The 144,179-nt window shown below is 48.3% G+C and overlaps 2 protein-coding genes across 2 annotated transcripts in view; both read right to left on the reverse strand.

Annotated features, from left to right (window-relative positions):
- Positions 1–43,230: 43,230 nt before the first annotated feature.
- Positions 43,231–118,555, reverse strand: FGF18 (fibroblast growth factor 18). The gene is made up of 6 exons (XM_087760085.1): positions 118,501–118,555; positions 117,729–117,992; positions 117,413–117,449; positions 89,105–89,285; positions 63,407–63,513; positions 43,231–44,128 (listed from the first exon to the last, which is right to left on the reverse strand). The coding sequence occupies exons 2-6, from the start codon at positions 117,758–117,760 to the stop codon at positions 43,862–43,864; spliced, it is 624 nt and encodes a 207-aa protein (XP_087616211.1). The 5' UTR covers positions 117,761–117,992; positions 118,501–118,555; the 3' UTR covers positions 43,231–43,861.
- A 13,222-nt stretch (positions 118,556–131,777) lies between these two features.
- Positions 131,778–144,179, reverse strand: part of NPM1 (nucleophosmin 1) — a 14,575-nt gene continuing 2,173 nt past the window's right edge. The window contains exons 3-11 of the mRNA XM_087760152.1: positions 142,245–142,364; positions 141,340–141,433; positions 140,469–140,572; positions 139,922–139,983; positions 139,356–139,410; positions 136,723–136,812; positions 135,739–135,840; positions 133,112–133,186; positions 131,778–132,134 (exon numbers count right to left, since the gene is read on the reverse strand). Coding sequence (XP_087616278.1) covers positions 132,096–132,134; positions 133,112–133,186; positions 135,739–135,840; positions 136,723–136,812; positions 139,356–139,410; positions 139,922–139,983; positions 140,469–140,572; positions 141,340–141,433; positions 142,245–142,364 — 741 coding nt within the window. The 3' untranslated portion in view covers positions 131,778–132,095. The remainder of the gene's footprint in view (positions 132,135–133,111; positions 133,187–135,738; positions 135,841–136,722; positions 136,813–139,355; positions 139,411–139,921; positions 139,984–140,468; positions 140,573–141,339; positions 141,434–142,244; positions 142,365–144,179) is intronic.

The following is a 144,179-nucleotide window of genomic DNA, read 5'->3' on the forward strand; positions in this document are numbered from 1 at the left end:
GGGGAGACTCTTGCACAGATATATTTTGTTTAACTCAATCCTTTAAACGGTTAACCCTTTTCTTTCCCACTTCACCTCGTATTTTCATTTTGTGTTTCAACTCTCTGAAAGATGAAAATTTTCATTTTATGTTTCCCCTGTACTGTACTTACAGAGTTATGGCCATACAACTGTCACTGCTGCCTGTTCTGAAACAGAGCATCATAGCCAATGGCTAAAAACATGATAATAATGTATCGCAGAAAATAAAACTGATTTGCTTTAACCGTGTATGCAACCGAGCTCCTCAAAGCCACAAAACATTCAGGACGTCCCAGTAAGACATGGCTATCAGCTTGTGGGGGTGCTCAGGTGTGTTCCTGCTTGGTGGAAGATGAACTGATTTCTAGCTCAATATATTTCATCTTCACAGGTAGGATGTAACGCCAGTAGAGTTCAGAGCTTGATGAGGTTTTGAACGCTGGCAAACTCATCTGAGATAATTCCTGTTACTTAAGTTCCAAGGGGCAAAATTTAACCCAGGGACACACCTGGCTTTTATTTTCCCCACCTTAATGAAAGTGACTGTTTAAGAAAAATAAAATTCTAGCTAACCACAGGCTTGTGCTAGGTATCAGGAACAAAAAATCCTGACCTGGCTCCTCATCATTCCTCTGTCTTTCTCTAATGCCTTTCTTTTGGCATTCCACTGTGAAGTGCACCGTAAATACTGATCATTAACTATCGGCGCACAGAGCCGCTTCAGTTGCTGACACAACTCAGCTCCCGTGGAAGCATGTGAAAACAGACCCCTGATGCGAAGGTGAAGGCAGGGACTGATGCGGGATTCCTGAATGGAGGCTTTGGGGGTTTTTCTTCACAGTGCAAAATGCAAAGAAATCCAAGCCATGCAGCTCTGTGACCTCGGGAGCTGCAAAGAAGGAATACGTACAAGGAGGACGATGTATAGGTTATATAGCAGCGTTCAGCCCTGGAACTCCAAGAACGTAACAAAGGGTGTTGCAATACCTCTCTGGTTTCCCACACATCAAAGGTCACGGGTTGCTCCGTTAATCTCCTAATCCATAGGAATCACAGAAATCGTGCAGTGTACCTTTCTGGAAAGGAAGTTTTGCAGAGATAAAGGTAGTATATTTTATCAGACAAACTGGTGTAGACAAAGCCAACCTGCCAAGCGTTCAGGCCTACAGGACAGATAGGTAAGATATTACTTCTGTCTGAAAAGTTTGGGGTTTTATTCCCCCAGCCCATGGTGGTGGGAACACAACTGCTAATGCTTTAGGACAGGGGGGTTTCTTACCCTTTTCCCTTACACAGAAAGCAAACAGGCCCTTCCAGTTCAAACACTTTTTCCTGTGAGGATCAACAGAAGGAGCAGAGGATAACCTGCGAGGGAGGCAGCCCGAAGCACGTGTTCTCTCTAAGGATCTGCAGTCTGGTTTGTGTTTGAAATCTTTGTAATCCATGGAGAAAACTCACACCACGAACAATTCTGGGCTGGTATTTGGGTTTATTGATACAAAAAGGCATGCAGGTTGGGCAAGGGAACAATCAGCACTGGAAAAGGCACAGGAGCACCAGTCTGTGCAAGCCCTGAGCATTGCACCAGGATCGTTATTTCTGTACACAAACACACGCTCAGCACAACCCTGTTCATACCAATCAAATATTCCAGCACACTCTGGGCTGCAGAGTCCTAGAGGAAAGCATCTGAAAGCGTTCAACGGCTCCCTGCTTCAGGCAGCAATGCCTGTAGGGGTTTGATGACCCGACCAAGGGAGCACTGGCACAGCCATTACGTAGCTGAATCCACCCCTGCCAGACACTGACCTACAGCAAAAGGCTAAAGGAAGGAGGAAATTAAAGTGCTGTGGAACCTGTAAAGAAAAGCAAGAGATGGCAAAAGCAACCTAGTAACTGGGGCAGCCAGCCAGTGAATCACAATCAGACAGTAACTTCAAAGCAATATATTTGGTGAGATTTTTCTTCACTCAGGGCTAGTGTGAATAAGGTGAGCAGGGTTTGGTCTGTTCAATGAGGCCATCACTGTTGCCTCTTGTGTGAAAGCCTCTGGACACCTTGTCATGCCAGTAGAGTCCTTGAGACTCCCATGTTTGCCCACCTCTTCAGCAGAAAGCCAGAAAGCTGCCAGGAGAAACTCTGCCAGGATCCAGAATATGGGATTTTAATATCAGACAAGTTATATTCCTGAGATATAATATGTATATATCATATACATACTAATATGTTTAGATTTTTGTGTTGTTGTTGCTTCCTTTTCCCATTTACCCAGCTGTTGATCGAACAGTGGAGGTGTCACGCTTAAAGACAATTTTAGTTTCTGGGCATGTCAATGAACATTTTATCTGCTTCCCAACAGCAAACACAACCCAGAGTGCTCAATTTGTCCCACGTTGCTTAAGTTGGCGGAGACCAATGTTCCCCATGTGATGAACAAGCTGCTCTAATGACCACCTTCAAGTTTTGTTTTTCTTTACCAATAACACAGAGCTCGTGTAGCGCCGTAGCTCAGAAGGGTGGGGATAGGAGAGGCATTTCAAGGACTGTGCTCCCTCTTCTGCTAGGATCATCTCGGATGACACACACCCATGGCTGTGCCAAAGCACCATGCCTGCTGTGTTCTTCACTGGCTTAGTTCACCGCGATGCACGGTGATGTCTTTGTGCGAAAGCTAGTTTCTCAGTCTAGGTAAGCAAAAGAAAACCAGCGGAAACCACAACCTTCCGCTGGTTTTTGTTTGTTTGTTTGGAAACTCCCAAACCACAGAGGCTATTTTTAGAGGGAGGATCAGGAAGCAGTGGAGAGGGAAAGCTGGAAGGTAGGCGTAAGGTGAGAGCCGGTTAGGGGAGGGAACTCCTGGGCGGAGATGAAAAACCACACAAGAGCCAAACTTTGCAAGAGAGATCTCGGCCGCCAGCGAGCTCCCGGCCCCCAGCTGCGAGGAGCTGCTGGCGGGGGACGGGGCGAGGAGGCCAGCACTGCGGGAGCGAGTGCCGGGTGGAGAAGGGAGAGGGGAGATGAGGTCAGGGAGGTACTGGTGGGTGGAGTGGGTCCCAGGAGGGAGGTCACATCCAAGAGTGCAACTTTATATAAGCCAGAGCGAGCGATGAATTATCCCGTTTAGTGCAACAGAGATAACAGTGAAGGAGGCTGAGGCTGTCTCTGACTCAGGTTTCCTTATTCTGAGCTTTCTAAAAGATCACCTTTTATTGCCTTGTCTACAGCCAAACAAATAGATAAATAACCCTATGCCTCTCCCCCAAGCCTTCTTATCATAAGGGTGTGAGTAAGCCTTGGTGCCTGGATCCAAATTCACACTCCCAGCCTCCTGGGATGTCCATCATGCTATCTCATTCAGATCTACATGCATCCTCAGGACTTGAATGTACCCCCACCACGGGTTGTTCCATAAACCCCACACCACTTGCCACGGGAGACCTTCTAGGTGTACTTCAGTGAGTCCTCCTACAGTCAGTGGTAACCTGGTGGGCTCCCGTGGACTACATAGTCAGAGAAGCCACCTATCAGATGAAGGGAGGCCCTCAAGTGTAGCAGGATCCTTCCAAACTTCAGAACCAGTTAGTGATCAATTATTAATTCTGTCACCACGGGGCAGAGGTGACCCAAACATTGACCAGTTTGTTGGGCACTGAGCAGAACAAACCTGCTGCAAAGAACCAAACACTGTTGCGTGAACTCCTCACCATTTAAGCTGTGAAGACAACAGCTCTCCCCATCTACCCAGACCCTTCTCAGTTTTACTTTAAGCAGAGTATACGTTAGAGCACTGTCTCCTTATTCTCATATACAGAAGGTGGAGGTGCATAACAGTTGGTAGCAAGACCCCAGTTTCAATGTGCTAGATAAAACATTTCAAGGCATGTGAAAGAGTTGATGTAAATGAATTATAACAGTCAAGCTTAGACAACCGCAACTGTGTAAACACCCTACTGCTAGCTCACAGCTCTGCATAGGTGACCCACCAGGCCAACAGGTCTCACCAGCTCCAGGATGTGTGAGCATCACCACCCAGTGCTACGTCAGTGAATCCAACCTATGGGGCTTCATTACCATCCTCCAAAGCCAACATGCTTCCTTCCGCTACGATCAAGTTTCAAGCCTTTGAAGGTATTTAGTGCAATCAATGGAAATCAGGGAGCTAAATATTCTTGAGGATCCTGGCCTAAGGCCACAGTGTTTAGAGAAACATTTAAACACATGCTTCACCATCAGCATGTTGGTAAGTGTTTTGCTGCGTAGAGGGACTTACCCAGGCAGTTAAGTGCTTTTCTGCATGCCTTCTGGCCGTGCTATTGGACCAAGCCCTTGAGGGCTCAACTGTGGTCCCCTTACTGCAGCTAACAAGTTCGCTGAGCAACGGTAACTGCCCATGTGTGCTCTCAAGGGCAAACCCAAACTCATCAGGTCTAATCACCTTCCCTGAGGCCTGAGCTGACCTGTCATAACCTGTGAAACCACAGTAGTTCCATATGTCTCTGCCCCGAGGGGTGCTCATGTACTCGCTACCTGGATGCATGCTCCTGGTCATTGCGAGGGGAACCAGGCGGGGCAGCCGTGGGTCAGCACAACTCACCTAGGGGACAGTTACAAGTGCACATAGGGCACGTGTACATGGCTGAGCAATCATGGGGCTGCAACAATGCTTACCCTGCTCACCTGGCTGAAGGAAGGCACTCCCAAAAGATGCTGCTGCCTGAGAATTTCTGCTTGGCAAAATGGGATCTGCTAGTCCCTTCCCTGCAATGAGTGCTGCCCACGGGGGTCTCGGCCACCCCAGCAGCCTCCAACCTGAGCCTGCTCCTCTGGGCACAGCATGAAATGCCTCTCCTCTTGTGGAAGCAACAGGGCTGCCCATGGGGCACTTTTCCTGGGCATTACAAGTTATATTTGAGAGGGCAGGAAGGGCTGAGTATAACGAGTGTGCTGATTTGCTCCATCGAATTCCAGTGACTTTAACATGGCTCCTCAGATTTTAAGTATACAGAAGCCAACCCCTTCATATGTATATGTACAAGACAGCACAACAAATGGTGATAACAAACCAATGGATGAAAAGCATGTTGCTCCTACATTGCAAGCCAGGAAGTTAGTAAAGCACATATAAAATTCACCACCCTTCAGCTAGAAGGTACCAACCTTCAGCTAAGATGCAGTAGCAGCAATTTGGATCCTCCTAGCAGGTACAAACGTGAAGCAAAATGGGATACTACCGCTGCTCGGAGTGCACATCACCAGTTGCCATATCTCAGCCGAGAAGCCAGAAGTCAGGAGCTCCTGACCTGATGCAAAAAAGTGCCAAATGCTCTCCATCCCTTCCAAAGGAAACGGCGGAGTCAGCACAATCCTACCTACACCCAGGCTCCAGCAAGTCAGCTCCGGATTGGAAAATCCCATTACCACCCATTGAGACACCGTTAAACAATTTCCCAGATCACGTATGGGCTGCACAGGAGCCCAGGCTGCAGCAGCGCTTCCACACTTACAGACTGTGCCTGCCTGGGTCATGCAGAGGCTTTCCAAACCTGTTAAATCGACCGAATTCAGTAACGCACCTTTTTGGCCCAGCCAGGCTGGGAGGCGCGAGGGCTCAGCACCATCTACAACCAGGCTTGCTCCTAACCTGGGATTTTTGGCCTGCTACAGACTGGGCCATGAAAATACCAAACATACCATGCGAAGTGCTGTGCATCTCAGTGCTCGCTTGGCTTGAGGTAGAACTCTTCCCAAAGCAAGTATTCCAGGCTTGCATATAAATTAAAGCTCATAAATCAGTGGAGAAAAAATCTTCTCTATAGAAATGGCCAACTTGTTAGAAGGGAGTTAAAGGCTACAGACGGTTTTCAATGGAGCCTTGCTGGCTGTCAAGAATGCGCGAGGCAGCGGAGTTGTTTGGGTTGGGAGCACGAGTCGGATTTTTCTCCCCTCTTTTGAGGACAATGAAATGTAACAGCTTTCCTTCCCCTCCGAGCCGCGCCGAGCGACCCGAGCCGGGAGACAACAGCACAGATACAATCTCTGGAAATCATGAAGTGACAGAAGAATGGCTGAGGAGTTCTGAATAACTAAATAAAGTCCTCTGTGTTTTCTTTAGCAAGTAAAGAAAATACTTTTAGCGTTTTAGTGTGACTTTTGGGGTCAAGGGGGAATCTCGAGTCCAAATACAACAAACCGGTGTGGAAATTACTGCCAAGAGTCTGATAGTTAGGCTGGGAGCTTGCCTTGAGGCTCAGATGTGTGAATACCGCTCGCGGAAGGCAGGCTGAATTTGAGGTTTTTGCTCAGATCATGGGAATCTAGGACTTGCTGTATGTCCTTGCTTTTAAAAAGCTGACTGTGCTGAGTGCCCCTCAGCAGCCCATGGAAATGGCAGGTGCCGATGCTTCATCACTCTCTGAAGATGGAGGAACACCCACGAGTCTAGTGTTGGGTCTTCACATCTCGCAGCGCACGTAGACACATCAAGGACACCGAGCACAGAGTCGCTATTTTGCAGCCTACAAACACTTGCCTGCTGCAAAACATATCTCCCTCTTGGGATTCCCAGGTCTGCCTCAGTACACCTGAAAATGAAGCGCTTCCAAAGTGTTAACCACGGGGCAGTGCAGAGCAGCTCACCCCACTACCCGCGGCAGATGATTACATCACTAGCCAATGCATTGGCTGTTGTCATCATTGGTCTGTTAAATTCTTTTAGGAAATAATAGATAATCAGCACAGAGTGATGGGATCAGGGTCACAAAGTGCATTAAAGGAAGAGTCAGGAGCCAAACTCACACGTAGGGGCTGCGGAGACGGAGGGCCATGGAGGCTGAGGCTAAATATTTTTTAATGGCAGTTTCTGACTCTCATCTTGTTATTTCTGAAAAGGCAAAGACCCTTCTGCTTTCACCACTCTCTTCCCCAAGCAGGGTCCTTCAGGTTTCCTTCTGTGTCTGCCACAATGAGAGCAGCAACAACGGTGACACAGAAATAATAGTGTCTGGGGGAACACATTAGCACTGATGCAATGTAGATGTGAGCTGAGAGGGATGAAAAGGCTCAATAAAGAAACAGGAAAAGAAGAATTCCTATTTCTCGGCTTCCTGATTTTTGATGCATTTTATTATTGGAATTGCCATCTCTACCCATCCCCCTTAAAGTCTTCACCTTTGTTTGGCTTGCACTGCTAAAACAGAGCCAATCTTCTGGTGCCGTTTTCCGAATGAAGTAAAAATTAATAATTCTAATTATAGACATTCAAGATAGATATTTTTCAAGGGAGTTTTTTTGTTTGCTTAGGTAGTAAATGAATACACGTATTAGCACATCCACCAGCGACACACCAGGCCTGGTTCCAATTTCATTTACCCCACCTGTCTTCATCGGCGTGGGTGGAACAGCCCTGATACCACAGAGAGCAGAACTGCACCTCAGAAGCACGCACCACCTATTTCTTAAGCAGTAGTATTGCTGTAGCCACGATGGGCTTTTGTTAGACCAATATAGCTGGCAAAAACAGACAAGCTTTCAGGTGTACAAGGGTTTCTTCTGCTTTTCTGGTATCATCACAGTTAGCCTAATAAAAGATATTACCTCTCTCTTCAAAACGGGCTTTGTTATTCATGAAATGAAATCCAGATTACAAGAAATAGCATGTGTATTTTGTCTTATTTTCTTCTGTTACATGACCATGTATGCAAATGAGGAGCACCTAGGGTTCCCACAGCGTTACCTGCACCTCTTAGGCAGTTATACTGCACAGCTTCATCACCAGGCCATCTGCTCTCACAGAGAGAGCCAGCATCTGATGTACCATGCACCATGTACCATGAAACAGCCTCCAAAGGACAGTAGTGGGCAAGTGATACCCTGCATCTGCTCAGCTCACATTCATTTCTAGCCACCTAAGGTTTGGCTGAAACAGCTCTTCTAAACCCGAATACATATGTTGGCTTAGAGGCACCATAGTAAAGTAGCCTAACAAACCAAAGCAATTGGTTTTAATAAGAATCTTGGCTTGTTTTGACAATGCACTGAATCTTCATGTTGGCACCATGAATGTTTTTTTAGGAAAATGTATGCATCTTTGCAGCACTCAGCAACTAAATCCTCTCTTCACTTCATGGAAAGGGTTTCCTGGCTATCCACTTTCTAATGTATTCCAAGTCCCTCGCAGCTGATTGTTGTCTGGGCTGGAAATATTTTTATATTAAGCTCAACAATTTGCCCCCGTTGCATACTGTGTGCGGGCCGGTGAGCAGGGCATGTGGGTCACAAACTGTGGCCTTCGTGTTTCCTACTGTGCTTGCAAAAGTGTGCAAGGCTATGGAGGCATTTAGATGCTTCCTGCATCACGTTGTGCAGATGTGTTTGTAATAGCTACGGAAGCGGCTGTCTCCTGCTACCCAGCCTTATTACAGGCAGTAGCAATACTCCCAGAGTTCAAAGGCATTTCATGCTCACTGAGCGTTTTTCAGCAAGAAATCTGAGATTAAATAAACTTGAATCCTCTCTGAGGAGAAAGTAGAAGATGGAGGGAGAGGCGCTGACTCTCCGCTGCACAGCATGCATCTCGGTGTACCTTGGAAAACACCCAGGCGAGGTGCACCTCAAGCCCATGTCTGGCCAGGACGTTTCACTGCTGGGGCCAGATTTATGCCTGCTGAAACGCTGTGGATTTTAATGGGTTCGTGCCAAGGCTGCCAACCTGCTCAAAAATCTGAAAGTTACCCAGGATCTTTTCTAGCCTTTGTCCTAACATCTCTGGGCTGACTCACGAGGGGTTTGCTGAGGACAGGCTTTACATTGGATTTACAGCTTTTCTCCCATTTTCATCCATAAAAGATGATAAGTTAGTTTGTCACCAACAGAAATATTTAGCTTTTAGTGAGTACAGGCACAAGACCCTGTCTCTCTAGAAAGAGTAACTGCTGACCTGCTCATTAGCAGAAGACCACATTCTGCTCTTGTGCTGAGGAAACAGTGCCCAGGGCACATCAGTGGCCGTGGACCAAAAGGTGACCCTGAGTGTTGCTCATCCAGGATCCAGAGAGCACAAGGAATTGGACTGTTTGATGTTTTCCCTCTCCCTAACAACTCTGCCTCTGTGGGAAAAAGAAAATACTTGAGTCATACAACCGACCAAAGTGTCATTCCCACTGACGAGGGATGTTTACGCAGTCTCAGCTGGTAGAGCACTGCCCTTAGCAAGCTGGACGTGCCATTCCTGGGCACCCTCCACACCCCAAGCCAGGGGTGTGCATGGGCTCCCGAGACAGCAGCCGAACGCACACGAACTGGGACGTTTCGTTTCGCTACGTCTGCAAGACCGAGGTCTGGGGGCGAGACCAGGCGCTTAGCTGCCTGGTTGGGGCTCGCCATCACCAGGCTTGTAAAGGTGTTTGTGCTCCTTGGGATGCAGATGGCTGTGCAGATGTGTCCAAGAGAAGGGGACATGGAGACCTACACCCTCAGCATGTTTCAGTGCTTAACTCCCATTGACTTCGCCGAGCCAAAGACATATAATACCACTGAGGATCTGGGCCCAATGGGGTTTGGAAAATCCCGCTAGATACCATTCCTCATCTTTAGGACTACATACTTCCGAAATTCCATCCCAAATACCCTCATAGACTTCGGACGGTCTGCACTTAAGTCTTTCCTGGGCTGCCCAGTTGAAAGTCACTACCATGATGCTGGAAAAACTTTCCAGGTTAGGCCTGACCTTGAAAAAGCCATCAAGCTCATAAGTTGAGAATGATGCAGTGGCAATTAGCACATCTTCTCTGCTGTAGACAATACGCTGCAAGTCCAAGACAGATCTAAAAGCCTGAGAGGCAGACATACAAGAGTGTTATGTCCTCTGTCTGAGAGCCGGATCCCAGGGAGGGTGGAAATAGCAATGTAGGACAGCTGTGAGTATGCTTAGTATTAATATCAAATATAATGGTAATTCAAAACAGAGTCTTTTGGTACAGATCTGAACTGCACAAGCCAAGTTATGAAATGTTATTAGCATGTGGATCTGAGAAGCAGCTGAGACTAAGCTGGCCAGCGTTTGCCATATGTCTCATCTGCAGAGAATATTTAAATAAGTAAACACAATGAGTTAATAAATACATGAAATAACTTTGCAAGATAAGCACCTCTCTGTGCTAGTGGCATGGCAGATTGTCAGAACAATCACATCCAGTGGAAAGTATGAAAGGGGAAAATTTAAATGGCACAATACTGGGGGTTTTTTGAGTATTCAGTTGACTGAATAACATAGCCCAGAATGGTGAACATTTACGATGATCCTTATCTGCTGGCAGGTAAGAGAATCCTGTTGCCGTTGCCAAAGCCTTAACTCATCAGAAAATCAGTGGTTCTTCTTGGAAACATAAGCTGAAACCTTTCAAAGACCTTCTAGCTACATCCTTGTGTAGGCAGAAGGGACTAGCATTTTAACAGCATCAAAGGTATAGAAAGTCATGCTGCTTTCCAGTAATTCCCTGATAACACCTAGAGGGTGAAACAAACCTGCTGGTGGTCTAATCTGAACAGGAGGGAAAAAAAAATGCTAAATGCTGATTCTGGGAAAGAAATTATTCCTTAAAAACAAGCCAGACAGATCCAGTGTCCTCATTTCATTTTTATTTGTGCATGTATCTAAACGTCTCCAGCGAGGACTTAGCCTAGAGAGGATTTCAGGATTTGGCCCAAGAGAAACTCTTGAGGGACCACCAGAGTTCAGGCTTTTTATTAAGAAATCTCTCCCCTTTGAACAGCAGATCGAGGGCTTGAGCACAAGGTCAATGGCATCCAGTTGCTTGGCCATATCCACAGGCTTCTAAAGACATCCAGCCCCCTGAGCAGTTCGCTCTGACTCTAAATCACATTCCATTATCGATGGAGAAGGAAGAAAACTATTAATTGCATACCAAGGACATTTTTACCCAGAAATTTTTTTGTAAGCTCAGCATCTCCCTAGAAGAGGTCAACAATTTTATTCTAACAGGCTCTGGCAATGCATCGTACTGTCAGTTTATCAGCATCAGCTTTTTTGCTTTGAGTGGTACAAAACGTTCCTGAGAATTGACGCTGCTATTAACAATAGGTGCTCAAAGTGATCACTTGCAGTAAGTTTTAGAAAAGTTCAAAGACTGACTTTATTTTGGCTCTCCAAACTAAAACACATAACATGATTTTAATTTAGACCAGGACCTTGCTTCAGTTCTTGCATGGATGGATACAAACAGGACTGACCATCTTAAAGATGCACAAGCTGAGTCCTCCTGAATTCATTCTTGTTCGCTCCCCTTTTACAGAGGATGTGTTAAATTGGGTGATTCGGTAGAATCAAACCACGTACATTCAGGTTTCATGGGGTTTATTTCAAACAGGTGTAAAATCGCTTTTACATATAAAGCAGTAGTGCCTCTCTCCATTAAGTCTTCCACCACTGAGAAATGTTTACCCCACGACAAACAAGGCAGGAAGGCAAACAGATGCGTAAAGATCTGATACACAATAGGTCATGTCTGCACAAACTATCAGTATAACTCTTTCCTTGCCTCTTGCATGTAATCTGTGAACAAAGTTAAATGTTATACAGGCTGGTTGTGATGCTTAGTGGAATAAATGGTTATGATGCTTAGAGGATAAATGCTTTAGGATTCAGTCTGAGTGGTAGAAGCTGCACAAATAAAGCCAGTTGCCATTCCAGCCTTCTTTCCCCATTTTGCACCCTCACAGGGAGCTGCATGTCTACCGGAGAGGTAAGGCAGAAGAGCTCTGCACTGCAGGATTGTACTTTGGTTCACTACACCTTCCCACTTCTCCTAGCTCTTAAGCAATAACATGAAGGCTCCATACCCACAAAGAAATTTGCACTTCCACCACCTGATTTGAAGATGCAAAGCACATTGAGTGGGATTTTGTTAGTGGTACAGAGAGGTATAAAATATAATCTAGTGCATGAAACAGAAGGGTGAAACGGCTTGAACCAACTAGATGGAGCAATCAGCCCAAGAGCACAAACACACAGAAATATGATGGGTATGAAATCATTCGGAGCCAATCAGTAAGCTCCCAACTTCTAAAGCAATTTCATAATTGAGTAATGGGACACAGCAGGGTCTGAACTATTGTGTATTATAATCTGAATGGAATGCTGTGAGAAGGCTGGAGCAATCTGATCGCACCGAGCCCTCGCTCACCAGAAATGCCTTTGACATATTTCCTTAAAGCGCAGCAACGAGAGCAGAGTAACTGCTTGTTAATGACACCCTGATGGGTTGTCTGCAGCACTGAAACTGAGATAGCATAGATTGGAAAGCATGTGCCTCTCCTTGGCTGGAGTTAACACACCAGCCCCCACAGACTGCCCACCCACTTCAACCTTAATCGCCGGCGTGCCTGTACAATCACCAGTTTCACTTCACTACATATTTCCTCCCCCAGACCTTAGCTTATAAACCAAGAGGCACTAATAATCTGAGATGATACTACGCCAGCCTCCTGTCATGGCTTAGTGCTCTTGCTCCATGCTGGCTAACCCATGGCTATCTGCACAGCTATGTAGGCTGGGCTCTTTCTCTTTCCTATTTTTCAGTCCCTCCTTGGATATGCATGCATTAACTCCACCAAAAAAATATCACCTCTTTCTGTTTTTGAAGACATCACCCATTTTGCCTCCTCTTCACCCCTTTTCTGTCCCCTACTTGCAGACAAGCCTGGAAGGAGACAAAAGCTGGATTCTGGAAGTGTTTGACAGTGATACAGCATGGATGGTTTTGGGTCTGGACTCCAAGATGTGCTGTGGGAGGGGGGCAACCTCTCAGTCTGCTGCGAGGCAAAGGCTGGAACACATCCTTCACCTTCATATCTGTTTTGTAGATGTGTTCCACTGTGGAAAAGCCTTTTACTGGGCAGCAGACCTGGTCCTTGCTCCTGTGCTCCAGGCCAGCTGGAACCACTCTGGCAAGAGGGAGAGGGTGCAGCTTTCTGGAGAGCAAGGGACAGGCTCTGCTGGAGAAGGCTGCAGTGACAAGGGTGAGCGCGGAGCTGCAGCAGAGTTTGCATCATGAAAGCAAACCAGGGGACTCCTGCAAGAAGCAGGAAGCCTGCTTGTGGTGGGGTCCAGACTCACAACCAAGCCTCAGAAGTGATGGAAAGATCAGGAACCAGAACGGACTTGCGCAACCCATTGAACCTTCTTGGGTTGCAAGAGATCCCCTTTCCTCCCTCAGATCAGTTTGTTTTTTTCAGTGCTTACGCTGTTTCAAGAAGCAGCTCTGAGCACTCTTGCTCTTGTTCAGCATTTCCATGCTCTAGGAAGACATCAGTTTGGAAATCAGGAATCTCCTGATGTCCTCACCGTAACAAGGTCCTGGCCAACACAGAGTGGATGAGGGCAGTCTCAAGGCTGGCTCTCAGCATCCCTGTGACCTCAGAAATGGGTGCTCTTGTTTGTCAGAGTGTGATCTACTGTTGGAAGGGGGATGATGCTGTGCTGCCCATGAACTCACGGGGTCTGTCCCTGCTCTGCGACACACCGCACACGCGAGTGCATGGTGCATTAACCTCAGAGTAACCTCGGCCAGGCTAGCTGAGGTCAGCTGTATTCCATGTGTAGCTACGGCTCCTCTCCGGAGCTGCTATAAAACGTTACCACAGTTGGGTTGTGGGCTGCAAGGAGTCTGACATGCTCTGTCAGCCAAAGCCCCGTCAGACAAAGTACTAGAAATGGGAATGAGGGAGATTTTTCAAAAGTGCCTATGTGCTCCTGGGGACAGTTGAAGGGATTCACGTTTGCAGAACCAGACTTTCCAAGGTCCCTAAAGATACAAGAAAGCTCCAGCTGGGAGTTCATAAATGGGTTTCCAGCCCTTGAAACTAGTGATAACACACACTGGACTGCATGTCCCAGGAGCTCCACTCCCAGCAAGTCTCAGTACCTCACTGTAATGGGTGGGAGCTGTGGCCTGGACACATGGGTGCCCATTTCCTTCTGGTTGCTCTGGGAGAGAGATGGGCAGCATGGTACTTCCAAGGGTTAGGAGTCAAGAATAAAGCCAACAATAAGAGCTGGAATGGGCAGAACAGGCATAAGAGAATGGAAAGAAAGTGGGAATTGTGCTTCAGAACTGGAAAAGCACTTTCAAAAAATTTATCCCACATAACTTTAGTCCTCTAAATACCAGGCTGTCTTCTCTCCTCTGCCCAAGAAGCTGGTTTCACAAAACCTGTCAAAAAAGTAAAAAAGTTCTTGCTAACTTCTGAGCTTACAAAGATGCTGCCCAGAGCTCACTTGTGCTCATTGCCAGAGGAGTTACTGAATAGATTTGTTCCCTGAAGTGACAAATTTTAAGGCAATATTGAGGAGTCTCAGCAAGCACGATGGATACCTACAGCCAGGTGCAAGCACAGGAGAAACCTGTTTCTGAGTACTGCCTGCACCCTTCAAATCAGGAGGTCCACTGCATGGACCATCCCAGGGCCCGGCAATGCCAGTGGGAAGGGTCCCTCCGGCTTTAGGCGGATTTTAATCAGGCCCATGTGAGCTGTGTGCATGCATGCAAGACAGGCTCGATTTGGACTATCAAGCACTCACAACAAACAACTCACTAATAAGCTGCAGACCAAGATTTTCTTTTTTCAGAGATTATTCAAAAAAATGTTTCCAAATAACAAGTTTCTCTGGGAAAAATCCAGCCTTTTCATACAGACGACTCACACACCGGAAAAAAGGCAGCATTACTCATATAAATTATTCATTACAAGTTACTCACCTGGTTCTTGCAGCCAGTGGTGCTTTTCCTATACCTGGAGCTGTGGAAAAGCCAAGTTAGCATCACTTCAGAGAGAGGGGAAACGTCCCCATGTTACAACCAGCTGTGTGACACCCAGCCAGACTGAGGTGATTGTGGGACCTCTTGACACGACGTTTGTCACTGGGACCCAGTTTGCCATCAGGATGTGAGGTTACCCCTCGCCCACTCGAGCACACCTGGGCCAGCAGAGCTGACTAAGGTAGAGGGGCAGCTCGCGTGTTCAGCTAAGCCGGGCTGGACGGCTTGTCGGAGATCATGGGGCAATGCAAGAGCATTGGCAGGAGAAGGGCAGCTCTCACATTTGCACTGCGCTGCCAAGTGAGAGAAGGGTTTGACACGAGAGAGCACCCGTGGCTGGGAAAGGGGCTGGCTCCACTCTCAAGTGCTTCTCATAGCTAGCTACTTTGCATCATTAATAAAAACAGTAAGTCCATCCTTTCCAATACATCTTCCAATTCCTCTAGCAAACCCAGCAGCAGATGTTCACTCTGAGATGAGGGCATCAGTAAGGCTTCTTCAGAGCTTCTCAACTGCAGAGGGACGAGCAGGTGCAACCGAAGCAAGCAATAAACGCAAAACTCGCAACACAGACTGCAGAGAGTCCTTTGGTGAGTAACTAAAGGTACTGCACAAGTTTGTGGAGAAATGCTTCACCAAGGCTGCACCACTTCTGTGGGGTTGGGATGGCCACAGAGCAGCGACAGACTGGGTCTACATTGATACAGAGATGAAGGTATCTTTGGGACCCAGCGTGGGAGCTGCCTCGCTGCCCCTTCTGTGAATCTCACTTGTCTAGCAGCTTCCACTGGGAGCAGCTGATCTGCTGCCTTGGGAGAGGCTTATGGGGAAGGCACAGAGTATTACTGAAGCCACAGCAGAAACTGGAAGACAGACGGTGTTGGTTTGTGCGCGTGTTTGTACATAGATGCCTTATTTTGTAGGTCTACAACCCATTGCTGTGCACTAAAAATCTCCTTTTTTGCCCAGCAGTGGTTTGCCTGCCCACCTCTAACCTTCAGCCCACACTGAGAGACAATCAGAAGAAGCCATCCAACATGTTCCCAGCACATCATCATAAAAAGAAAAACAGAAAGAGCAGGCAGTACCAAACTGGGTGACAAAACACCTGTTTATTGGGAGCTTCCCGAGGGTCAGTGGAAGCAAAGCAATAGGACTTCATTGCAAAACGGAGCAAAGCTTTGTAGGTTTCCCTCTTGAAACACAGGTTATCTGCAAGCAGTATTGTCCGCATCTACTAGAATACCATTGTTCACTGTCAATGCCAAAGTCAAAACAGAAAACAAACACAGCCCGCAGGGGGAACTCTGTGAGGGCTCCCTTGTCTCAGCACTGTGAAGGCAGCAGCCGGGCTGCACACCGGCGTGGAACAGCTTCCATCTCCCAGTCCCGATTTGCCAAAGTCCTGTGCACCATCGATGGCATGAGGCGTGCCAAAGCTTCAGTGCAAACACACGTCTTCCTTGGGGTCACAGCATTACAGTGCGTCACGATTGTACAAAACAACAAGGCTTGTATAATTTCAGAGTTGTATTCTTCCTTCTTCGTGCATCCAAAAAAGCTCTTATCTGCTACCATAAATCTATCGCACACGTCTTCCAACTGTGAAACTCCTAAGACAAATCCTCCTGTCATGTAATAGTCCGAATGCATGACAGTTGAGGGAGGAAACCATAAAGTCAGGCGTTATTCTGCATCTGTTGTCTTCCTACATTTTTCCGCTGCAGCCACAGTCAGATTGTACAGTGGATGCGGGTGTACATGGCAGCTGCAGCTCCTCAGGTTGAGCTGAGCCTGGGCTGAGTTTTGCACATAAGACAAAGCAGCACATCATTACGTACCCAAAAACAGGGCATACATTTTCACATTTGTCTGACTGACAGCTCTTCTTAAGTGTTAAATGATTATTATTTTTTAACACTTCAAGTATATACATTAACTAGCTTAAAAGGAATTACTGGAAGTGAGGCAGTTGTGGTCTTCAGCATTTTTGTTTCACCTTGCTCTAAAGCTGACAACAGAACAATGTGGACTTTCAGACTTACCAGACAGTTCAGATCCGTGTGCCACGGGTACACATGAAATCCCTTTTGAGGAGATTAAATGTCAATTTGAACCAGCAGTTCCTCAGAGCTGATGTTCTCCTTTAGCAGAGGCCCTTCCAGCACAAGACACGAGTGCACGTTCCAGTATGTCTGTTCCAGCGAACAACTCTTCTTGCCATCTTCCTCCTACTTTCGTTATCTTACATCTGCTTGAAATTTAGAGGCTGATTTAGCAGACCTGACTTTGGCTCCTAACGAAGGCATTCTGACTTGTCAATCTCTGCAATGGCTGCTGCGAGAAGCCTTGATAACAACTTGGGTCGTATCCACTCTTAGAAGCCAGCGCCTAATGCTAGGCCATCTGGACACCCACAAAGTGCCAAACACTGTCGTTCTTATTTAGTCCGGCTTCCTGCTCAAGTCAAATGGTATTTTGATGAGTGACTGCTAAAATGCTCAGGGTTTGACCCTCGCATGTTTGCCTCGTCGTCTCCAGGCCCTCTCCAGCAGTGACGATGGTCTGCTCATCAGCTGTTGACTCAGTTTGCAATAGAGCCAGCTGAAAATTTTTCAACAGAGCACTTTCTCGTCCAGTAAAGTCTATTCAAAAATCAAAATATTTCTCAGCAGTTTGTCAATTTCAATGAAATTTTACAACAGGAGAATGTCAAAACATGGTGTTTCATCACCGCCGCAGTGGTGCTTTTCAATGGCATTGACGCGCTTTGTTTCATTCTGGTCTTTTTGCTTCCACCACTGCACATAGTTGAATATTGACTCAAACCTTATACAGATTTTGTATTTTGCACTGCCTAATGTCTTAGTTTTTCCATTTTTGCATAATAGGAAAGTAGAAACAAAACCAACATCATTTAAATAAGGCTTTCTTTTCTGAATAGTTTCTAAATTTACATTTCATAGGAAACTTCCAAATTTCACCTTTTCATCTCGATTCATAACGAAAAGAACTGGGGAGTGTCAGAGCTTCTCCTGGAGTGGAAATCCCACCTTCTGACCAGCTCTCGTTGCCACTCGGCCCTCACCCAGCTGAAACCCTTGGCTCTGTGGGAAGGTCCAAGGTAGATCTGATTCACAAGCCTAGCAACAGCCGGAGAACACAAGTGGCAAACCAGCCCTTTGCGAAACTCAGTGAATCATCATGGCTTTGATGCAGCCTGCCCTCCTTACAAGGAAAATGTACCTCAGCAACAGAAATAAGATCTTAAATCAAATCAGATGCAGCTTGAAATATTTATCTACTGTTCTTCTGGGAAGAGGTATTGTAGTGGAATAAATCCTCAGAGTTATTTTACTCCTAAGATGGGAGGAAAAAAATTCTGAATGTAGTTTGACCAAAAATGAGGGAGATGATATACAGGAATGTGAAGAAATTCAGGCCACTGAAGTAATAATACTGTGTGACATTGGACAGGCAGCCTCCCACAGGCTTTGGTTGAGGAGCTAGAACCCACAGCAGGTCCCACCACAAGCAGAGGAAACCCTTCCCGGAGTGAGTCACGTCATGAGTGCTTGTGAAACGTGAGACCACTCAGTGCAAAGCGGCATATCTGGGTGAGATTTGGCCAGTCTCTCCTCTTCCAAAGGAGCACACCTTTGGACGGAGATGCTCCTTTCTTTCTGAAGGTACCTTCTTGACTGCTGGAACTCCTCTGCCATTTGCTCGAGTTTACTGGTTTCAGCTGATGTAGCTCCTTCCTGTGTATTTGGTGATCACCTGACAGTGCAGCGAAGGAGAGGCTGGGTGGCCATATAGGCTGGTGCCACACAGAGTGAAAGTCATCTGCAGAAAGACAGAGGAAGCATGAGTTGGCAGGATGAGATCTGATCCAAAACGATGTTGGCAAATCAACCACCGTTTTCCCCTTTGCTTTCCTTTGTTGTCCTTGCAGGTTCCACACTTCTCCAGAGGAGCCATCCCAGAAATCCAGCAGTACCCAGGGGAGCATTTACCTTAGAAAAAAACTTTGGACCTGTTCTAAGGGTTAGGGCTGTTTCTAAGATCACCTGTAAAATGACTTCACCTCTACAAGGCAAACCAAGGGTGGTGGTGTAGTCCTAGGAGCTGAAGAACCTTGCCTACCATTGATAAGAGAATTTAGAAGATCAGGTAATTCCAGGCTGATCTTGACCAAATTCTTCCAGTTCCCTCAGCCCTTGCTCCTACACCCACAAATATTCGGTTGTACCTAAGCTACAGCCTTTGGATCACACTCAAGAAGAACATGTCCAGTCTGTGACCTGCTCTTCTGTCCACTTTCCTGAGGGCCCTACAGCCTTTTCCACTTGTCATCTAACTGAAGATGAGTCCAGTTGCAAAATGACCACACTCCCATCACAGGAGCAGGGGCACTGAGTTTTTCAGCCCACAGATGCCCACCCTCAGCCAAAGGGTTATGAACTACAAGGTTAGATCATAAGTAAAACAGGGTGGGAACTTCCTAGCAGAGCTAGGAAGCCTCTTAGGACAATTTCAGTGCAAATAAACAAATAATAATATATTTCAAATGTGACTGATGTGGAGCCCCAAATATTTGAGGTTGGCTACCCTCAAGCAGAGCCCTGAGGACCAGAGGTCCCCCCTGAAGCGCTGTGATTAGAGTGCGCTGACCGTGTACAAGTAGGGAGCAAAGAGACAGAGCCAGGCGGCGGTTTCACAGCTGCACGGCGCTGGCCTGGGCGATGAAATAAGGCCCAGACAGGAAGCAGTTTTCCTCAACAGTAAGCTGCTATTTTTACCCATCTTGTTTCTCTAACCAAAGAGACACTTGAAGTCAGTGGGCTCTGCTCTGCTGCAAGTCACGCCAGCACCAGCCTCCGGAGGTGTCCCCTTGCCCGCTGCAGGGCTGGGCAAGATGCACTCCTGGCTTCCTACTCCATCAACACCCTTCTGATCATCAGCGTTGCCTCCACAGGTCAGACCACTCAAGCCAAAAATCCCAGTGGACATATCTGCCCTGTGTAAGACAAGCAAGACAGGTTGTGAATGATCTCCCATGGGCCAGGTAGCCCATGGCGAGCACAAGAGCCTGCAACAGGGCAGCTGCAGGTGTCATGGAGCCTGCTCCATTGCCTCACCAGCCGCTGACCCTGCTGCTGCACCACCCAACACACACCATTAGCCTCGAAGAATTACAGAGGAGGAGCTGCAGAGTATGGATGTGTCCAGTGCTTTACTATCGCAGCTGCTATGTGAATATCTCATGTTGCTATTTATACATGGAGGCGATGGTTTCCTATAGCTTCCCGCATGCCCCTGCCCCTCAGTCACAGCCCTCGGTCCCCACCCTGGGGGCTGCAGCTGGGTCGGGCAGTGGAGGCAGGCTCCATCTCCCGCTTCGTGCAAGGTGACAGCCCTGTTTATTCCCCATTTCTCCTCCTCCCCACCCCCCGGCGGCGATGTGGGCTGAGGGAGTGGCAGCACTTCCCAAATCCCAGAGCAATAGATGTGGAGTGAAGTCACGAATAACTGCAGCTTCACGGGAACGAGCTGGAAAAAGAGCTACAAGGGGGGAACGTGCTGTTTATGCCAGAACCACTTGACATGTAGTAACACCGAAAAGCAAGGCGGGGGGGAATATTATCATCCCTTCCTCGAATGGTTTCTTTTCCCCCAATTTCAGTGCCTGGGTGTGGGAAATCTGAGCTCAGCTGGAATAAGATGGAGCGAGATGGGCAGAGGTTTGCAGCTCTGGCAAAAATGAGCCCCTGGCCCGGAGTCCCGCAGAGGGACGGTCGGTGGAGGCTCCCGTACACAGCTGAGGCAGCTCGCTGAGGATTTGTGCCATCCTCCTCCCCGCTGTTTGACATTGAGCGCATTATTTCAGCTCTTTGCAGCCTCGCTTGCTGTATCTGCACATGCAGTGACCAGAACGCCTCGTCGCACCGCCGTGGCACCGTCACTGTCCTTTTTAAGCAGGAGATGTTTAATATGAGAAAGTTCTCTGATCTCAAACACTCTTGCTAAAGCTTCACTCCCACCGTTGTCTCCCCTGCAATGCTGCACACTGCACAGACAAATCAAGAGGCTGAAGACTAGACTTAATGAAAACATATAAATTAACATATGCCTCCTAGGGGGGTTGTTAGGCTTAGCTCATTAGTGGTTTAAAGCATATCCAATGCTCTAAGTTATTTGTTTGTTTGTATTTTTGCAGCTGTCCTTAGTTCTCTTAGGTCAAGTAGAGGTGTGAGGTCCAAAATAGCATCGGGATGGCTGAGCTTATGTTTTCAGCCCTGAAAAAACAATGAAGTGCTAATAAAAAAAAAAAGCCTTGTGAGAAAGATTTCACTCCAAAGCCCTTTGCAAACAACACACACAACAGCATGGAAATGCAGGAGCCTTTGCTCCCCGGGGAGGGGAGCTGCTGCCAGCTACTTTGGGAGGAGAAGTGGAATCTCGGTGGCCTGGGGAGGAAATTTTGGACACAGATACCAGAGTAAGAGAAGTCACTGGATCTTTGCTCCTTATCTGCAGCGTTGCAGCTCGGGTGAGCGGCTGACATGGGGTCAGAGGAAGCCATCCATCTGATCCGGCTGGTCATTACCGCTGAGAACCAGTTCTGCATGCACTGGTTCCCCACAGCTCCATGGGAGCATCACCAGGTCCTGCAGCGTGCGTGCCTCTCTTGAGCGGAGGCACTTTAGTCCAGGCTCATTCTCGGCACATAACCCAGTGAGAGTGCGCATGCTCTAAAAATATGGGCACGACGCTCGGGCTACGGGGAGCAGCTCTTCCCCACCCTGTCCTTAAAAACAAAGAAGTTCTCGAAGCAAACCCGATCCTGTTTTAAAGTGTTGCTCCTTTTTCCAGCTGAGCACAGCAGTAGAGGTCTGGAAGTGCACGTAAAGGCATAAGTAAGGATTAGAAGCCTCAAAAAATGATGCCGAAGTGCTGTCGCCCCTCTCTGGAGTGCATTGTCTGCTCAAAGCAACTCCTGCTCATCCCCGTTCAGTCTCTGAAAGTGAAACATCTCTGATTTCTTCTCCAGCTGGTGATGTTGGAGAGGACCTGCATGTCTCTGCATCCTGAGATGGACAAACATCAAACCTGAGGAAAAGAGCCACATTTCTGGAGGGAGCAGGGCCAGTTCTCCAAGGGGCTTGGTCTTGTTTGGACGGGTGACTGCATGTCACTGGTTTGAGATCTGCTGGATGAGAAGCAGCACTGTAGGGAAGCAATGACTCAGAGCGGGCCAGGGCAGCATGGAAATGGTGTGCTAATTGCAGGGCAGCACATGGCTCTGCATGGCACATTCACCATTAGAAGACATAAAACCAGACTGAGTGTCATGGCGAAGCCTGCAAACCAACAGAAAGGTTACGTGAGGACCTCTCCACTTGCTTCAGTTAACGCCATCAGGGCTGTGCCACGATTTTTTAGCAAAGAAACGCCACTAAAAATAAATGACCCCTCGGCTTGTGACGGACTCTCCGTTCCTGGGTATAAACATTGCTGGGAGGTGATGGAAGAACAAACCATCAAGCAACACTCCGATGGAAACTTTATCCCTGAAAATTACCCTGAGCACAGCAGGAGTACTGCTCAGTATCCTGCCTTTGAGAAGAGGTCAGGGAGAGTCTTCCCACAAGATCCTGCTCTTTCTACAGCGGTCATTAAATGCAACCATCTTTGCCATAAAGAGAAAAAACTGCATCTTTAGAGCCTCAGAGGTAAAAGCCAGCCTTTCCAGAGAGGGTTTTTTGCAGTAGCTAGTGATGGGGTGACTTTTTGAGAAACAGTGAGGCACTTGGACTGTCCTTTCAATGTAACGACAGCCTCTTAACAAGCAATCCCCTTCGCTCCCCAGGCATTCCTGTCCCCCATGGGTTTAACCTTAAAAGTCACTAATGGCGGACTCAGCCCAGACACAGGCACCAGGACTTTCATTTTCTTTGGTGGAGCCAGAACCCCACCAGACAGATTTAGGATGGGGCAAGAAGAGGTTCACTTCCAAGCACAAGAGATGCTGTGTGGTTGCAGGAGGAGTTAATGAAACCTCAGCCACGGCGCGTCTGGAGGCTGCACTCCCAGCGAAGGGGCTCTGCCTCTGCGTCTGGCTGCTGAGCCCCGATCCAGCGTGCAGGACAGAAGTCGGAGGCAGGCTTATCTCACACCGGTCAAACTCAAGCCCGTTCCAGGAGAGTTTTGTTGTTTTGTTCCTTCTTCGAGGGAATGAGCTCAGATGAAACTGAAGCAGGTGCTAATTAAAACCAGGACTATTCTTCAAACTGGGCTTTTAATTACTGTAAAAATATGTCAAGGAAAGTTGCAAAGGGGAAGAAAAATAGTAATTTCTTGTGCTACCTGCCATTTTCACTTGATTACCATCACACTTTTCTGTAGAGCAAAAACATCAGTCCTTCATAACAAACTCCTCTCTTGGGGGCTAGTGTGAATTGAGAGCTGTGAGGCCCTGCCATGGGTTCCAAAACTAGCAGCATAATGTCTGTAACAGACATGCTACCTAATTAAATTGTTAGGGAACAGGCTTTTATATCTTTAACACCTAATTTACTATTGTTTCTTTGAAAGTGTTTGGCTTCCCTGTGGTTCTTTGGGCCTCCCTTCTCAGTTTTACGATGGCTTTTAAGTTTTTCGTGTGTGTTTCAACTAAATAACCATTTTGGAGGTTTTGTTAGGGTCCCCGCTCGAGTCGGACCAAGGGAAACAGGGGCCTGTTTTACTGTTGTTCATGCTGGGTGAGTTACCACTACCGCGCTAATTATGTAATTACCCCATTTTAATAGCTATTGTATACTGCTTTATTGCTAACAAATCTTATTTCCTCCTTCTTTGCTCACTGATCGAACGGTAAAAGTATAAGGACACACACAAACGTTATACTGCGCTATAAACTGCAATACAAGCCTTGCAAGAGTTAGCAGGGCTCTAACCGTAAATAAGCATCTTCAAGGCAGCAGCAGGTTTATCCAAATCTACACGACAGTAATGATGATATAATTTTTGCTTAGCGGGAAGACACAAAATTGGATTCATTTCTCAAATACCAAGTGCTACGCTGCAATGGCTGTTAGGCTCTTAATGTGAGTTTATATGGTGCTCACCGCAAAAAGCATGGATTATACCTAAGATGTTTAGACTGCGCTGTACCAGAAATGAGTAATGAACACGTTAATCAGTTATTTCCTCCTTGATATTTGAAGCAAAATGAAATATTTGGCCCTGGAGAGGTGGGGAAACATATGTTCCAAAATATTCCTGAATTCTGCATAGTCATTTGGAGTCCATGGCTGACATGGCTGCAGTGGGGCAGGATGAAAAGGGGAAATGTTACCAAATTCCTAGGAGGCACCTGAGCACCGCTGAAATCAGAAGATGTGAAGAATTCTGCTTGAGGTAGAAAAAGATGAAAAGTATTAACTAAGGGTATGGAGCTGAGAGGAGAACAGAAACCAGCATGTGTTGTCCGTAACAGCATCCGTGCTTAGCAGGTCAAACCAAACCAGCTTGCAGGCTCGAACAACTAGGACATGAGCTGGAAATAGCTGCTGAAATTATACCAGAGGCCAGCACAGCCAGGGGAAGAGTTAAATATCCTCAAAGAAGTCACAGGTATTTAAGGGAATGAGCTGCAGGGTGGTGGAAGGGGGCACAGAGAGCTCCCGGGGGGTTTCCTTCAGGGAGAGGAGGCTTTCATGGCAGAATCCAGCTCAGGCAGCAATCCCACATCCTGGGCCCATTTCCTGGAGTAAGAGCAGGGAACACATCTGGGGGAGCTAAAAGGTCCGGAGGGCTGAAATCTCAGGAATCTGCCGTGTTCCTGAGATGGTACCAAGATGAAGTAAAAAGCGTGAGGCATCTGGCACGCACAGCGATGAGAGAGAACCTCTCTGGGATGCAGCGCCCAGGACTAGAAGAGGGCAAGTGACCGGCAGGGATGGAGGGGTTTCACTGCGCATCAGAGACCCCGGAACGTAGGGCTGAGGAGTGGAACCAAGAGAAGGACATTGTCCAGGGAGGAAATCTTGACTTCTGAATGCTAAGCTCTGCCGTTATATTCTGTATGTATAAATACATATATGTACTGATGCTATGATCTCTTAAGATTAAAATAAGTCTATCCCATATGAAATTCCATCATTACAGCAAAACCTTCTTATTTTTCCCTCTCCTTGTTTTTCCCCACAGCCAGCTCCAGATCTCATCTCCTAGTTTATCTGAAGGGGATCCAGTCTCCAGGCAGGTAAAACACACATGGAATTCAGCTGGACTTTCACCTGCACAATGCTGGTGTCGAGTACTGTAACCCATCGCGCCCGCTCGTTTCCACTGATGCTGATGGGCCCCAGTGCCCTCCTCCAGCCCACCCTCCGCACCGGGAGGATCTCTGCAAACAGCAGCAAGCTCTGCCGCTTCACATTCCTCCTTAAATCCATCCTTTGCCAGCATATCTACCAAAAAATTGACAGCAAAAAAATTGAATTAGGCTGCTGGTGTGCTAAGGCCACTGTCTATCATACTGAGCAATATTGGCTCATCGTCTCCCTGCGCTCGCTCTCTGTCTGCACCCATCTGCTGCCTTTCCTCTCCTGCTCGGGTTCGGAGCGCTGGTACTGCGCGTCGCCTAGGTCAAGGACAAAAGCTTCGGGATGCTGTGGTGGTAGCAATAAAGACAGAGAGGCACACACACACGTATATGTATATATAAATGTCTATGTCTATGTGTGTATGTATATGTATATATTTCTATTATTTCTATTTCTATTTCTATTTATTTCTATTTCTAATTTCTATTTCTAATATTTCTATTTCTATTAGTTTTATTTCTATTTTATCTATATCTATACATGCTCAGTGGGGTCCATCCTTTGGCAGTCAGTGCCTTGTTTCTCCTGGGTAGGGGAGGAAAAAAGAAAAAAATCCTGTCAGAAAACAGGACTTCACTGAAATCGAAATGTCTGCAGAGTAAACTCTGTTTGATCAGCTTCTTCCTTCAGGAAAATTGAAGTGTTTCGTTTCGTGCTGGACCAAGAGACACTTCCAGCCATCACAGTGGCTCTGGAGACACACTGAGTAATGTCAGGGTGCCCTGACGTAGCAGGAGATAACGGAATTTGTCTAAGCTCTTTGTGTGGTCAGAAGTTTCAATATTCTGAATTTTCACATGCTTACTGGCATCTCTTTCAGCATGGAGACTGCAGCCGTCACTCCTCAGGCTACGGACAGGCTGGGCTGGAGAGCCCGGGTGTGAGCTTGCCGTCGTACACCTCCCACGCCTCCTGCCATCTCGAGGCGGGCAGGGAAGCACGGCTGCCCTGCATCAGGGACCTGCCCTCCAACCCACACAGAGCCAGCCTGCAAGCCTGAAGCAGCATTTCATTATTAAAACAAGCTGCCGGCATGGAAAGTCCTGAGCAGGACAAAAAGCCCAACCCTGGGCTCTTGAGAAAGTCAGCTTTGATCAGGAAAAACCTTTTTAACATGAGTTTCACCCAAGCAAGGGCTGACAACCAGACCTGTGGCACTGGACATGGCTCCGGTATGGTGCTGGCTTTTCACCTCAGAGTGGTTTTTTTACTCATTTGATAGCTGTGTGGGTTGACTATCCTGGCTTGCCCCTCTGACCAGCACCGGAGCACATCGGGAACGGTCCACTATCATTTAATGGCTGTATGAGCCAATAACCCACAGTGACAGCCTATTAATATGTGGTCATTGACAATCAGATCTCATTCATGCTGGTATGAATTCAGGATTATATTAATTTTTAAAAGTGCCAGACTAGCAGAGCAGAAAACAGAAGCCAATCCCCTCCATCTCCATTTCTGGTACCCAGCTCTCAGCCACTCTCATGGCTTTTAGGACACACTGGTGAGTTTTCAGGAGAAGGTCTAGAGCCTTTTACTCATAGACTGCCTCTTTCATCCAGCCCAAACCAGGTCAGGAATTACTGGAGGCCGCCCTTGGAAAAGGCAAGAGCTGGTGCGTAGAGCCCAAGATCACAATGTTTCGAGGCTTTGGCCAGAAGCATCACCTCTCTCTGCTCAGGGTCCTTCTCTGCTTAGCGCTTTGCTGCTCAGGAATCTCGTACAAGAGCCTCATCACCCCGTTTTGGTCTGCAGGGCATCATTGGCATCACCGCACTGACACCCAAGGGGCAAAGCCCCAGCTGAGGTTGCACAACGCTCGTCGCAACTATTTACCCGCAAGCATCTATTCCGAACTGATGACCACGTATTCATAGTTTACCACTATTTTGTAGCTGCTGGCCCATACCCTGGGTGCTCCATCCAGGCATGGCTCTGGGGACTCGTCCAGAAGAGCAGCTTTCCACCAGCTACTGCTGTCACCACATCGACTGCCATCTGCCTGCGACCTCTGCATTTCAAACCCTTCCTTCATTTCCCAGCCAGACTTTTAGGCTGCCCCTCGGAAGGGTCGAAACCTGATCAATTTGTCACAACCTGTATTCCCAAGAGCTGTATGGATGTGAGGTCTCTGAGTTGAGATACCACCTGCAAAGTGCCATTCCCCTTCCCCCATTTCACAAATGATTTCCACCGGCTTCTGCCTTCCACTCACACTGCCCTGAAAGAGTTAAGAAGCATTTACAATATTTTTTGCTTATATTACTCACTTATATTGAATTATTCTTGGATCAGATATTAAATGGAGATTTTCCATATAATATCTGTCACAGATGGAAAAAATGCCATTATCTATGGATGAGTGTAATCCATTCATTGGTTTACGGATGCAGCCCTCTCCAGGGATTGTCAGAAATAAACACGATGTCCCTGTTTGCCGGATTTTTGCATTTGGATTGCTGAGCTAGCTGAAAAAATGTGTGAAATCACATGTAAGCCGACAGCTCCCTATTGACTCGGCATACGAACAAGCTCCCATGTGTTATTTATTCCAGCAAGCCCACGGACTGTGTCGTGCACATGAAATGCTAGCCTGCTCTGAAATTCGAGGGGATAATAATCAATAACGCTTTGTTCGTAACGCAGCTTTCATCTGCAAAGCCCGGAGCGGTGTCGGGGGCGCGGGTGCTCGGGGCTTGCAGGGAGGAGGCTGGCATTGGGGGGGTTGCGCAGACCCTCACTCAAAAGGCAGAGCTGGAACCAGTCCCTCCAGCCCAGCAAACACCCGGGACAAGCTGCCTGCTGACAAGGCACCTTCGGCATCTCTCAGACATGCTAAATACATGGATTTTTGTTTGTTTGTTTGTTTTTTAAGGAAACAGTTTGTGCCAAAGCAGCTTTTCAGTTACCTGCTCTGATGTACTGCAGCGGTTTAAAACTACTTGTTCTTTTGGGAATTCCCAGGAGTAATTAAGGATATCGGCATGCCCAAAGCAAGGGTACGTTGAGATGGGAAAAGCCAAGCCTATTTCCACCGCAGCCCCACTAGCGCCTTGCTTTTATTCCTGAACGCAGGGTTTACAGCAGCATCCCCTTCCCAGGCTGGTCACCCCACATCCCCGTGGGTCACCCCGAAACAGCTCATCCCGCTCTCGCCGAAGCGATGTCTCCACGCCGCCGCGCTGCATGGCACAGCTCCAGGACAGCATCGCCCTCATCGCACAGCTACCGGCTTGGGGGATAATTAGTATCTCCCCCATCTGCTAGATTAGCTTCGGGAGGGGAGGCAGGGGAGCGCTGCCAGGGTGCGCTTAACTCTTCCATCCTCAGGCGTTTCTCTGCTGCTCTCCCCTCACAGGCTCCACGGCAAACCCGGCTGGACCCGGTGAACGCCAGACCAAGGAGGTCTGGGGAAGGTGGCCAAATCCTGCCACAGGGATGGGCCTGCTCCCACCTGCACTGCTGAAGGGGTGCCAGAACGGGAAGGGTCCATGCTGATCCCATGGAGGCCACAACCAAATCCCTGCGAGAGCCCGTCTGTGGCAAAATACCCACCGTTGTGGCCACCACCAGCAGCCCCCAGAGGAGCAGATTTGGGTTCCTCAGCTGGAAACCCCCATCCCACCCCAGCCCCCTCCAGCCGGCCCCAGGCAGGGTGGGGGCCACCGTGCCCAGGGCAGCATCCTCCGGGCAGCGCTTTAAATGCGGCGCTTACGTTTGGGAGACAAGGGAGGATGCTAATAACTGCAGCCCAAATGCAGACGCAGGATTAATGCTGCTCTCGGCAGCAGACTCCTTTCCTGCATTAAAGTCAACACATCACCCAACACTTACTTCACACCCTCCCTGGGGTGGCCGGAGAGTTCCCTTTATAAGGTTAATACCTTCTCCTCCCCCAGCCCCCCTAAAGAAACAGAATATTTCCTAGCTAATTTGTATGTGTCTAATTTTCATATCAACAAAACCAAAGTCATGAGTCGGGGCTTTTTCAGGTTTGCTTTATTTCTCCTGCTCTTACTGAGTCCATTTTCATTCCTCTGCTCCTTTCCCAGATTCCAGTATCCACAGGTTTCTGGGTTAACAACAAAATAACACAGGCTGGAACCTGTTCAGATGATTTTTTTATTATTATTATTTTTATTTTCTTGCTTGGAAAACCTTTTCCCCTCTCTTTCACCCTCCCCGCCGGGGAGTTCAAAGGGACATGTTCGCAAACACGGGCAGCGCTCTCCACACCCACACTTGCCACCTTGAGGGAGGGAGCGGCACGAAAACTCGCTGGTGAACATTTGTGCAAATATTCATTTGGCATCTGCTAATGTCAAGTCTGGCTGGATTGGGGCTAGGAGCTGTAGAAAAGCATAAATGAGTCGGGCAGACAGCAAAAGCCGAGCTACTTCGTTATGCAAACAGGAGCCTCTCGCAGCAGCTCCTGCTGCACAGAGAAGGGGCTCGCGCTCTGCGTCATTTCTTTCGTGCTTTGTCCTACCCTTTAGTTATGGTGACTTTGCTCATGCAAAGACCCTGGTGTGCTAAATGCTGTACAAACCTCCAGCCCAAAAAAGCTTAGTCTCAGTAAACCACAGCCCAAAGTGGAGAGCTTTGCACCCATGCGCAAGCAGCAACGGCACCTGAATGGGGGCTGCTCTCGGCCCTGTCCTTGTGTCTGTCTGTTTTATTGCTGTTATTGCTTCGTAACTCTGCAAAGTGTTGCAGGACTGAGTTCCTACAAAATACATCGTGCTACATGAGCTTTTGGTCCTGCCAGCTCCCCGGCCATAGCAGACGATGCATGCAGCCGCTCTCCTTTGCTTGCAGAGCAGGTAGCAATGGAGGGCTCGCTGCCAGCACAAGCAAAACATTCAAACTGCAAATAACCCTACTATCTCAACCCCGGGCACTAATGGGGCAGCCACAGCTGGGTTGCATGTCATTAATAAAATGTCCTCAAGTAATAACGGACGCAGGCCTAGCTACAGGGCACAACCTAAAAGGCTGGAGTCAGTGCTGACTCACCTGCAGCCTTCCCTGGGCATCAGTGGGACCTCGTGTGACGTGGTCAACCTCCCACGGCCACAGGAGGGTTTTCACTGCAGAAACTTTCTCTCTTTCATGTAAATTCAACAGCACCAGCGCAGTGGCTAACAGACCACACAATCTATAATTTACTAGTCAATTAAAGACGACGAGTATTGCTTTCTGGAAGTGATGCCTGCAGCACTGAGCGCACGGGTGCAGAGAGTCCTGGGAAGGGGGTCACAGCGCACCCTGCTCTGAGGATTCAGATGGGTGGTTCGGGAACAGCCCAATGGCAACAGCTGGATTGGCCATGTCAGCACAGTCCTGATGCATTCAAAAGCTGAGCTCCTCACCTGTGCCCCGCTCTGGATGCGTGCCACCCTGCCACGGGTGGTGCAACGCTGCGGGCAGAAGGAGAGGACATGGCACTGCATTTCTAACTATGGGAAAATTCAGCATTTCTATTTCAAAATTTACAAGCTGAATATCTATGTTAGAGCTGGCTGGAAATCTCCACACATTTACAGATAAGCAAAAACTTTGCATTAAGGGAAAACTTTATTTTTGTCAAAAGTAGAAAAACTGGGACCTGAAATGCATTCTTTTCACATTTCAATATTTCTAGACTTTGTTTCTAGGCTGGAAAAATGCAAAGAACTTTCCAAGAAAAAAAAATCTGGTTTAAAAACACAAAACTTAATCCTTTAGCTGTACTTTTCAAGGCAAAAAGGAAAAAATTCCCAGTCACATTTCACTGGACCCCTAGATAATTCCTGATTTAATGTTTAGCCCTTGTTTAATCACCCCAGTCCAACCCCAGCTTCAGCTCTGGCCTTGGTGAAGGCGTCTCCTGAGGTGGGTGCCAGCACCAGGCACCAAGCGAGGATGTCACCGCGCAGCCCAGGCTGTCGGTCGCTGGGTGCGCGGCAGGGTGGGAGGCTGCTCCGGGGCACAGGCTGCCATCTCCCCAGTCCTTGTCCCGGCTCACACCATGAGTCGCCAGCAGAAAGGGATGCAGGCAGCAGTGGCTCTCCCAGCAACCCCCAGTAACTCTGGCTCCCTCCCCGTTCCTTTCACGCTGTGCAAATGGGGAAGACTGTGGCAGAGCTCAGAGGCAGTATAGGCTTGACGCAGGGGGATGAAGAGTTAATACAGAGAAACCACCACCCATTTTCCAGCCTTGCAAAGGAGAGATGTTGAGGAGTTGATGCCACTAATAATATTGCAATTTCAGGGCTGGAAAAGCCCAACAGGCTCATTGTGGCACTGCATGGGAGACCCTGAGCCAGCTCCTGCGCCACATTACTGATCCCCATCTCGGCCTCAGCACAAGGGTCTGCAGCATCAGATGTGTGTCAGGAGGCTCCTGCCCCAGAGCAGCAGGACACAGCCCAGACGGAGAAGCCCTGGTAGAAAACCCAAGCTTCTCCAGGGCGGCACGGTGTAGGTGCCAAGCTGAGAGCAGAGGCTAGTTGCTTAATGATGCAAACCACTAACGAGCCTGTGGAGCAGGACATGCAGATGAGCCGAGTCTCCTGCTCTTGCCTGCCCGAGCATCGATCCCTGGGCTCCCCGCCGGCATCCATCCCCACCCCGAGAGCTTCCACCCAAAGCAGCAGGGTCTTGGAGTCCTGGTTTTGACTGGAAATATCGGGGAGATGAATCTGAATTCCTTCTCATCAGCCTAAAGACTTTATTATTTGTGACTGGGAATGATTCCCACCAGAAACGTGTAGCTGGTTATAATTTAAATGTTTCTTCTAACTCCGGAAATTTCCAGGAAGGTCTAATAGTAAACACAATAATGTGCCCACAAGTTACAAATCAGCGGTCTGTTTGTTTAATTCATTTGCCCAGAAAAATAATTAATGCAAAACTGATGGTGGTTTTTGTTTGTTCCCTAAAACAATGTTATCAGTACATGCCCTCAGTGCATTTTTACTGCAATTATAAAGGTTTTTCCAGCTGGAAAGTGAGTCAGCTTAACTTTTTTCTTTTAAACTAATGACCATTTAATGTCAGATAAAAGGTTTAGAGGAAAGGATTAAGCACCACTTTCAACAGAGATGGTGGGAGATAATTGACTCAATTTACCCCTGACATCGGTGTAGGGCACCAGCGCGTGTGTTGAAATACGACAGAGCGAGGGACCCTGCCGGAGACCCAGCGCTCTCCCCATGCAGGTGGGTGCTCTCAGTTTCCCCTCCGTCATTCAAGCGCATCCAACTCAACATCTCTAGCAGGTGTCCCTGTGCCCTCCGGGAAGACGCAGCTAATCCTGGTCTGGAGCTAGCAACACCCTTCAAACAGCAGAGGAGAAGTTGCAGGACAAATGCGAAGCCAATAATAAAACCCCAAAAAGGAGATAATGAAACAAAATGCTCCAGTTGAGATATTTGCCAGCAGACACAGGCACAGCCTTCCCCTGATTCTCCAGCCTCTGGCCATAGCCACATTTTCACTCACAACCACCACCACTTCTCTGGAAACTTCCAGACCAAATAACTTTTGCTAATCTTTCATCTTTGCATGCTCCTTTGATCCATTTTTCTTTCTCCCGTCACTGCGATTCTCAAGGACTCGGGGTAATTTCTCCTGGAGCAATGTTTTTTGCCGCTTGCCCACACGGGCAACCCCTTTGTGCAGGACAGGCTCCTGCAGCGGGGCTGCTCCGAGTGCTGATGCTCCCATCCACTTGCTGCCAAATCTTCCCCGGAGGTTGTTTCCCATGTCCCAGGGGACAGCATGGCCCTTTTTCCTATGGCTGTGAAGCCACCAGGAAAGGCTTTGGTTGCTGTTCTGGTGTACAAACCACTTGGCTTGGATGTAAAGGTGTTTAATGAAGCACATACCATAAAGGTATGCACTCCATCACAAAGTCCTGCTTCCAGCTCCCTTGCAATGCAGCGCTACACAGAAGCCACCTATAAATTTCAATGTCATCAATTCCACCTAAGGATGGGGTTTGGGTTTATTCCCAAGTCAGTCACTTTTTGAAGGTGATCCCTGCCTCCCAGAGCAGCTGTGAGCTGGTATCTGGCTTGTCCCGCACATTTGGAGAGCGATGTCCTGGGGAGGGAGAAGGCCTTCTCCGGGTCAGTGCCACCACCTGAGCAGAGCCACTGTCTGCTTGGAGAAGCCAGCTGGGAAGGGTGAGGGTCTGTTTTCGTTGTCTTCTTTTGAGAGCATGATGTGATCTCAGTTCACACCTTGAAGAGGTACGAAGCAAACATCCAGCCCTGAATCACTTGGCTGCTACAGCAGATCGTAGATTAGAGCACCTTGGGCCGGGTTCAGACCACCTACCGCGACGTCTGACAGCAGCACCCCACAGCTGGGCTGGCCAGGCCAGGCGATGGAGAGGACATCCAGTTGCTCTGCAGCACCCCGGAGCTTTTGGAGCCAGACTCGCCTCTCACCCGGCAGCTATTTTTGAGGCTTCCCAGCAAATCGCACCGTGCAGCCATTTGGGTTCCTGTAGCATGGATCTCCTCCTGAGAAATCTGGCTGCAACATGCCAAATGGATGGGACTTGAACACCCAAATCCTCCAGGCGACGAAAGATCTCAGCCCGAATGTATGTGAGGAGCTTGTACAATCAGGCTCTGAAACACTGAGCTCAAAACTTGCCATGTTCAAGATCAAACGAGTTATGTCAACTTCTCCACCCCGAGTGGGCCCACTTGCAGTTAGTTGCCTGGCGTGGCTGGTGTGAAAGGCAGCAAGAGTTGGAGAAGACCTGGGTGTCCCTGTGAAGGCAGGAGCTGATAATTCTCCTCTCCAACTCCAACCTGCTGGCGAGCATGGCCATACAACACTGCCACATGCCAGCGCTGGCGAGCAAATGGGACGGTGCCTGTGAGACGTCGAAAGGATTTGGAGATCCAAAAAGCACAAAGAGAAAATGCAAGCTAGGATTTGCAAGCAGGGTGGCTGCCACCTGGGCAAAGGTCTCCTTCGGGAGAGGTGCCCGTGGAGCTTCTTGTGGGGGTGGAAAGGTAGCAGGGAGAGGACGGGCCCTACGAGGGTCCTACGAGGCCATCAGAGAGAGTTTTGCTGCTCCTTCAGCCAGCACAGGAGTGTGAGAAATGACAGGCCTATGTGATAGGACTGGGAAAGGACCCAAAGCACAGCTGGAGGTATCTTGTACTTTCTTCAGAGCTGTTTAACATGGACAAAACAAGGACAAACCACCATGGCTTTCACTGAGTGGGATGGGAGAAGCACCTGTCCATAAGCGGGTATGCTGCCCAACGTCCTTCCCTTCCGAGGCCAGTCTCCAGGCTCTCATAGTCTGAACCCAAAGGTTAATCGCCATGCCATATGTTAATTTTCCCAAGTCAAGAACCGCTCTCTTTCACCAGTTTTGAAGTTTGCTGCCTTTCATTGAATTTCCCTGCCTGCGTTAGGAGAGCAGGTGAGCGGGAGATCCCAATTTACTTTCTCTGCAGTCTAGACTATTCATTACTTTCCTGTCTCTAAATGAAGCAGGCGCAGCCCTTTCAATACCTCCATAAAGCATTCCCTCACCAGGCCTCTAATCATTTTCATTGTCAGCCTCTGAACACTTATTATTTCCACTATATCCCCTTTTGAGATCAGATATCCAGAGAGGAGCCCGGCATGTTAGCAAGGGTCTCCTCCGGATCTCTGCTGTGAGCAGGCAGGCTTTCAGGAATATTTTACATCCCTCTTTTTAACCATCCTCATATTTTGTTTTACTTTCTCGACAACAAAAAGGAAAAAAGACCCTGGAGTCATTGCGGATAGCTCAATAAAAGTGTAAATGATTACAATTAACTTGGAGCCTGACAACATGCATGCATAGCTCAAATTATTCCTTGCCGTGCCTTGCCTTGCAGTCGTCAGGGGTGAATTTTATCTGCCATTGTGCTGCCCATTCACCTAGCTTTGTGTGGTCTGACAATATCTCAACCCAAGGTGGTATATGGTTGCAGGCACTGCCGCTCTCATTATTTACAATGGCTAATTAAGATCCTGCTACAACCTTCATCCCACCCTTAATTCTTATGAAGCAGCCAACAAAAGGTTTTGATTTCCTTTTTGGCTGGAAGACCTTTTGGCTTCTGCAAAAAGGGGATTAAGAATGAAAGCACATAAAGGTATGTGCACAATCACAAAGTCATAACAGCTCTCCAAGTGCAGTCTCCCAGGAATGAAATGCAGCATTAGCAAGAAGGGCTAATTGGGACTGGTTTAAAGAGTGCGCATTGTGTAGCTGAGTCCGGTAACACTTTTGATCAGGCAGACAACACAGCCACAAATTGCTTTCTTCCCCCTCCAAAATATCTGACCCTGCAGGAAACGGTGTTTTACCTTTCCCAAGCAACCCCGACAGACAGACAGGCAGACGGACGGTGCATACGAGCTGGGTGAGCGCCGTGGATCGCACCAGCTGCTCGGCAGGGCACAGCCTGGACAAGCCCAGCTCTCTGCGGCTCTGGGCAGATGCAGGGTCCCTGTACCCCACACTTGGCCTCAGGGTCCCCAGAGGCTGGTGCTGGCTCTGACGGCGATCGCCAATGCCACTGTCATCGCGACTTTAGGATCAGATGGAGCCATACACATGCAACTCACCCAGGCTTTCTCTCCAGGGAGTGTTTTGGGCACTGCCATTGGCTGTGGGTTTCAGAGCAATTGCTCTCCATCACCTCTTTGCATTCAAGCAGAGGTGGGTGCAGGTCCTCGGTCGCAGGTTGCCTGCAGAGAGCCTCCCCATTGCAAACCTTGCTCCGGAGGAAGCAGCCCTCCCCGCTACCTGGTCCTCCTGCGGGTGGGCACCCCTCGAAGGCTCTGCCCAGAGTGCCCCAGTCCCCAGAGCCTGTCCCCAAAGGCCTCCCCTCTTAGTCCCTGCGTCACCAAGCCAGCTCTGCGAGCCAAGCTTGGGAATCTGGTTTGTTAGCTCTTGGCAATGCCATCCCCCAAAATGTCATGGCATGCAGAAATCTATGAAAACCAGAGACCCAAGACATGTGTTTTTGTTTGTTTGCATGTGCCAACATTTCCAATGGCTCAGAAATGTGTGCCTGTGAAGGCTGCATGTGTGTTATTCATTTAGGATCATTTTCAGCCCTTATAATAGGAGGCTCATTTTATCCTTTTGAAAGCTCTCGAGCAGAGATGATCACAGCCCTAAAGCCTGCCACGGCTGTAAACAACATTTAAGCTCCACATAGCTGTCTCTCCTTGGAAAATAGGCCCATGAAGGAGTGGAAGGGTTTTCACTATGTGCTCGTGTCAGATACATAGATAGATAGGCAGCTCATTCCTCTAGGCTCCTTTGTAAACCCCAGCCAAGATTTTTACATTCTGATTCATGCAAATACGATCATATGATCAAAGTAACATGTGCTACCTCCCAGGAACTAATGCACTAATCGTTGGCGTGCCGCAAGCCATGGCCTATCTCACACCATCACTTTCCCTCCTTGTTCCTGACGCTGCTTCCTCCTGTCCTTGCACACAACATCCCTCAAGCAGACAGCTGGCTCTGAACCAGCCGGGACGGGGGCTGCTTCAAGCCGGCTCTCCGTGCGGCCTCATGAAACACTCGGAGAGCCTGCCCTTGTGTCCTTTCTGCTCCACTCACGGCAAAGTTTCTGATGGTGCATCTCTCCCAGCAACTGATGGAGAGGCGGTGTACTCCAAAATGGGTGCGTGTCTCTGGATCCCCTAGCTGGGAAGTTTTGGGGTGAAATCTCCCAACTACAAATTTCTCCCATGATTTCCGTAGCTCCTTTCATTTATCCAGGGTGGAAGCAGGTTCAGAATTGCCTCTTTTGGGAAAAAAAAATGGCCCTTCCAAGCCTGGGACTGCACAAGCCAGTGAAATCACAACCCAGGGGAGGAGCGGGTCCTCGGCACCTGGCTGGGAAGGGGGAGCTGCAGCATCACCTGCGGTACTTCCCCCGGCCAGGCCATGCTGTCCTTCATCCAGAACATCCCTCAAAACACACTGGGAACCTCATGACACTTGTGCTGCTTAACCAAGGAAGAAACTCCCATTAGAGGCTTCAATGTGGTTACATCTTCTGTTATTCCTGGCCGCCATGGTTGGTTTTTTGAAAACAAAGGCAGTGTTTTCTATCCTTTAGGCCCGAGCAGACCAATCCATCTCTCTTCAGATCGGTTTGATGTGGCTTGGGAAACTCAACCGGTCGTTTCCCAAGCCCGGCGTAACTCTGTTATGCTTCCTGTGGCTCAGCCATGGGTCCCCCAGCCTGGCAGACACTGGGGATGTGCAGACAGCTACCCTTTTGTCTGCCCCGAAACTGGAAATCAGCTCTTGCCCGGGGAGGTGTCGGCCACCTTCAAGCTGCCCTGGTTGGACTACAACTTTCCATAACTTTCTGAGTAGAAACAAGTCCCACCCAAAACAAACACGGCAAGGTACTACAGCAGTCGCCACCAACCTGGAGCTCATGACTTGGCTTGTCTCTGCGGGTAGCCACTAAATCCGTCAGTCTTGACTGCTGTGGAGACCCCGGTATGCGCCAGACCTTGCTGCGGGACGGGGACTCTGCAGGCGACGCACCGAAGGGGATGCTCGCAGTCTATGTCTCCTTGGGTTGGCACCTTAATGCAGGCGTTGTGAGTTTAAAATGCCACGGGAGAAAGGAAACGGTGTTGTGAGATTTTTTTCCCATCAGCCAGGATTTAGCCTCTGGAGAAAAGAGGGTGGCAGGAAGGGGACAGAAGAAACGGGTAAGACATGGCCAACCTGGAGGAGGTTTGGGCTCTGGACCCCTCAGCAGGCTCCAGGGAAAGGTGGTGGGAGTTATCACCCAGGGCCTCGGCCAGTGGAGCGAGGTGGCGTTTGCTAAAGAAACAGTAAACTGCCACAGAAATGGAGTTTTAGAGGGGGGCTCAAATCTATTTGGAGACTTTGAAAATAGTGTCAGCTGAGAAATAGGCAGATGAGATTTTTTTACACATCAAATACTGCTTTTTGCTTTAAAAGTGAAGCTTCTGATTTCTCTTTTTTTTCCTTTAAAATTTTAAAATTTAAAATTTAATACTTAAAGACATGAAGTAAATTGTTAAATAGGGTGAATTAAATGTTTTTGGTAAGCCCAAATCTCTCCACCCAGTACTTTGTCTCACTTAAAAAAAGAAAAGTTTCAGTTTGACCTGATTTTTCCTCCCTAATTTTTCAGCTCACACCGTTGGAAATAACAGAGTCTACGTAGGTTACATCATTCGTGAGGAATCTCCTCTCATCCGTCTCCAAATGAATAACAACAAACATTCAAAAAATAATTGAAGTTTTATATATATCCCTTGGCCATTCAGGTGGTATGGCTGGCACGAGACACAGGCACTTTAAACAGCTGTTGTGAATCTTAAGTATAAACTTCCACTCTTTGGCACTACATCAGGAAATTATGCAGAGGAATATACCTGCTTTCCTTTGCAGCAGACAAAAATCGTGAGGTTTAATACCTTCAGAGTGGGTGGGAGAGAGAAGCTTTTTTCCTGGGGGACACCCACGCTTTGTCTGGCCCTTTCTGCTACATTGGGTGAGCGGGACCGAGCGGGGCTCTGGGCTGCACCGAGACAGGCGAAGGGCTTTGCAGGGGGTATTTACAGCTACGCCGACATAGATACACCTCCTCCTCCTTCATCGGCAGATACCTGCATTGTAGAGTAATTCAGTGCCCTAAAAAAGAACAACCACCACTCTACACACACATTTTTTCATATTACAACATTATTTTTCAAAGGTAGGTACGGTAACACAGCATGCTCTTAGAGCCAAATTCATGTATGTTTTCTGTTACCCAACCTATCCCACCTAGAGCCGACTCTGTTTGCTTCCTTGGTGGACAAACTCTCCTAGACAAGACAAACTGCTAGACCAGCTGGAGGCTGAGGTCCTGGCTGAAATCTCATTCCACTGCTTTTGTGAAAGTGTGGAGACATCAAAACACTCAGTGAATCCGGGAAAGCTGATGGACATCCACAGGGCAAGACACTGCCCGTAGCGCAATGCATGTGCCTGTCAAGCCTTGCTCTGAGAGCTGGTGTAGGTTGGGTGTTTGCTTAAACCAGATCTAACTTCCACCTTGCCATGTTTCCGTGAGCCAAAGTAAATAAGCTATTGCAAAGACCAAGACGATTTGAGGCGGTGCAGCCGGCGGGGGTGAGCTGAGCTCAGGCCTCGCAGTGCTTTCCAGGATCCTCCCCAAGCTCTGCTCCACTCCCACCTGTGTCTCCCTACAGACACACTGGGTTCACAGGCACTAGAGCATCCAGCTTATTTAGGCTATGGCCTTAACTCCAGAAGTCATGGATGTAAAAACTTGGTTCTTACAGTCTCCAGCATTAGGGCAGCATCCCTTCCCCAGATTTCACTATTTTTGTCCTGATTGCTTCTTCCTCACCTTGCCTCAACTTGTGACATTTATTGGAGGGGTGTATCAGCCATGTTCCCAAAGCTTATATTAATTGTGCAGATACCATACACGCTGATGTGTAAGAGGTGATGTACCTGAAGGGATCAATCCCGCTGCATAGGTAGGCTGCACCTTTGGGCAGCTGCAATAATCCCCCGCTTGCAGAAGGGCACAGCTACAACTGCGAGCATGCTCCTGCAAGAGGCTTCCCCGCTGCTTCACATCTGCAAAAAGCTCACCTCTAACTGTGAGCCTGTGAACCAGCGCTACAGAGAAGATCCCAAGCTAAACAAGACTGCAAGGACAGCCCAAGAAAATGAGTGCCAAGTTCCACTTGCTCGTGCTCCCAAAAGACACATCGCCAAAAGCCGACTGTTGGGAAGAGGGGCAGATCAGGCTCAAACGGGGCAGACCAGGTGCAGCAACCACCCGGCTTCGCGGCGCGGAGCCTGCAGTGGCACCTGCGTTTGCATCAACAAGGCAGAGGCAGAACAAAACTACTGGCTGTCGAGCAGGAAAGACCATGCCAGCTCTGGGGCTCCAGCTGCAGGGATGTCAACTTGGTCAACCTCTCCCACTTGCTGACAGCTCCACAGTCCAGGAAAGGTCCCTGGTGAGCGGGAAGACACCTTTCACAGGGACCAGGACACTCTTTGTCTTTTCAGCCAGCGGTGAGCCCCATGCAGGTCATGACAACACCATGATGAAAGGTTTGTCCTGCTTGGACCAGACGCAGAGCCCGGCTGAGCTTTGACTGCCAAACCTTCACTATCACAGGAACAGCATGGGAGACCCACCACCTGGAAGGTCTCACCAAACAGCAGCTTGGTTTGTGCAACACACTCAGAGAAACTTCCCTGGACCTACAAAGCTTCCCTCCTGGGATGGACTCACATTTCGGCATGCCCAGCAGTGCCTGCACCTGGCTTCATGACAAAGCCAACCATGGCATTACCAGAGCGTGCCACTATCTGATCTCAGCTATGAAAACATTGCTACAAATCTAGCAGTATTTCTGAAACAGTAGCTACAATATGCTTTTATTAAATTCAGTTAAGCAGTGTATTTGTTTAAAGTGTGCCCACCCAGAACTCCACACACATTAATGCCATCAGTTGCTTCAAGCAATTGCCTAGCGCGTTATGCCCCTCGTTGTTGAGGTTATTTCCACAATAGTAATTAAATCCTTATTAACAATTTTCAGTTATAAAGTAAATCAAATGTAATAGCCTACACAGGGAATCTCAGCTCATATCAGGGAGCCCGAAGACTTTCTGAAAGGAAGAAATGTTAAACACAGCAGCCAAGCTTCTTGAGCCTGGAGGTCAGCAGAGACATTTGTCCAATGGGGACGTTGACAACCACTTGCAACCTCTGGCCTAACCACCAAGCACAACCCAGGCGCAGAAACACCACGTGCCTGGTGGCCACAAGCACAAGGCTGTCCATCACTGGGCACGTGATGGATTTCCTCTATTTCTGTTCAATTCTTGAACGTCTCCTCCCCAGAGCACCCTTTTGCCCAACACGAAGGTGCTCTGAAGGAAACCTGGTGTGAATTCTTCTCATCTTTGCCCCTGCTTTTGTTGTTGTTAGTAAACCCTAAAAAGCAGATGTTCAAACACGAATACTCAACACACACCATTCTCAGTCAACAAATCTCTCCGATGGTACCTAACCCAGGGGAGCACCGTATCTCCTCCCCACACTAACTTTTCACAGCCCAAGGAATCTGTCTCACTGCTGTCCAGAAAATATTCTTGTAAACCAACGACACAAGTGCCAGAGGCCCGTAGTGACAGTTGCATGGCCCCTAGTTCCCACGTGCCAGTCTCCAAACCCAGTGGGCATTGCAGGACAGGCAGCAGATCCTCCCTGGCTGCTCTCAGCCTCACAGGAGATCTATTCTGCCCAGCCTTCTCCAACATTTACCGCCTCCACCCCTTTGAATTTCCCTGATGGCAACCAAACCCTGTCGTTCTGACAGTGAAACCATCAGTGCCATGGGCCATGGTGATACTTCAAGGAGAAAAAAGGCACCCATAAATCCTTTCTCACTCTGGAAACCAACTGGGTTTCTCCTCTTGGAGGCACTAACAGAGCAAATCTCCAGCCGCTCCCAATCCCCCACCCCCAGAGCTCCTCTGAACTTTCCCCAAATCTCTCCCACATGAATCAATCTGAAGGCAAAGCTGGCAAAGCCTTCCAGCCCCCACGAACCAATTCCACCACCGTGCCATCAGGTCCCACTTCTGTGCTGGTCTCCAGGTGCGCCAGGAGAGCGGTGCGCAGTATACTGACTGGGAGAGGGGCTGCTCGAGTGACTGCCCATGCTTAGCTGGGGTGAAGGCATTACCTGTAAGGCTGCCCAGCTTCTTGTGGAGCAGCACGAAGTGACCCTGTTTAGCACTATTCATTTTTCTCTAGGCTTGCGAGGTTTGGAGATTGGTTCAGATAAGCATCCTCAAGCTTGCATGCTTATCTGCACCATCTCCCAAACGGCTTTGATCTGCAGGATTTGGCTGCAGCTCTCAAAGTTATCTTGAGAAAGCTTGTTCTGGTGAGAGTCGTTCTTCTGATTAACAAGAAAAAGCTTTCTTAGTGGCTTTGAGCATTTTCAGCCCTGGCTGGAATCAGGGAGTGTAGCAATGTCTGCTCACAGAGAGAAGGAAAAGGTCAAGCAAGCCTCTCCTTAAAGCTTCACTGGGGCTCAGCTGTCATTTCAGCTAAAATATGAGGTCAGTTATTCCATCGTCCTCCTTTTTTCCCCCTCTCTGTTTAATGCCGTCTCATCCAACCCACCGTGTGGGTCACTGTATATACAGATTCCCACCTTGTGGCTTTACATCATCCAAGTCCTATCACTTTCCTGGGAGGAAAGCCGGCTGGACTGACCAGGACAGCAAGCCACCGAAGGGCTGGGACAGCTACGCGGGGCGAGGGAGAGGGATTTGGTCGGTCTAGGGCAAGTTTTAAAAGATACAATATTGAATTAAATAGCTGAAACAAATAGCCCCTCTCAAAACCTCCAGTGAAGGAAACACAAGCCACACGTAAGTACGTGTTAATTGAGTAGGATGCTAATTTTCCACTTTACCTTCTGCTTGGCCAAAGCTTTAGGAAATATTCGTTGGCCTGAAAAGTACCAAATTTAACTCCTGCTCTTGAAGAATGCCAGCGTAGATTCCCCCACTCTCAGCCCATCATCACCCCACGCAGGATTTCTTCCTTGTGGGAACAACGAGGCAGGAGGAGGTAGACGGTATTAAGGAAAAGGAGGAATTACAGAAATAAAAATTAAGTTTCTAGTGGGGAAACTACCCCAAACATATCCTGCTGCCCTCACATAAAAGATAAATATGCATTAAAAAAACTACTACTCAGGGAGGGGAAAGAAGTGTGAACAGCAAAAATATGTACATGTGTTTTAAATAATTTTTTTAATTGTTGAGGCAGTAATACTTGGTTCATGGAACTGCAATATACAGAGAGGTGAAATAAATAGCTTATATATATATAATATATATAATATAGCTGGTTTTAAAATATTCCCTTATCATTGGTGTACTAGGTCATCTTGTAGTCACTTGAATGTATTTAGCAGCATTCTCCAGAACTGAGCATAATGCAGGATCACGGAGCCGTGACACCTTATGTCGTCAGAAAGGTTACAGAAGATCGATGCGTTGAGAACTCCACGGAAACTCAATCACTGCGGCACACACCATCTTGTCTTGGGCCGGCGTGCAGCAGACAATAAATAGATTACTGCAAAACCGGCACTTTTCGGGGCAGGGTCTCAGTAACTTTGGGAAAGAACTTTGGTTTTCTTTGGTTTTATTTATTTATTTTTAATAATTACTTTTTTTTTTCCTCTGGGGATATGCTTGAAAAGTTGTCCTTTCCAAAAAAGCGAAATAAGCACCTGTGTGTCATCAACAACAACAAGTCAATTTAAATAGAGCAGTTCATTTTGTTTTTCAAGTCACAATAAATCCCTAACAGCTTTTCCCCAGCGTTTGCCATCTAGTCTTTTATTAATTTTTTTTATTTTTATTTTTTTTTTAAACACAATGTACAAAAATAGAACTTCTTCCTTATTTTTAATGTAAAAATATTCCTCTGGTGCAGTTTTTTTTTTTGTGGTTTATTATTGTGACACTGTTTTTGTCTATTTTTAACTGGGGTTGGTGGGTCGTATTCTCTTAGTCCTCTTGGTGACTGTTGTGTACTTGAAAGGTTTCTGTATCTCCACTTGCCCCTTTGGGTACCTCTTCATAAAATGTACATCTTGCTGGTTTTCCCGGGTCTTGGGCCCTTTCCGTGGCCTCCCTTTTTTGGTGAATCCAACATACCAGCCGGAATATTTTGCTGACATCAGTGCCGTATAGTTGTTTTCTAGGACTTTTTCAATGAAGACACACTCCTTGCTGGTGCCATCAGGCTGAAAAAGGAAAAAAAAAAGAAAAAATTCATTATCCAAATGTAAGCTCAGTGACCAAAACCCAATTTGGCATAAATAAAATCATCACATCTGGACCTTGTTTTTGGTTCAAACATTGTTAATAGGAGCCGTAACAAACATCAGCTGAAATAGAAATGAAAAAAAAAAGCACGAAAGCATGAGGTCATCATTTAATTTTTTTTTAAACACTCCTATCCAAGGAGAGAAAGATTTTTCAAAGGCAACAGTTAAATTTATCCAGTCCAGCTCCTTCAATTGCAAGCAAAGCAAGACATTTAGCTTTGCTTTTTCCACTAGGAAAGGAGGATGAATTGAACTTGTGCCAGGGAAACATCATACTTAATCAGAAAACATAAAAAAAATCAGAATCTCATATGGGCCGAACCAACAGCGTTGCCACTTTCACCGCTCACTTTTTATATGTTTTCCGAAATACCTTATGGGTTTGCATCCATAACTACCCAAATCCCACTAAAACCATTACAAGCCTTAGTCTAAGCCTTCCCAGTGCTTTAAAAACTCTCTCCCGCAGCATCCCGGGCGCAACACCTGGCAAATAAACCACGCGTGGAGCTCCGGGGATGAGCCGGAGGGGTGCCGCAGGCGTCGAGGTCCCCGACTCCACTCCAGTCCCCGAATCCAACTGGTTATTTCGGAGCCGCATTGTACACCCCAGGCTTGGCTCCAACTCACGTCCCTGAGCGACATCAGCAGTGGAAAGGGCCGTTCCCAAGCTGGAGCCGCTCCCTGGACGGGCCGGTATCCCACCGGCATCCCGATGCGACTGCAGCTGGAGGACTATGGGGCAACAGTGTCCTCAGCCACCAGACCCCCCCAGCTCCACTGCCAGAGGGGGAGAGGCAAGTGCCCGATATTACACCTCTGCTCTCTCAGGGTTGGCTTTTGTTTGGAAGAAGGTTTCACTTCTGGTGGCGGAGGAAACATGGTCCTTCCCCTTTCCTCACCTTTCAATCTCAGCCTAAAAGCAGCCACCCAGAGCTGAAGTACCTGGCTTAGGAAACCGTGTCCCTAAACGACATTCTTCCTCACAGAGGGAGCCAGGATTAGATGCACAACTGGAGGTCAGAAGCTCCTGAGCACGAGTGCTGCTCCTCAACCACCCTGCAGCAAAACGCCTGCCCTGTTGGGGCTGCTTTCCCGATGCAGCCTAGTGCAAACCCAACTCCCCGCCACTGCCATGGGCTGCTAGTTCCCCAGCTGCTTGCTGGTTCCAGATTTTGGCAAACAGGGTGTACTGGGTTTGCATGGCAAGGTTTTGGTAGCAGGGGGGTGGCTTCTGTGAGAAGCTGCCAGAAGCTTCCCTTATGTCCGACACAGCCAATGCCAGCCGGCTCCAAGACGGACCCACTGCTGGCCAAGGCCAAGCCCATCAGCGACGGTGGTAGCGCCTCTGGGATGACAGATTTAAGAAGGGGAAAAGCTGCTGCGCAAGAGCAGCCAGAGGAGAGGAGTGAGAACATGTGAGAGGAGCAGCCCTGCAGACACCAAGGGCAGTGCAGGAGGAGGGCAGGAGGTGCTCCAGGTGCCAGAGCAGAGATTCCCCTGCAGCCCCTGGGGAAGCCCATGGTGAGGCAGGCTGTGCCCCTGCAGCCCGTGGAGGTCCACGGTGGAGCAGAGATCCACCTGCAGCCCGTGGAGGACCCCACGCCAGAGCAGGGGGATGCCCAAAGGAGGCTGTGACCCCGTGGGAAGCCTGTGCTGGAGCAGGCTCCTGGCAGGACCTGTGGCCCCATGGAGAGAGGAGCCCAGGCTGGAGCAGGTTTGTGACCCCGTGGGGGACCCACGCTGGAGCAGTCTGCTCCTGAAGGACTGCACCCATGGAAGGGACCCACGCTGGAGCAGTCCGTGAAGAACTGCAGCCCGTGGGAAGGACCCACGATGAAGCAGTTTGTGGAGGACTGTCTGCTGTGGGAGGGACCCACGCTGGAGCAGGGGCAGAGTGTGAGGAGCCCTCCCCTGGGGAGGAAGGAGCGGCAGAGACAGCTTGGGATGACTGACCCCAACCCCCATTCCCCGTCCCCCTGCGCTGCTCAGGGGGGAGGAGGTAGAGAAATCGGGAGTGAAGTTGAGCCCGGGAAGAAGGGAGGGGTGGGGGGAAGGGGTTTTAAGATTTGATTTTTATTTCTCATTATCCTAGTCTGATTTGATTGGTAATCAGTTAACTGATTTCCCCAAGTGGAGTCTGTTTTGCCCACGATGGTAACTGGTGAGTGATCTCTCCCTGTCCTTATCTCCACTCACAAGCCTTTTGATATATTTTCTCCCCCCTGTCCAGCTGAGGAGGGGAGGGATGGAGCGGCTTGGTGGGCACCTGGCGTCCAGCCAGGGTCAACCCACCACACTGGATTCAGCTCGGCTTGGAGATCTAGACTAACAGACCCAGAGCTGGACTTTGAACATGGCAGCATGTGGATCTTGGGCTGGATTTAGGACTCTAATTTACACAGCACTCACAGCACCGGAGGGAGTTGCAGCATCACACAACAGCATCTTTAAGTGGTTCAGCACAGAGGAAATTCTCGCCTACAATCTGCTGCCAGAAAATACGTTTTGTCCTTTAACTGCTGAGTAACTGGTGCTGCATCTAGAACGCCATTCATTGTTGTGTGCACCGGTACTTTGTTTTATGTGTCAAAAGATATTAAAGAGTAGATACAGCCTCGCTTCAGCCCTGGATGTTGTCTCAGCTCTGGGTGTTTATAGATTCCGGACAGGGATAAGCGCAGTATGCAGCATCATACAGGACTTAATCTAATGCTCAGCAAAGCCAAAGAAAGGATTTCCATCATAGTATTAGCCCAGTCCAACTCCCCACTGGAGTCAAATAAAGAGTTTTTCAGTACTGCAGGCCATGCTTACTGCTATGCTTACTATTAAACTCCCTCTGCGCAAACTAAATGGTATCAGACCCTCTCAGTCTTTAGCCATTTCACCCATCCCATCCCGGCGGGGGCGGGAAAGCCACAGCAGCGTGACCAGCACAGCACCTGCAGTGGCGGTCGGTCCCCGGCTGCAGCAGGCTCGGGGGCTCCTCTGGTCACAACGGCAGGGCAAGGAGCCCAGCCCCGCGCACTTACCGCCCCTTCCCCAAGGCCAGGTCAGCCTGCTCTTTCCTTGAAGCCTTCCTAAAAAGTCCTGCACAATCCCAGCAGAGTTTGGTGCAGTTTGTGGGAAGGGCAGGGATCACAGGACAGGAGGGAAGCCCCCCGGGCCGAGCTGGCCCAGGCTTCCCTGCACCTCTGATCCCCAAATAACCACTTACGAGCTACAAATGGAGCCGCAAGCTGGGAACCATCAGGCATGACAGCCCAAGCTGGAGTCACACAGGCAACAACAGAGGAAAAGCTTTGTCACCGCCAGCCTCCAGGACCAGCCATCCCTTCCTGGCTTAATACCTTTAGCAGAGCTTCAATGCAATCAGTGGAACAATATGTGATGCTTACCCTAAAATCATTAACGCGCCATCCTGCCTAAAGGGTTTCGTTACCACGGGTAGGTCCTATTAAGAGGGCGGGGAGATCATGGCAACTTCTGCATCAAACATGCTAATCCAGGGTCCGTGTTCCCTATACGTGCCCTCTATACGGGGGCAAAGCCAGCTCTGCCATAGGACCGGCAATCTCCATACTGGGCTAGGCACAAAGGTCCTAATTTTATCATCTACAGTTGGAAGCTCACAAACGCTTTAATGAATGGCAGAACTGGGCAAAGCTCAGTAGTTCCAGTTCCTGGGGGGGTTGTTCTCCAAGCCCTGGGTTTGATCAAAGCCACATGAGTGGGGAAGGGGGAAATCAGTCGACACCACGGGGTTCCACCAGGTTTCAATGGGAAGCCATAAAACCAGCCCCAGGTTTCTCAGGGCTCAGCCCACTACAAGCCCTTCCCCAATGAATGGAGAATTTTTAAACAATACCATGGCTGAGTTTCAAATCCACCCAAACCCAGGTGCTGATGAACCGACTGGATCCGTACCACAGGGGGAGCAGGTAATTGGAAGGGCCGTTTCCCCCACGCCTGGGTCCTGGATTTGAGCCCTGACCTTGTTGCTAGGAGAATTAAGGCATTTTCATGCAATTTGGGAGGTTTCCGCTTGTACTGCAATGTCAGTTTCTCATGGAAAACGAAGACTGGAATGAAAAGAAAACGTGTGTGTAGGAGGGGGAAGTTAGTCTATTAATAACAAAAATGTATTTACTTATACCTTCAAATTTGCCGACAGAGCCTAAGACGGAGACAGGAGGTGGAGGAATAACAAGGTGCAACTTCAGGCCAACCTCAGGGCTAATTTGAAGTAAACAAGGTGCATGAGATAAAATAACTTAGTTCTGGAAGAGGAAGAGCTAAATGATTTGATAACATGAAATTACAGTAGCATTTACAAGTACCTCGAGATAAAGCAGGATAAGGACCTCACTTTCCCAAACAGAGCATTCCTGTACGTGCTAAGACACATCAGAGACAGACAAATGATTTTCAAATACTTACAAGATGATTTTACAGCATCTGTTATAATCCCCAATAGAATAAATCACTCGCACACGTTACCTACACCATGGAGAGCTGCACCCATGGTAATCTATTAGGGGAAAAAGCCATTTATAAGGGTTTTCCATAATTTTTAAGTGTCACCTTGTTTTCATCAGGTGCCCATCACTTAAGGTCTAATCATGTCCCTATTTAAATGACAGCAAAACACTCATTGGGTGTTTCACCCATCCCCTCGCTCCTCCAAAGAGAGAAGGATGGAAAAGGGAGATGGCTTTGGCCGAACGTCACTCCCTGCTCCAGCCGCCTGCTTGCCCTTCCCCAGGAGCTCCTAGTGCAAACGCTTGCTGCCGATACGGGGTTGCATCCTCTGCCGCCAACGTCAGCAGGGAGATGCTGCCAAGCCGCATTTCATACATACTTAGCTGTCAGGATGCACCTTACAGAGCGCTTGCCCTTCAAAACGTGGAGGTTTATGTTTTGAATTGATTCTTTAAAATAAGAAGAGTTCTTGAAAGCCCTGGAGCTGTGCAGGAACCTCCTGGCCCCGTGCGACGGCACTGCCACTGGATGGGGGAGGACCCGCACCCACTCCCGCATCCCCCTCGGCAGGGTGGGCGCAAGGGCTTTGCGGCCCCGGGGTGTCCCACACACGCTCGGGAGGACAAGATGCTCCCACGTTTTGCTCACCACGATCCCACAGGCAACATCTCCAGCCAAGCTCCGGCTCAGAGCAGGGCGAGAGCCGTCACAGAGGCATAACTCTGCTCTTGCGAAAGGCACGGGCTCCCTTCGAGTCGGCACCTCCTTGCACCTGTGAGGAGCCACCCCCGAATCACCAATTTTGCTCCCAGGAGCTACTGCCTGGCCATGCGACAAAGCCAGACTTCTGATAAACATCTTATAAAACGCCTGATCTAAACGCCGCCTTCCACAGAAACCCCTTGGGCATCACCCAGGTCTGCGCAGAGGCGAGGGAAAGCACAGCCGCGCCGGTAAAGCCCGGGCAGCACGAAGCACTGGCTCCGGCAGGGCATCTTGGGCAGCTAATAGCTGGGGACCAGCCCCGGACACAGCGAGCCGCTGCCCAGTGACAAGGCGGTGGACTCGAGTGGTCCCAGTCCCTTTACTAAGCAGGGTTAGAGCAACAGCAGCCGCCCAAGGCTCCTGCTCCGGAAAGGGCTATCTCGAGCGAGGGACTGTTCATACACCACGGGCCAATTCCATCCGGTGCGCAGCTGAAGGCAGCGGAGCTGAAGGAGCTGCGCTGGAGCCAGGGGCTCTCCGAGCACCCTGAGCCTACGGAGGAGCAGCACCGGATTGTTTGTGCAGAGCATTTGGCGACGAACTCTCCAGTATTAAACGTGAAACATGTTGAACTGACACTAAAGCAGAATTAAGTGCCAAAGCATTTGCTGCTTCTACAATTACACTCCGGAGCGCTTTGGTGCTCCTGCTCTCCTTTTTATGACCCAGCTTGGTCTTATTGTAGTTTGGCTTTCTCGTTTTAAGTTCTCCAAATGGAAAGGATCAAAGGGCTCTTTGTTGTCGTAGCAGGAGCGCTCCTCCGAGTGAGGCATTACTGCCACTAACAGCTTGCCGCTCAGGGGGAATTCACGGCAGCCTCTGTGCCACCAGCCTGAGCCAAAGCATTAGCAGGTGCAGCAGCCGCCTCCGCCTTCTCCCTATTAGCCTGCCACACTAAGCCACCTGAGCAGCTTTTTATGGGGAAGGGAGGCCAGGGCAGGTTTTCTCATTTATGCTTCACAAATCTGGCTCAGTGGGCACCGGCAAATCCAAACTTCACTCGGCTTTTACAGCAACAATAAGCTCGTGCAAGCGGCTCGGGTAACACCAAGGTGCGGGGAGAGATGCCTCCAAGACTGAAAGGTTTCTCTGTTTGCAAAGACGAGGGCACAAATTAAGCCCTACGAGTGATGCTGTGTTAAGCTGTTGTTAACTAAGCTTATGTTAAAACACTTCCCCCCCCCCCCCCCGCCCCCCGCCTCAAACGACGCCGCAATTAGAAGCTTTTTGGGTAAGGTGACTGAATGCGCCGGTGATGTGCTGCAAATACTAACACCAGACCATAGGAAACACGTCTGTGATGACCCAGGAATGTCGGCTCGGCACAGGGTGCAGCAAGGCTCAACCTTTCAAGTGAGACGGGGATGACTCTCTTGTCTAATTTCTGCAAGTTCAGCCCCCAGGCTCAATGTCAAATTGTGAAGATACAAGCCACACAAGCGGGATCACTTCCCTCTGTGCAAGCCCCTTCATCCCAAAAATCCTGGAGCAGGGAAAGCTACCACTCAAGCAAAAGGTTTCCAAGAGGTGTACGCACCTAGGTTTTTTGCAAGGAAAAACTCTGAAATGGACCCTTTCTGCAATCCCACCCCCGCCTCCGCAGACAGACAGACAGAGGGGGTTCCTGAGTGGTACCCCACCGTGCTGGATCTCACGCCACCCCCAGCTGCGAGGTACACCCACTGAGCTCAGCAATTATCTCAAAGGCTTGCTGAAAATTTCCCTCGAACGCTGGCACTGTTAGATCCACACACTGCATTATACAGAAGAAATCCTGCCCTGTATTTCCTAAATTTTGGAGCAGTGACAGCGGGGAAGGCTTGGGTTTTCGGGAGATGTGTGGTTCAGCAGTCCCAGTAAGCCACTCCTGAAGCATCCCCAGCTGAGGACCAAGAGCTGATGCACTCAGCATCACTGATACCCCCTATAAAGCCCCAGAGATATTTACACAGCATGTACCTAGTGACACATGATTTTCAGGAAGCAGATAGTACTTCTCTGTGGCTTTGCACAAGCTCAGCTCAAAGTCAGAGCTCAGACTCGCTCTGCGTGGCTTGGAAAATAGCGAGTGGAAGAAGGTAAGGCAGGAGCTATGTTAATGTTGCAGCTTTTAGCACTGCCACTCTCCCCCTTCGCATGTACACCTTTTAAAGGCAGGTCAGAAAGTGTGACAATGAGGTGGGTATGGCAGCTGCCAGGTCCAGCAATGCTGTGGGAAATACCACCCCCTCGCAGCACAGCAAATCTGAGTGCTCTGGCTGCTGGTAAGCTGGCCCTGGCCATCCTTGTGCACTTTATAGGCATTATCAGGGCGGATCCATCGTAAGCATCCTGATGTTCAGCATCCTGGATTTATGGCAAGGCATCCTCACCACAGAGACACCTCTTGACCCAAATGCACATTCTTGCTCCTAGACCGGGCTGTAAATCAGGGAAGCTGCATCTATAACTGCCAAGAGTTACTCAGCTTCATGCGTTTCCTCCAGCTCTCTGGCCTCTGAACCTGCACAATCCTCCGAGGAAAATACTTAGGAGTCATGATGGGCAGTTCAATAAAAGTGTCTGCCAGCGCAGTGGAGAGGTTAATTATGTATACAGGACATCTAAGTGCATTCATGAAGCAGGGGAAGTAATACAAAACCCATGCGGAGGAGATTCTCCGAAGAGAGGGTACATCTCCATTCAGAGGCCCAGTTTCAAAGTAGCGTTGCCCATTTCTGCACCCGCCTGCCCGTACGCACCAGGGGTACATCCCGTCTCTCCTGAGAGCACGCAAAAATGGGCATGGTCTTGCACACGTGGGATGGGACCTACAGGCTTCGCAGAGCCCTGGCCCTGTTTGTGCCGGACACAGCACAAGCTGCAAGAACCAAGGAAGGAAGAGAAGGGTTTAAAATTTTTCTTTCCTTCTACCTTTCATTCAAAAATTCCACTTTTCTGACTAATATCTGTTCAGTAACCCTCACACTGCCCCAGAAGAGCGTTTTGCCACAGGATGAACAGGAGGATACAGAGATGAAAGGAGTGTTGGCAGGGATGAACCAAGCAAGGCTGTGGCTACGCCAGGACATGCCTCCTAACCTGCTCCTTCCGTCACAGGCACATGTATTGCCAACAGTGCGGCAGGACGGCACATATCCGTAACGAGAGCAAACTCGGTTGGCTTCATCTGCAAAGATATACATTTGATTAAGAGAAATTCCTAACTGCATCTCAGAGAACTACGTGTACTTACTGTTAATGATGAGAAACGTCAATCACTTTTTAAATGAAATTTATGAAACCAATAGAAAATTTAGGAAAATTTAATTTAAGTCAGAACTGCGGGTTTCCTGCAATAGGAAGCTACTGCTTCACCAGATCTGAAACCACAGGCAGGTTTCAGACGTGACATCTGAGCAGATCTATGACATCTCCCATTACCTGCACCTACCTGATCCAGTTGCATGTATGCTTCTAGGTGCTAACTACGGTAAGAGCTGTGATGGCATTTTTACCCCTCTGTACAAAGCACAACCTGTTTGGTTAAACGCACTGCCAGGGTTTGCCATGTTTCCTTTGAGAGCAGCCATTTTCAGCCTCCACCGAGACGCACAGGCTAGTCCTGAACTGTCTATAAAAGCCAGCTAAGAGCAGCAGCATATTTCGTGTAGGCTTAAATTCATTATATAGGGACCTATGCCACTATAGGAAAATTTAAAAAAAAAAAAATTATTTAAAACATCAGGTCTAGATGATGAGTGGAGCAAGAACACGGGACTATAACAGTTGCTGACCCCACAGCAGGTCTGGTAAACTCCAGGTTTATACACATTAAACAAACATAGGCACTGATTTTATAAGTTATCATTTCAAATGAGTGCAATCTCATTCAGCTGACATTCTGGTAGTGACATCAGTTTCCCTCAGGCAACTTTAAATCAGTGGAATTTAGGACCAAGAAAGATCATTGATGGCATTAGTTCTCTTCACGTCAAATCATATTACTAAGAAAAACGAGAAATCCATGATCAAATCAAGTGCCATCCATAAAAATGATCATCAGGAATTGTCCCAGCCTGTGAATGACAAACTCCATCTGTATACAACAAATGCAAGGCTTTTGAGATTAGTCCTCTTTTAGGAAAACCTAATATCTTTAACCACTCAAAAGATAACATAAGAAAATACCAAGAACAAAAATATATTTAAGCAAGATCTACATTTCTTTGACCTTAAATGTATGGTAATGGCCATATCAAATGGACTATCTTTTGCTGCTGTTGGAGCATAGGTTTTATTCTCCACTTCAAAATTAGCCTCTGTTCTCACTTCATCTCCAAAAACCATTTGAGAGTCAAGTAGAAACAGTCCTTGAAGAGCAGGATCCACCTGAATGCGCATCTCAGCTGCATCCAGTTGAGGAAGACAAGGCTGCGTTGCTTTGTTGCTTGCTGCAAGTTAAATACATCAGTGTATTTGCAAAGTAACGTTTAGAAGAAACATCACCCTTATCTTAGAGACACTCAAGACCAACAAAAATTGCACTTGGGAGATAAGATGCTCTGAGGAAAGCAATTAAATTCCACTTGATACAAGTGTCAGCACAAGATGCATACAGCACACCCTCTCCACCCAAACAGGGTGAGGCATGACCAGGGCTCGGGGATCCCCTCTCAATAATTTTAATTAACATTTAACCTTAGGGAACTGAAATATTCCAGCATGACACACAGCTGCAGCCACCAAGAAACACAGGGGAGAGGATGTTAGCAGCTTTATGGTGACATTTGCTCCTTGAACACAGAAAGGATTAAATTAAATTATCATGTAGCTTTCAAGAAGGTGGTATGTTTTCCCTGGAAGGGGATATACAGCTCCCAGCCAAGGGATAAGAAAAAGATTTAGAGGTCAAGCTTACAAGCTTGGTCTGCAACGTGAACCTTGACTTTGCAAAACTCCAGTCTGAGAGAGAATTGGTGCTTCCTAGGAATATCCAAAGGAAAACATGAAGTTTGCTACAGAGGAATCGCAAGAAATCCATAAACCTGTTAGCTCCCTGGTGACCAGACACAGCCTGGAGATAAAGGCCAACACTCACATCCTCAGCTGAGCAACTGCGACTCCCCAGCATAAAACCAGTATCATGAAGAAATTTATTTTTTGAAATAAAAGGATAAGGAACCTTTTGCTTTATTTTAGAGCGAACACTTAAAGCATTGTGGCTGTGCTGAGAAGCTTAAGTTAACTGGAGATGTTCATATATAGCTAAAATGTGTCTACAAGGACCTCTTGACCACCTGGCCTGGCCTGTGAAATGATGTATTAAGCACCAGTCCCATCTCAGATATTCCCACTACCATCCGAGGAAGCCCTGCTCGCAGGATTCACAGCTCATGTCATGCACAGCTCCTCTACCCACAGTTTGGCTAAAGCAAAACCTCCTGTCCTTGCTCAGCCTGAGAGGATCAGCACCCATCCAGGGTGCTTAGAAGATTGCAAGAACTGAAGGTAGCACAGAAGGACTTAGCACAGACCTTAAATATTCACATTATTCTTACAAGATGTTAGGTGATGTCCAACCAACATTGTGAATGCTCTGCCTGGCAAAGCAGCTAAATACAAATCCAATCCCAGCAGCACTGTGTGGGTTTCAGCGTGCTTAGTAATGTGCTCCATTTGTGAAACCCGTGGCCTAAATCCGTCAGGCCACGCAGGCAAGATGTACACACAGCACTAACAACTGATCGGCAAAGGGATCAGTGGTGGTATAAGCCTCTCTCTCCATTCAGTGCCATGAGTACCACAGTCATCTGGCTCAGATAGCCTTCAGGGCTTTGGCATCCAAGCTTAAACGCACACACAGACTCTGTTAAGAATCGATGCAGTTTTTAATAATTTGAGAAATAAAGGGGTCTTCTCCATATAAGCAACTTTCTTCCATCTCCTCAACCTCTTGTGCAACGCGGGAGCTCAAGCACTGCCAGCGTTCCCCAGCATTTCCCATTCTCTCTGCAAACTCTCCCATCTCGCCTTCCCAAGCCTGGCAGCCGGTCAGTGTTCATCAGTAGCCACCAAACTGCTCTCCCTCTTCTGAGCACACAGAGCTTCAAAATGACCTCTGCTCTCCCTGCAACACCAAGATCAGCTGCCTGCTATCCCACACCACCACAAAACATCTGAACTTTGTCCACAAAATCCATTACCCACATTCACGTCATTCTCCCCTCTCCTTCCTACCTCCAGAGAAACTTCTGTGCAAAACACCGCTGTAAACAAATCATCACAAATACAGACCCACGACAAGGCCCATTGCTCATAGCAAATATTAACGCTGCAAAGGTCCAGTGAGCTCACACAAACTCCTACCACTTTGAAGGAACCACTGCAGCATCGGAGCCTATCCACTTTTGTGCCAAGGCAGCCTCAGTGCAATAAACACTGGAAAGCAGTTCCGCTGGGCTCAACCATAAATGGCTTCTTGGGAATCATTACACGGTTGTGCCATCCAGAGGGAGGATTCCTGGAAAAGTGGGGTAACACTCGGCGCCTGACGGCTGTCTCTGCTCAAGGACAGCAGCCGTACCAGCAGGGCTCCGGCTCGCCGAGTGTGCAAACCCAGCACAACCGTACCCACCTCAGGCCACATCTCATCCCTGTGCCGCCTACAGCATCACAACGGAGGCCAGAGCCATCACAGCCCCCAGGGAAGGTGCACGATGGGGTCTGGCCAGCTCTTCGCACATTACACCTACCGAGAAGTAACATGACAAATTATTGTGTCCACATACCCTGAGACTGCGTGATAACAACATCCCTACTGTAACATTTAGCAAACCCTCCTTGGGGAATTCTTCTGACACATTTCCAGCGCTGTAAAGATTTGAAACTGCAACAAATGAACCAGATGATACAAATCCCACCAGCATCCACAAAAGTTTGAATGCGATGCTTCAGGTCGCCCAGCATTGGGCAAGGAGCAGCTGTGAAAGGCTGCAGTGTTACCAAAAGCCTCATGATATTTGGGGACTGAAAATGGAGGAGGGTGATTGCTGATTTTAGCTTCCACTTCTGCTTTTGATTTCATGAGAATCTCAGCTTCTAAGTTTTCAGAACAATAATTCAAAATTTTTTCCACTGGTTACAGGAAAAAGCCTGATTAGGTGAATGCAGAAGATTCTAGTGGCTCAACTGAAAGAAAACTGGTTTTGTCATCTCATTGCTTTTAAGACCTTTGCAATCCTGCAGGCCTCAGTTCAAGATTTTCAGACACTTGAGGCTGGTTTCAGATCAGGTCCCTGTTCAAAGTATGACAGGGTCCAAGGTTGCTTGGCTCCAGGTTCCACTGAAGGCGTTTATTTAGATGACTTAAACTAAAACAAACTCAGAGGGGAGCAAAAGCCTGGGAACAGTTCACTTTAAAAAAGGACCAATCCCACCATATATGAAGAACCAGACTTCAGTTTAAAATGAGATCTGAGTGAGATCCAGCAAAAGCCATGTCAAGTTTTGCTTTCACATGAGATGCCAAGTCAGAATAGTTTATGGCTGAACATGTCACAGAGAGATCTGCAAAACGCACGCTATTAAACCCGACACCCCACTAATTCTGATCGTGTTTTTGTTGCAAATTCAGCATTCAGCCCCAGAAACTGCTAGGTTTTACAAGCCCCTTTCAAGCAACCCAAATACTGTGCAACTCCGGGAAAAATTCTGGATATGCATCAAAACCTTGTGAAACTCAGAGTTCTGCCCCAAATCCAAATATGCAGTTAGGCGTGGTTTTAAACATACAAGCTGAGGAGTGCAAACACCTCATCTACTGCATCGAAGTTTCAAACCGCAAACCCCTGAGTGCCCCTCTGCCCTTGCCACCTCCCGACATCTTTGCAGCACGCTTGGCTGTTGGGACAGACCCTGGTGCCGGCAGGCACCGGGGAACACTCGTGGCCAAATGCCACGCAGGACTTGGGCACACAAAGGGCATCAGGCTCAGAGCTCGTCCCTGACTCTCCTTGTCTCAGGCTAACACAGACCCCTGGCTTTACAGCAAGGCACTGGTTTCCCACCATCGGTGTTTCAAAGGGAGCTTTTCAAGAAAGCTCAACCTCAGCCTTGACCAAAGTCAACCTGATGACAAAGCCTGTCCAGATACACTGATAAGGCTTTGGAGAACCCACCTGGTGTCTCCTACCCAGGTAAGTCCCCTTGTCCTACAAAGGGTGGCTCCCAGTGAGCCACCTGGAGCCTCTGTAACACAACACACTCCTTCTCCTGTAAGGCCAGAGGTATTATAAAGGGCCAAGACTGCATGCATGGGCCGTAGCGAGCGCCTTCACTCTTTGATGCTGTCAGAGTTTTTTTAGCCAACTTTCCTGACTAAACACACACATGCTTCAAGAAAACCCCTATTTTAAAGCTGTAATGTAAACAACCCCAAATTATTACTATCCCCTAAAGGCTACTGCTGGCAGGCATCAGTGATAAAGCTCTGCCAGAGCAGTCTGGCATCTAGCAACAATTTGTTTGTTGTCCTGCAAAAATACAGAGAGCCTTGCCATATGGTATTAGCAACTTTCTGGTAACATTAAGAAATATATTGGCTTGGAAAGCAGTTATCACACCAGGAAAAATCTTACATCTCAGAGGCAGGTTTATGCCGCAAGTGGTATCAGCACAGCGGTGATGGTCAGGGGTGGGGGAGAGGTGATGGTGGCCAGCAGAGCTGTGCCACCTCCAGGCCCTGGCGCAGATGACATGCCCCTGGCACAGCCACACTTTGGCTGGCAGAACTTTTCTTCAAGAGCTGGACCATGCTCAAGGGCACAAGCTCAGCACTGCTCGTCTGTGCTCTGTGAGCGCCGGGAAGCCTTCACCGCTACAGACACGGTGCCAGCAAAGCTGTCCCCAGAAAGCACCCGAGTTACCTGTCACTGAGCTGAAGCAATGCTTCAGCCGTTCCGACCAGCCAGGGGGGTCCTACCTTTCAACCAACAGCTTTTTCCCACTCTTCACATTAAACGTAGAGAAAGGGGAAATAAAACTAAACTCATTAATATGCTCTTGCAAAAAATAACACATATATACTATAATGGTTTTCTGAGGGTGTGGGTATACCAGGTCACTGAGGGTTTTTGAAAGAAAACCCAAGGAGAGATGGTGCAAGTCAGCATGTGGATTTGGTGGGAAAACACCCATTTTATAGTATCGTAGGCTCTCAGGCTTGAATTCTTAGAAGGAGCTGAACTGATGTAATGAGCAGGGACTTCTCGGCATACAACTTTACTGCTCTCACTTTCTGTAGAGCTGGCAGGGATGATACCTGTGATAGACCCCATTCTGTCTATTGCTTTTCTAACTCTGCCCCTATTTCTGGAGTTTTCTCCATATCCGCATCCTACCTCAGAAGAAGGACTTGCCCCCATTTACAGCGGTGCAGGAGTTTCCTGCAGACGCGCAGTGTCAAGATTACAGCCACGTTATGTGGAGCAGCATCAGACGGGAGCACAGCACACAACTGACAGTTGCCTCGCTGTCCCAACTCCACCTGCACTCTGAGTCCCATCCCACCCTGAGGAGATGGCTCCAGCACCCACCACCCACTTCTCCTTCCTGGAAGAGCTCAAGGAGTGTCTTAACGCACTGAGAGATGGAGCTGTTCTCAAAATGAAAGCAACAGAGAAAAACAGAGAGAACCAACAGGGAACAATATTGCTGCTGGATCTGGAAAAGATGTAATCCACCTAATGCCATGGAAGAACATTAGTGGGATTGCTTGCTTGGAGCATCTTCTGAAGAAATTTCTGGATCAAATCGAAGATGTGCTTAGCTCTTTGCCCATTCCTCTAAAATCTTCTGGATTCCTTCCAGTCATTACTTACCTTCTCTGCATCTATATCTTGCTCTGAAAACTGATGTCTCCCTTGCCACTGTCTGCAATAAGCAGCCTCTCCTCCCACACGGCAGCTTTGCCATTCTCCTCTGCCCTTGGTCAGTTCAGAAAAACAGGCCTATTCTCGCCTCTCTCTTTATACTTGGGAGTGCAAAACACTCCCGTTATGGATACCTGCTATAACCAGAGCACTAGTGCTGACCAGACTGCGTGGTCCCACAGGTGGCTGATGGAAAACCATGGGAAATGCCCTGGCAACAGTGCCTGGGGATTAGGAGATGCTCTGATCGCCACGTACCAGCCAGTAGCCTTAGCAGCGCCTAAAGGAAGGGGCAGGGCTTTGGTCATCTTGTAATGGTGCCGACAGATCCAGTTTAAGCTTCACAGAGATCACTGATCTCTTGCAAATGCTCTCCCAGCAAGGGGACTGGGACAGGGCAGGGAAAGGAAATCTCCGCAGTGTCCTGCAATTCTAGACAGCACAAATTTGCTGTAAGGACAGGCGCAGCAAGAACAGTTAGAGGTGTCCAAGCTAATTAATAGCCACCTCCTCACACCCCAGGCTGCTATTCCTTGCTCTGGAGACTTAAAAGACTTACCTTTGACAACCTTTCACAAACATGAAGTCGCCACTTTTTTGACGTCCTTATCTCAATGCACAAGATAGGAGAAGCTGGGGCAGAGGGAGAAACCACAGAAGGACTCCCCAGGAGAACCACAGTTACAAACTCAGAGCTCCACCAAAGAGACCATTAGCTCCTCTCCTCCCCTAACACTGAATTATTGCAAATGCTCAGAGTTCTTGCGTTCTAGGTGACCAGTCACATTGTGCCTTGTCACGAGTGGAGAAGTCACATTGCGCCTCTCCTTGGGAGGAGAGCTGAACCTTTCAGAGTCCCCTTCTCCCCTGTGTTTGTAAGAAGCTTGAGATAAACAGTAATAATAATAAAGACAAGAAATTTTTTAAGAAAAGCACCTGGTATTCCTGTTCTGAGTTTTCATATTTTAATCTCTCTCCTTGTAATATAACTCCACCATAAAGTTCAGTGGTCCATAGAAAACTTCAGCAAAATCAGAAAACTCAGGACCTACAATTTCTACATGTGTATACATAGAGGCACCAAAAACCCACAGGCAAAAAAAAAAATATGGTCAGGAGGAAAAAAATAAAATGAAATCCTTCTTGGGCCTTCTTCAACATAACACCAAGAATCAACGATGAAACACAATCCAACTTGTTTTCCCCCGGTGCTGGTCACCTTTAACAGAAAAGTCACTCCCTGTACAACACCTGCCCTGTCTCCAGTTTTCATAAGCAGCAAATAGAGTGTCGGTGACCTCAGCAGTTGCATGCTGTGACAATAAATAAAGTTAGAGGCCTGCCCAAAACACCTCCAAGCCCTTTGGTCAACATTGGCTATGAAGACACATGGGGTAACAACCAAGGGAGGAGGAAAACACAAGGTTTGGGGCTCCTGAGAAAGCTCCATCAGATGGCCTCCGCTCAGAAAAGCTGGCGTAGGTGCAATTTGTGATAAATAAAAAGACGGAAAGGCTGCTCTGCTCAGCCCTGTGGGTTAGTCCGTTGGCCTGCAACACAACCGGCTGCGAGGTGGGGAGCAAGCCCCAGCTCTGGAGCTCTTGCATTCGTCACCAGTTCCAGCTGAGAACAACAACAACCTGCTCCGGTCTGTAATACCCTTTGTAGGTGATTATGGGAAACAAAAAGGACTAAATTCAAAGCAGGTTTTCAACTGGGGGGGATCCAAAACTGCTGACTGAGGAGGAGAACAAAGCCAGATGGCATGTGCTGGTATTGTTAGGGATTATGCAGTGTAAGGCAATAGGAAATGAGCAGAGAAAAAGACCCGGTTTGGTCCCATGGCTCCTCTCTTGCCAAACGAACATACCGGGGCGACCGTGAAACAATCAGTTTATGGGTTTCATTCCCCTCCACCCCCAGACTGAACTTAAATATTTGTATAAGCCCAGGCGTAACTTTTATCTAATGTTTTCCTTGGGGTTTACTAGCTGTTTAGAGCATTCAAGCTAAAAAGCATTCCCTCAAACTCTTGCCACAAAAAGAGCTGAAACTATGATACTAATTAAAACCACACTCTTTGGTATCAAGAAGACATGCTATTATTTTCTTTTTTTGCTCATGAGAAGCTGTTAATATGGGCAACGCGTCTGGAACATTTTCCTTCCAAACGCCATGCTCCGTACCCCCTCCTGCTCAGGTCGGCTGGTTTACGAACTTGCCAGCAGTCTGGGGTGGGAAGGCTCATATTTACAAGAATAGATTTTTTTTTTTTTTAATAACAAACCATTTGCCCTCTTAATGTTATGAAAAGCACATCAAGAAAGAAACCAAAAGCTTTACGCTGCATGAAAGGTGACAAGCTAAAGAACTGTCCTGCCCTGGTGCCCAATGGGCCGAATCAAGGGATGAATTTCACTAAAATATACTAAATGTTTTGAAGAACAGCTCTGACTTTGCCAGGACATTCAGTGCAGACCAGGAAGGGATGTGGGTTGCACTGTGTACCACTGCTGATCCACCCTGGCGTAAGGTCTGTTAAAGAAAGAGGTAAGATTTCATGCTCATTTTACCCCATCTAGTTTGGATGCTTTTAAGGTCTTCATTACTGTGGTATCACCACCTCATAAACATTAACGAAATTATCCTTATAACATTTTAGGGAAAAAAGCTATTATCACATTTAAAGGATGGAAAATTAAGGCACAAAAATAGAAACAAAAAACAAAGGCCAGATTTGTGTTCAATGCAATATTCAAAAGCATCCATGTGTATCCGGAGAGGTCTAAGTCCAGCTAAAAAATGAATTTCCTTGTTCAAGACCAAAAAACTGTGTCTCGTTCAGAGCAGTAATTGCACCACAGAAGTGCAGGAAGCAGAGAGACCCAGCTGCTTTGGTCCAGTCCTCCCGGAGCACTGATGTCCAAGTCCTCACCGATTTCGCACAGCATCCTGGATGCTGCCTGCTTCGCCAGCGCAGCTCCGCAGTGGGTCAGGCAGGCTGCCACGGCCAGCGGCTGCCTGCGAAAGAGCTGGCCTTAGTCTCGACAGAAGCATCTGCACTGCTCACGAGGAAAACAAAAGTGGCAGGAGGGATCCCTCCGGGAAGGCACTTGTCCCGCAAGTGTCACTCTCGGGACCACAAAAGTAAATAATGTTTCATCAGAGCAATTTGGTTTCTGGTTTCTGTTTGGGAGCGTGGCTTTTGCTGTGTTGACTCAAAACAAAACTCAGCTTCCTTTTTTCACAGCCACAAAGATGCCAGATTTTAATTCCTGGTGGTGCAAAGTGCGGGCAGTGGAGGAGGGGGCCTTTGAGGGCTGAGATTTCCCCCCCCCCCCCCCCGTGATATTTTAGCTTTGAGCAAGCTCCTGCCTGGTTAGCAAGCTTCTAGGTTCGCCAACAATACAGAAGAACTGCCTAAGTTACAAAAACAAGTTAATACGTAAAAAATATGACTTCAGCAAAGAAGTTAAGCTCGATGGGTGAACACGCTGTAATGTGTTGCATGCTTCCATTGTGCGGGGATCCAAAGTAATAAAATATTCCTGTAACGCTAGAACCGTGAGGCCCAGCCCCAGTACGATGTTCGGATTCCAGTATTAGCTCTGCCACACCATCCCCTGGCTCACCGCTGAGAGGAGCCTCATGTGGCCTACCTCCCCAGCACAGTGCTCCCCTTGCCCTCCTATTTTGAATTTCACTCCAAAGAAAGATCAAGTAACAAAGTTATTGTGGAGGTGGCCGCGACACTGGGATGCCAAGATGACATCTCACGGCAATGTAACGCAACTGTAAAGTGCAAACCCATCCGCATCCAAAGTGTCACCAGAAAATCCCAGGCTGCGGAGCCTGGTTTTACGGCCGCGGGGGAGGGCTCGCAAGGGCACGGGCTGCCTTGCAAACCCCACATCCCCTCTCTCCTGCTTTTCATTTGAGGCTGACAGGCGAAGCTCGAACACATCATTACAGCCCTGAGGAGGCTGCTAAAGGTAACACTCATGTTACAAATGAATTAATAGGAAACACTTACCTTCCCCACTAGCTTGCCTTTCCTGTTCATGCAAAGGTAGAAGTCTGTCTCCTTCCCTTTGATCCGGACTTGACTGCCAAAAGTGTCTGTTTCCACTAGAAGCTGGGCTTGTAAAGGAAGAAGAAAAAAAAGCATTTACCAATGTGGTCCCATTAAGTCAGAGTGTGCAAAGCTCATCAGCACGTTGTCCCGTTACCTCCACCTGAACCACGCCACACTGGGACGCTCTGCAAGGGAGCGACCCAAGGATCCAGCCAGGGGCTGAGCTCCAGGCCTGGTCACAGGTGCAGATCGGCCACGTCTCCACTGACTCCTCTGCAGATGCTACAGATTTAATGCCAGTTTAGCACAGAACATGCATACACACGTGTGCGCTCCATCGGTCCACACCCACCCCACCACCCCATCAGCAATATAAAGCTCAATGCTAATGCTCTCTGTCATGCTGCAGGACCGTTTTTGGAGAATAAGAACATGGATTTTATCCTCATGAAGATAAAAGATCAGCATGACAAGAATGAAAATCCTTTCCCCACAGCCAGCAGCCCTCAAACACATCACAGAAGAGGTCCGGCCACACACTCCTGGTGCAAAACATCGCAGTGATCTCCTCAAGATCACCGCAACAGCTAGCAGGGGAGAAAGTCAGCACTGCTTGTCCTGTCTGATGAACACCCGCCCTGCAGACGTCCTCTGTGTGTCTAGCTATGTTCCCAGGAGGTCACTAATTGCTTTCTGGCAGTCCAGGTCCGTGACTCCTGCTCTAGCTGGGAGAAATATGGCCAATCTCATAGTGCCTCACACATTTATTGAGGCCAGAGCTGGCTTGCAGCATTGCCAGGAACCATGGTACAGGACAAATTTCTGCTGCATCTTCATAAACCACCTGCCCCGACACAACTGTATTTGCAGAAGTGGCCGAGCTGCCACCCAGATGTGTAGCGTGCTATCAGCACCTCGAAAACCTAGACACGTCCAAATTCAGCGTTTTACTCCCTCTCTGATCTAAACACGAATTCCAGTCATGCTCGAGGTTCAGATTCCAGGAATTTCCCTGGAGAGGCAGGAACATGCAGACTGGACATTTTGGTTCAGATCCATCTCCGATATGCAGGGGGAGAAAGGAGACATGGTCAAAACACAATGCAAGAATGTGTAAGTGTCAGCAAGTGCAAATCCACGGTCCTGCTCTGGAAATACTCACGCTTGTAAGACCCAAGCCTTACCGTAGAAACACGGTTTTTGCCAAACTCTGGAGAATGTTTGATCTGTGCTGCAAAAAGTCACATTCTTTTTGGCATTCATATTTCAAACTTTAAAACCCTCTAAGAGCATATATGTTCACTGTAAGGATTTACCATGGGGATAGAAATAGGAGTTTGTTTCATTTAAACACATTAATATTTTTCCCACTTGTAAAGTCAGCTTTTGGCTTCTGCAGCAGTGCAAATATCACAAACCTTTAACTCACAAGGGCCCTAAATGGAGTTTTCCCTTTGCAGCTCAATCAAATATGCAAGTTCAGGGTTTTCCAGTTACTAGCTGCTTACATTTATTTAGATATATTTGTTAAACTTTTATCACAGGATATTTAAAGAATAACTTCTTTCTGACAGCAAGTGGGATAATGCCTGTATTATAGCAGAATTATTACTTGCAATCATGCATAAATATGGATATTTATCTAAGTCTTTCAGAAACGCACCATGGTTTTGGGTATCTGTGATGGAGAGCAGCTTGCCAGCGACAGCCGGGTGCTGCGGGCTTTCTCTCTGCACCTGCCAAGGTGGTAACGAACCAGCGACCACTTAAGCGAGGAAGGGCCACAAGAACCAGGAATATCCCATCCTAGTAAGGATATAAGGATGAGCAACGTCAGGATGGGGGAGGATGGCACAGGGTCAAAGATGGGGCTTCAAGGGGAAGATGAGCAACATGGTATATAACGGTGAATGCCCACTGCTTCAAGTTGTTCAGGGAAGCTGCTGAGATGCAACACAGCATTAATAGACAAGGGAATAGCCAAAGGTATAACTATCATTAAAGAGGTTGACTGTGAAAGGGCTTCCCCTCAAATGAGCAAGGGCATTAGAGAGGACTAATGGTCACCCTCAGACAGGGAGAGCAGCAGCCCACACATGAGGGAAGGTGATGGAGCCAGCACAAGAGGTCCCAAAGATTGTCCCAAGGACCACAGCCAACACCCAGAGCACCAAGGAGTCACCCACAGATGTACAGTGATGAACCCACCCAGGCACACAAAGAGACCCGGGGCCACCCACCGAAGGGGTCAAGCAAGGGCTCCACAGCTTGCACACAGGCAAGAACCGGACACGGAAAGTTCCCATCTGAGCTGCAAGGCATTCCCCCTCCGTTCCAGTCTCAGCACTGCGACTAAAGCTGCTGACAATAATGCTTAATATCAGATATGGGGTTTGGCCAGCCAAAGTGGGAGGTAACGTTGATAAAGCCCTCCACCGCGAGAGCCTCGATCTGCGGTCCCGCTGGACAGTCGGCAACCCGCACCTCTCCGATGCGGGTCCCCCCAGCAGCCCGCACTCAGACGGACAAACACGGGGCATGCCAGCTCGCCTTCCCCACCCCCTCGCTCTGCAGCCAGTACGAGTAATATCCAAGCTGATTTTAATTTGAAAAATATCACCTTAAAAAGATGCCGGTTCCCTGCTGTGAAAATTAAAACCATCTGGATGGAGTGATTTCAAATAATTAATCTAGGTCTCCTTTGACACCGCGACTAATTAAAATATGATACCTTCCTCCCCCTTTTTAAATAAAGAATTTAAATAAAGTTTAAAGATCTAATAAAATAATGTCATAATTTAGAACTAAATGGAAGTCACCTTTCCTGTGGGCTGCAAAGGTTACGCCGGCGCTGAGACCCCTCCCGGGCTAGTGCCACAACACGGACCGAGCAGCAGCAGATGGGCAAGCACCCAGTGCGACACCCACACCAGTAAATACGTCGGCATACATACCCCAGTGCCCCGAGGAGGCTCACGAGCCCCAGAGATCATCCTGCACCCAATGTCTAGGAGCGGGGAGCAGAGGGAAGGAGGTTCAGCAGATGCTGCCTGCTCCCTGCTGTGACCCTAGCTGCCGACGTACAGGCTAAGGCCACCCATAGGTACCCACTTCTGAAAAATCTGAGTCTTAAGATGCTGGAAACATGTTCTTATTTCTAGGGATCCTTGACCTCCTTTCCTACGAGAGATCAGTGCACCTTTAGGGTTGGGTTCATAACCCAGTTGGTTTCCAGCCTAAGGCACCCCTTACAGCTGTTTCTCCTTTTTACAACAGGCATCTAAATAGGGGAGGATTTGCCCCTCTCTCCCTAAATTCTCTCAGGAGCCCAGACAGGGACCTTGGACAACACATCTAATCAGCTAAAATCAGCTGGGATGAATCCCAGCCCTGAATGCTGAAACAAGAGTTTCTGGGGGATGGAGGCTGGCCCAGCAGAAGGGGCTGCTGAGGTCTCCCACCCCACTCACACGTGGCAGGAGAAGAGCTCAGTCACCACCAACAGGATTTAAATTAATGTAAACTGGATTTGGCTTGCTGTCTTGTTTCTATGATAAAGATGCTATGGCCACGAAAGCGCCAGGGAAAATCCAAGAGAATTTCCATTGAGAGCTCCAGTAAAATAAGTCCCACCAAGCTGGAGCAGTGTCCCCATGGCAGTCTGCTGCTCAGGACACCTGCCTTCCAGCTCCATTAGTCCCTGGATACACCATAGAGAGATTACAATCTTTATTTTCAAAAGCCCTGCACTCTAGCCTTCAGATCAGGTATTATTGTTTAAATTCTTTGACAGCTAGATATTCTGATATATTTTCCAGGGGGAGAAAAAAAAAAGAGCTAAAGAGAAAAGATGTCTTTAGAGGGTGAGATCTTCTGCTACATGCTTTTGCCTTATTGGCCCATTTAACCTAAACCTTCCTGAAAACTCCCACTGGAAGAGATTGGAATTCCTCACATGTCTAGGTGAAAAGGATTACATATATATGTTGAAAAGCTATCTTCCAGCTAAGAAAACATGAAGTCAGGGAGATATGTGAAGGTGGCAGAAAATATGCCAAATTATCTTTCAAATATTTCCTGGGAGTGGGAGTACAGGAGCCAGAAAAACATGGGGCAAGAAAGGAGAAAGAGGGCACCTGAGAAGTGTGAGGTTTACATGTACCTATCACAAAAGCCTAAGCACCAGCCAGTTTCAGATAAATCAAGAGATAAAGGGGAAAACACAAGGAAGGTGCAGAAAGACAGGATACTTCGAGTCTATCCTCCATTGCCTTTTTTTTTTCCCCCCAGGTATAAATCCTGCCAAAGGCACCACAGAGAAAAAGAAACTACAGCTGCTTACGCTGCCCATGGGCATCTTGAAGCAAGCCAGCTAAAACAGATTTCCTGGGGAAAAGGCTCTCAGAGGGGACCAAGATTTTGTTGCTTCTGTTGCACTTTTTTCCTTGTGCAATTACAAAGTCGGGGAAACTATTCTTGGCTCTTGAAACCATTTCCAGTTAATGAAGAGGACGGATGCACAGATACACTGAGGCTGGGACCACAGCATCTGTGACGGAGAGCGGCTTTCCAGTTTAGTAACTCTGATGCTATGAACCAAGACGAAGTGCATTTCCATAGTTCACAGCATACGTCGCATCTGATGGGAGAGTAAGATTTACTCTCTGGTAAGCCTGAATCTTCCAGCGAGAACCCCAGCATGGCCAAGGGTGCTTAAAATAGCTGAAACCTGTTCAAACACGGCATACCCCCTACCAAAATCACGTGAATCCCTTACATGACCACAACATAGAGGAGAATGACCCCGTCTCCACTTCACATTCATGACGTAATGACGAGGGAATAATGCCAAAATTAGGTCTGGAGGGTCTAATAAAGCCCGCAGGCTATGAATAAGTAAGGGAATCTAGGCTGCATCCTCAAGTTTTGTTTGCACACTTGTATATTCCTCCAGACTGTATCATTTTAAATAGTTATAATGCATACAACCCAACTCCCTTCTCAATTATTCAGGTCCAAATCAGGAGTAACCACCGAAATCAATAAGGCTGGTGCTCAGGAGGGCAGAGCTCTGACCCACATACCACTGCAATTAGCTCATTCAGTCTGTCTTGAGTGAGCATAAGATATGTATGTCAAATTATTAAAAGGGATGGTCGTGGGGAGGAGGAGTAAGAGCAGTTCCAAGATCCAGGCTCCAGGTATTTTCTTTTTTAAGCCATCGCTTTGCACAAGCAAGGGAACTACCCGGTGTTAGAGCGGGGGACTGCACAGGGAGCAGTGCACCCAGTCTTAACCCAGGGTTTTAAAAATGCCATCTCTCTAAATGAGGTTTTCTTCTAAACCTCATTTAAACATCATATCTTTTACTCGGTCAGTTGATGCAGTTAGGGAAAAAGACATGATTTGGAGCACATAAGCCCCTTGGAGCATCAACACATCGATACACGCCAAGTGCCAAGTCCCCCGCGGCACTTCTCCATGCCCGATTTTGGGGCGGGAAGGGGAGCAGGACAGAGGGCTCTGTGTGAACAAAGGAAAGACTGCAGAGACAACCTGCCACCCGCGTAACAGCCTTAGTAGCTCTCAGGAACCAGACAGGTTAAATATTTGCATGGGAGACATCAGAAGAAAATCTATAATGCAGCAAAGACCTCAAAGGCACTTACATTGCAGCAACCTGATCCTGCAAATACTTTCACACAAAGGACTTCACACACATCGGAAGTCCCTCAAGTGCTGATAAAGACCCCTACATGGCTTCAGGGTCCCGCCTCTGCCACCAGCCGCATGGTTGGACACGCCGCGAGCATGGCTTTGGACATGGAGGTGCGAGCTTTCCCCCTCCCCAGCCCTCCGCAGGGCTGTCTCCTCACCCTGCCTATCTGCAACCGCCCCAGGGGCTTGATGTGATGGAGAAAAGTGCAGGATCACAGCACTTTTAACAGAGAAACAAGGGCTAAAGTTCCTCTTTCTGGCACACTCTGGAACACCTTCCTCTGGGTTTCACCTCTTCACTGGCTGATAGGAGCTTCAGTCTCTGGATGATGCTTTCAGGCACTCTCATCTGCTAACGGCAACCTAACACCAAGAAGGCATCCTGTCCCATTTCCAGGACGCTGAGCTATCCCCTCAGCGCTCACTGGGCACGTCTACATGACACGAGGCCAAGACATGCAGAAATATCCACGCTGGTGCCAACCACGCCAGCCTGAGTACCCAGCCCAAGGCAGATGTGCGAGCATGACACACTGCCGCAGGCACTTAACCCCGCAGGGCGCACAGAGCGAGATATTCAGGTACTAAAATATCACTCGCATACTAGTGAAACCTCTGCTATTTAAGCCTGTCACACCGTTACAGTGGTCTCACCTGTAGGGATGCCCACCCAAAAAATTCCACTACCAGTTCAGCAGTGACTAACAAAACCTGCCCAGGGAATGATGCTGTTCCCCGAGCACCCCAGGGACCATCTTGGGGACAGTCTGCCTCCTCACCCTGGAGGAGATGTGTTGCTTATGCCAGAAGGGCAATGTCAAGGAAAAAAGAATATTCTGAAACGAAGTACTCTTTTCAGGGTTGGCCACTCTGGCTCCTGAAGGATGACAAAGCTTCCAGATGTGGTCCCTATAAAACGACTCCATTCACCACATCCTGGGAGAAGCTTAAATGAAAATTTGCTAATTTGAGGTCTTTAATCAGTCCACGCACATGAAAATTGTTTGATAATTTAGCTGACATAAGACCGGAATAAATACGAAGGTAGGTCTTACAGATTTTGCCCAACATAAATAAAAAGTTAATAAAACACAGAACCTGTGATTCTGTCAAAAACAAAAAATAAAAAATATCTGAGGACAATATTAAAATTGTAACAGTTACATGTTACTGGCCCGAGCCTGCACTACCCAGAGTCCGGTCATCGTTTACCCAGGTGAAAAACGAATGTAAAATACTGTCATTCTGACACAGAGCCATTTGCACCCATTTGGAGATCTAAGAAAACAGGATTAAGCAGTGGGGAATCAGACTTGGCCTCTTGCAGAAGTTTTATACATAATTCACCATAAGAGACACTAAAAATATTTTGGCAGTTGCTTCAATGATGGTGAATAAGCTTATTTAGACAAGACTCAGTAAAACTGGAGGCGATAGGTTGTGTGCTTTAAAAACGCCTGGGCAGGGAGCGGCAGCAAACAAATTCTGCACTGAACTTTGCCACCTGCACACTCGCAATGACTAAGAAGTAGGCCTGGAAAGAGAAACGTTAAAAATGTTAGCACAGAAATTCCTCTATCTCACCAGGGTGTCTTGCTGCCTCCAAACACAGCTCAAGTGGACAGTATTGCTACAGAGGCAGGAAAACTGCTTGACAAGCTGCCAGGCTCCGAGTCTGGAATTAGTGAAGGATGAGCCTCAAGAAAGTTCAGAAGCTCTGTAATGCTTGAAAAAGCACCTGAAATGAAAAATAAAGGGCCAAAGCCTGATGTCTTTGATCATTCTCATTTGAATAAACTCCTACTGACATAGTCAAGCCCAACAGACAAGGATCTCAGAACCTGGCCCGGAACGCCTCGCTGAAACCCATCCAAAGCACTGGAGTCTCCTGGGTCTGGAAATAGCGTGAACCTTTCCCGTCCTGCAGAGAGTTAGAATTACTGCAAGAACAAACCCTGCTGAAGTTATTTTGACTTGTTCCCAGTCTCAGCTGAACCCCCCAAAAATACTGATGTACACAAAAGTAACAGTAAGCGGAGAATGACAACTATGGGAACCCCACGTACTCTTGCTTCTCCAAAGCTGTTTTCTTTGTGGCCAGAAGCGTAGGACAGACCACATTTACTCTGAAGCACTCGCCCACCTCTCTTGGGCAACCTGATGGTTGGCCGCTCATCCTCGGCAATGAAGTAGGTGTTATGTTAGCACCACCATACCCTCTTACCGAGGAATCCCAAACACATAAATCTCTCCTGTATGCCAACACCATGATGGTTTCACATACTCCAAAAGTTAGTCCATCCAGGCTCCACTGTTGTATTTGTGAATGCTCCAAAATGGGGCTAATCGGGAGAAACGTAGAGCATTTCAGTGTTAGTTGAATTAAGATTATCAGCCGTGCCTGATATAAAAAGATGCTATGTTCTACCACGCAGGTTTTATTATTCTGTGCCCTCCAGTAAAAGTTGAAATTATGACAATTAATTTTATGGTTAGGAATATAAGCATGCTCGTGCATTTTCTCAAAGGAGTTCATTGTAACTTTCCCTTCTTTCAGCAAATAGAAAATATGCTGAAAATAAAGTTGCAGGATGCTCCAGTATTTTCAATGGGATTCTTGTGGCTCTGGAACCCAGAGGAGCGGAGGCAGCAGCACAACCTACCAGAAAAAAATGTTCTGGCACATGAGGAAAATTCCTCTGTGTTTTAAGATTTTAAACAAGGTTTGCTCTTACAAATGGACACAAATGCAATTTCAGAGATACCTGACTTTTTAATAGTTGTGCTGCTGACGCTCGCTTTTGCCATATAAAAGATAACGTACTATTAAATGAAGTATACACGATCGTCACTCTTAGATTATGAGAGTGTGACTATTTTGGGGTACGGGTTGGAAGAGGTGGACAAGAACTGATCTTCTATAGCACCTGGGGAGACACATCCCCTGGAACCAGCTGCAGCCAAAGCGAGTCCCCGGGGTGCAGCACCTTGGAGGGGAGTTCTCCACATCGGTCCCTTTGGAAAGGTCTCTCCGTACAGACACTGCACAACTGTTTCAACTATTCTCAGAGCAGCGGCAACGAAAGAAACAACGAAATTCAGATATCACGTGAACTCTGCCTTTAGCACCTTTGGTTTCATATATTTATTTTTGGAAACACATTCATCGCGGGGCTTTTCTTAAACTATTACCCCCAGTCCACAGCATAGGTAAGACTATTTACTTGCCTTTTGCTGCATTTTAATTGTAGGAGAAGTTTTTAAAGTCTTTTTTTTTCCTCATTTCTAGAGTCATTTGGGACAAAAGGCATCTGGCACTGGGTATTTAAATAAGACCTGTCAGAACTGTAAAATTAGTTTTACGTTTTAATAAAGGTACTTTTAAAATCTCAAATATAATTCAGCATTCAAACCATAAGTGTTTGGATTAAGAAAAGGAGATCCCATGTTAAATCCTAATATAAAAAGTAAATTGAGTACAGAACTAAGCCAGTCCTCATGTGTGGTGTTATAAACAAGAGCAGCAAAGAAAAGAATCAATATCTCTAACAGCTTATTTTGGGGTATTCTGGGCTTAAAGAATCAGCGTTGACAGTGTAAATTCCGTATTATGATATTTGTTACTTATCCCAGTTTCAATTTATCTAGAGACCCACGTCACCTATAAAGCTCAGACTCAGACCTGTGTTTCCATCCAAAATTTTCTCAGCGCCTTTCTCTCCTCCCTGCCCTAGAGCACCCTTCCCTCCTCTCCCCACCCTGGAGGGGGTGGCCCCGTGGATCCACGCAGGGGACGGTCCCTCGAGGCAGCGGGTGCCATGCTGGCAGGCGACGCTGCTGCTGTAGGTGTCCAGACCGTACCCGCCCTAACAGGGACAGACAGAGCTCGTTTAGCTCGGAGGGCTTGTCGGCCAGCTCTTTCATCAGCACATAATCCACTTTGAAAATCTTCAGACATACAGACAAAGGACAAAACCTAAAGGACAAACCCTACTTCCCGCACTCGCTACCCCGTGCCAGCAAGCACGTCCCTCCTCCCCGCTGGGACACCTCGCTGGTCTCCTATTTTATCTCCTTCTACAGTCTTTGGAGCAGACAGGAGAAGGAAATTCCCCACCGCTATTTATACATAGCAGACTTGAAATATTTAAAGGCAGCCCTGACGGCCACATCTCCGTGCCAAGCCTGAGGAGCAGGGCTTCCCCTCACCTTTGCCATGGGAGGATGAAGTCACTTTAGGAACCTGCCAAGGTGGCCAAGTCACCCCATGCTTGCTGCCACCACCTGAGCTCAGCCAACCACTGCTGCTGCAAGAGGTGCCCATGACACCCCTCACTGCCAGAGCCAGCGGCACGAAGGAGCCCAAGGGGCACACAACCCATGGGGCAAGAGACAGCCCTTGGCAAACCACACCTTATCTGCAAGGGCTTTATAGCACAGAGCTGCAGCCACCCTGGGACTGACCCACGGCAGAAGACAGTCATTTCTCCATCCGGGACCCCAAAGGAGCAAAGGAACGTGCTAACTTGAACGAAGAAGCTTCTTTGCAAGCTCCTGGTGGGGAAAGCAGATGGCTTTCCATAAATCCAGGTGCCCACCAGGCCTGGCCCTCCACCGAGGTCATGAAGTGAGCAGAGACCCTTTGCAGATCAGGGGAGCGGGAAGGGAAGAGCCGCAGGTGCAGGCGGGCTCAGGCCAGCCTCCAGCCTCCCCACAGCAACCGCCGCGCTGCCCTCCTCCCCGCCTCCAGCTGCCCCGACCTGGTGTTTCGCTGCAGGTCCACCTCCGGTGTGAAGAGTTAAAGCTCATCCCCCAACAGGCACGAATGAAAAGGAGACAAAAAAGCAGGATGCTGGTGAATGACAGCAGTGGGTGGCCGCCGGCCCCTGGCTGGCGCGCTCTGCATACAACAGGCACAGCCAAGTGTGTCTGGCACCAGACAATTATTTCGCTGGAGGTGTGTGAGGCGGGAGCGCCAAGAGCCATTCTCACGGCGAAGCAACCAGCCATGTCGGCTAACAAAACCGCTCGCCAGGAAGCGTCCCTCTTCTTGCTCCCATCTCTTCACTGGGGTTGGTTTTGTTTTTTTTTTTCCTGTGTTGTCCTTCCTGCTGGGGCATTTGCAGCTCTGAAAAAAAAGCAGGTCAAACATCCCCAAATGGTGTATTTAGTGCTTCCCCTCGGGTTTCCGCGGCTTCCCTGCCATTTTCCTACTGGACTTGGGAGTGCAGCAGTATTTATGGGGTAGCGAGCTGACCCCTCGGCTGCGGTGGGCGAGTGCCTGACGTTAAGTGCTGCTAATGCGTTTTGCATTTGTGCTCCGGGGCAGGAAATCTCAACTTCCAGTGCCAAGGGGTTAATTATAATTTATATAGCAAGATCTCAGGCTGTGGTTTTTTTTTTTTTTCTCCAGCTAATTAAGAGGTACAATTACCTTTGAGAATCAAAGGGATATTTTGGTACCCAGCTTATAGAAACAGATTACAGGCACTTAAAACACAAGGACATCTTTGCTTTTCTACACGTGCTTAGTTTTTGATTTAGATCATTAACAAGAAACTGTCATATTCCTGATCCACCATCACAATGTACTGGAGACCACCTATGGAAGCCACTGCAACAGGGTAACATAGAGCATTGCACCTTTCCAAGTGATGACCTACGTTTCCAATGACATGTTTTATTGATACCTCACCTGCCACTCAGGGCCCTGGCAAAACTTTCTGCTTATTAATTAACAAAGCTTCATGATAACCTTGAGGTGAGTAATACCTAAACAGAGTAATGCCTGTGCTCAGACTGCAAGCCCAGGACTATTTACTCTCAAGACAAGTAGCAGGTTGATGAGTATTATTGCTATATTAGTAATAATTATTAGTAAATCGCCCCAGACAGCATGGCAGCCCCTCTGCATTGCCGTCTTCTGCCCAATGGCCCAGTGCAAACAGGGGGGGGACCACTCGCCATGCAGACCTTGGGAACTGGAGCCAAGGGATAATTAGCCCCACTGGTACCCAGGGTAGACACCAGCACCCAGCGTGGCTGGGCAGCCAGGGAGGCCGGCAGGCAGCACCCGTGGGACCCACCTCCAGCAGCTCCAGCCGAGGGGAGGCGCAGGGCAGGCAGTTCTGGGCTCTCGTGGGCAGCATTGAGCAGGCTCATGCCCTGCCTGGGGCTGGGGGATCGCTGGGAGCGACTCCATCACCTTCCGCAATCTCCCTCCGTCGGCAACTTGCCTTCATGTTTGTGCAGAGGTTTAACAGTTACAGGTCTCTCTCACCGCTCTCGGAGGTGTTTGCTGAGCCATTTGCAAAGGGTTAATGTAATTGAATATTCAGATGTAGGGAGAGGGGGGTTTGGGCTAAAGACAGCAAGAAAAGGTTCTGGGGAACCCTTAAAGTCCTGCTCCAGGGAGTCACTAGAGTTACCCACGCAACGTAGGCTGCAACCTCAGCTTGACTTGGCACAGGCTGCGCAAATACGTCTTCCCCCATTCATTATTTTTTAGGGATGCAGTGGGCTATTACTCTCTGGGAAATTAAGTGCTTAAGTTAGAAACTGATGCTGTATAATTGTCAGCAGACCACGTATGCCGCAGGCTCTCACGCGTCCGTACCAGCAGCCTCCACCCTGACCCAAACCATAGCTAGAAGCAGACGTGAGGCTGACAGTGGCAATGAAGACCAACCCTTTCGCTAAAGAGGGGGTCAGCATTAGGACGAAGAGGAACGTCTGTCCATGTGGATTAGAAATGAAGCTCATGCTGGGAAAGCCAACAGGGGAGCTCAGCAACTGGTATCCAACATCAGGAACCCTCTGCCTACGGCCTGATTACATCGTGGCGGGTTTATCGGGCTGCCCTTTGATGTGCCGACAGCAGCAAACTTGCTGTGTTGAATTTGCCGCAGAGCAGGCGGAAGCATACAAACCAAAAACACGCCGTGTGAAGCATTATTGTTAAATTAGGAGGAGATAACGCAGGCGACACGTCGGCATGGAGAGGTGCTGACTGATACTGCTCATCTCAAAGGAGCTCGGAGAAGTTCATTTAGAAACCTGACAATCAACACGTCCTACAGGTATTTCCATCCCTTGAAGCCACTCATTGATAGGCGACGGCCAGAGAAAGGGCACATCAGTTGTCATAAGCCATTTTACAAGAAGATCTACAAAATGACGCAAACCCGTACCAAGCAGAGCGTTTCCAGTACTATGGGAGTCACCAAACGGAATATTCTGTTTCACTGTGGGAGACTAACTGCAAATCAGGAAGGCTTTCCTTCGTAAAGTTTGAGAATAATCAGGGTCAAAGAGGGGATGGTATTTTTTAGGGGGTTTATTACTGTGTACAGGAAGGTGTCTCTCTCCTCGCACCAGGTACGGCAACGGGTGCTGGTGCGGGCAAGAGGCTGGGAAAGGACCTGGCTCAGCACTGAAAAAAGCAAGACGCGGATTACAAAACTGTTGCTTGTAGTCCCAGCTTAAGTCACTAACCTGCGTGACGTTCAGTGAAAAGGACTTGTAAATGCTTAATCAGCAACACGACCGAGTTATATAGGAAAGAAAAAGAAAGGAAGGGCAGATCCAGAGGGAAATACATATATACCAGCATTATCTTTCCCTACAGCTTGCTGTTTATTGAAGAAGCAGCAGAAGCTCCAGTGCACTTCAGAATACAAATGCTGACACGGAAATTCAGAGCCCTGAACTGCTTCCAACAGGGAAAATATACTGACCGCAGTCTGTTTGGAGGTCAAACAAAATCAATAGCCTTTCTCTCCAGTCTGTCTCTAAACTAAGCTTCTTTCAAAGACATCCAGAGAAAATGGATCATCTTTTGTTGTTATGTGTGGTTTTGGGTTGGGCTTTTTTTGTTTTGCTTTTTTTAAGTGGTCAAACATTCATACGAGTATAAGAAACTCCTTCCTCCCTCAACATACTGAAAGGATTGTATAGAGGTCAAAACTGCCTATCAGTTTTTACTACACAATAGATGAGTTATCCAGTTCTTGGGGAGGAAACCAAGCTGGAAGCCGCTTAACACTCAGTAAGAGAGGAAAAAATAAATCAATGTATTTGCTTGATCAGGGTACGTTTAAAGCTGGTTGTCAATTAGTTCAACACAGTTTGCTGTTACAGAGCACAACAATTTAGCCCCAGGAGCTGAAGTTTGCTGCGTTTCCTCAGATTCCTCCTGCTGAGAGACAGATATTGGCTGCAGCCAGGTCAGGCACCGAGGAGGAGGAGGAGTGAGGCTGAAGTCACAGCCGCAGAGCGGGAGCCAGTGAACGGGAGCCTGACATTGGATACAGCAGGACTGGGGACTCCTTCCTTCCCTTCCAAGTACAGAGTCAACCAGATTCGTGTCCAGAAAGGAGCAGAGATGATAACTGGTTATTGCACTGGTACAAAGCATGCCTCTCCACTCTGCGGCACACACCTTTTAAGATAAACCACACTTTATATACCCTTGTGCGAGGGTATCATCTTTACAGATCTAAGTGGGTTACCCCAAGCTGAGGGAAAGGGCAGAAGGACTAAAGTGGTAGAACGGAAAACTTTGCCTACGTCCAATTTTTTTTTTAATACTATAAATTCTTAAAAATCTCAATATAAAAATCACAAGGAGAAAAGGGAGGGACAAACCACAAAAAGACTCTTCCTAAGGGTCCCACCGAATGCATCCAAAGGAGAACTACTGTCTTCAAAGCAACGGATCACTGCTGACTTTATCTGCCAGTTCTGTTCTGACAATCAGTGTTGCAAGACACTCACCAAACCACAAAATCATTTAGGCTGGGAAGGCTCTCCAGAGGTCATCCAGCTCAGCCTCTGCTCAGAGCAGGACCATCAGGGCTGGAGACCATCGCTCCTCAGCTGTGCTCCAGCTCCCCTGCAACAGGTTGCTCTTCCCAAGAAAGCTGACATCCTTGTCTTGATTTAAGCATACCTAAGGGTGCGCGGTCACTGCGTCACAGATGTGGCTAGAAAGGGACAGACACATCTGCAGCTGACTTGGGCCCCAGCACCAGCACAACTGAGGACAGACCTCAGCACGGGGGAGCTGCCCGTGGCCGTGGCCATGAGCCTCTGCCGTCCCTGCAGCCACAGCCCATGGAGCCACACTGATTCATGTTTACCCAATGGGCATCCCACACCGCTGATGTTTGCTGCTGTCGGTACTTATGCTAGCTATATTAAAGCTACTATATGTCTCTAACTCCCCTTCCGAGTGCAGCACACGTGCAGCACGCCAGCACCGGCAGCGACGCGCATCCTGACTCATCCGCCGCCCTGCACTCACATATGCCGCAGAAGAAGGGTTTGTTCCGCCAGCCGCCGTAAAGGGCACCTCATTTCTGAGCGAACATATTTAGCCTCTTCTAATTAGGATCTTAGCTTCTTCTCATGCCCACACAGGTCTAATAGTTCCAGTGCCAGAAAATCCTGGTGAAGCTCAAAACGGGTTACAGCAACAGTCACCATCAAATGTTCACCCAAACTCATATATGGTTGCAAGAACAACCAAGGCTACTAGCTAGAAACAAAAGTGCAGTTTCTTTGCAATGCTTTTTATCACCCCTCCTCCAGTCCTCCCAGGTGAAACAATTTACCCGGTGACTATACAGCTCTTACATTTGCTTGTTAGCACCCCCAAATTAGTAGGTGTAAAGTCAATATCCTTTTGCCTATTTACTCCTAATGAGTCACCAGTCAGAAACTTAACTTGAAAAAAACGGTTACAAATGCAGATGCAGAAGCAAATGAAATAAAGGCAAGAATCACTGCTGAGCAAACGTCGCACAAAGGCAAGGGGCTGGGCACACCACGCAGCACCCTACCATTGTCACCGGCTAAAACCTAACAGCTTTGATTTGCCTCCCACCGGCTAAAATGGTTTGAAATGCAAGGTCTTAACAAAGGTGCAAGACACAGGAGGAATAGGAGGCACTGCTGGGCACTTAATCTCCTTTCAGTCTCACACAGGAGCTCCAGGAATGGCTCTGCTGAAGCCGGTGGAGTTTCATGAGTGTAGGAAAGAGGATAATCAGGCCTCAGTTGTAACAGAGATCCAGTCCTGTGATCCCTCCATGCAACCAGCACAAACGTTATTTGGGATTTGTACTAAGTTACCTTTAGGCAAGCTCCTTTGCTGCTGGAACCTGGGACAATATCACTGATCCCAACAGGACAAGACCAGCTTTCAGCAGCTGCGGAGTTCACCCTCTGCCTCGATACAGTGTGTGATTTGAAACGAGGAACCCAAAGCACCCCCCAGGCTGCTTCAGCACCGACCCCTGCAAAAATCTGCCAGAGCAGTAACAGGAGTTTTGTGGTGAGGATACCCCTTGCGCCCATACCACACGGGGCGCGGGGACACACTGTGAGCCTCGGGACTCTTCCTGGCCATGTGTTGAGGACATTTGGACATTATTTTTTTAGATTCATCTAGTGTTTACATGCCATCCTATTCTTAGCCCTTCCCTGCTGCTTCTCCACACTGAGGTCTTCACCGCCTCCAGCAGCTGTGGGTGATGTCCCCTGCTGCTAGAGCTCCCCTCTCACATCCGACCACCCGTTTCCTCTCCTGCTTGTCCTTCCAAAAGCACTTGAGAAAATCAGGTATAAACCAAACCATACCAGCTGTGCCAACTTGAAGCCAGGTTCCCAAGCGTATGTCGCCTACCATATGCTCAAACGTCAACGGCTTGCGTCACCATTGCGCCGCTCAGGCGCAGCATCCGCTCCTCCTCCATCCCACCAGCCCAGCTCTTGGATGAGGAACAGAAGCAGCCGAGCAGCGTCAGGGAACAAGGGACTCCTCTCCACGGCACTACCTGGGGCTGGATCCTTCCAGCCAGCACAGCTGCCATCCAGTTGTGATCGCTGGGAAACTGCTTGTTGGAGAAGACCCAAAACTCGTTACAGCTAGAAGGCGGCAGGGTCACGGCAGATGGCAGGATTTTTTTCTTATTGCTTTGGGAAGAAAGGCGCCCTTTTTGGCAGCTGCGAATGCAGAGGAGGAGAAGGCCTTTTAGGCACTCATTTCAGCTCTCAGAGACGAGGGCAAAATAAATCCGAATGCTACCCAGTGATTCTTCAAGCTGAACCACTCCAGGTAGCATCAGCAAAGGACAGGCACATCCCCAAAGCGACTATAGCAGAAGTCAGGGACACAAAGCTCAGGAGACATTTAGAAGGTCTCAGCTCCTACATCACCATAAAAGCATGAATTGTCTGTTACGGGCATTCAGAAAATACTTAAAATTCATCAGGGACCAAAGTGTGTGCTATTTATTGCTGGCACAGCTCATTAAAAGGGATGCTCACAGAGTGCAGACATGCAACCATCTCCTTTCAACCCCTTCTCTTCCTCACAGTAAGAAAAAATAGGAGTTTTTTTACTGGGCCTTCTCACTCCCTTTACTTCCAGCTCGCCTTCCCTTCTTGCGAGCGCTGAGACCGCAGACGCTCTACACGTGTTCTCCTCTGCATCCGACTGGCAGGCAGTCTGGAAAATGCCAGTATTGGAACGGCCTGAATTCAGCGGTTTCTGAATGCTGATCGGACACTATTTCGTTCAAGCCACAGATAGTCATTTTTGGGGGGTATTTTCAGCTCCCTTTTTGGACTCTTCCAGATTTCCAAGCGTCATGCATCAGCAATTTCTCCTCTTCGGAGCTTCATTATTTTTCACCTTTCCGCCGAGCCTCAGGCTCAGTGCAATTTTGTAGGGGACCAGGCTCTTCCCTCCTCTTCCAGACGGCCACGCAATGCTACTGGCGTTGTTAATGTTTGCTGTGCTCCACCTCGCAGCTGCGGAAATTCCTGACTATCTGGTTTTTGAAAGAGCTGAGGTGAAATCTGAGCGGTTCAAGTACCTTATTTTTTTATAAAGTCTAACACCTTTCTTGAGGAAACCTCAACCTGAAAACAGGAATGGTCTCACAGCATCTAAAAACACCAAATAATTACTTCTAACCAGGCTAACCGATGTGGTCTCCATTACCACCATCGCTTTAGCATCTCTCCATTTGCATTGCTTTTATCCTGACGGCACATCTATGAGGTGAGGGAATGGTGCAACCCTTGTTTTGGACATGAGGGAGGGACACACGAGGAGACTGAGAGGATGAAATTCGTGCCCCTTTGTTATACATGAGGAGCAAAGGTCCTTCTCTCTCCACTGTCTAGAGGGTCCAGCCTCAGCGTCCCACCACCTAGGCGGGGCAAAGTGGAGTGCGGGAGATGCTCCAGCTGAGCGACTTGGCTACCGCCACCAACATCAAGCCTCCAGCAAAGCAAGCTACTCACTTTAGGTCTCTCAAACGGCAACCTAGTGAGATCCCATGTTATCTTCAAGCAGAAGCTACACACCAAGTTTTGAATTTCCCATCCTGTCTTTAATTAGGCATGTTCTTAATAAGGCTATTGACATTTTTCATTTCCTCCAAACGTTTCTTATGAAGGACAAATCGCAGGGGCCACTTGACAACATGCACGGTAATGTACACCAAAGCCAAAATTACAAGACAATTTGTTGACAATGTTTTCCTTCCCCTCTCTCCAAAGTAAAAGCAATTAAAAAACCCTTTCAGAAATGTAGACTAGCCTATGTGCAGGGTGCTTTTAATTGCATCCCAAGAACCGACTTGAATTCATGACTGGCCAAATGCTTAGATATGGGAAACCCTCAGGTACCACAATACAAGGCTTGATAACAGACACTAACATAAAACAACTGCAATAAACTCAAAGGAGCTCTCTCAGCATTTGTGCACAGAACCACTCATGGCCTAGAAATATATTTAAAATTATGCAAACTTCTTCCAGAACTTCATCATAGAATCACAGAATGGTTTGGGTTGGATGGGATCCTAAAGATCATCTCCCAGTATCCACCCTGCAGTCCCCAGGTACAAATTTCAGATAAAAGTAATCTTTGTGCTGATATGCACAGTGCCTTTCCAGAGTCACGGAGGAGAAACGGAAGCCCTAACTTTGTTTCTGCGTTATTTCATCACAGCCAGGGAAGAACATTTAGCAAAGCAGCTGCTTGAGCTTCATGGGAAAAAACCATAATCACAGCAAGGCAGGAACAGATAATATCATATTGACCTGTCTTCAGGGTCTGGCATTCACATTTTCATAAAGTGTCTCGGAAGATAAATCACTATACTAATAATATTTGTATTGATTATCTAAACTGAAGCAGCAATCGACTCCATTGTCTCACTTCCTCTTAAATTGCTCACAGATGGGATCCTATTTCCTATTCTGCATTTCTAATGGGAACACTTAAATCACAGCACAGAATTATATACACACACAAACTGTTAAAAAAAACCCTTTTATGACTTGCATGAAAATAAAGATTTTTCACTTTGTAGCTCGCTTTCCACTCCACACAGAAATTAAAAATGACAAATTATCAGCAGACCACTAAATTATTTCTCCTCGTTATTTCTGGGTCCCTAATATTTACTGACAGACAGGCCTATGTTTTCCAAACCCTGATCAGTGATTATGAGACTTGAAGTTTGGACACAGAGCTAAAAGGTGATTTTTTTTTTTTTTTTCTGTGAAAGTCAAGGCTCTTTAAGCTATCTCAAGGTCCAGAAGGAGGGAAATCACAAATCACTGTAGTGTCGGATGAAAAAATAAACACCAGCTTCTGCTGTTACTACAGGTACAAAACAGGGAACGCTGCAGAAGGAGCTGAACTTCAGGTATGAAGCTGGCCGCAGTGGGAGTTTGGGGTAGCAGCTATCGAAACCAAAGTAAAGGAAATTGGCAACAAATATGTTGTTTGAAATAGGTTCATCATGACTCAAAAAGCAAAAGGCTTGGATTTTTCTTCCCAAACTTCTCATCCCGCCCAAGCAGAGCTTTCCCCTGCCCTGGCACAGGCACAGAATACGGCAGAATAAAAAATAAAAATGTCTTAAATGTACAGATGGTTTGTGTGAGATGCTTACAGTGCATTTCAAATGGCTGCTGAACCTTTCAGAGTCGCCTGGCAGGTGAGGGCAGCCCCGGCTCCAGCCTGGGAGCTCCAACTCCAGCTCCAGCCGCCCCACGCGTGGTTCAACACAGCAGCGCGCCGGCGGCAGCACTTCAGTTCATCCCACACCTGCTTTCAAAGGAAAACTTCGCTACTGCTCCACTGCAGATGAGAAGGGGAGACATTTTGAGGTTAAAAAAAAAAATAAAGCAATCAAGGGATGTTGGGCAAGAAGGGAAAAAAGCCAGAGCCACAACACAGCAGCTGGACGGCAAAGGCTTCTCCGGCTCAGGCCAGTCCCCAGGACCCATATGACTGTACAGCTGCCATGGTGAATGATCATCCCTTACGCTGAGGTCAGCTCTGCCCCCGGGCTAAGTAAGTGAAAATAAATGGTTTAGAAGATAAAAGGTCTTTTAAAAAAATTATTTGTCTTGTTGTCATGTCAAAACTGTAATGGGAAGAGACTGGAGGCAGCGATACGTCGTTTAAATAGGAAACAGCCATCCTGATGGTTCTGCGGAATAAATTACAAAGCAAATCACAGTTCATGCTGGGTATGGGGCTGAGCTGCACTGGGACGCACAGCCCCTTTGCACATACCTGGCTCCTGGGAAGAAAAGCAGGTTTCTGAATGCCCAGCCTGTGGAAATACAGCTATATTTAACTAACCCCAATTACTACTTGGGCTACATCTCCCGTCTTTCTTGTAGGTTAATTCTGCGCCTTCCAGCCACAATGAGCTTAGTTTTTTCTTCCTGATCTTCCCAGGAGGGGGATCAAAATTGATTTTAACTATTCTAGGAAGGGAAAGGGTTAATCAGGTTTCCCAAGGCAGCTTGCTGTTAAGGTGCCAGAAATGCTGAGGGAAAAGAATGACTTGCTAAAGATGGGACAATGGCACTGGTATTTTGCATTTGTTTCCAGGCTTTGAGATAGAACAAATGGGAGTCATTAGTGAAATGAGTTTAGGGAGTTCTAAATTAGCTGTCAGGCTGCCAAACCCGAAGAAGTGCTATGTCAGCTCATTAATTCTGGAGAGCACAGGATTACCCAAACCTAGGAAGGAATCCTGCAAAATTTAGAGTCAATTAAAGGAGGCTATTTTGCTATAATAATATTTTCCACACATATTACACCTCCTCATGGAACAGAGCCCACTTCTACCACAAATGAAATCTCTGGCGGGATGGAGTGTGGCTGATGTCTAGACAGCTGTAATGTGCTCTCCATGGGCTTGTCCACTGGCATCTCCGGGAAGCTCCAGCTAGAACAGAAGGTGGGGACTGTGAGCTGCGGAGCACATCACCCAGCCGGGGTGGCCCCAGGAAGGAGGGCTCCTTGCCTTCCCCATACCACCCAAAAAAGCACATGGGTACAGGGTGTGATGTTCCGTACCAGGAACGCCCGTGACACGTGGAGGTGTCATGCATGGCGTCATGCATGCACACCGCCTCTTGAATTTGCTTCCCTCCTTGGTCTGCCTGACCCCGGATTCGTCAAGACCCTGCTAGCAAACCCATGCTTTGTTAAGCTCCCCAAACGTCCCATCTCACGAGCATCTCTCGAGTCCTGAGCTAAAGCCCACTGAACTCAGGGGGAGTCTTCGAGGACTTTGCTGGCTCAGGGCCCATCCCCCTGGGCGGCTGAAAACGCTGGCCGCGATGGGATGCCGAGAAGCAGAGGTGCCATACCTGTGCGCTGCCCTGGCAAGGGGTGTCCTCAAACAAAGCCTTCCATGCTATAGACTAGAAGGTTTATAAACAAGAAGGTTTATAAAATAGATGTTTTATAACCTTCTAGGGGACCCAAGAGGTTTTTTAAACTGTGCTAGACTAGGTCAATGGACAAAATACTACTGGATAGCAATCTGGAATACACTGACTAATAATCTACCTACATATACCGCATCCCAGCCTTCAGGACACCCAAGCACTCGCCGCAAATAAAAGTTACCTCCACAGAGAGGGCAAGCTCAAAGCCCTCTCACACCCCCCTCGCCTCTCTCCTGATGGCTATCACTTCTCATCGCCCCGCAGGACAGCAGTAGCCGGGGACAAATTGAAACAAAAATCACATGGCTGTGAAATATAAATGAGGCAAAAAATGCCTTCACCCAAGCAAGAGAGCTCTGTCTCCCCAACTGCGCCGGATACAAAGATCGTGAACAAACAGGATAGAATGTCTTCTGCCTTTTGTGAAATGAAAATAAATGAAAGGATCTAAGGTTTCAGGTCACTGATCCCTCTCTTCCCTATCTGTACCATTTATCGGAGGTAGAATATAAAGGTTCCAGGTCCCTTTCTTTTTTTTGTCAGCACTTTAATGGTTGTTTTTTCTCCTTCCCCCTTTCATTTTCTGAATGAAAGGACCACTTAGGAACCTGTAAAGTAATAAGCAGCTTATAACAGGAATACTGTTTTTCTGGGCTGGTGCAAACTCCTGAATAGGTTGAAGAGATTAAAGTAAAAATGCAATCTGTAAATAGATCAGTCTTTTAATTAGTTTATAGTCTGTTAAGAGATAATATTTTGCTCACATAGGTCGTCTGTTATCTAAAGATCTCAGAGTACTTAGGAACATCAATTAAGCCTTAAAAAAAAAAAAAAAAAAAAAAAACCTTGGGAGATAGGTAAGTGTATTTAGATTAATTAGTGTTGCTGTGAGCAGCAGGCATTATTATTAGATTTAATTTAGTCCAATAATTGACTTATCTGTTAATGGATTCTAATTCATCTGAGAAGGGATCAAATCCATCTGATTAAAAGGATTACATCGACTCAATTAATTCTATTAACTGACTTAATTTGCCATTTAATAATTTGACACATGGGGCCAGATGTTGGCCCCGAAGAACACATAAACCAAAAATTACATACCGAAATTATTATGCCAGCAAAACTATGCATTGCAGAGCATGCATTTTTCCCTGCACATGGCATTTGCAGACCCGGATAAAACATTCAAGGGGGCTTCCTCCAGCCAGATTCCCTCGGCCCTGAGGTATCTTCTCCCCCTGAACCAGGGCTGGCCGGTCATTTTGCTGTGTTCATGGTGGCTGCCTGGAAACGAGCAATTCGCTGCCTGAGATCTGCCACCTCCCCTCTTTTCTGGGCATTCTCTTCAACCAAGAGGTGAGAAGTTTTACAGAAGTCAATAAAACCTTGCAATAAAACTAATCTCCCTTCAAAGGCAGGACAACCCTCCAACGCCAGCCATTTGGAAGCTGTATATGTAAAAAAAAAAAAAAAAAAAAAAAAAAAAGAGAGAGAGAGGGAAAAAAAGCATCCCTTCACTTGGACACTGTTCTTTTTAACCAGTTGTGAATGTATGGGAGGAGAGGGGAAAGAGGTGCTAAAATGTTTTTAGCTCTCCCATCCTTAAAACTGGCTAGTGCTAATTGCTGGTGATGAGCACTATGGACTTCAGCCACAGGCACCGCTCGACCGCGCTTCCCACATTGACTGAGGCTGTGTTGCCCTTGCCTAATGTTACCTTCTCTTAACGGGACCGAGCTGTTGGGAGAATTCAGGGCTGGAGCCAGCTCACGGGCACCTCTTCCCACATCTCTTGCCTTTTCTCAGACATTGGCTCTTGCTCGCCCTCCCAAAGCCTTCCCCGGGCTGTAATCCTAAGGACAGCAATCCACATCACCTCCACCACCATCTCCCCTGTCAGTGGGGACAGGGTTAAGACAGCGGAGAAGCTGTGGGAGACCGCACCGTCTGCAAGGGCGAGGGAGCCAAGAAAGGAGCTGGGCACTCCCCAGTGCGAAGCCTGGCTCTGAGTCACCCTGCCAGCCCAGAGGCAGTAAAAGAGGGAAGAAGAGAGAAAGGGCAGGAGGAAAAACAGCCATCTGCCGCATGAGAGGAAAGGTGTCCTCCTTCAGAAGCAGATCCGACCAGCAAGACGGAGATGTGGATCAAAAGTTTGCAACTGTTGAGATCCCCAGACCTGGTTTAAGCCTCTCTCTGGTCTTGATCAAAGGTTACTCCATAATAATGCCTCGGGGGAGGGGTTCCCAGCACATAATGAATCCTGTGTCATTGCCTTTGTATCCAGTTTTGGCTGTAACACAGATGGTTCTCACTTCAGTAACTCCGACATCTCTCCCCCCTTCATTATCACAGCTAGGAGCTCTGCGTGGTCACATCCTGGACCTCCATGTCCCACCTCACTGTCTCCCCGATTATCATGCTCTAAGTGTCAAGCAAGATGATGAACAGATTTCCATAACCTTTCAGCACGGCTAGGGATGGGAAGGCTTTGCAGCTTGATGCGTCAAGGAGTTTTATTAGGAGGCAGGAGGAGGGAGCAGGCGGGGGTGTCAGCAAATGGCCTCCACGGCTGGAGCACTCCGGGTTGTTAGAAGGATGCCAGCAACCAGGAGCAGAGAGGATTTGGTGGCAAGCAGTGAGGCAGGCACCGGGGAGCCCCCCAGACGGGAAATCTCAGGCTCTGCAATTGTGCAGCATCGCCACCGGTCACGAGCACGCTCCTGCGCGAGGATTTGTTGTTCAGACACGATTGCATATGTATGAAGGGGACAAGATGGGCTTTGACACATAAATTAGCACTTGTCAGCTGCTCACGGGCACACTTCCCTGCTGCACCCCACTGTAAATGCCGCCTTCTTTTATGGAGAGGAAAACTACATCACGTTACCTGACAGCCACTGTGGGCAAGAGCGTTCCCTGGGAAGCCAGCCGCGAGCACGCAGCGACTAGTTTACATATCAAACCTTAAGAGGATGAATGCAATAAAATGACACAATAATTAGCAGCCAAGTGGCACTTTCCACTCCTGTTTTATCTGGAAATTTGGGAATGACAAAGGACAAGGTTGATGAGAGCTCGGGGCAGGGCTTTCTCTGAGCTTGGGTGACTCCACGCAACAGACGTGGGGGTTCCTTTCACACCAGCCAGGTGCTTTCTAGCTGTCACCGCCTGTGGCACATTGCTCCGCTCCTCCGCCCGCGGTGGCAGTGGCAGTAGCTGCCCTCTGTGCTAGGCACAGCGTGTACCTCATCCTGTCTGAAGCTCCCCAAGGGAACAACCGTTCCCAGGTTTTGACCTGCCGTCATCATAGCCCACCTCCACCTCACCAGCGCTGCACGTGAAGTCAACCTCACGTGAACATGCATGCTAGCCACTGCAAACACACACCTCTGCAGCAACGCATGAATGCCCAGGGCTGCACATCCATGAGAAAAAGGACCAGTTCTCTGAACAGCCCTAAAATCCCTCCAGCAACCAACTTGAGCAAAAGTATCTCTGCCACAACCGTCTCAAAATGTACCAGAATTAGAGAGTTTTTTTAGTAACTCAGCCTGCTAGCAGCATTTCTAGCATGTTGCTTGTGTGCAAATCACAATGAGAACAGTTGAACACGCTGCTAGCCCAGGGGAAGTTCAGTTATTTGTGTTCCTGCAGGATCCACACACCCTGAGATCCAACTTAAGCTCTGGGGTACTCTCAAATCTCCAAAGTCTGCTTAATTTCAGCTCAAACCAAATATCCCCCCTGCCTAGAAAGATGAAAGTGCTTCACTGAAGCACTGGATTCACCCAAACTCGAGCCCAGAGTTTGTGGGGAAAGAACATGCCCAATCACCAACCTGAGTATCGTTTATGAATTATAGTAGACACGCTGTGAGCTCATCTGTTGGGCAGAAAAGGATTTTTCTCTTCAAGCGCCATCATACACTAATAAATTGGGGCATGACTCTACTGTGGGAGCAGCCTGCAGCTGGGAGCCGGGCTGACAGCCTGCTCCAACACAACAAATCCTATGTTCTTAACCTGGAAAGGTTTTTTTCCCTTTTATCCTGTTTTTTATTGCTCTCCTTATTTTTCTCCCACGAGGTTCGCAGCCCAACATACAGGATTAAAGCCTTTGACCTGGAGTCTGGGGGATCCCCATAAATATTCTTACCATATTTATCTCCATCTTCTCCTTTGGCACTGATCCTCCTGCCGAGCACTTGGATGTGTTTCCCACTTGTCCTGCTGTAGAGCTGATAGAGCCGAAGCTGCTTCCTGCTCACGTCGTCCCTCGCTCGCGTCTGGTTCTCCACGTGTATCCGAAAATCTACATTCTCCTCGGCAGCAAACATCTGCGAGCGGATGGGGAGGGGGAGAGAGAACAGGACAGACCATGAAACAAAACAAGCACCTTGGACAGAAAGGCTGCGGACCAACCTGCCAACGGGCACGTGGCGCACGAGGACTTGGATTTGGCTGCCCTTCGCTTGACAGCTGCGGCCGCGGTATCAGGCACTCTGCATGTAATTCTAGCCAGAGCTGGCTCTCAGTAAACCAAACCTGGGTTTTTACAATCAAACTGTGGGGGTTTTTTGAGTAAAAACTTCTGCTCAGTCTTGCTTTGATTTAATCCTCATCAGCCACGCTGGCCATAAATTAGGCTCTCCTTTGCATATGCATAGCTTCTACCGGGTTACATAGACACATATGGGAGAAAGGGTACGGGCAGCTTCATTTCAGAGAATTTGTGCTTTGCCTTCAGCAGCTGCATTGATTCCCCTGATGAACTGCAGGGAAAAAGTCCAGGGGAAAAACTACTTATGCTGACATTAGCAGACTGGACACTTCACGCAGGCATAAAATCTACTACGATACAAGTGTCATTTGTACGCAGGCACTCTTCAGCCTAACTTTCTTGCCAGCTCTGCTTTTCAGTGAAGCCAGCTCATTGGTGACCATCTATGGATCACAAGGACCAGCAAGAGCCAAAGCAGCACGTCCAGCCGCGAGGCCGTTATCAAGCAGGGGTCTGATCTCTTGAGCCACTTAATCTGTTTTTTTCTGGCCAATGGATTAAATTAACCTTAGTTCACTTCAGCCTTAAAATGTTAGCAGAAACTTTCTCTGACACATCTGCCCTTCTCTTGTTTCCTATCTTAACTGTTCCCAAGAAACACCAAAACAGGACTCCTGCATCTGCTTCCAGAGAGTCATCCTGCCTTGCCCAGGGTCAGAGGACCAGACAACCCAGATGTTCTCAAGATGCCCTCCCAAAGGGGAGGCTGGGCAGCACGTGCCCGAAAGCACTTCACACCCAAAGAATACGAAAGCCCAGAAATTGCTCCATGATCTGTCCCTGAGAGCGTTTGCACCACAACATCCACGCTGCCCACTCCAAGCTCACAGATGGAGAATACTTTGGTGACAGACTCCTTCCACAGGACAAGAAATCATTCAGAAACCAAAAGCAAAAGATTATTGAGTGGCACACACACGAAACCATGGCACAATAGGCAATTTTTAATTTGACCAAGACAAAGACCATTCAAAGTCTACTCGCTGTTGGGGAGCTCTAATGCTGTGTACCACTTGCCTGTAAGAGACAAAATCCATCACAAAATAAGAATCACATGGGAATTTAATGATGCCTAGGTTTGGGACTGGCAGAGGAATGACATTTACTCCTAGCAGGGTCACTACTGCTCCTCCTAACGCGTTTCCGCTACGGCACGCTTCTCCTCCTAGCCTGCAAGCAACAGTCTTTTGATATAGTGGTGTGGGGATGGAGCTGGCAATGCAAATGAAAAAGGGTCAATAAATCCTCGTTCAGGTCCATTCCAGGCTAAAACTCATAAGAGCAAGTGGCCACGACACGCAAAATGGCCCCACTTCAGCCTCCTGCATATGTCATCTCATACCAGCGTGTATTTCGAAGCCAAATACTCCCTGAAAGTCAAAACCTCAAAAGAACTTTTTAGCATTTCCAATTATCGAGTAGACACACAGATCAGCAGCAGGAGGAAAACTTTGGGCAGGCAATGCTGCTTAGCACCAGACCTTCACTAAGCAACCCAAACAAAAACATTATATTCAACACAGTGGCAACAGCAATGAGGTTCACAGGGATGTTGCAGGATCGCCTTTGCTGCCCTTATTAAATGCCGGGATTATGCTCTTCGAATCCCAGGTCCTAGGAGAGAAAGTGATTTAACTCTCTTATTTTACTGTCAGAAGTCAGGAGGAGACTGCAGGAGCTAAATGCGCAGGCCGAGCAAAAGGAGATTCAAGGCGACGCTGGGTCTAAACAGACATTCAAGGTGACGACAGAGGTGACAGACAAGAATTACACGATTAACCACAGCAATATTTCCCACTCTCGGAGAACAGCGCAGCGAGAAGCCGTGACCCAAAGCTGAGGACGCGAGAGGAGAAGCAGCCACGGCACCTGCCAGGAGGGCACCGCGGGATGCTGACGGAGCTCATGGCCGTCACCCAGCCAGGCTCTGCTCGCTCTCCTCTCCCGAGGCACCGCGGCTACGTCTGAGCACAGCCAGCAGGACTTGGCTTTTGACATGAACAATATGCATTTCTTTTTTTCTTCCTACATCTCATCTTGCTTTCTTTTCAAATGGTATTGTTGCAAAGGATGCTAAACTACTAAAAACAGAGATGTTCGAGTAATGTTGACAGTCTGCCTCGTACCCACAAAAGCAAGGCTATTTGCAGTTAAGATTCTGGCTCCGTCATTTTAAGATTTAAAACAGATTTTAAATCAAGATGACGTCGTTACATTGCTTTCACCACATGTTAATGAATTTCACATTTTTCTAGGAAAAAAAAACAAAACAGGTGGGATCCAAAGCGGGGGGAAGGGCAGGTTGCTTTGCTTTCTTGGAAACTTCAAACAGAAAAGGCAATCTGTTTTCCAAAACGTGTTTTAATTCTCTCTTTTAATTGTCTCTTGAGCCCTCAGACCACAGAGGCCCCAGCCCGTAGCCACAGTGCCCGGGTGGACTCTGGAGCACCCATGGAGCCATCCGGCGCTGTGGTCAGCTCCGAGCATGCCACGAACCCGCCCGCGCATGTTTGTCACAGTTCTCCTGCCCAAGATCAGCTAACGAAGCGTCTCCTCCCTTCGCAAGAAGGGCACGCCGCAGCCCAGAGGGGTGACGTCTCCTCCTTCCCCAGCCGAGGGCCTGGCCGGCATCACCCACAACCCCAACCCCCTGTCCAAGCCCAGCAGTAGCCTGACACGGGGATCAGCAGGGGACACCAACCCCTGAAATAAAGTCAGCCCAAGCGTGTATCACTCCACCACTTCTCCAGTAACAGGCCCAGCTCTAACCCAGGGAAAGAAATCCTGGAGAAAGCACGTGCTACAGGTTCTCCTTGCAGCTGACCTGTCCCCTGGTCAAGAAGCCGTGGTCCAGAGCAGCAGTGAAAGCACCAGGATTGAGCTGCCTGCTTAAAGATAAGCATAGGCTTAAGCACTCTGTTGAAACAGGATGCTCTGCTGGAGCGTGGCCAAGGTGAATTAGCCGTGCCAGCCTGGGCTGCATCTGGCCCGCAGCAGACAGTATCAATACTCTAAAATAAAATTTCATACAGTGTCGATTTCATGAGATAAAACATATTTGATCATTGCTGAAATCCATTCTCGCAGTATCCCTGCCCTAAAGAGTATACTCCCTCAAGCAGCTAACTTTACTGAGATAAGAAAGTCCATTTATATATACCATAAGAGAGACTCTCTTTCATAAATCTCAAAAAAATTAGTAACATATGCCTCCTTCAGTAACTGATCGCCAACACTCACTCAAGAAGGTCACCTAAAACCAAGTCCATCCACCCCCAAATACATTTCCGTAACAATCACAACCACACAAAAACGAATGCAGAAATGCCTTTAAGTCCCAGCCCCACTTGAAAAGTTAAGGGCTTTCACTTCTGTTCACCAAAGCAAAAGGAAATCTTTTTTTTCTTTTTTTTTTTTTTTTATTATGAATACGTTATTACCGCATATAAAAACATCATACACAAAATGACCACCTTTTTTTTTTGGCCTTTCAATCTGATCATCTATGCATCCATGCTGTAGGTAGCAAAACCTACAGACTCTGGATCCAGAGTTCAGCACAACGGGTCCCTGAAACGAAGGGCTGCTCGCACCTTCTAACTCCCGACCAGCAACATGCCCTGTGGGACACTCCGAGGGACAGGAAAAGGATTTCCTGCGTTACTTTATCTCCTCCAGCGTTTTGGTGAGATTTGGGGTTGTATTGTGGTCTACACTGCAAATCTATCCAATTGGTATGGGCCGCTGTCTATGCAGGACAACTTCACCATCTCGGGATAGCGGGTTTCATATAACTCATTCTTTGCCAATGGTTTATAGTCTGCAAAATCCCAGTTAAAACAGAGCATCAAATTTGGTTTCATTTTTATTCTTCCTCTCTTTTTTTTTTCAATCAGTTCCTCATCCATTTATTATTTATTTATCACTACATCTTTCAGTGCTAATATACAGCTACGAAGACATCCTAAAAATACGGTTGGCAATACAGAGCTTATGCGAGGGAATAAACAGCATTCCTTTTAAAAGCAACCATCACCTCAAGCAACTGATGCATCAGAAATGCCTCACTCCTGAAAAGAGGCAGCTCTCCCTCCTCTCCGTTGTACTTGCCCAGTCATTCAAGGTGGGAGCATTTAGTCCTACCTCCTTTCCAAAGAGACACAGAGAGCAGAAACGACATCTGTCTTCAGACAGCCCACACTGGGAGATTTTCAAGTGCTTTTTTGCCGAATGATTCTCAAACAATGAGTGGATTTCATTTTAAATGGCTTTACAATGATCCTTCAGCTTAAAGAATGACTCTCCTATTTGTTAAATCCCAGATGGAGGGCGAGGGAAAGACCATTTTGCTGATGCAGCCTAAGGTTTCACCATTAGGTAATCCAAGAAATGCTCCACAACAGCAAAAGCCTCTGACAGCAGCACTGCGATGTTAGTCCTGCGCGAGCTTGTGCCCCATCTCTGCAAACACTGATGCCTTGTTGTGAACGGAAAGCAATCACAGCCCCGCCAAGGTCAATGAAACCCTCGCGGTGCCCAGCCGTGTTTACGGGATTTGGCTTTCCATCCAACCAGCCTCTACGCACTTCGAATTTTCTATTTTGAGCTTTCCAGTAAAAGGGGATGTTAATCTGTTATTGTTCATGTCATAAAGCGTTACAGCAAGAGACGTCCAAGGCCCACAGCATGGCCAAGTTAGCTGGGAGCTGGACTTCAGAATTTCCTGATTTTTTGCTTTTTACCCTACGGAGCCTCCAAGCCTCATCAGACAGCAAACCACATGTCATTCCCCAAACTGAACTAGGAATACAAAATCCCTCTCACTAAGGGCCGTACCGATTGCAAAAGATAAACAAATCAAGCTATTCAAAGTCCTTTCAAACCCCATCTGATAAGCAGGAAATACTTATTACCTTTCAGCCATCAAATCAACCTAATATTAATGATTTTCCCCATGACCTTCTAAACACATGAAAGTTAACTCAATAAGGTCAACAAGAGGATATCCAAGACAGACCTCTCTCAAGCCCACAAAGGCAAGTAACAAACCACTTTGCTTCCACAACTTTGGCAAAATTCCTCTATGCCAATTACAGCGGGATTTGCTAGCTCACCATGACAGCCATCCTCCACATACAGTGAAACGCAATGCACTCCTTATTTGCTGCTTTTTCCTCCTCTTAACTGCAAAGTCAATCCATCACCAGGATATTGTTACCTTCAGGTTACAGAGCCTAGTTCGAAGCCAGACAGAAGTGGATGTGCGCTTCGGGCTTAGAAGCACATTTGGAAATTCATCTAACACAAAGCAGCTCCATATTCAGATGCGCAGCAGGAACCCGGAGCGAAGGGAGAGGGCACTTCGGAGTGAATCTCTGTGCACCCAACGGGAGAGAGGCTATGGCATGACAGTGCCAGAATTGCACAAATGTAACTAAGCCTTTCAAAAGAACAGAACTTAGACCTTTGTTTTGGTGGTTGTTTCTTCCTGCTATCCACAGAAAAACATTTTTTCCTTGAAAAATAAATATCGAAAAAGCTAAGTTGCACTCTCAGTCTTGGGAGATGTCACCTCGGATGATGACTGCATACCCTCCAGGATGCGCTGTGAGAAAGGGCAACGTGGTACACCACGGAAGTGGTTGTGCGAAACGATGCAGCCATGAGACTCCACAAAAGACTCCACCAATGGTGTTTACAAAGTATTTCACTTGAAACGCTTTTTGATTTTTTTTTTTGGGGGGGGGAAATATTTCATCGGACAAGCATGAATGTCCTATTTAAAACCCAGATGCCAAAAGGTCTCGCTCCACAAGCGCTGTACTGCTCTATAGCCCATTCATAAATTGGAGTCATGAACCATCTTTTATCTTTGCATCCTTAGAAGGCTGTTTCAGAAACATTTCCCTAATATTCTCTGCCTTAATTTTCTACCTTGTATATTTACATCCAGTTTACATGCATTTATTCTGTACCAACAATGTCCTTTAGCTTGAATAATACTTTTCCCCCTTGTGCTTCTCCTTGCGATGCGTTCAGGCTATTCCCTTTCTCCGCTCTCTTCCCAACCTCCATTTTACCATGCTGGGAAAAGAAGAAAGCCAAGCACCGGACCACCCCACCTCCCCTCCTGCGTCTGCCCTCATCGCAGAGCAGCTCCTGCCTGCAGCGAGGACGGGTGCCGAGCTTTCCCTTGGCATGGGCCCATGCAGGAGACATCAGCCCATCACGGGGAGAAACCCAGAGCTCTCCCCACTCCTGTACAGATATGCTCTGAACCCGAGCCCCTCGTTTCTTTGACTTGAGCGCTTTCAAGTTGCTGCAGTACGCGAAATTCAATGACGTTTGCTCTTTGTTTAATGCACTCTAAGTGAAGTGCATGTAGGGACGGAGCTGGAAAGGAGAAGGAAACAGGGTGATGAGAGGGTCGAGCCTGCCCGTCCCTTTGGATTTCAGAAATGTTAAACAAGACCCGAAGAGAAGACGTTTCCAGGGCTTGGAAGAGGGGACATACAGCTCAGCGAGGTGACACATACTTGGATCCAAAAGCTGCTCTGCAAGCGGAGCCTCCTTTTCTCCAGAGAGCTGCCTGCCACATTCAGAGAGGCCATACATTAAATCTCCTCAGGCAGCATCAGACCTTCCTTCTCTCTGAAACACACAGCCCCTGAGAAATACAGCTATCGCTCAGCCAAACTCCCCAGCATCTCCCCGAGATCCCGCCAGCTTTCCAAGCCATGTACCACTGCTATCCAGCTCCCCCAAAGCAACGTGCCCATCGACCCTCAGATGGCAGACAACAGCGTTACTGAGCCTGGTACGAAACCACGAGGAAGGCGGGAGGGAGTGCCAAAAACTGGAATCTGAGAGAGTTTGAGGAAACGAATGTTTTATGGCCCATCAGTCAGTATTTGGCCATTTTCTAGAGAAAGATGATGCCACCTTCGAGAAAACCAAATTTCTTCTTTTGATGATGGAGTGAGCCTTAGCCAGAACTGTGAAAAGGCACCATTTGTGAGATGGTGACATTCTAAACTTGTTCCACCCTGGGAAACGGTTCAGTCTGGGGAAGAGCAGGGTTTCAGCCTTGATTAATGACTTTTAAAACGCCAGCCGTACTCGCGTGCAACCAGCGGAAGGGAAGGCGCCTCCAGCCAGCGCTGCCTGCCGGTGCAAAGCCCAGCACGACAGTGTTGCTGAAGTGCTGCAGTGCAGCTCTCTTAAATGGGCTCCAACACCCCCGTCCTCCACGTCTCCACCTCCCGCCTGCTCTCACCGATTCACAACCGGGTCACTGGCTGCAGCCCCCAAGTCACATTATTAATATAATCACCATGAGCAACAGCAGCTCAGCAGCCTGCAAGAGGGAGCCCACCCCTCCAGCGTCCACCTTCCCCCCCCCCGCAGGAGCCTGCGTCGTGTGCCGTGGTGCAGCAGCGCCGAAGGGGCCGAGACCGAGCCACCTCCCAGCACCAAAAGGCACCTCTTTCCCAGTGGGACCAGTTCCTGCTACCTGTGCTAACCAAAGCAAACCAACCCCACGCATCTGAGCTGCAGGACTATCTGCAGGACGCTGCCTCTCGCCACGAGCTCCTGACAGTTTTGATTCTCCAGAAATACAATTCAGACGTTAATTCTTTTTCTTATTTTTCTCCAGCTGTGATATATCTTTTTTTTTTAATTCAGGGCTGGTATTATTTTACCACAGCTATCAATCAGGCAACGAGCAAGCAGGGCTTTTTCTTTCTTCCTTTCTTTCTTTGTCTTTCTTTTTAATGCTTGTTATATCTCTGCTATATACTTCCTCTCCACACAGAAATATCCCTTCAAAGCTTGATATTATTGAGCAGCTTTCAACCATGCCCAGCAGAGCCATGTATTCTCTGCATTTGTCTGGCCTTTGTTTCTAGGAATGAAATACCAATGGCTGAACAGTGTGACTTCATTTCACTCCTTCATTCCAATACTTGTTCTATTTCTATCCCACTGGGTCAAACTCACCTATTGTGAGACCTCACCGATTTCAATTACATCAGGGATTAATTTGTTCCATTGCGTTGAAGCTGTTAATACAATCCTTGCTGGCTCTAGATTAGAAAAGGCACGGTGGAGACCTCCCTCGCAGGCAGTGTGTTTAACAGCGGTCTTGATCTTCATTTTTGTTCAGCGGTGGGGTTTTTTTTTTCCCCGTCCCTTTGTGCCCCTTTGCCCCTCTTTTCACAATCTTCCCCTTCCTTTCTAAATTGCCCCTATCAGAACTGGGTGGTCCTTCTGACTTCCACTGCGACTGGCAAAACGTTGCCTTCCAAAGCCGCTGCCCAGGGCTTGCGAGGGAGGTCGGCACTGGAAGGAAGGTCCGACCCGAAGCCACCCCATGCCACGCAGACGTAACCACTCCAGCTTTGGCACCTCATCTCCCCCAGGACGATTTCGAAGGGTCCCTGCGGGTCCCTGCATACCCAAAGGGATCTGCAGGTGCTCGGTTCTGCGGCTCCGAGCGTTGGCCAACCGTCAGTAGACCGAGGTCTCAAGTGGAAAACTGAGATCCTCCATGCAGCAGATGGACACGCTGAAATGCGCATTTGTCAAGTAACTCTGCTTGTCCTTTCTGGGGTTCCCAAACTGGGATGCAAGATCACGACAGGGCTTTAAAATGTCCTGTGGTCTCGTAGGACATCTGTGATACCAGTTGAAAGCAATCTCAGCAATCCTGACTCAAAGTTGTCATTTATCCATGTGATTTTGTCTCAGGAAGAGACACTGATGCAGGGAGAATTAGGGCCCACACGGGGTGCAAAGCAGTTTAGCTTTGCTCGAATGCTACAACTCTGACCCACAAGATCCACTGCTTTTCCATTTTAAAAAAATCCAACTACATCTTAGTGAAACTATATTTTCAGGAAATAGGGTGATGATTCCAGAATAATAAGAATGGGAGTTTCAAAAAGGTAAGTAGGGAAAAAAATAGAGGATATTAAAGTAAAACCAAACTAACAGCTCAACAGATTCCTCCCTTGCTTACTGAAATACATTATATTTCCATGGTGGTTTCATGAGGTCGCCTCAGGCTTCCATGGGGCATCTCTGTGCAGCCTCGGCTGCACGAAGTTGCAAGGGTTAATGCTGTAGCTGCCAAACTCGCCAGACAGAAGTTGGATAGGCTGGGTTTCAGGGCTCCAAATTTGTTCCCATGTTCAGCACCTCGTTTTCCAAAATGTACAACGTTCCCATTTACTACTGCACTATTTTTTTTTTTTTTACTGGAAGAAACACAGGAATAAGCTGGACTGCTATACCCAACTGTTTATTTAGCTCTGCCACTCACCTTAGACCTTGGCAGAGCCACCCAAGCACAGGGCAAAGCCCCCAGGTCCCCTCCAGGCACTGCCCCACTTGCCATCTCCCACTCCAGCCACCCGCTCAGGTCTGTTCCCCTTTGGTGCCAAATATTGCCTGAACAGCACTGCCTTGTAACTACACGGCCTGGACCTGGACAGCATATGATCACAGCAACCCAAACCTTGCTGCCAGCAGAAACCCTCGCACCTCCCCAGGACGGAGACCTCACTGCACGTATATCGCTCTGGACACGTCCTACCATGCAGATCAAACCCACCCTGAGACACACAATCCATGGAGAGACGACAGGATCAGCTCTGGAGGATGTGTTACACTACAACAGCCTTCACAACAGTCCCGATCTGCAAAAATCACTGCTTCCCCAAGCCTAAGCTTTCCAAAATATTCCCCTTTATGGTTGAAATCTCTTACCATGATTTCTCCCCAGATGGTTTTGCTGGGGAAAAGCTAAGCTCCCATCGTTGCCACATCACTGCAGTTATTTCCGACACCGTCAAGTTCAATGAGGGCAAAACAAAACCCAAAACAATTCCCCCCTTTCCCGCCGTGCCTCGCAAGGGGTGCACTCTCTGCTCGGGGGGAAGTTTCAGTGTTCAGTAATTCCCCACACGCTCTGCTGACTGGTGGCAATGTCCCTCAGGCTTCGCATGGGCCACGCATGACCCAGGATCCCTGCATGGCTCTGTGCTGCTGTCACCGCTCCTTGCTGCTAGCACCAGGACGTAAGTATTTTTCAGAAGTAGTTTCATGCCTGTGTCCCTCCTCACGGCACGGGCATTGCTGCAAAGAGAACTGCAACAAGGCTTTGCAGAACAGCCCCAACCAACCTCTGTGAGATCATGGATTCACAAAGCCAGCAGCTGGATTCAGGGAGCTTGGCTTGCTACAACTGTCTTCACTATCTTAACAAAAAAAAAAAAAAAAAGTTTCTTTTCTTTATGGAGAAAATACTCCTGCTGAATTAAACTGCCCTGATATGCAGGAATTAAAACCATTCAGCAATTCAAACTGTCCCAAATAGTTGTCTCTTAGTGTTTTTGAGCAGTTGAAACAGGCATTCAAGAAACAAAACCTTGAGAGGAAACCATAAAGTCTCTCCAGCCCAAAACACACGAAGAGCAACCCCGGTCCCCACCAAGGCAGCAGCACAGTAACCCGTGTCCGAGCACCTATCACCCGCCCGGCGAGCCGCGGAGGAAGTCCCTTTTGAGGCAGACCAGCAGCAGCAGCCAGCTTGCTCTCAAACAACTTAAAAGCCTTTGCACAAAGCGCAGGGAGCTCTGCAAAGGTGAGAAACAAGGGTGAGGGAGCTGCCCCTCCCCTGTCACCCCTCATCCCCGGGGTGCTGCCGGACGAGCAGGCGGTTTGTCCCCGTCGCCCTCGGCTCCTCGCCCCGTTTCGCACACAGCGCTGGAGGAGCCCACCTTGGCCATGCCGGTTGGGTTGTAGCGGAGACCAGGACAGTCCTCCCAGCGGGGTGCTCCTGGGACAAAAGCTGCAGGCACCCCACTAAAAATACTTACCAGCAATTTGTTCGTCTCTTCAAACGAGACCTGAGCCCAATTACTGAAAAACCTGCCAGGTTCAAAGCACTCCTGATGTTTTCTCTCCTTCCCTCCATCAGCAGCACCTTCCTCCCAGGGCAGGTGCTCCAGCTGCAAACCCGTTTGGCCAGGGCAGTAGGGCAGAGCAGAAACCTCAAGCCCACTCCCCTGAAACCAGTCGGGGTTTTCCAAACCCTGGAAAAGGCAGAGTCATTTACTCCTAGGACTTACGATGCCTGTTTGAAGCACGGGCCCATCAGGTCCAAGGTGACATCTCTGGCTCTTCTGCTCGATACCAGCCCAGCTGGGACCTCCACGAAAACACAAAAGCACAAGACATGGGAAACCCAAGCAATACTTGGGAAAACACCACCATCAGAAGGAGACAGATCACCAGAGACTGATCTCGCCATAAAAGCAATAAACATTTGCAGTGGCAGCACTGCAGCAGCGATCTGATGTTTACCCCGGTAGCTCCTTTCATCCCGGTCCCCTGACATCGTCCAAGGAACACACAGATCCCTGCTCCCGCTGCAGAAAAGCAACTCCCTCTAGGGTAAAACATGGCAACTGCCGAGCAGCACACATGAGTTCAGGGCAGGATTTCCAAAACACCTTTTCCCATCGCATTTGCAAAGAAAATCGAGGTGTGGCTAACAACTGTCTCCCTGGACAGTAGCTCCCAAGCACTGATCTCCCGTGCAAGGTGGCTTCTCCAAAAGCACACAGCCGATTCAGCAGAGATGCCTGGAGACCCTATCAAATTATCCTGTGCCACTTTTCCTCTACTGAGTTTCCTCTCTGGAAACCTTTTACTAAGCTCCAACTGGTCCCATTCCTGCTTATTCTGGCAAGATAACACCTCTTGACCCTACACGGGAAGGTGCCAAGGGGAAAGGGACCTCCTCAGGTGTCACTGCTCACTCATCCGATGATTTGGCAGCCTCCACACAGTGCTGGGATATAAGAAAATGGTTGTGACCAAGGACAGGGAGGTTAATCCATCTAACAATAACTGGAGGCCAATCAGGGGATTTACTGAAATTGCAGGAGTCGTTCCACTGGGAATGTTTGTGCTGCTGATACCTCACTTCTGCCTTGCGTTCATTCCCACTAGCCTGCCTCCAGTTTTTTCATGCCTGCTTTTAGGACTGGCTGACATTAGCTGTTTGAGACCCAAAATCCCCCCCGTAGCTTGCACCCTCCCCTCCTACATTTAACGTTTGTCTTCTCCATCATTCAGCTGAGCATCTTCTTTACTCCCACCATCTCCAGCAGCACCGCTCTGAAGGGAGACGTTTGCAGGTTCAGGGCAAGTATCAAATCCATGTTATGGACACTACCAAAACATCACTGGAAACTGGTAAATGCACAGCAGCCTCCATGGTTACATGTCTCCTGAATACCAGCCTGCTAATAGTAGTTATTGAGGGGGAAAAGTCCTGCCTCTCTGGGCTGAGCTCTCTTTCAGAGCCTAATAACAACACCCGATGGGGATGCCCAGCTTGGGGGACAGCCTCTCGGGACTCTCCATCCCAACCCAGTGAAATAAAGCCTGTGACAGCAGGGCTGGTGCTGCTGGACGTGGCTGATGCCTCGCAGCATTACGAGGGCTCACCGTGGACCTGCCCGTCCCCAAATGCCAGGCTGATCCGAAGCTTTTAATGTCAAAACAGGAAAAGGAGTTGTATGTGAAGAAGATCGCTGCAAACTTCAAGCTACGCTTCACAGAGACAGCGACTTCTCCTCAGGTCGAAAAACCCAATAAAATACCAACCACCACTGGGCATTTCCTTTTCTCCTTCCAGTTGCCACCTGTCAGTGACACTGCCAATATGTCATGACATATTCTCTGTCCTTGGACTTCACCCACCATATCCATACAGACTATCAGATGAGCCCTGACTTGTGATACTGTTGGAAGAGCCAGGGGCACAACCCTTGCTTTTTAAAAAGCAAAGTACACAGCTGTATCAAAACCCAAAATTCACAGAATTGGGGACAGAGGGGACGTAAGATTCATCTGCCCTGTTCATGCAGGGGCCCAGAGATGCCCAGCGCTGCTGTGCCACGAGGAAGGCGTAGGTTTGGAAATGACGTTGGAGGCTCCTGAACAGGAGAGAGCAGGGAACTGGGACAACAGCACAGCACAGTCAAGACCAGCTCCCAGGAACAAGCCACTGGAGCTCTCTGAACCCCCTGGGACTTGTTAAAGGCAAGGTCCCGGGGTAACAAGTGTTGAGAAAGAGCAGTCAGGGTGAAAAGTGGAGTAGGGCAGCAAATTACTAAAAATAAATGGCAGTTTGTGAAATCACAGCCATGGAGATGAGCACCCCTTTGTCCTTCAAACAGTTTTTCCCCATTTCAGTTGCACACTTTGCCAACACATTGCTGACAAGTTTCCTTCTCCTCTCCCCAAGTTACCATGACCAAGCACCTGCAATATTAGAGTTGTCCCTGCACAGTTCTCTTCCCATGTACGTGAGAAACACCTTTATTTACAAAAGTCTTGCAAGCTATTTCTGGAACAGGACTTTCCAGAGATGATTTTGATCAGTAATTCGCTTATTTGAAAAATAAGATGCAAAATTTCCTTCATCTCTGCAAGGGAGATATTTTTTTTTGATCTTGCTTTATGCTTTGCTTGCCTTGCAAAACCTATTTCATGAACTGTAAGGCACGATGGAGCTCTCTGGATGTCCTCTGAACCCCAAATACATCACCACGGGAGCCCTGTTGATGTAGGGAGGTGGACAGAACCAACTTCCATTTGAAAATGTGCTACTTACTTCGAATAAATCTCTTCAAATCAACTTACCTGCAAAGACCCACTTTTATTTAGCAAAACTCAATTAAAGTCATCATTAACAACAACCTTTTCCGTTTTCTATCATTTCTCCAGAGTGGCCCTACCTGAAACCACGGTCTGAGATGCTGCACAGTACCACGCTGCAGAGTTTCCAGGAGCAACCAGCAAAGCACGATTTCACACAGAAAACATCCCCAACGTAAGACCAAGGTGTTAAAAAATGGCTTAGCAGTTCATGGTCAGTGAACAAAACGCATGGCCAGCTCCAAAGCTTCAAGGGACAACAGAAGAGATGGGAACCACCTCTTTCAGTGTCAGCACCCAAGATGCTCCTTGTCAAGCCCAGCGTTTCGCAAGCCCGCAGAGAAGCTGCCAACCCTTTCCCCCCAAACTGAGGACTGAGAGGGAGCTAAGCGCCGAAGCTGGACATCCCCCGGACCCAGCCCGAAGGCATGTTTGAGGAGATGTATTCCTGCACCTCCCAATTCACTAATGCGCTCCCCAAAACGATGCTTCTGTACCATCACTGCTGCTTTCAGCCTGCTGCATGCTGCTGTGCGCGGCGGCAGCATCCCCTCGGCTACACGTGGTGACGTGCTGCAGGACCTGCCGGCACCACCCTGGAAATGAGAAAAATGGCTTTGGGGCCGTAACTTAGGGTTGCCAGTCACGCCAGCTCGGTACCTGCTAACAAAAGGGCCGAGCATCTATTTGGCGCTCCCCGTTTCCCTTTATAAAAACCCTGCTGCCACAGTGTCCCCTTTCTGAGGAAGGCGGAGGGTACTTCATCGCTGCCTGCTCCTGCTTGCAGGCACACGTGGCTGATCAGTTCTGCTTAAACAAGTCACCCCCGATGCAAACCCCAGCCTGCTGTCTTGGGCTAACACGTTCCGCGAGCGGTTTTCACTCTGAAATATCAACTCTGCTCCAGGCTGCTCCATGGAGCACCCACAAAAGCCATCAGCCATTAAGAGGAAGCAATAAAAAAAAATCCCAGCTGGGTTGGTCTGTAAAGGCTCTTCCTCCACCACAGCCAGCCATCACCCCATACCTGCCGACAGCCACGAAACTTCTCCTTCCCCAAAAGTTCTTTGAAATACAATCTCAAGCCCTATTATCTCTCCTGTTTATACCACACTCCCTCTATTATCGAGAAATCTCCCAGTAATTTATAAGCCCACAAGCTCCTGCGCTAACAGGGCAATAAATCACATTTATATACCCCGTCGCCTACTGTTCGGAGGGCTGCGGTGCCGAGCCTGCCGGCCGGGCGGCCACAGGGCCGGGCGGCGCGAGGCGGCAGGGAGCAGCCGCTGCCTTCCCCAAACCCTCCACCCTCGGCAGCACACGAGTTGTTCGGAAGAGAAGGCAGTTTTGTTCCGCATCAGCTGGATGTTTATTTTTTAAGTATCCAGAGAGGATTCCAGCCTGTGTCCTAACTCAGTGTGTTTTCCCCATCCGACACCAATACAAGCACACAAAAGAGGGTTTTCTTTTTACAAAATCGAACCAAAGGAGGAGGATGTTTTTGGCTATTTTCCTCGAGGAAAGAAGTCGCCCATCTAATAATCCCTAAATGGGCAGTGGGTTGTTGTGCTTTCATGTGTGCCTCTGAGCCTCCCCTTGCCGTGCCAGGTTGCTGGTTTTCTTTTCCACGGAGTTGCAAAACCCCTGAATAACAAGGTTTGTGCATGGAAGTGCTGACACAAACCTTAACTACAGCATCCTGAACATGATACCAGAATAAGGACGCTCCCTGTGTGGCCCAGCGTATGGATAAATAAAGCATTTCAGCAGCCAGCGCCGACAGATCATAAACCTCCACGAGCATAAATACCAACAACAACCCAAAAAGATTAGAGGGCTTACGGGCGAGGCAGGCTGGGATGATTTAGAGTTGGGGTGGAAGGGTCATTATTGCTGAATAGGTGGGGGCGAGCGGGCCAAAGAAATCAATAAACCATTCTGCTCCCAGGGAAGGAAGGGGCCACGCTAATTGTGCAAACACACATTTTCCGTTTGAGGCTGGAGATCTCCGGCTCACCCAACACGGATGGATACAGGGAACTCGCACCGTCTTGCTGAGAAACAAGGACTTCACCCCGAGACACGTGCCCCAGCAGCTCCATCACTCAGAGGAGAGCTCACCTAAGCACCTCGCTGCTGGAGGCAGCTTCAAATGAATGCAGACCCAGGCCATGTTCATCTCCAGCTCCATTAATTTCATTTTTTAGGAAGTTAATATATAGTTGGGATAGGGATCTCAGTTGCTTTCAGCATTACTGTCAAGTCAGTGCTTTTCCGGTGCCCGGTTCCAGCACCATACAACCAACCGACAGGTCCTGCCAGCACTGGTTATCTGCAAGCACCGAAGAAAAGCTTTAGGACCAACTTCACCCCTGACAACATAACCACGTTTGCAAGTTGCCACACTTGCATCGGAGGTGGAGTGGCCCCAAAATTAGCCACAACAGATTGCTGCATCCTACAGCGAGGACAGACACAAAGCTTTGCAGGTGGGTTTCCAGGCATACGATTGCTGAGCCACGGAGTTCAAAGGCGACAAACAATTTCTCCTTTGCCTCTTCTCCTTCGGTCCTCCCCATTCCCAATTCTTCTACCTTTTTTCCTCACTGTCTTTCTAGGGAACAGAGCAATGACAAAAGACACCAGCTTTGGAAAGTGAAGCCCATTTATAAACAGAATAAATATATACTACACAAATAAATAATTATTTGTACCTAATGGGCCAGTGTACCTAAAAGCCCATCTTTGGGACATACCGCAGGAGGTTGTTCGGGGAACCAGCGGACAGTGGCAATGCCCATTATTCCTACGAAGGAACGCAAGCTCACAACCACATACAGGTGCAAACGGTGCCGACCTTCATTCCCAGCTAACCAGAACTGTGAGCTGATGCTGGTGGTAAAGGCACAGGAACCTGCTCTGGTCCCTCTGCGTGAGCCAGTCTCCTCCTCTGCTGCCTTTCTGAAGATATTTAAAGAGAATGCACTTTATATCAGTTAATAAAATAGCTCGAGACCTGCCCAGGTCACGTCAAGCTTACTGCCTGCTGTTAATGGATTTCAACTTTACTTGGGATCTTGAGAGTTTTTAAAATCAGTAATTTCATCTTCCCTCCAGAAATAAATTCCTCAATGGTTTCACTGCGAAAATATTCCTAGGAATGGACAATTCTGCTGCTCATGTACTGAAGACTGCACAAAAAAAAAGAATCAGATTAATATTGAGCCTTATCAAAAGCATGGCATAAACCATGTGTTGAATTTAATCCAAACCAAACTGTCAATCTGCCTTCAGGATCAGATATAACAAACATGTGAGCCTAGGGCCAAAAATGAAAAGCACGGTTTGTTTTCTAATAGAAGATTTGTACTGATCTCTATTAGCTGTGCTCCTGCATGGAAATCTTTACACTGCAAATGCCGGACAAATAGGATTTCTTATCTTTCTGCTTTGTTGAGTTAAGGAAAAGTTTCATTTGGTCTTAATTCATTTAGATTGCAGGTTTCCCATTTTCAGGGAACAATTCTCAACAGTTTTGGAAAATAAATCCTTTTTAAAACATTTTAAAACAGGGGAAAAAAGAAAAAGAGGCGTTACAATCACTAAGGCACCTTCCAAGGTTTGGGCTGCTGCATCCCTGCACGGCTTGCAGGTACCAAGGAGAGCCCAACACGCCTTGCTGCATCCATCACCAGCCACCAGCAGCGGGAAAAAATGCTGCTGGGGGGAAATTCAGGCCAGCCGTGGGCAAACACAGAAAGGAGACCTTATGACATGAAGCTGGAGATTCCCCAACAGCTGTTTCTTTGAACCATCGGGATGCCGTAAAGCACCGTGCCTCGGTCCAGACATCCCCGTCCCACTGCTCTCCGAGCATCCTTCCGCAAGGGGACCTGCAGGAGCGGGCTACAGCCCCGCGGGCACCCGGCACACAAACGGTGCCAACGGAACAGTACGACCAGTTCCCCGTTTGGTCTGGGAATGCCTATAGCTCCCATTTGGTCTGGGAATGCCTATAGCTCCCCACCTCCCCGGGCCCACCGCCCGGCTAACGAGCAGCTTTGTGAGCTCAGCCTTGCTGGCCATGTGTCAGAGTTAGCACAGATTTTCTTTAGAAGTGAAACCCCACGACTTAACCTGGGGTTGTTCAGCTTCTTGGCACGCACGGTGATGGTGCACACTGGGGAAATCAGGCTCCCAGAAAGAAATGAAAACTGCGCAAATAAATTCCATCTTCTTGTTTGCTAAATTGAAACAGCAATTAAATTCATATCACCTGCTCTTTCAACATAAACAGCACAAAAGCAAGCCCTCGGCCCCTCTGGCAGACTGTTCCCATTTATTTGCTCCCTCTCCAAACCAGCGAAGGCAGCCCGGCTGACCCAGGAGCTGGAGGCACTGCCGCGACGCTCACGCCAGCGGGGTCAGGAGCGAGGATGATGCTCGTGGGGTGCCTCGGGGGCAGCCGGGTCCCGTCCCCCACCTTGCCAGTGCTTTGGTGGCTCGGCTGCCCCTACGCAGGTTAGGGGGGCAACCCCAGCAAAGCACTGGAGCAGGCACCTCATTCACCGCGTCCACATCTGCAGGCGTCTGCACATCTCTAAAAATTCAGCCCTGAAATCTAAGTATCAGTTTTGCCACAAATGGGTCAGTTTGGCTTGCAGGTCAGAAGAGGTCTCTCCCAGGGGCTGAGATAATACTGCTTCAAACTCACAATATAAATACACAATATAACCAGGGTGGACCCTCCATGCCTGTCCCGCAGACCACGGCTGGTCTGGCCAGCACAGCTGGGCAGAGCAGCCCTCGCTCCTCCCTTCCAACCTGAGAGGTACCAGCTTTGCTGATCATGGAAAACCCCGACGCAGGAACGCACACGTTCCCTTTTGCACTGCAAAGTTTTCCGTCCCTGATTGCCCGGTCGTTGGGCTGGCTTGTCGCACAGCAGAACGCCCAACACGGAGTTTCACATCTAATTTTAGGTGAAGTTTGTAGAAGAACTGCCTGTTCCCCAGGATAAAAATGCCGTGCGTACACAGCATCAAACATCATTCCTGTAAAAGGCCCCAACGACCAGACCTGCTGGTTTCTCTATTGATTGCCAGGGGGCTGTTTGCTATTCTGATCTCAGCTGGTCGGAAGTCTCCCCAATCACCGCAAGGTCGTGACCACGGGGTCAGAAACCTGCACTACATACATCATAATTTATTTTACAGATAATCAATACCGCACTGCACCGTGCAATCTTACAGTACAGCCTCACATTGAGGGACTGATGCTACTCATACAGGATTGTAACCTGAAGGCCTGGCAGCTTTCATTTTATAGTTGGAAATCATGGACGGAAGCACGCACCCCACTCATTGGTTTGTATAACTGAGTCAAATTCTGCCTACGGTTTGAATCCAACTTGGGAAAATAAACGTGAGTATCCGTTCAGGTTCATAGCTGACAATTCGACAGGAGAAGCCCAAGGAGCGGCACGGTAAGCAGATTGCCCGGGGTTTGCAGGGAAGGAGGTGACCCCAGTCCCACCTGCGGTTGAGGGAACCCACAGCATTGCTGCGATCGCACGGGTTCCCTCACCCGCGGGTGGGACTGGGGTCCCCAGACCATCCCCCTCTTCAAATGCATTAATAGCAATAAAGAAGCAGCAAAATGCCCTTCTATCAATATTGTCCTTCATCCTATTTTCTAATTTATATTCCCAGGGCTTCACATCCCGCCAGCCGTGCCCACGGTCACCCAGCACGCGTGCTGCAAGCCCAGTTATTTACCAAGCTCGCCACTGCTCCTTGCATTTTCCTGTTAATTCCAGATTTCTGCAGAAGAGTAGCCTGGGGTATTCCAAAAGATACAACAGCTTTTTAACAAGCTGTCCTTAAAAATGATGCCAAAGATAGTATATTAGCAGGAAAGAAAGGGATTTGAAATACACAGCAGGAGAAAAAGGAGCTGGGAGGAATAAGGAGTGCTGGAAATACCTTGTCGGAAGAGCAATCCGTTATTCATTAATTGCTGCATTCTGGTATTTGTATCCATGCAATATGCAGTTCCCTGGGACCTTCACCAAGGTTTAGCATTCATCAATCTCAACGTGATTTGGAGTATAAAACATTAGCAGAGGACTCAGAGGGCACACCTGGCCCCTCGCCACGCTGCTTCCCCTCAGTGCCGTCCCCCCGTTGTCTGCAGGATCTGGCCCCTCGGCCTGGCCACCGCCTGGGGCTCTGCCTCCACCCGGGGCAAGCGCCGGCACCCCCAGGCTGCCCCAGTGAACCCCAGAAAGCACTGCCTCACCTTCCGTCTGGGCGCGGGGTGAGCCCGAGGGCCGGGCTCTGCCTCGTCTCCCGTCGTTACCGCCCATATGGCGGTGAGCAGGACCTGCCGGACTGTTCCCCGCTTTTTTATCCCGTTTCAACTGCCCCCCGAGGCAGGGGCTGTGATTACCCAACACCGCAGCCTCAGCTCTTCTCCCTTTCCTCCCAGCTTGCCTCCAAAGCAAAGTTCACCTCAGTCGGCATCGCCAGCGGGCTCGACAGGCACGCACTCAGCTACAGCCATGAAGCAGGAGCAGCACCACGCTGAGACAGGAGCTATACGCAGGAGGATGCTGTTAGACACTGTTATTGCACTCTAAGGTCAGTACGTTAAAGGCGTTTTGGATTTCCCGGCAGCACAACCCCTTTTCCGCCGGCTGCAGCACAATAAAGCAGATAACCTCATGAAAAAGCAAATGCGTGCAGCGAGCAGGGTGTAAGTGGAGTTTGGCAAAGAGCACGGTGCTGTGCCAGGGGAGGATGTGCTGTCGCTACGTGGAAAACACTGCCCTGTGGTTTAGCTTGAAATCCAGCTGTTTGTGTGGGCAAAACAGGCAGGGAGGTGTCGAAGTGCTGCCCGGGGAGCCCAGCCCCATGTTGAAGCAAGCCGGCGAGCCCGGCGCTGGGGGCACGAACCCCGCAGCCTGTCCCTGGCCAAGCAGGGAAGATTGGCACGTCGGCTCCCACCCACCGCAGCCCCCGGTGCGGCAAGGAGCTCGCACAAAGGGAAACACGCAGACCATGACAGGCTAAGCCTCCTCCTTCCTCCCTCTGTTCCCCTTTCTTTCTCTTCATGCTATGGCGAGGCTGCTGAATGCCAATAGGAAAATACTTTGGCAGAGCCAGACAGTCTTTTCTTTTTTTTTTTTTTTTTTCTTACTTTCCCTCCAGCTGCTTCGCTGGATGCCTAATCCTCCATGGACATCTGGAGAGGTACCAGGACACAGTAGCGACATACCAGGTAGGCAGCGTAACGCACAGCTCTGCAGAATTTCTGGTTGTACCTGCTGTTATGGCACAGCGGGTGATCAAAACACAAAAAGCCAAGGAAAGAAAGCAAAAAAATAAAGTTGGGACCTGTTGGGGCTGCAGATTCCCACGTGGAAGCCCCCCTGGTCTCAGCAGCAGAGCAAGTGAAGGTCACGCTTTGCAGCAGAGCATCTCTCCCCGAAGCATCCTGGGGGCTCCTGCCTGCCAGCCCCCTCGGGGCTGTGCGCTGGGCTCCCAGGCAGGAGGGTGTTTAGGGGCCCCGCGGTGCCCAAGGCTTCCGTCCCCCCCAGCACGCATGGCGTGACCTACCCCAGCCTTCCCAGGGCCCGAGTAGTTTGCAGAGACCCTAGGCAAAGGCCCTGGAGCAGGTGTCCATCCTCACATACCCCTGCCCAGGCACCAACAGCAGCCACTCCTTTTTTTTCCCTTTTCAAATCATGCTGTTCCCTGAACACATTTTTCACCTGCTCTTATCACAACTGATATCTAAAGTGTCCGTATCTGGAGAAAATCAAAGCGAAAGCAGCTATTGCTCAGCAAGGGTGGAGGGAGGAGAGAAGAGAGCGCAACAGGGGTTTTCCCAGCTCCTCAGGAAAGGCAGAGACCCATAAAAACACTCCCAAGGATCTGGGAAGTAGCTTTATAGATCCAAAAAGATTATTTTCAGCCCCAGGGGAGTCTTTCTCTTGAGCTCAGACTCCCGCAGCGGAGGGAGATATCCACTCGTCCAGCTGACCAGCTTGACACTATCAGCTTACAGCAAAATCAAATATTCTGAGTGGCCACCTGAGTCCCCCAGTGCTGTTCATCCTACCTGAGCCCCCAGAAGCCCTCGGCGGTCACCTCCACCTCCCCCTCGCCACAGGACCCGCCACCGGCTGCACCACCACGTCCCAAATGCACCCGCAGGGCTTGGGAAGCGTCACCCTTTGCCCGTTCTGCTCTTTTCTTTCCTGCCTCGGTATGCCACGGCCAAGCTGCTCTACAAGCAGAAAACAAGCGGGGTTTGAGCGGGCATCCCTCCTGTGAAACCCAGCCCTGCTCCAAACCCAGCATCGCTCTCCTCCGTCCAGTCTTGGACACACCAGGTGCAACAAGGAAAGCAAAATAGAAATTAAATATAACAACCACGATGCGTCCAGCTGTCTCCAACAGGGGAAATCTGAACCCCGCACCTACTATACCCTTCTACGTGCTCTCCTCAACAACACCCGAGTCCTTCTCTTGTTTCTCTGAAGCATCTTGCGCATCTCTAGAGCTTTGAAAAGGCAAACTGCAATACAGGCAGGTGTGCGGATCGAAGCCCCCAAGCAGCAGCTCTGCTTTGCTGCCCACGGCCACAACGCACCCAGAAAATGCCAAGCCCCCAAATGCTGAAGTTCACGTTTGCTTCCGCCTCACTGGGATGGGAATGTGGAAACCAGCTTAGTCTTGCAAAACTTTCTGTTAAACATGTGTTTGAGGGGGTCTTCTGGCAGAGGACCTGTCCCAGCACATTGAAGGGCTGGGGACCATGGGAAGCAAAGGCAGCACGTGCCCAGGGCAGGCAGCCGACAGCTGCCGTGGGGGGCACGGGCTGCATACCCCCATCTGTGTAGGAGCAAGACCCACATCCACACTCCCCCCATGCTAATCTCAGTCTCGCTTCTCCCACAGGAGAACCAGAGCGTGCATCAGCACAAGCCCCAGGCCACTGCCATTCAGCGAGGCCGGGCCTCCCCGCTCCAGCCCAGGCCACTGCTCCAGTGTGTCTCCTCTTCCTCCACGAGCCTGAGCTCTCCAAAGACCGGGAGGCAGAAACAGGGCACGAGGGGCAGCTTCAGGACATGACGCTTCATAGACGGGTGCAATGAGTCAGCAGGGGGGAATAAAAATCCCTTGTGGCAAGCAGCACGGTCGTTTCCTGGAGAGCAAGGGGGTTTTAAACAGGAACGAATGATTTAATACGCAACCAAAGCCTGCCTCTGCGGGTCACAGACTAGCAAAGCCACACGAGCAAGCACCGCATCCACCGCCACAAGTCCAGCAGCAGCACAGACCCGGAGCCGTGGACCATCTCATCAACTCCAGCCCATCATGGGGTCACGCACTTCATCAACATCACGGAGCTCCTCCTCCTCTAATTCAATCAGGCTTTGCTTATGCAGTTTCTCTTGTCTTCTCACTGCCTAATAATTAAGAGTCGGCTGCCATCAGAAAAATCAACAGAACACTTCCCAGCCTTTCCCAGACCACCTTTGCCACATTTTGTCCTTCACAGCGTCGCTTCTACAACCCGTGCGTTAGCAGCCCCGCACCAGCACAGGTGGCCAGCTCAGGCGGGTACTGCAGCGCGGCAGGAACCACATCGAGACAAGGCTGGGAAGCAGAACTCCCTTCAGACGCTTTCATGGAGCAGCACGACCTTCACCTGAGGGGGCTCAGACACCCTTGCGGAGCAGGAGGCAGGTGCTGGCACAGGGACGCTGTGCCCAGGACTTCGCAGTCCCGGTCCAGGCTGAGCGGAGATGGCAAGCACAGGATCTCCCAGCCTGGGAGCCGCAGGGCACCGGGACCCCGCCAAGTCTCAGCACACAGGGCTTTGCCACGAGGAGCGGAGCGATATGCCGCATCGAAGTAGCACCTGCCCTATCCTACAGCATGGGCTTCAAGAGCGATGCAGCGATGCCCTCTGTCCCTGGCAGCACACACAGCCTTGGCCGCCATCGCAAGATAAGACACTTGCGCCCGCCAAGGAGGATGAGGGCAGGTGGGCGCCCATCCGCAGGGAGGGTAGACATGAGAATAATCCCCTGGGGCCGCGCGGTCCAGCACCCTGCCTTCAGTGCCGGCCACCAGCGCTGCCGCCAGGAGGGTGAGGGCAGGGCAAGCAGGGACCCTCGGCTCCAGCACCACTACATGCCCGCAGAAGGGGCGGCCAGGAGCCCCGTGGCAAGGCAAGCCGTGCGGGCTGTGACAAGGACCATGCTCCAGCTTGTCCACAACAGTGTCCCCGGTGCCGTTCAGTGGCACTCGCGTCCGACCGCCGCCAGGGAGGATGGCTGCGGAGGAGCAGACAGGGAGAGGGGAGGGAGCCGCTCAGCAGGCTCACGCCTCCGACATGTGCTGCGCGCAGCTTCGCCAGACCGCAGGATCTGGCTCACTGAACGTGTGGAAGCAACACTTCTCTGTGTCTCACTTTACAAAGCCCCAAACAATAACTGTCTGTCGCTGCACAGGAGCTTAGGAGAAACAGAAGTTGCTATTGGCATGGCGCGTGGCAGCCTTCCTCTTACACAACACCAGCAGATGCGAAAATAGCCTGGTGCTGCCTCGCGCGCTCTTCTGACCTCCTGTTTGCTTCTGGATCAGAATCCAAAGCTGGATCTTAACCTATAAGAGCCATAAAAGCAAAGGATTTGGCCCTATCAGGGAACTCTTCATAATCTAAGACAGATGCACTTCGTGTAGAAGAACACACCGAGGTTTATCGGGGCAGGGAAGAGGCTGAGGCAGCATCAGCCTCCGCTCTGTGGCGTGGCCAGGGCAGCCCATGCCGGCATCGCCCCATACTGCGGCTGACGATGCATTGGAGGTGGCCCAGGGGCAGAAGAGCTGGAAGCTCTTGCAAACCAGAGGCAGCCCCCAAAACCTTGCATCCTGCTGCTCAGCCTACACCGAAGCTGCCTCCAGCCCCCAGCTGCCCCAGCGAAGGGGGACCTCTGAGCTCCTGAGGTCCCATGTCCCCAACCCTGATGTCCTAAGGGCCACCGGGGCTGTCAGAGCCGGCACAGCATGGGAGATCCCCTCCCTCCACGCAAGGCGATCCTGGGGTTTCTCACCAGCGTGAAGAGCAGGGACTGACTCCAAAGCCAAACCCGAAACCGCTCCGGGACATACAGAGGGAAAAAGGACATGGAAGACAAATCGCTCCTGGAAGTGTGAAAAGGCAGCAGGAGAATTAAACTGAAGGATGCTAAAGATAAGCGGTAGAGGGAAAGCTGAGTAACCAGCGGTGAAAAGGCATCCCTAAGAACAACCTGCATAAATAAACTAACCTCTCCAGTATCCCCAAGGATATCCAGTGTCCCTGCTGCCTTTGGGACTGCAGCAACCTCAAGCAGCAGAGGAAGTTCCCAAGATGCAAGAGAAGAAAACAAGATGGGGACACTGCTGCCACGGGGGAAGGGACTGGAGAACAAGCTGTCCTCCTCGCAGCCCGGCAAGGTACGGGGCTGCTCTCATGGCCGTGCCGGCGCGCAGGCACCAGCGCCCATCGCCTGCGCTCCAGCAGCGCTCCCCTCCGACCCACCACGCGCTATTCCCCAGTGTCCCTTGGTGGAAATGTCACCCGACAGCAAAGCCCTGGAGGAGGCTGACCTGTCCGGGAGTCTAAATCCTGCTCCTGAAAACTCCCGTCCCTCCGACCTCCCCACGGTCTGGGCTGGGGAACGCCTCTCCGGTGCTGCCGCAACCCACCCACGGGTGATGCTACACCCGCCGGGGTCACCTACGGGCGGCTGCGGAGGCGGGCTCGGGGTCTGCGAGAAAGCTTTTAGTCAGCAGCTGAGCTACCATACCACCAAACTGCAGGCAGCTGCAGTCATGCGCCGCAGTCTTGGTACTCGAGTAACTAACAGAAGATACGTAATACCCGAGCCGTGGCATTTTGCCCCAGAATACCTCCCAGCCCCAAGGCATGCTGGAGGGATTTTTACCTTTGCATGCAGAGCCACAGGGTAACAGTCATCAGCAGAGGAGCGTAATTCTCAGACTAGCACGTGGGACGACCCGCTGATCATGGCTTGAACGGGAGGGCGAAAGGCGGCCTTAGAATATAATCCATTTCAGGCGCTCTTAAATCTCCCCAATACAACACAGAGCCCTTTAAGCAAAACTAAACAACTTCCTTTAGCCTAAATAAATATTAAACCTAAGTGATGCATTAATTTACTCCAGTTCACCAAAGGCTAACTCCTATCCAAACTGATCATTATAAAAGAAATCCTATAATCCCTCGCTCCCATTCAGGCTCAAAACATGTAATCCCGTGAATAAATCCAGAAAGAAAGTGTAACAAAATGGGCAATAAAAACTTACAGCATTCACATCTTTTCATCTACCATTAATACTGTAAACACTCACTCGAAGGCCCTTGAGTATGACTAATCTAATGTTTTGGCTCCCAACGCTAATCGCCGAAAGAGCTCGCCTCTCGGTGTAACAGCCAGCGAGATCCACCGCCCCTCCAGCCGCGGCCCGGGACACCTCCGCAGCGCCCATCCGCAGCGAATCCCCGCCTCGAATCCCGCAAAATCAGCACGAAATGGAGCAAGTATGGTTCTAATAGCACCAGAGCGCAAAGCTTTTTTTTTTTTTATTATTTTATTGCTTTGGAAGCCTGCAAGCTCCAACTGTATAAATGCCAATAACTTCCCAAGTTTTAAGGCTGCTGAAGTAAGAGATCAGATTTTAGCAAGTGCTTTCCAGGCAGCCAGCCAAACTTTTTCTGATTCACTAAAAGCACCAAAGGGAGGGGGAGAGGGAGGGGGCTGGAGGGCTGATTAACTTCAGTTACCGCACAAGCGCAAAAAAACGTCTCCCCGCTGCAAAGGGTGCCGTCGCCGCGAGCCCTGCGCAGCCTGTTATTCCTTGGGCTTGAAAAAAAAAAAACGCACTGGAGAAATACAGCAAACGCCTTCCAACCGCAGGGTAATTTACAGCTGTGGATCCTCTCCTGACGAGGAGGCTGCTCCGCCGAGGGGAGGCTCTGTCGGTGTTAGGTTCGAGCTGCAGTTTTCAGAGGGGATGAGAAAAAAAAACGCGACCGGGGATTTTTTTGAGGGGTGGGGGAGCAGGGGATGGGGCTGGTTTGGGTTGGAGCTCGGCCGTAGGGACGGAGCCCCCTCCAAGGCTGCAGCCGTGCTCATGCAGGACCATCCCTCACCGCCACCGGGTATCTGCGAGAGGGCGAGCAGGTGCAATCCCGGCCAAAGCCCCGCGCAGGGCCGAGGGGGTGGCACGCGTGCCCCCAGCCCCAGCGGGACGGTGGGCTGGAGCCACCGGGCCAGGGGCACCTGCTCTGCCCGGCCCCGCAGGTGGGTTTGCTCCGGGGTGCCCAGCTAAAATCCCCATCCCAGGGAGGTTCGTGGCCCCGGGGCTGTTGGGGGGCAGCGGCCGCCCCGGCACCCCCGGCCGCCGTCCCCGTCCCGCGGGCGCCGGGGCTGCAGAGCCTCGCCGCTCAGGGTGTTCCTCCAACGGCTTCATTCCTGCTGAGGCAGGATCAAAGGCAGGATCTGACTTGGACGGCTTTCTACTGAATAATGGGGAGGGAGCACACAGCCTCCTTCTCCTGGCTAGGAAAACTCGTGTTTTTCAAAGTATCAGTTTTTGGGAGTAAGTTCCCTAGGAGGGGAAAAAAAAAAAGGGGGGGGGGGGGGAAAGGAGGGCGAGAGCAGGAGAGCGCCTGCTCTTCCAAGGCAAGTGCATCAATCAACATTGTGCAAGGAGGAGAGTCCAGCACTCCCTCTCACATCATTAGCCAGGCTAATGCACTCCAGAGGATCCCGCTACGGCAGGCTACCGGCGCACCCGCGCCCCGGCCCGCAGCGGGCGGCCGAGGGCCCGCAGCGCCTGTGCCGGCCCTGCCGCAGCACAAGCGGGCACGGAAAAGGAGCTTAGCGAGAGGGGCAGCCGCTTTCCAGGGCCGGTGACACTCCAGCATCTGGCGCGCCAATCAGTTTAATACGGCTATAAAAACTAGAGGGAAAAAAGTGAAAGCCCTAGCCAAAACTGCCTGGCACTCCGAGGTCAGCACGCCGCCTTTGTTTCTATTTTATAACCAAAAGCGAAAGAGGACAGAAAGGACACGTACCTGTACCTGAAAGCACAGCAGCAGGAAATGTAAACATCTGGAGAGGAGAAAAAAAAAAGCAACAAAAGATCAAATGATGCGGTAAAATGGTTAAAGTTGATTTTTTTTTTTTTTTGCTTTGTTTTTGTTTGCGATTTTTTAAAGGGCGCAGAGCGATGCTCTGCTTATAAAAAGGCTCGGGTCCCGATTACCACCTGATTGCAAGGAAAATGCAACCGGAGCCTCCAAAATGAAAGTTTAAAAAAAAATAAAAACGATTTAAATTTTTTTTTAAAAAATCATAAAAAAATACGAAAAAATATGCCATAATCCTTACAGGCAAGTGCAGGCTGAGAGCAGTGAATACATCGCTGGGCGAGGAGAGGGGGGAGGCCAGTGGCTTCACGCTAGCGGAGTGCAGTCCCCCACCGCCGCCCTGACATGGGAGCGATCCGGCCGGCGAGCTCCGCTCCGCGCCGCTCCGCGCCGCCGAGAAGTTGTGGTACCGCCCGCTTTGCCTCCTCCGAGTGACTCGCTTAGGCATCAGCTCTCCTCTCCCCCTGTCTCTCCTCCTCCTCCTCCTCTCCCTCTCTCTCTCCGCCTTTGGGGGGGATGAAGGTGCTTATTGTCAGTAACTTCCGATCATCAGCAAGTGCCCCCCCGCCGCCCCCCCGGGCCAGCCCCGCGGGGCGGATAAAGCCTCGCCGCGGCCCCGCGCCCGCGCAGCGCCGCTCCGCGCCCCGCTCCGCGCCCCGCTCCGGGCGGGCGGCACGGCGGGGCGCGGGGCGCGGAGCGGGAGGCGGGACCGGCCCGGGCAGCCCCCGCGGGGCGGGCACCGCCTGCGCGGCCCGGCCGGGAGGGCAGGGGCGGCGGGGAGAGCGGTTGGGTTTCAGAAATCAGGAAAACGAAAGGGGGAAAAGCGAGCGGGGCCGCGCCGCTCCGGGCCCCTCCGCGCCCTCCCCGGCCCGACGGAGCGGGCAGTGCCGCCGCTCGCCCGGAACGCCCGGGGAGAAGCCCCCGACGGAGCCGGCCGCTGCCGCCCCGCTCCGCGCCCGCACCGCGCCCGGCCGAGGCGGGGGGCGGCGGGGCCCGGCCCGCTGCGCTCTTACCTCCGAGCGGGCAGGAGCGCGTCCCGTCCCCGGCGAGCCCCGGGCGGGCGGCAGCGGGGCCCCGCCAGCCCCGTCGCGGCCCCCCGCCGGCCGGGGCACCCGCCCCCGCCGGCCCCCGGCCCCGCCGCCGCCCGGGCAGGGCAGCGCCGCGCCCGCCCGGGTCCATGAGCCCGGCACCGCTCCCACGGCGGGATATTTACACCGGGGTCAGGTTGTCGGGGTTTGCCCGGCGCTTCCCCGGCCGGCGGCCGCCGCTGCCCGCCCGCTCGGCACGGCTCGCCTGCCCTCCAGCGGCCGCTCCGCCGCTCCGCACCCGCCGCCCGGCCCGGCCCGGCTCGGCACGGCCCGGCCCCGCCGAAGGGCTCCTGCGGCCCGGGGCAAAACCGAACGGGCTTCCCCCTCCGTATTTTTCCGTAGGTAAAGAAAAAAATTCACACGCTGAGAGCGTGCGGTAACGCTTCCCCCGTCTCTCAAAGCCCGTTTATGGCAGCCAAAATGCCAGGAACCGTTAACCTCCACGCATAGCCTAACTCTCCGAAGAGAGCCTAACATCAGTTAACACCTTATTAAGTGAGAACATAACCATCGCTCATAGCTCTGAGCTTTCCAAATTCTCCACTCAAACAACAGCGCACACCGGCGCAGAGCGTTTGGCCCCGCTGCTCCCGCATCCGTGGGGACCGAAGCGCTCGCCCTCCCCGGGTTCTCAGCCACAAATCAAGCGGCATCTTTAATCCCCGGAGTTCATCTCTGGGCACCCTTCAGGCACCAAATCACAGTGTTTTTCAGCCCATACTTTCAGGCCCAAGAGGCACAGAAAACGTTAAGAAGTTTGAAAACAGTGATCAAAGCAAGTTCTTATAAAACCCCCAGCACTAATACACATGTGTCTATCTCATGGACTTTGCGCTTCTGGTCTTATGGATCCACAAGTCAAAAAAAAAAAATCCAAACCACTGTCACCTTGCGATGCCATCGCCATCAGTGGCACCATGCATCCCCGTCACAGCGGTCCCACGGCACCTTGCCACAGCTGAAAGCTCTTTCCAAGGATGGCCAAAGCCATCAGAGCCACTTTCCCGAGCCCTGCAAGTTGAGCTCACCAAGGTGCCCACGCAGAAATGGTACAAACAGAATTTGGGGACTTGCAGGATGAGAGCATTTAGCTTAGATGTGAAAATACTCAATACGTTCCTAATCATCACCAATGTCTCTTTTCCTCAAAGCAGTTCGGGTGGGGAGGAACCCGGCCTACGGCACCTTGTGCCCTTGGGCGCTCCTCAGTCACCCACGGGAAAGGCACCCCACGGCATGGGGCCAAGCCCAGCGTTTCCACGTCCATCAGCCCTTCACCCTGCTAAGCCCAGTATCTGCCAACGCACACGGCAGCTCTGCAAAGCCGGACCGCGGTAATTCCTCCCTGACACTCGCAGATGCTCGTAGTCATCTGCGAGCACGAGCTTTGATTGCTCCTTCTCTGCTTTCCGACCACCGAAACTCAGAGCAATCAGAGAATTAACCTGAACTGTATCAGAAACAGCCCCAGGGCAGGAGTCGGGCCCCAATGGGTTTCTTTGGGCCTCCTTAGGTAATTTTTTTTCCCTTTAAATCTTCTTTAGGCACAAACATAAGACTATAAAATCAATCTGCCGTAAATCACATGCCAAGGGGGAAGATGGTAGAGGTTGGCTGTGGGAAGACTGCATGGCCTCTCCGCCCAGCAGAGCTCCTGAAAAGGCCACCGAGTCTCCTGCAGATGGCCAGCCACCGCAGACCACACCAGGCCAAGATGTCATCCTCAGCCGACACCACGTTTCTCCTGCTCCACCAACAGCCCACGTCACCCTTCTCTCCTCCCAGCCCGAGTTATCCTTGAGGATCCGTGCTGGAGTTATCCAGCAGGATCCATGCAGATAAATGGGAAACTGCAACTTGGTCCCCATTCTTGCCGTGATGGTGCCAAGCTGCTGTGCTGTTACCATTAGGCATTCGCTTCATTCTGCCAAGCCTCAAAGCTCGACCTTTCATATGGGTGACATTTCGTGCCAGCTGAAAGCATCACGTTTTCCTCCTTCCACAAGAAGAGAAAACACTCAACAACCGCAATACAGAAGGCAGGATTCCTGGGTGAGGTTTTCAAATCCAAAGCATCCCACACACGACCTGCCCCCCTCTCCCACACGAGCAGAGCCTTCAACACTGAGCGCATCAGCTGCTTTACGTTACCGACATGTGGGCTGGCCTCGAGGACCTCAGGGTCTTTAAGTAGGATGATGTTTTACATCTGTACACCCCAGTGATGCAACCGGTATCGAAAGGGAAGTTCATGCTTTTCTACTGTGTGCCTTCATAAGACCAGTCTGATGTGGAAACGCCATCGGCGCTGCACTGGGGAAGGGATGGAAGTCCCTACAGCGGCTGCGAGCACCCGTCCCACTGCTTCGGGGCTTTGCATCGTGGCAGCCCTATCACCTGCCTCTGAGAAAAGGCTCCTTAGACAGCGACTGATGGCATTGCCCAACACCTGAGCCAGCCCAGGGCCACTGCATCCGGATGGAAACGGCACAGCTAGAAAAGTAGTTTGTGAAGCTGCTGCTAACATTTATAATCTCAGTTCCCCCAACAGCAGGGAAAATCACAGCAGCTACAGCAGAGCTGCAAGCTACACACGGAAAAACTCATCACAGGCGATGCTGGCCCAGGCCGTGCCGTACGGCTGCCTCCTGCCACCGCATCCCGACTGGGGCTTCGGCTGCCAAAGGGACTGGATCCACACAGAGCAAAAGGCACCTGGGCACCTCAAACAGCAAGAACAGCCAGGGCAACACCTGGGGGGATGTTCTCAAGACAGCACACTGGATTTTTCTTTTTTCAACTACAAAAAGATTTCATTTGCAATCACACACAAGTTCTTCATTTAAACTAGATCCATGTTTTGTGCCTCGGTAGCCTGACAAAGCCCTTTAATCTTTAGAATCCCAATAGTTACCTGGAGAATAATACCAATATTAAGTGAATCTCAGGCTACCAGCCTTGAAGAACAGAGTTTAGCACAGAAAACAGATGAGGCAGCTCACATGTATCTATGGAAAAATAGAAATATCACTTAGCTGCATGTTGTTATGAATATATGTATGTGTGTATATAATATTAAGAGCTCTGCGCCCATGCCTATTGGCTTCACTGCTGAAGGCTGCTATTCGATCCGATTCCCAACACAAACCCAGCCAGCACAGCCAACGCCCACTGGAAAATGAACACCTTTATTTTAAGCTGTTATTTTTCATAGGGCATACTCAGGGTGCAAAGGCCAGCGCAGTGTGTTGCCGAGAGCTTGATGTCCGCGACCTTTTATTAAGCAAGACGCGGGCCAGGTAGGGTCTCCGCACTGCAGGGCGCTCCCTGGGATCTCCCAGGGTTACTGCCTTCCGCTCACCCATGCAAATGCCTGAATTAAGACTCTGTCCTACAGTGCCTCAGTGGCTTATTGGATTAGTGACTGCTCTTCAGCAGCTCAAATCAAAGTCTGAGCAGCATGACCTTTCGCTTGGAGGGCTGTGAAGGTGCCCCGGTGAAATGAGTTTCCCTTGCCCTGCTCCAGTGGTCCATATCACCCAACGAGCAGACATTTCACAAAGCATGAAACCCATTCAATGTGGCCAAGGACTTAGCAGCATGCTTGAGTGGGAAAACTCCCCCCCCACTGGACGCCCCTTTGGAATTTGAATGAGGCCGGCAGCGAAGGCCGGCGCAGGATCCGGCCCCGCTGCACCTGGCACGCCACGCTGCTGGGGCCCTTTCTCCTTTACATCCAAGATTTAAAGGAAAAAGAGAAAACCCAGGCTGATGTTTTACAAAGACCAAGTTCAGCTCTACTTTTCAGCCTGGCCGCTGGGGAGCAAACCTGTGTGCTGTTTGCTCCTGTCATCTTCTGCATCTCCAGCCTTGGGGCATTTCAATAAGCAGTTCTTACTGAAAATCAACTTGAAGAGGATTTCTACATTTTAATCCCTCAGTAAAAGGAAAGACAACTTTTAGAAGGGCTGTGGTGCCTGTTCTGTCTTTAACCAGTTCAGACACAAAAAGGCAGCTTCATCCCAAGGTAAGAAGGGATTTTAGAAACGCTTCTGCCACGTAGCCTGGACAGGCAGGGAGGGAGGGGATGCTTTGCAGTTACTGCTGTTTGACAGAAGAGCCACCTCAAAACAACCCTGAACTGGTACCCAGGAGGACGGGGCTTAAGCCTTAGCACCATGACATTCAGCCACAACCTTGCAGAAGGAACACAGTGAAGAGCAAACAGTCAGGACTCGGATTCAGCCAGCCACAAAGCGCCAGGCTAAAGCCTTGATTTGAAGCACTAAAAGCACAAAGCACAGATATATCTAAATATCTTTTGCATGCAAATTCTGCAAGCAATTTGCAAGTCAGTGTGGTTGGTGGCAGCATGGCCAACAGCCCTGCTGATACTCACATATGGGAGAAGAGAGGGAAAGGCCGTACAAAAGGTTAACAAGCAAAGCAGCAATTTCCAAATGAAAATGCATCCCCTGAGACAGAGCTCTGAAAGGAACTGCACGGGAAAGGTGCTTAGAGTGGGGCAGGACAGAGCAGCCAGGAGCAGCAGAGATGGGCAGCTTTGCTCGCTTTCTGTAGCCCTCTTCAGCCCCTAACGCTGCTAACGCACCCTGCGATGCTTCCCCCGCGTTGTACGGGAAGCGGCAGAAAGCAGCAGCTCTGTACTCCTGCGTCAGCACGGTTTGAACACAAGAAGAGCATGCGATGATTTGGTGTTTAGCAGTTTTGGTGCTTTGCACCCATGGTTGGTCCCCAGCACCTTGCTTCACCGTGGGCCGTCAAACAGAAAGCTGCTGGGTGCTGGTGCTCAGCCCCTGAAGCTCCCAGATTTCACTGCATACCAAAAGGCATAGGGAAGGCTCACTTATCAGTTAACTCCAATGGAATTTAGGTTTTAGCATGCTGAAGTTTCTCCCTGGACATAAACAAACCATGTGTGGAGGAACAAAAGCAACCCAAACCATACGTCGTCAGCTTTTACACTGGGACTTCACCGAGCCCCGAGACAGATGAAGAGCCAGGGAGATCAGCACAGACCCAACGTGTGTCTGCAATCGCTCTGCTGGTTGCCTGGACTTTGAAAATGCTTGGAGGCATAGGAAATGAACTGAAACACCGAACAAAGGCGTAAATACAGTGAAAGCAGAAATGCTGAATTCCCACATCAAGCATTTGACACAGTAAATCAGAACATGCGTAACAGAGCTTTCCTTCACTATACTAAAAAAAAGAACCCAAAATAGTGCTTTTGCTGCTGGGTGCCTTATGCTCACCGAGTTTTTAGCTTGTAACCATCGAGCTGTGCTTTACAAGTCCCACAAATTAGATGCCAACCTGGAACACATGAACTGCACCATGCCATGCCAGCCAGTGGGGATGGCATCAGGAATTAAAGATGTTAATCCTGCAAATACAGAGGCATCACTCCCATGCGGTAACCCAGGACCTGGGTGGGTTAGGGTCTTAGTCAAGAGACCTGAAGGCTGGCACTGCTGAGACACAGGTGTGGCATGACCCCATCTTTTTAGCAAAAAGTATTTGCTATTTAATAGCTGCTGGGAAGCCCAGCGGGAAAGACGTGAAGATCTCTATCTGGAGCTTGGATAAAGACAACACATCCATCTTTCAGCATTAAGGAGAGAATAGCTGTGAGGAATGATCTGAAGTCCCTTAACAGTGAGCAAGAGCTCAGACAGATGTATCGCCACCGCTGCGCTGGAATTCTCCCTGCCACGACCAGGGGTGGCCTCTTTTGGCCACCAGGAACTCCTGCCTTGGAGAATGAAGACTGAAAAAGCACATAATGCACGCCAAATATAAACAAACATAAACTAACAGAATAATGAATAACAAAATAAATAAGAAATACAAACAACAGGATATCAAGCATGGCAACTTTCATTCTGTAGCATTAATAAGAGGGACAACAAACTGGGACAAGCCTTCTGCAGACTGGAAGGGGAGGGAGCTAGGGCAGGACAGAGCACCAAGTCCTGGGAGGACAGAGGTGGCCATGAAATCCCCAAAGCTGCCACCAGCCAGCCCAGCACTGCAGACAGGCCATCCCAGCTCCAGAGAGAGCAGGGATGCTCCCAAGAGCTTCTGCAGCCAACGGCCCTGCCTGGACTTCTTGGGAACAGAGGCAAGAGCAGCGTCTCTTCCAGCTCTAGACCATACGCATGACCCCACGCAAAGGGAGGACCCAGCATGCTACAACCCTTACTCTGATGTGTATCATTACTTCATAAGAAAAAAAAAAACAAACCTAACTAACAAAGCCCATTATTCAGCAGCCAGGGTTTCAGGGTTTGCAACGGTTTTTCTCCACTGAAACACCTCCTGAATTTCAATGGGATTTGGGAACTGAAACCTCAGATTCCTCTAAGACCTCCACCACGCTCAAACAAGTCTCAGTTCTTTATCAGCAGAGGAATGAGGAAAACAAAATCACTGAAAATGATGGACGTCTCAAGCTAGAGAGACCAGTGGACTAGTTCAATACGCTGTTCTCCTGGGTAGCCCACCTCCGGCACCCTGGGCCCCTCAGCCAGTGCATGCCCCCACCCCGCGTCCCCAGCCTGGCCACCCCTGCCCTGGTGTCCTGCCTGTCCTGCACAGGGGGATGCCCACGGGCTTCCCTTGGTCCCACCACCCAGGAGCATTGCAGCTCACCTCCAAAAGCATGTGGCAGCTGCTGAATGCTTCTGAAGGGAGGCAAGAACAGGCAAACCTCTGCAGACAGCCCTACACAAACCAGTGGGAAATTCCACTTTCCAGCCTTTGCACTGCATTAAATCCTAGGGCTTGGCTTCTTGGATTTATATTCCTCCATGGTTTCATTTTTCCCTAAAAAAAAAAAAAAAAATCACAAGCTGTTAAGCTTCAAAACTTAATATTTCCTTAACTTGGAGCTTTTCAGCTCGACAGCTCTTAAACATAAACCTCTTTGACTGAAGTCTCCTGAATTAAGCTGTCTCCAGCAAGTCACCATCTCAACCCCCATCCACAGAGCCTCCTTCTCTCTGGGAGGACTGATCCCTTCCATGCCACCGTTGTGGTCTCCTGCCCACTGCCCCTTGCACTGCTCCAGGTGCTCTCTCACAGGCAGGACCTCACATGGAGGCTGCATGACCACACGTGTCCCCACAGCGGGCGTGGGCCACCCCGGGGCAGTTCAGGGTTGATGCACCCACAGCTGCAGGCACTGAACAACTGGTGACATCCTGGACCTCTCAATGCCCCATGTCACTGTCCTCAGTGATGGCACAACCGAATGAGCAACCTTGGAGCAACTCAAGGTGGCCTTGAGACAGACACAGGACAGCTCTATCTGAAAACAACACTGAAAAAAGTATGTTTCTACTAATCCTTCTGAAGAGGAGCTGTAGGCCACACCTCACTTCAGAGCAAGAACTCGAAGAATATAACAGATGGGTGGGTCATCTTTGCTGTTTACACAAAAAATATACCCAAACACAGCCTTTTTCTGTAAAATCAATGTCACAGGACATCTCTGCAAGTCCCATTCTCCTGGGGCACGTGCGAGCATCTCGCAGCCCTACAAGCAGGTACGGCTGAATGCCCATCCACTTGGAGGTACAGCAGCAGGGCAGGGCTGGGCTTTTAGCAGCAGCATTCTTCACCGTGACTGAAACGAGGGCACCAGCCTCTGATGTGCTCTCAGGGACACTTTGCCAAGCAACACAGAAGGGGGAACGGAGGAGCACCATGTAGGAGCACCACGTTTGCAATGGTGTTCAAGCTTTTTTCTAGAGACTGAGAGTGCAAGACTGACCAGGGAAAGACAGTACTGCTCACAACAGCAGTGGAGGAACTGATAAGGATCAGAAAACGGAGAGGAGAAGCCTGAGGAGCAGTGATGGACCAAGTTAGCAAAGAGAAGGCTGTGGCAAGATGTACAACTGGGAATGAGTTGGAAAGGACTATCCAGAACCATAAAGCTAGAGGGAACAAGCGGAAGCATCTCTCCTAGTTTGAGACCCTAAAAAAGTAGCCAAGATCCCCCCTGTCTCCCTGTCCTTCTGTGGTCTCTGGAGATCGCAAGGGCTGGGTCCCCTTCATTATGGTGATCCCATGACATGTTGTTGCCCTTAGCTACGGGGGGGTCATTTACTTAAAACCTATTTCATATGGAAAATTTGAAGGAAATGCTTAATAGTATGGGAAAGAGTTAAGGGGCAGGGAAGAATGTCCTAAAGGCCAGAGGTGACCTTATTACTAAATTGAAAGCTCTGCCTATTAGCTGTAGTTGTCCACTGTCCTCAGTGTCCACACACATGCATTTACATGCAGCGAACAGCTAAAGCAGCAGGTACTTTGGGAAGCAGCGCTCCAAGCAGTGCTGGGATAATATGTACTGCCTCAATATAGCATGATCTGTGTCACTAGAAGCCTCTCAGCAAGGACGTCCTTGGGAAAATATCCCCATTACAAGCTTTGGGACAAATATAAGGAGTAATGGGAAAAGTTACATGAACCAGGCACGGCTAAAGGTGGCTACAGCAGTGAAATGCCAAGTACCTCAACAAGCTACAATATGCTTTCAACTCTCCCTGCAGTGATTTCTCATTAAAAAAAAAAAATCAATTAAAAAAACCTCAGGCTTAATTTGAAAATAGCTTTGAAAATGTATATCCTCATTCAAGAGGAACTTATTTTCTTTTCAAATACCAGGTAAGTCAACAGAATTGGATGGGGCTTGGCAGGCTTAGCGCCCCAGCAGTTAGTTGAAGGGATCTTGAGTAAGACTGCAGGACCCTTCAAATAAAATTGCCTTCAGTTTAAAAAAAAAAAAAAGACTGTTTCTAGTACCAGCATAAACCAAACACTAAGTCCAAGATGAACCAGGCACATCAATTCTGTTTTAAGTGGCCTAATTCGGTTCCCCCAGTTTGCCATTTGCTGTTCAAGTATGCCGATTCCCAGTGCCCTGGCTGGGCAAGTCTCTGGCAGCAGCACACCAGTGCCTGCATGGCCACCACTGGCAGCAGCAGGCACTGGCAGAGGTCCCCTGCTGAGCACCTCCATTGTTCCCATTCTCACTTTTGACCCTCAACCACCTTGTTTTTTTGGTTTTTTTTTTTTGTTTGTTTGTTTGTTTTTTTTGTTTTTTTTTTTTGATTCATTGTCCTTTCTTGTTCTTTGTGTTCTCCTGGGATCCTCTTCCTATAAAGGCTCTTCTGGCTTGGCTAGGGAGAGCTGAGAGAAGTGGTAGAAGGGGAGAAGAAAGAGTTTCTGAAGAAAAGGAGCAGAGCAAAAGTCATCCCCATACAGCCGACCACAGGCCATGCATGCATACAATTAGAAGAGTCCAGTGGTCTCCATGGTACACTTATATCACCTTAGCATTTAATATATTTGATCAATTTATTTGGTCCAAATTGGGCATGGCTTAAAATCCACTTGCATAACAGACAACCCAACAGCCAGCCACTGAAGAGCTGATGCAACACAACACAAAAATGCTCCCAAAAGTATAAATGTAGATAAATAAAAACAACCAGCAAGTAAAGAGCAGGGGATTCCCTCTGCTGTCTGCAGAAGGAAGGACAAGTCGGGCCCTTTCAGACACACCTCGAAGTCCTGTACTGCTTCTCCCGTGCCCAGTCACGCAAGCTCCGCTCTCCTCATTCAGATCACGAGAGCCAGGACTCAAAGCAACCCTCGAATACCAGATCACAAAAACTCCAAACCTCACTCAACACAACCAATTGCGCTTGCTGCCGCTTGCCAGGACCTACTGCCCATTAGACAAGGCCAGGGAGTAGAGGCGCTTCATCTAACGCTCGGCTCCAAACCACCCAATTCATTTGCAGCTTTTTCTATGACATTCCATAAGTAGGATCCAGCCTTTTAATTCCCCGTGGGGAAAATGGCAAGAGGAGTAAGGATCTACGTGCTTGTTCCACAGGGGAAGAGGGAAGGAAAAGTTGGGAGTTTGGCTGCTAGTCAGTAATGGCACACTGGAAGGAGACAGGACATAGCTTGGGGTATCTGGGTAAGATTTCTAGAGGAGGACAGAGAGCATGTTCCACATGAACTTAGCCCCTGAGGGACTGTCTGGGTGGCAGGAGGCCCAGAACCGCCACCCATCCTGGCCCTGTTTTCCATTACCTCAGCCCACACACACTCCCTTCCACCCTCCTGCCAGCCACGCTCCAGTCGTTCCTCTCCAAAGGCTGCAAGAAGCTGAGCACAGGCAAAATAAGAGACAGGGTCCGAGACACCATTTTGGCAAGCTAGTTTGATTCACAGGAGCAAACAGAACCCTGAGACAGAGCTAAGGTGGCCACAAGCACTTTTCTTGAAAACCCCAAGGAATAAGACACAGACCAAGACCTCCTGAAGCTGGAAAAGGTTGTTTTACTGCAGGACAGTATCCTCCTATTATCACCTCTGAAATCAGATACCCAGAAACACCAGAGACTTGGAGACAAAACAGGTCCGTACAGAGCAGCTGTAGCTGCAGCCAACACTGCGCAGCAGAGGACGGTGCTGCCACACACCCTGCGTGGTCCCGCACGCCCGCTCAGCTTCCCCTTGTCCTGCGCAGGGGACCACCACCGCTACCCCTTCACTGCAAGGAACCGAACTTACGGGAGGAAACGAAGCATGGAAAGAGCAAGGACCAGAAGGGTCCTGCAACAGGAAAGGCAGCAGGGGGAGAAAATCATGGAGACAGGAGAGGTCAAGGGACAGCCACCTGCAGAGGCATTTTACCATCCTGTAAAGGGAAGGCGAGTTGTTTTCCCATGGTAGAGTGAGAAAGCCTGTATTGGCATCGATGCACTTTATGTACCTCCATGCTCTCAAATAAGCCATCCTCAAGGACCAGGATCACACAACCCTCAATGTAGCTATCAAAACATTACAGCTTTGTTGTGATCATGCCATTATTACCATGGTAAAAACATGTTTCAACCCTGCAGAAAGTCAAGAACAGTACTTCATACCCATATCTGGTATTTGGGATCTTCTCTTCAACAGGTATTTTCACATCTGAGCTTAAACTAAGGCATTTTTTAATTCAACCTTTGAGGCTCTGTTCAAAGTGGAAGAACCAGCAGCTGATGTGAATATCCCAGAGGATACGGCTGCACAGCCCAGCAGCCCCACAGGAGTCATCAGATGGCCGGTCCCAACAGGAGCGAAGGGTTTGGAGCCATGACCGGCTCAACGTTCCTGGGAGGGACTGGGCAGCCCGCCGCGCAGGCAGGAGCAGGGCAGGGGACCGCCGCTCTGACCACCTTCCACGGCTGGAGCAGTAAGAATGTGAACTGGCAGAAAACAGCGAGCAAGCTAACGGCGCCAAGTAAAGTTCTCATTTTTATGCCATCGTGCAGATGCCTCAAAAGATGCCTCGTGATGCATGATGCAGGAGACGGAGATTTGGCTTCCACTATACATTCGCTACAGCGCGGGAGTATGTTCTCCTCCAGAACCGCCCGTACGGGCTCCATCTGCGCCCCACAGATGCTCGGTCAGTGACCTACAGACAGACAACACCCTGGCTTTTCTTAAAAGTTTAATACTCAGAATATTTTATTGGCTGGATAGCCTCTTACTGAAATTACTGTACAATTTTCACTTGTTTCAGCCAAAATTGAGGGCAATTTTGCTTAAATAAGCCTGTCTGTGCCATTAGCTCTATTTCACCAGGGAAATTTGCTCTCACTTGTGCCTATGACATCATCTATTGACATAACCCCACCGAAACAGGCATTTCAAACCCTTATACTCTGCCATTTCACATACTGCAATTATACTCAAGCTTAAACGAATCTTTGACACTAGACTTGCACTGTGTTTCGCTTCTCTACCATGCACTTCGCTTGGCTTTGTTTTTCCAAAAAGAAATATTTCCTTCTGGAGACTTGCATTGGTTTCCATCATGCCCAGAATCTCAACTATAGAAACTAAGGTTTTTGTAATAGCAAACCTTAAAAAATATTTCCAGTGACAATTTTACAAACCAAATTATACATTCTGCTTCTAGAACAACTTGGAAAAGACAAGATCCAGTAAAAAAGAGAGAGCCCATGCCCACTCAGCACAACCCAAAGGTTTTTACCATGTCTTGCGAAGGTAAACGCTGTAGGACCCCAACGGTCCAAGTCCTTCAAGTGGAAAAAACCTCAACCTGCTGAAGCCTGCTTTAATGCCTCTCTCTTCTCAAATAAGATTTTTTCTGCTGCAAAAAACAGAAGCCAGTTGCATTAATTCTCACACATCACAAGGATTAAATCAGTTTAATAGTTACCATGCAACTGCTTACATGTTTTAAGTATTCTTTCTGTCTTCATACCATGACTGCAGTTGCGACACACAGGTAAGCATTCCAGCATTTGAAGCAATACAGCATTTGGGCAAGAGCCTTGAGGAAAAGTGCAGTGCCAGGCACGATATCCGTGTTTTCCTTCCCCTTCATCTGGAAGAGCCCTTATACCTTGGCATTTCTACTTTATATGGCAACCAAGAACGGCCCAAAAATTTCTTTTAACTCAGCCTCTTATTATCGTTGGTAGGCAATAGTCAGAAAAGACCCAAGGAACTGAGATAGGACCACCTGCCCGTCTGAGCTTTTGGGATTTGCTGGAGATCAGCTCCTCATCATTCCCAGGAATTTATCCACCGGCATTGATCTATCTCTGTGAGCTCTCTAGGCACACCCCACAGCATTCAAGCTAAATTCTCTTCTCCACAAACCCCTCACAGGAGTCATCGCGTGAGACAACCTCAGAGACCGTAGCCTCTCGGAGGAACAGCACAGCCCGCAATTCCCAAATCAAAAGTATTACATTTTACAAGTGGAGTCACAGGCCCTACCAGCTCCGTCGTTAGAGAGAAACCATAAACCAAAGAGCAATGAAGCAGGTCAGAAATCGAGATGCAGGAAAGGCTGGTTTTAGGCAATTACATCATTAGTGGTCACTTCCAGACAAGAATCAAGTCCCACTTACCACTTAAGTCTTCTTACCAATCATCTGCTCAGTAGCTGCAAAGCTCATTGAACCGGAGTAAAGTTGTCTTAAAGTTGACAACATGAGACTCTGATGTATACTTGGTAAAGAGAAGTAGCTAAAATACTCAGTAGTAGTTCCTATGAGAACTTTAAAGCCCTGTTGTGTTCTGGGTTCAGTATGCAGACTACCCCCAACCCATAAAAAAAGAAACGATAGTACTTTATTAAAATACTAAATTTTATTTTTTTTCCACGTACATTTAGTCTCCCCACCATTTCCATTTGTCTGACCACCACCACCACCATGCCTTATCAAAACATTCCATACATACTTAAAATGAAGCTGAGGGTGGAGTCCCGTCTTTAAAAACTAAACAGGCATTTTGGACAACACATTCTTGGCAAGGTAATCTGGATGACATTTATCAGACACGGTAGGGAAAGCTCTTTCAGCATTTGTAAAAAGGACAGCCAAATAATGGTTACAGAAATAAGACTGCAGATTTTAATGAACGGTTTGAACTGTTTTCTTTTCTTACAGAGTCTGTCTCCACTGCCAGAGAGCTTGAATGACCTGGAAGTGTACACAAAAAGTTAGAAATTGAAATCAATTTTTCTCATTATTTTCAGTTTACTATCACCACTTACTCCACAAAATATTGACATTAAATTACAACAAAAAATGCATTCCTTTCAGAGAAAAATCCAGTTGCGAGCAAGACGGTAGGTCCTTCTGCTAGAAGACTGTTACTCGCTGTAAGTCACAATAGTAAGAATTCAGTGAAGGTAAGTGAGAGGATGGGTGTGGACCAGCTAGGCAAATATTGGCTGAACTCTGCCTACCCTGGCTAATGTCAGACCAACTCCAGTAGCTGAGGCTAACTGCCTTTAAACATTCGTTCAAGAACCTATCAATTTGTCTATCAGACAAGTTTACTCTGAACCACTGAAGGAAGCAGGAAAGCATAAGGAATTCTGTCACTGGAAGAAAGTTTTAACTCACAGGAATTTTGATAGGGAAATCTAAGACACATTTTAGCCTAGTATATGTTGAGTAATAACTAATGCAGAAACTTGCTTCCTGATACCACCTTTTGGCTTGCCCTCTTACAAGAGTTCAGTTGACTTTGGGCGAAAATGTAGCAAGAAAGCCATAATCTCCATCGCAAAACAGTTCCCCCTCCCAGACACCCTCCCCAACAAAATGCTGAACAGCAGACTGGCCTAGGTGGCCAAATTCAGCAGCAAGGAAAACCACAGCTCATTTCCTTAGCCAATGCAGTGCCAAAAGGAAAATTCTGTGGGTTTAGTAAGCAAGAGATAATTTACCAACCATATAAAAGCTGGAAAAATGTAATAAAATATTAGCTTTCCCATCTTAGCCAACTAAACCCTTAAAACCGTTCCCATTTATTTAATTTGAAGTATTGTTTGTGGTTTGTAACCCTTTGAAACAGTCCAAAGCTTGTAAAGATTAAGAAGTGGAAAAGAATCCCTAAGTCAGGTTATAAAAGTTTTTGGACTTTATCAAGTTCCAATAAATTCAGTTACCTTCTGGTCCTCCGTCCTGAAGCAATTCTTAACATAGTTGGCAAATTTGGGTTCCAGCTTAGGAAGGGAAGAACCCTGTTTTGAAAAAAGCAAGCTTTAGTGTATGCAGGTCATTTAATCACGCCAATAAATAATTTATGAAGCTTAAACCCCTTGCAATACACATGGAATTTTACTGAACTCACCTTGCAACATTCCAAACCAATCTGCTTTTAAACCATTTTAAAAGGTTTGCTTCTCTACAGCACCCAGGTATTTCTCACAGGAGTGAGTGCCTACACACTAAAATGGCTGTACAAGCATCTCTGCTGATGGCTTAAAACACAGCAGCAAGCATTCACTGCTTAAGATAACCTTGTTTGTAGTCCACATTCATACGCTCTTCAGGTAAACTAGAACTAATTCCATATTTATGGATTCTTAACTACAGCATGCAACCTGAGACATTACTATCCTTCACAGGTAGGGTTTCAACTTCAGCTCTCTAAAGCAAAAAATGAACTGATTTCCCACCTAACCTTTAAGACTCATCCTAATACATTAGCTCTATGAATTTAAAGAACTGTTCTAGAGACATTTGCTTGTATCTCTGAAATTGTCTTTGTACATATTCAAATGTACAAGGCAGATTCAGTAATTCATGGATCTAGGTTTATCTTAGTGTCTTCTCCTATCTCCAGGCAAAATACAGCAGCACACTATTTTAAGAGACATCAATTTACCTTCACATGCCCCATGAGTCATATTCTTCCCGTTTTTCAGGTGCATCAGTTGAAATATACCTAGCCAGTTATGACAGTACACTTTGCTGCTACTCAGCACACTGCAGAAGACCGCAATTTTATGTTCAAAGCAAACAAAGCTACATTAGGAGTATCTGAAACTGCAATGCTGCAATCAAGAAGCTTGGATTGGGACGAGTCTTACCCCTGGATTCTGACAAGTACTGATGCTTTTCCAGTAGCTTGTTGACATATATTTACTACATAATACAGCAATTCCACTCTAATAATTTAATAAAACAATAAAGTGATTTTTTTTTAAAGCTGCTAACTTGCTAGCTGTCAGCTGGAAGTGCTGTTGTATTGGCAACGCACAAACCTGTTGCCTCACTAAGGTATGCTCTAGCACCATCTTGGAAAACATTAAATTAAGCTGCCTGCTATTGCTTCTACATATTTGTGCTTACACAGCATTTCCCAGGAAAAACTCTTCAGCAACAGAAAGTATATTCTACAGCTACTTGCCAGTTATCTGGTCTGCATGCTTCCCTCCATAGGGACATCTGTCTACTGCGAGCAGCTCAGCCACTTCTGCTTACACTGCAGAAACAACAGTAATCGTGGCTCCTCTGAGTCATGCAGAAAACCACCCTAGCATCCACTAGATCCAAGAGGTTAGTTTGACCTAGCAGAATGATACCATCCATCACTGTCAGCTTCACAATTTAGGGATATGCACTTCAATCCTGATCACAATCTGTCACTGCTCACTCTGCATCCACTCTATATTGAAACACTTGTCTTATTTTGTATTCCTGGGACAAAACTGCCTCAAAACATCAATCTAAGCAGAAGACAATGCTCATTCTTTAGATTACTTGATTGCCAGTGTAAGGGGAAAAAAGTTTATCATCTCAGACCAAACTAAAAAAAACACCCCAGAATTCTTCATAGCCCTGACATCAGTGTAGGCTTTAGCCAAAAATAAGTTTCCAATAAAGAATTTGGTTCAGTCACAAATGAGCATATGATCTATGAGTACGCTCCTGAGCTAGATGTCAGGTCCTCACTGCCACCTATTCTGCCATAGATGTGCGTACTGAACTTCACCCCTAGCTAGCACACAGGTTTCTAAACTTTGCTAAGGGGGAAAGAATTGCTATTACCTGCTACGCTTTTACCCAACCAGCCTGTAACTAAAATGCAATTTTCATTTTTATACTTAAATAGTAGCTAAAATTGCTATTCTTATGCATAACCATGAAGTGCTAGTCAAAGCTGATAGCAACCAAAAGCCGAGTGACTGCCCTGTGACCTTCAAAAGATGAAACATCCATTGAGGGGAGACTCAATTAACCCCAGATCTCCAGTTCAGAAAGCAAATGCTTTCAAGTCTTCATTGACTCACTAATGCATATCACAAGCACCTATCTCCCCCTTCTGGAAGTTATAAAGCCTTACAAGCATCTGGATACCTAAGCTGATCACTGCTTTAAGACCAAGCAATTCCAAGCATGTGAAGAACTCCGCTTTAGTTGCCTAAAATAAAATGTGTGCACTAGATACGACAACTTTAGAACAAATATCACCTCAAGTTTGTTGCTTTGTTTATTGTTGTTTTGTTGTGTTTTTTTAAAAAATGTTAACTAAGAGTTCACTAAGAAATACCAAATTACTGAACATCACTACTGGAGGAATACAAAGTAAGTGGTTTTGTTTCTCTTGAGTAGGGAGGCTTTTTTTTGTCCCAAATGAATTTTCATTTCTGAGCTTCAACATCAACATAGTCTAATAACAGCACAGCAAGCAGTGATATATAACCGTTTCTTAAAAAAACACCCAATTCTTCTGATCTGTGGAAGTGTAAAAACAAGGCTGACAAACCTGAAGTTTCTGAAAACTCACCTTATCTACGGACGCTTGCATTTTTGCTTTAATCTCCTCTAACGACAGAGGGACTTTTGGTGTTTTTGGAGTTAGAGATTTATCCTTCTTGGAATCTGGAGTCTGAAAATTATTCATTTCATTAGGAACTTGCACATACATAAAGCTGCTTAGTATACAAGATCAAGTTTTCGAAAAACAAGAACGTTAGAACCTACTGTAGAATTTATATGGAATAAAAGAACTAGCTATCACATGGATACTTCAGATAGTTTTCAAAAAGTCACAGAAGTTAAATTTGTGCTTCCAACACATTCCTCAGACAAGCAAAAGAACATTTAAGTTTGGAGTTACAACAATTAGCATAGCTAGTATCTTACACTTCTGGGCAGGTGCCTACACAGCTCTTTCTCCCAAAAGAAATGAAACTGAAAATAGCCCCACCATTCCATGATTTAGAGTTTACTCTGTAACTGCAGCCAGATTAGGTCATGCTTTAAAAAGCACACATCTGCACTGCTTTTCAGATGCTACCCTGACATCCATCCCACACTAATTTCTGTGTAACAACCTTCCTTGCATGCATGTTTGAGTACATGCAGCAGGTAAAAAGCTGCATAAAGAAGCTTGAAAACTACAAAGCAACTGAAGAAGAAAACTGTTAGTTCTCAAATGGATCGGTTAAGCAAGACTCCTTATTAGCAGCAGCACTCATCCTCTTGTACAAGCAGCTACACAAAAAACGAGACTTGTGTTTTAAACTGTGGGATCACCAATACTCAAAGGACAGCATGTCTGATTTTGAATCTTGGCTCTTGTTATATACTGATCACTAAAGAGTTTCACAGGGGAACATGAAGCAATGAACAATATCCCAGCATGCTTCATACTAAGATTCAAAAACTTAACTTAATGGTTAGTACATTATTTAAAGTTACCATTAGGCAAGAAAACCAGCTTCCGCACTACAATAAACATTTGTTTTACTCATTTGTCTTCACTCACTTTTGATTTAGATGCTGGTGTGGACGGCTTAGAGTCTTTTCCATTTTGCTTTGCTTTCTGCATATTTTTTCCTGAAGCCTCACGGGCCGGCTGAAAAGAAAGCACTTAAGTTCATTTGCCATGAAAAACTGCTGGTAAACGTTAAGCTTAACATAATACTCAAAGACTTCATGACAAATACATACTATTTAACATCAAACAAAAAAGCATTCTCTTCACCCGTGCAACATGATCAGTGTCCATCATTTAAGCAAAAAGCATGTATGCTACAGGAAGTCAAACGAAAAACTGTTGATGCAGCACAATACATTAACATAACCAAGATCAAATTTTGTTATGATGCCATACAACTATGTGGTACCTTCACTACATTTTCCTTATATATTATATCTTTCCTTATATATTACCATGCAAACTTTTTGGGGCAGATATTGCATATAACTAATTCTAGATGGCACTGCATTTCCAAGATCTGACTCTGTGCTACTTGTTTTTTGTAACGCAACCATTACCTTGTTTTGGCATTTCATACAGAAACATCATCTGCTACGTGCATGGGCAATGCCAAATGTGTATTTAAGAACTGGATTCTACTACTCCTATGTAAATCAAGGGACCCTTTCGTTCAGCCACACTGAACTGTTCACAGTGAACTGCACATCTGCAGTTCAGATTGCCTTTACCAGGCCTTAAACTACTGTGCACTATAAGCTATAGAAATTCATTAGGGCAGAGCAGCATATAGTGAAGTAAAACATTAAATGTTTGCTTCTAAAGAGCAGATATGTAAACATAAATTCAAGCCACAGTACACAAGTTCTAAAAAATTACTACCTTCTACCACTGCAGTGGCCAAATTGTCACAATTCATTTTACCACCAGATGGCACTCAAGAGCTGATGGACTCTCACATTCAAGCACTTGGCTGCCTGACATGAACCTTCTCCAACGGGCTCACACATTTAGATCCTTTTTTTATTGAAAGCTAGGTTGCTATGAAGACCTTTTTCACAGCATGTAGGACTAACTGAAACGGCAAAGCACAACCCACATCTCTAAGGCAGATTTTGTTCGCTGGCCAACAGCTGTACACAAGATCACACCAGCCTGACAATGGCACACGTGCATACGCATGCTGTTAAGAACCCAGCCACCCCTCTGCAGCAAAGTAAATCAAAGATGGATTGGATGCGCATTCACACTGAAGTGTTCTCATGTCCTATTACAATGTCTTTACACAGACTAAGCTAAACAAAAAGCATCCCATTCACACATTCCAAATAGCTGTGCTTGAACTCATTGATTTAAGGGACTATCGGCCCGATTACTGTCATAGAATCATAGAATCGTCAAGGTTGGAAAGGACCCTTAAGATCATAAAGTCCAACCATTAACCTATCACTGCCAAGTCCATCTATACCATGTCCTCAAGCACCACGTCTATCTGTTCTTTAAATACCTCCAGGGATGGAGACTCAACCACTGCCCTGGGCAGCCTGTGCCAGTGCTTGACCACCCTTTCAGTGAAGAAGTTTTTCCTAATATCTAACCTAAACTTCCCCTGGCACAGCTTGAGGCCGTTTCCTCTTGTCCTATCGCTCATTACCAGGGAGAAGAGGCCGACCCCCACCTCGCTACAGCCTCCTTTCAGGTAGTTGTAGAGAGCCATAAGGTCTCCCCTCAGCCTCCTCTTCTCCAAACTAAACAACCCCAGCTCCCTCAGCCGCTCCTCATAAGACTTGTGCTCCAGACCCTTCACCAACTTCGTTGCCCTCCTCTGGCCACGCTCCAGCACCTCGATGTCCTTCTTGTAGTGAGGGGCCCAACACTGAACACAGTACTCGAGGTGCGGCCTCACCAGTGCCCAGTACAGGGGCACTATCACCTCCCTGCTCCTGCTGGCCACACTATTCCTGATACAGGCCAGGATGCCATTGGCCCTCTTGGCCACCTGGGCACACTGCTGGCTCATGTTCAGGCGGCTGTCAACCAACACCCCCAGGTCCTTTTCTGCCAGGCAGCTCTCCAGCCACTCCTCCCCCAGCCTGCAGCGTTGCACGGGGCTGTTGTGACCCAAGTGCAGGACCCGGCACTGAGCCTTGTTGAACCTCACGCAGTTGGCCTCAGCCCAACGATCCGGCCTGTCCAGGTCACTCTGCAGGGCCTTCCTACCCTCCAGCAGGTCGACACTTCCACCCAACTTGGTGTCATTTGCAAACTTACTGTCATCCCTTACACCGATATCTAGTCCATTATAAATCAGAACACTGCACAAAGACAAGGGCACTTCAGTTAGCTTCTGCATTACAATAAATGCAGAGTTCAAACCTAAACAGCTGTCCCACTTATGCAAACACAGCTTCCCCTCACACGCTTCCGCTTTAGGGGTCTTCATATGAATCTTTAAAGATTACTCAAAATCAGGATGGTTAATTAACACCTACGAGTAAGTTAAGAGGTGTTAGCACTTGCTCCTCCTGTCTGAATAAACTTAGCTGCAAACATTAAGTCCATGTGGTGTTATCACTCGCTTCCTTTCAAGTTCATTAAACAGGCTGTTTAATCCTTCGTGGGTGAAGAGGGTCACAATGTGTATGTGTGTATATATATGTGTGTGTGTGTATGGGACTTACTTTCTTCATTGGTGTTTTCATTTCTTCCTCATCATCCTCTAAGTCATCCTCATCACTACAATGAGAAGGGTAGTCACCATAACTCAAGATTCATACTCACAGCTTTAACCACATTAGGAACTAGTCTTCCCCCTCCCCCCAATAAAATGTTTTGTTCATGACCGAAGCAAGTCATCTTCCCCAAGTCTACCTTATACCTTGTTTTAACACACTGCAAGGTGTTAGGCCAAATACTCTTACTACTGTTAAAGCACTTAAGTACATTCCCTTCTGCTTTAATACTGAAGTCATGTATCTTAAGACTTCCACTACTACCAATAAAGAAATTCTAAATCTATTAGAAGTTAATGAATTACATTAAATTAGGTTTTATAACCCAGTATGACATATTTGAATAACACTAATTTAGATTGCATTGTGGACATAAACTTGAGGTAGTTCTGCTTTTTTGTAGCCAAGATAAAGAAGCAGCTTGCTCACTTCATATCCAGTTATGTCACACGATTCGTATTCTGAAACAGTTAACCCTGTATTTCAAAATACATCAACAAAACAAGAATACATACTCATCATCATCCTCCTCATCTTCATCATCATCCTCATCATCTTCTGATAATTTTGCTTTTTTCTTAAAAAAAGATGAAGTATGTTAAGTGTCAATACCATTTTGTTTTAATAAACAGCAACCTTGATCCAAAACAATTTGCGGCATAATTACAAGACTACCACCATCAGTTTAGCTAAAAATCAACAAGTTAGAGCCGCCAAGTCAAAAGCTATTGACAAATTCACAGCATGCTCTGAGCATACGAACCTTTCCTTCTGTATTACAGAGCTTCCATCAGCATTTAAACACTTGCAGTACACTGATGGTTACACTAGAGTCTGCACACACTCCGTTACCGTAGTGGACAACACTTCCACATAAAAGTAGCCTTCACATTATCCCCTCCAGCAAAGCTTTGGAAACTATCTGTGCTTAACTACACTTCTGGTAATTTAGTACTTGTCAAGACCCAAGTACAAAATAATCCTTCCCCACAGATGTCAACAGACCACGTACGCCAAATCAGAAGAAAATTCTGCAGACAAGCTGATTGAAAGTATACATACCTGTGGTGTTTTAGCTCCTCCTCCACTTGCTGGTCTCTTTGTTGAAGTGTTCACAATTTTTGTATCATCCTCCTCATCGTCTGATTCTGGTTCTTCCTCTAATGCTGATAAAATGATGGCAATGTGTAAAAAACCCACCTCGTTTAATAGTTAAAACAAGATTGCTAGTAAGAAACAAATAGAATAATATCACCCACAACTAAATAGGCATAGTCTTAGCGAGGTGCTGAATTGATAGGAGGAAGCTTCCTACTAGCAACCTAACCACTGAGAGCAGAAACTCTTCCAGTTGTCTGTATGCAGATACTACTACACTGCAATCCAAAATGGGTGAACACCAACCATACACTGCCTCTAACGTTCCTCGCAGAAAAGCAGCCATATAAAGTTGAGAATGTAATTGTCTCCATTTCTAAGGAGACACATTTAAGAACTTCTAGAGAGAAAGATCAGTTTCAAAGACTATTCTACAAAGCAGAAGGCTAGTCCTGGCTTAGTTTTTAGTGTAAACTCAAAACTATTTCATGGGCAGTCTTCTCATTCTCAACTGATTAGCAGTTCACAGCTTTCTGCTGTGAGACACTAACACCAGGAACCTAACACCCATTTTTAAGAAGAGAAATTAGAACTGAAACTGTAAGGCTGACAAACTCTCCTTATCCGTACAAAACAAGAAGCAAGAAGAGGTATGCAAGCATTTCTCTGAACTCCTTTGTCCTACAGTTACCTCATGCTTCTGAGGGCAGTGAGTTAAAGACTCAGAGGGCCATTATTAGAGAAAGTACTGCTTGAGATACCGGACACATCACTTAAGTTCTGCCGGTGCTGACAAGGAGCAAGATCACAGATGAGTAACCAGAGTAACACATACCTACGAGATGTTGACCGCTGACGTAAACGGGCCCTGAACCACATTTCAACCTCAAGACCACTGGTGGTGTGATCTCAAAGCCACCTAATGAAACCTAAGGAAAAAAGCATCGCTAATTTATTCAAACAATACAGGCAAAGTGTGCTTAATAGACAATTCCTTCAAATGAAACCAAGAGCACCAACACCTGTAGGCTCCAAGGCCAATACAATACCCCATGCTTCCATCTGACAGAATATTCCGGAAGTGTTTAGTCAATTCAGGGTCAATACACCACAACAGGGTTTACTCCAATCTTGTTGCTTATCATAATTAAAGCACACTTTTCAAAGCCAGACCAATCCAGATTTGTTTCTACTCATCTTGGCAGAAATGCCAATTTGAACATTATCCATCGCACCTACCCCCAGCGTTGCGCAGTTCCACTTGTACAACATCAGCAACACTGATTCAAACCACATTCCAGATGGCAGGAATGACAAGTAGGGTGCTCTTAAATCAAGAAAGGGTAGCAGTCATCTTTAGAGTATCTCAAAGAGCTTGGGACCTGCAGAACACCTAGATTTTTCTCATCCCAGGCTCAAAGAAAGCAACGCAGGCTACAGATGCATCTGCTTGCAAACGCACACATTTTTATGACATAGAGATGACATGCACAATTACTATCACTTCTGTAATATTTGAACAAAAAGCCTACTACCTCCAGATGACTAGAGGAAGTCTACTAGGCACAAATATACTCATATTTAGCTTGTATTTGCTACACAGGCCAAAACTGACACTTGTCTGAACCCACTGACCACTGTGCAGTTTCACCAAAATTCAGTCAACCAAAACCTTTTCTAACTTGTCTTTCTCACCCGAGACTCAATGTATAGTAGATTTTTCCAAGTTCCTGTACTTACCGTAGGCTGCACTGACATTTTCAGAGATGCCAGTACTACTTTAATAGGGTTGCCTTCATAGTCCAATGCTTCTGCTTCTACCACGTGTAATTCGTCTTTGGCTCCAGCCCCTAAAGTAACCTGTGAAGTAAAGAACAGGACACATTCAAGAATCTCCCCAAACGTTCTGAAGTCTTTTAACCTCCATTCACTGTTTTGTGTCTTTTAAGACTGAAGTTTGTATTTCTGACTGCTAACGGTTCAGTTGCACTCCTCCCCAAGCCAACATCCTCTTTCCCCCTAACACTGGCACTTGCAAGGTGCAACTCAAGGCATGTGTTTTGACGAGAGTGAAAAGCAGAATGTTTGCTACTGGACTATTGCATCGAAATGGGTCAGTGACAAGTCCAGTGAGCACTGAAGCTGGCCCAAGGCAAGAAGTACAAACGCATGCCTAGAGGAAGGGAAACAACTGCTATCACTACTCCAAATCACAGCCTTTATCCTTCCCCTTCCTGCCATGTTTCATCTGCCAGCTGCTTAACTATCACTTACACTACACGCTTTTTGCTTACTTGACTTTCAATGAGGAGTTAACAACTGCTCAGTTCACTACTGTCATTTATGCATATGCCTTCTGCGTTAATTCACCAAGGACTGAGAGCTGCTGTCCCACAGCATTTCAGAATTCAAGTGCCTGGATTCCTTACACTGGGTACAAGTCTGGCACTTTCTGAAGATTGAAAAAGCATAGCTGCAGGGAAGCAAATGAGTGACAAGACATGGGATGGCCCTGAAATTCCAGTTCTCTGAACCTCTGGCATCTGAGTCAGGATTACACGCAAGGGATATGAAAACCAAGAATCCCTTGAATTACTACAATTATTCCTGAGACAAGAGAACAAGGCTCTCTGTTTCCTTTCTCAATGCCTGTGAAAAGAAAGCTTTCCACCCTCCATGGAAGTTGTGGGTGTAAATGCTTCAGGCAGAGGCATACAACTCAAATTTCCAGTCTCCAAGAGCTGAGTTTTTAGGCAGGCTATAACAATCCAGATTAGATGTATCAGACTGAAGGCTGAGAAATAGGATATAGGATTCACTACTCCTGGCAAGTTTTGTAACTGTAAATTTAAAGAGGTGAAATTGCTGCTCTGATCTCACCTCTCAAATGGGTTAGTAACCACACTGAATTACCCAGCTGGTGGGACTACCCGCCAGGCCAAGAATTTAAGAGCATGCCCTCTACCCCAGTTACTCCTGTCATGTGCACCAGTTCAAGCAATACTACAGCGCTTACTGTTAATTTATTTACTGAGTGTCTGGCAAGTATCCATTCACATCCTTTAATTTCTACACTGAAGGAACGCACACTGGCAGTAAATAGGTAACGAAGCAGTGGCCATCCCTCTTTATGTTCTCAGCTATCATTAGTAAAGCATCTACAGAAACCCTCATGCCACTTTCTACCTCTATGTGATCAATCCTCGTCTCCTTTCACTTTTATCCTTTTTTTCCTCCCCACCTCTTTCTGTACCTCATACCCAAGTCCGTTGCCAAATCTGTATCTTAACTGACATGTGTCAGTCAACCTTTATACATCTAGTCTTTATCAGGTGCACAGATCAGTCACCAGGTGTTTGCTACCATCACAATCTTCCATCAACTCCTCCTGCTTGCCAAGGCATTTTCTGTTTGTAGCTATGTCCAAGATCTTCCAAGCCTCTTTGACATTTCCCGTTTGTTATTTGTTGTTTCAATTCCCCTTTCTCCTCTATATCATCTTTTGTCTTTAAAAAGACAGGTTATCAAATTAGACTTTTTTCCCACAACCCTAAAAACTAAGTACTGGTATGCATCCAATCTGCTTCATCCCCCATGAAGAGCGCACAGCATCAGAAGAGATGCTATAGATAATTTTCCAGAAACAGGATCTTTGGATAAAGCCATAAAACTCAA

This window comes from Nipponia nippon, unplaced genomic scaffold (genome assembly GCF_047370975.1).
Source record: "Nipponia nippon isolate SJK-2023a ecotype South Korea unplaced genomic scaffold, ASM4737097v1 scaffold_21, whole genome shotgun sequence".
Lineage (NCBI taxonomy): Eukaryota > Metazoa > Chordata > Aves > Pelecaniformes > Threskiornithidae > Nipponia > Nipponia nippon.

Bases quoted from the DNA above. Each gene is read 5' to 3' on its own strand.
- FGF18 (XM_087760085.1), bottom strand. From the start codon at position 117,760: ATGTATTCACTGCTCTCAGCCTGCACTTGCCT. The intron at 63,514-89,104 runs GTAAGAATATTT...TTCCTTTACAAG, and splicing joins AGAAGATGGAGATAAATATG to CCCAGCTTCTAGTGGAAACA. The intron at 44,129-63,406 runs GTAAGTGTTTCC...TTCCTTTTTCAG, and splicing joins AAGGCAAGCTAGTGGGGAAG to CCTGATGGCACCAGCAAGGA.